The sequence below is a fragment of the Carassius carassius genome, chromosome 5, assembly GCF_963082965.1.
Source record: "Carassius carassius chromosome 5, fCarCar2.1, whole genome shotgun sequence".
In the NCBI taxonomy this organism is placed as follows: Eukaryota; Metazoa; Chordata; class Actinopteri; order Cypriniformes; family Cyprinidae; genus Carassius; species Carassius carassius.
This window is the reverse complement of record NC_081759.1, coordinates 18,039,554-18,149,181: the sequence shown is the minus strand read 5'-3', so window position 1 is coordinate 18,149,181 and position 109,628 is coordinate 18,039,554. Positions and strand designations below refer to the sequence as shown.

At 38.2% G+C, this 109,628-nt stretch overlaps 5 protein-coding genes across 6 annotated transcripts; 2 read left to right on the top strand and 3 right to left on the bottom strand.

The window, feature by feature from the left end:
- Nucleotides 1-16,679: 16,679 nt before the first annotated feature.
- On the bottom strand, nt 16,680-29,316 carry LOC132140898 (heterogeneous nuclear ribonucleoprotein U-like protein 1). Its single transcript, XM_059549952.1, has 16 exons — nt 29,157-29,316; nt 28,487-28,743; nt 26,940-27,362; nt 26,094-26,265; nt 25,949-26,022; nt 25,336-25,475; nt 25,160-25,259; nt 24,884-24,996; nt 24,502-24,768; nt 23,967-24,089; nt 23,177-23,305; nt 21,673-21,841; nt 20,672-20,938; nt 18,307-18,488; nt 18,031-18,213; nt 16,680-17,666 (listed from the first exon to the last, which is right to left on the bottom strand). The coding sequence occupies exons 2-16, from the start codon at nt 28,701-28,703 to the stop codon at nt 17,535-17,537; spliced, it is 2,691 nt and encodes an 896-aa protein (XP_059405935.1). The 5' UTR covers nt 28,704-28,743; nt 29,157-29,316; the 3' UTR covers nt 16,680-17,534.
- Nucleotides 29,317-29,942: 626 nt separating this feature from the next.
- On the top strand, nt 29,943-33,132 carry LOC132140897 (protein FAM98B-like). The gene is made up of 8 exons (XM_059549951.1): nt 29,943-30,099; nt 30,189-30,295; nt 30,639-30,761; nt 30,840-31,105; nt 31,182-31,262; nt 32,168-32,284; nt 32,369-32,512; nt 32,645-33,132. Exons 1-8 carry the CDS (start codon nt 30,056-30,058, stop codon nt 32,801-32,803), a joined length of 1,041 nt encoding a protein of 346 aa, XP_059405934.1. The 5' UTR covers nt 29,943-30,055; the 3' UTR covers nt 32,804-33,132.
- Nucleotides 33,133-33,876: 744 nt separating this feature from the next.
- LOC132140895 (GAS2-like protein 2A) lies at nt 33,877-42,385 on the top strand. Its single transcript, XM_059549947.1, has 6 exons — nt 33,877-34,356; nt 35,359-35,588; nt 36,876-36,983; nt 37,205-37,301; nt 37,625-37,883; nt 39,629-42,385. Exons 1-6 carry the CDS (start codon nt 34,005-34,007, stop codon nt 41,229-41,231), a joined length of 2,649 nt encoding a protein of 882 aa, XP_059405930.1. The 5' UTR covers nt 33,877-34,004; the 3' UTR covers nt 41,232-42,385.
- A 1,517-nt stretch (nt 42,386-43,902) lies between these two features.
- LOC132140896 (ras-like protein family member 10B) lies at nt 43,903-58,761 on the bottom strand. 2 transcript variants are annotated; one of them, XM_059549949.1, is made up of 4 exons: nt 58,649-58,761; nt 53,680-54,058; nt 51,260-51,384; nt 43,903-45,191 (listed from the first exon to the last, which is right to left on the bottom strand). In XM_059549949.1, the coding sequence occupies exons 2-4, from the start codon at nt 53,965-53,967 to the stop codon at nt 44,921-44,923; spliced, it is 684 nt and encodes a 227-aa protein (XP_059405932.1). In that variant the 5' UTR covers nt 53,968-54,058; nt 58,649-58,761; the 3' UTR covers nt 43,903-44,920. The 2 variants fall into 2 exon arrangements, with proteins under 2 accessions (XP_059405932.1, XP_059405931.1); XM_059549948.1 differs by lacking the exon at nt 58,649-58,761 and adding an exon at nt 55,162-55,531.
- A 1,669-nt stretch (nt 58,762-60,430) lies between these two features.
- On the bottom strand, nt 60,431-101,612 carry LOC132140894 (AP-1 complex subunit beta-1). The gene is made up of 22 exons (XM_059549946.1): nt 101,437-101,612; nt 100,936-100,990; nt 99,926-100,031; nt 99,676-99,811; nt 99,348-99,593; nt 99,077-99,267; nt 96,904-97,125; nt 96,555-96,675; nt 94,374-94,469; nt 94,139-94,254; nt 93,774-93,939; nt 93,405-93,503; nt 92,796-93,055; nt 92,276-92,468; nt 87,199-87,240; nt 86,038-86,184; nt 85,227-85,372; nt 84,233-84,362; nt 82,088-82,172; nt 81,835-81,921; nt 73,747-73,901; nt 60,431-61,791 (listed from the first exon to the last, which is right to left on the bottom strand). Exons 2-22 carry the CDS (start codon nt 100,970-100,972, stop codon nt 61,717-61,719), a joined length of 2,856 nt encoding a protein of 951 aa, XP_059405929.1. The 5' UTR covers nt 100,973-100,990; nt 101,437-101,612; the 3' UTR covers nt 60,431-61,716.
- Between the last annotated feature and the right edge of the window lie 8,016 nt (nt 101,613-109,628).

The following is a 109,628-nucleotide window of genomic DNA, read 5'->3' as shown; positions in this document are numbered from 1 at the left end:
GGCAGGTAGATTGAGTGTCTTCTCAATATCAGAAGCAGATGCTGCAACCTGTAGAGTACACACAATACACAAATAAGAATATTACATAATATAATGTGGTGAAGTGGAAGGAAGAAAATTAAATACTTACATCTGCATGTGAAACCAGTCCGTCTTCATGTTCCTGGAAGTGGGACATTAACGTTAGAATCTTGACTAGCAGGTGTACCATATCTATGTTCTCAGCCTGGGACATCCTTCAACTTTTTATTCAAAGCACTAAAAAATATTCTGTCTACTGCTCTCTCCTCTTCCTCTCTCTCTCACACAAACACACATACACACACACACACACGCTCTCTCTCTCTCTCTCTCTCTCTCTCTCTCTCTCACACACACACACACACACAAAACTGTATTTGAGGCTGAGGAACAAGTTAGAATGTAAGTTAAGTGAATGAAGTAACGTTTCCTCTGTGATATAGAGATTTGTGCCAATAAATCCAGTGCAAAATCTGTGATTAAAATGTGCTCACATACAAAGCCCACTTAATAAACAATAAGTTAGAATATATTTAGATTACACTTTAAATTGATTTAGATACGACTTAAATTGAAATTCGCGCAAATATTCCACTAAGACTAATCTGTCACTCCCAAAAAACAAACGTCTCTCACCACCATAACGTTACTCCATCCATCGATCAAGTCAAGTGCTCATGGCAAAAGGCGGTGAGTTTATGCTTCCTAAGTAAAATTAAGTTTACAGGCCTATTTTCGATTTCCCTATAACGTATATAAGGTTAATATATGAGTTACCAACTTTAAACACACCTAACTTAGCAACAAGAATGCAAATAAAGCAAATCCTCCATTTTAAACCACACTGGGTTGGCGCCCATGCAAAATGTAAATATAATTGTACAAATAAGTGTTTCAGAAAATCAAGCAAACACACTTACTTCAGATTCTCGTTACCTGCTATCTGTAATCGAGATTAAATTTGAGATAAAATCCGTTTACTATGTTATATTCACTGAGACTGATGATGCTTTTCTCTGGTATCAGACGCTAACCGTTGCTCGTGCAAGTATTTTATATTTAACTCTTTACAAGTTTAACATTTACAGGATTTTACACAAGGAAAGAAAAAAAAACGATGCAATTAGCTGCAAGAATCTCTCCTTCACAAACACACACATACACTTAACTTTCAGGAGAAATTTGTAAATTATGCTAGTTCACCGTCTTGGCAAGATTTGTCAAAGGTAAATTAAAATATTGTGCCCACATTAAAAAAACGCTACAATTTAAGATAAACATTTATTCAGACTTTGATCTGCTTACCTGTAAATGAGCGTCAACTTGAGATGAAATCCATAAAACTTTGACTGAAACCATGCTCCTCTATGCGTCAGCTAGCCTTTGGTTCCCCCTCTCCCACCGATCACGTGTGCATTTACGGTAAGACACCGTAATTTTAGAAAACAGTTCAGTACTGTATATTTACGCTGTTAATACGCTGTAAATTTACAGAATTTTTTTTACAGTGAACCCATGAGTAGAATCATAATCCAAACCTACATTTTGTCTCCTTTTGATAATCTGTTGCACTCAGATATACATCACAAAACAGAAAAAAAGATCTGTCGCTACTTCAGTTTCATTGCAACATACCCACTAAGTGAACAGGTTTAATATGTTACAGGTAACATATTTTCTCTTTTAAAGACTATTTCCACCTCCTACTATTTATGTTTTGGGATAGCATTATGATACATAAAAAATAAAAAAATTACTGTACGTTTCATGTATTCTCTAAAATAATAATAATAGCAATATGCATAAATGTTTTTGCATAACATTTGTAAATATAATAAATATCAAATACAACATTTATTTAATGTGGTTTTCAATTTTAGTTGAAGTTTTAGACATTATGTTTTTATTAACATATTAACATTTATAAATGAATATTATAATATACTATAATATTAATAAATATTAATTTTAAATCAGCTTTTATTTTTACATTTTTAGTATTCAATTTAATTTCATTTATCTTTTTTATATTATATATTTTGTTTACAGTATATATTTTATAAGTACATTTTTTGTAATTGTAATATTTCAAATGTATTTTTTTTTTTTACATTTCTCATTTTCATTCATTATTTATATTTTATTTCAGCTTCATTTGAGTGAATTTAAACAATAACACGGGTGTAAATAGTATATTCAGATGACAATCATTTCCTAGATAACACCTATTTGGGACAAAACCTGCAAGTTTGTGATCCGCACCTGGTGAGGGGTGAAGGCATGAACGTGCTGTAGGAGGGGCTCCCTCGTCTCCGGGCAGCGCTCAAACACACTGTTCAGCTGGAGGAGAACGTTGTAGGACTGGGGTTTGGTGCACTGGGGAAAGGGGTCTGCTCCATCAGCTGCTGCATCACCACGACCAGCACCTCCGAGGTGTACACGTTCTTCTCCCCGAAACACAGGTTAGTGGCTACAGAGGAAAAGAGAACAACATGGAAAGTGTTTTAAAAAAAAAACATTCAAAAGAACGACAAGAAAAGACAAAGAGGCAGTGACAGAGTTCCCACTATTTTGGAGCCATTTACATACTGATTATTAATATGTTTAATTAAACATTGACATATATTGTCCAGTAATAAAACAATATTGGATAGAGATACACAAAGATATCGAAAATATTCTCAACATGAAAATACCCTTCAACTTTACCAACTTTATTTTGGGTAACACAGACTTCTTACCTGATTATGCAAAGTATCTATTCAGAATTTAAATTATTGCTTGTAAGAAAACTATCACCAGACATTGGCTCCTCCCTGATCACCCTAATCTTGGATAGACACATGGATAGAATGTGTTAATGAAATCTACCAGATGGAAAGACTAACATTTTCACTCCATTTGCAGATGAATAGATTTGTAGTCTTATGGTCAAAATGGGTATCCTATGTTAATCAAACACAACATGCAGGAATGTTGTCCTGAAAGTTGTCAAGTTAATGGTAATCAAGGGTTGATTTTATTGTACTGTATTTTATGTATCGTTTATTAACAAAATAATTGTTTATGTTTTAGAGATTTGTATTATAGTAATGCACCCTTTATTTGTGTTCTAATATGTTCTTATTATATTCACAAAAATGGGAATGTTGGGAATGGAGAACCTTGATCTAGATCACAGATTGGAACTGTGACCATGAGGTAATGTAAATGTTTCAAAAAAAAAAGAAAAAAAAAGAAAATATAATAGATGAAATGAAAAATTTTCAATTTATAAAAATGAATGCCAAGGACTGCACAATTAATACAAATACTATTTAAATTGTAGGTATAAAAAAAACCAGCATGTTCTCTTTCGAGAGTTCTCTCGTACTGCGTCTTAGCTAAGACGCTACGGGAAAAGTCTCTTTTCACGAAATACTGAAGCAAAAAATTATCCTTAATTTTGAATTGTTGTAAAGCACATTTGCAGCAGCACACACCCATAGGCGAGACGGCTCGCTCGCTCATTGGCTGCTCTGCGGCAACTGCACAAGCCTATCGAGCGCAGGCTGATGCAACATCAGACCGCTTCGCGCCCTCCATGCCACTTCCCGCCGAAACGGGTGTGGCCTAGCCCTATAAAGGGAGCTCGAAAAGGCTGACTCACCTGATTTTACATCTCTTCAGCGAAGCTCACGCATCGTTGGATCACGAGAGGAAGCAAGCGTCGTCAGATAGCATCTCAGGGGGACGAGCCATTTCTGAAGCCGCTGGCCTACGCCGCCTTCCACTGCCGTTCCTGCTGCACGTTCCGGCGCCTATATCCTTTTTTGTATCCTCGTGTGTGTTCGCCCTGCGACACACACCCTTAAAAGAGCTGCGTCTTTTTAAAGATGCCCTCGTGCGGCTCGTGCAGAGCCCTGCACAGCGAAGGAGACCGTCACGTCATCTGTGTCTCCTGCCTGGGTGAGGATCATGCAGCGCTCGCGCTCGCTGACGGCGGCTGCCCTCACTGTGAGCTACTGCCGATGGTGACTCTGAGGACTCGCCTGGCATTCTTCTCCGAGCCTGCATCCCCTGCTGTGCCACAGCGCCGTAAAAAGCGCCGCTCCCAGCAAATACCGGAACCGCCTCCAGCTCGGCCGAGCTCGCCGGTTCTCCCTGCTTCACCGGCCTCCCCTGCATCGCTTCCCGATGGTCAGCGCCCGCTGTCTGCTACCACGTCGTCCGAGGAAGTGGATCTCGGGGCCGCGTCGGGGGAAGAGGACACGTGCTCTTTGCTAGCCTCGGGCAGTGAGGGTTGGGCGAGCTCCGGGGATCTCGCGCCTTCTGCTCAGAGGTCCAGCAGAAGGGCTGATATCGAGAAGGAGCTGATGCGAGTGCTCACGCTGGCCGCCATGAATGCCCGCCCTCTGCTGGACGGCGGACGAAAGCGGGGTTGCCATCGAAAGCCTGCCGCATGACGTCATCTCTGCTCGCACGGATCTTTTCTGCTGCTGGGCAGGCTGCGTCTGCGTTACACACCATGGCCACGCTGCAGATTTTCCAGGGTGATCTCCTCCGCAAGCTGGATGAGATGGGACCTGAAGCTATCTGTCTCGCGGATCTGAGGAGTGCTTCGGATCTCTCCCTCCACGCTACTAAGTCCGCTGCATAGGCCATGGGACGGGTTATGGCTTCCGCTACTGTGGCTGAGAAACATTTGTGGCTAACGCTTTCAGACATGGCAGAGTCTGAGCGCGCTGCGTTCCTCGACGCACCGCTGACTCCTGCTGGCCTCTTCGGATCATCTGTCAACGAGTTTGTGGAGAGATTCGTCGAGGACCAGAAAGCGTCGCAGGCTTTTAAGCACTTCTTGCCGAAGCGCTCCGGTTCTGCAGCGAGCTGCGCTAGACCGGCTCCGCAAAGCTCTCAGTCACGCCCCCGCCTCCAGCTGCTTCATCGCGACAGTGCCAGCAACGCAGCTCGGGACCCCGTTCTTGTTCTACCAGCCGTCGCCCAGTGCCGCGGGAGACACGGCAGAGGATTACGGTGAAGCCCGAAGCCCCGAAGTCATCCTAGCACTTCTAGGAAAGCGACGGTGTACGAGTTCCGCTGTGGCCGAGCTCTCACCCAAGCGCGCCGCTGTTTCAGTCCCAGGAATTGTGACTGTCTCAGTGTTTTCTGCAACGCGCAAGCCTGCACAGTTGCCTGCTTGCCTGCACACAAAAGCCGTTATCACGGCTACCCAGATATTTCCAGAAAAGAGTGTAATTTCTGGTGTCCAGGCCACGGCCGATGGTGCTATAAATGTAGTGACGATGCCCACTCCTCAGTGCCCATCTCCACATATAAGCACAGCCCTGCACACAGGGCTCGCGCCCATAAAATCGACCCAGATCGATCGCGCGCACTACATAGTAAACGTGCCCACTCCTCAGTGCCCACAAACACTATGTCACATGGCGCGTGGTTTCTGTAAAAACGAAACCCGTGCACGTACGCTCTGCCCAGGCAGACAGCAAGTCGAAAGCAGTAAATGTGCACGCTTGCAGCCCACAGTTACTCGCAGACATCACCAGTCCTACGGGACCCGCTCAGCCCTCCCTCACTCGGTTAAGCACCGTGGCGGGGTCGAGGAAGAGCGATCTGCCCGCTGTCATCAGCGCGCTCCCCGCCTCAAACGCCACAGGCATAACACCCATGTTGCAGCACATCGAAGCACCGCCGTTGCCCAGTCAACAAAGCACGCTTCGCATCCAACCCTTAGCCATTCATGCAGATGCATGGTCAGCGCTTCCAGGGGTTTCGGATTGGGTGCTAGACATTATAAAGAGAGGCTACTCACTACAGTTTTTTCAACCCCCTGCGCGCTTTTTAGCGCGCATCGAAACTACGGTCAAAACAGAAGTAGCACACTTCGGGCCGAAATATCAAAACTGTTGAGCAAAGGGGCTGTGGAGCCTGTATCTCAAGCTCAAAGGGAAGGGGGGCTGTACAGCAGATACTTTCTAGTGCCCAAGAAAGACGGGGGTCTCAGGCCCATACTGGATCTAAGACAGCTGAACAAGGCATTGGTGAAACGCAGTTTCAGAATGCTTACGACCAGGAAACTCCTCGCGCATATTTGCAGAGGAGACTGGTTCATGTCGATGGATCTGAAGGACGCGTATTTTCAAATACAGATAGCGTCACGTCACAGGCGATACTTGAGATTCGCCTTCGAGGGCCAGACATACCAGTATACAGTCCTGCCGTTCGGCTTGTCCACGGCTCCTCGTTCGTTTACGAGGTGCATGGACGCAGCGCTCGCTCCTCTCAGACTCAGAGGCATGCGAGTGCTGAACTATTTGGATGACTGGCTGATTCTGGCTCAATCACAATCAGAGCTCGTGGAACATGGGCCATTTTACTCGATCACCTCGAGAAACTCGGTCTCAGTGTCCACTGGACGAAGAGTTCGCTGTACCCCAGTCAGACGACACTGTTTTTGGGTATAGCTCTGGACTCGTGTTCCATGACGGCACGGCTGTCGCCACAGCGCCCGTTGGACATTCAGCGCGCAGCGAGCTCTCTCCGCTGCGGCGCGACCTTCTCGCTCAGAGAATTTCAGAAGATGCTAGGTCTCATGGCCTCAGCATCTCCAGTTCTTCAGTTGGGCCTGCTCCGCATGCACCCCCTGCAGTTCTGGCTGAAAGCGCGAGTACCGCGCGGAGCGTGGATATCCGGTCGGTTGCGTCTCAGGGTCAATCAGAGCTGTGTTACAGCCCTGAAACCCTGGACAGCGAACGACTGGTACCAATCAGGTGTAAGCCTGGGGACTTCCTCGAAAGTGAAGATGGTGTCGACAGACGCCTCCACTTCGGGATGGGGAGCGCTGCTCGAGGGCAGACCGTCCTTTGGCCTGTGGTTAGAACGGGAAAAGCTCCAACATATCAACTGTCTGGAAATGCTGGCAGTGGAGAACGCGCTGACGCACTTTTCGGACAACATGTCTGTGGTGTCCTACATAAATCGCCAGGGCGGTCTCAGGTCCCGAAACCTGTACAGGTTGGCAGGACGCCTCCTGGTTTGGGCTCAGCGCAACTTGCGCTCGCTGAGAGCAGTTCATGTGCCTGGGCTACAGAATCTGGGTCCAGACAGGCTGTCCAGAAGCAACATTCCCACGGGCGAATGGTCTCTACACCCGCAGACAGTCCAGCTGTTGTGGGAGGGATCTCCTCTCGCAAGCCAGGGGCTCGATTTGGCACCCTCAACCGGAGTTGTGGTCCCTCCATGTGTGGGCGCTCAACGGTTACCCGCTGATCTCTCAGTGGGAGTGGTAAATACCATCGCTCAGGCTAGAGCTCCGTCGACACGACGGCTGTATGCCTCGAAGTGGTCGGTGTTCTCCAGCTGGTGCACAGCTCGGGGATGTTCACCCCTTAGTTGTGAGGTGATGGAGGTTCTCTCCTTACTGCAGGAGCTGTTGGATAAGGGCAGAGCCCCCTCCACGCTCAAAGATTACGTGGCGGCTATCGCAGCGTTTTCTGAGACAACGCTCGGTCAGTCAATAGGAAGGAACGATTTGGTCATCTGCTTCCTTAGAGGAGCTAGGAGGCTGAATCCTCCCAGACCTCCGTCAGTCCCTGTATGGGACCTCTCGACGGTTTTGGAGGCCATGAAAGGTTCCCCTTTCGAGCCTATCCGAATGATTAGCCTCAAGCATCTGTCGTTCAAGACAGTGTTCTTGTTGGCTCTCGCTTCAATGAAGCGTGTTCAGGCTCAGGTTATTTCCCTGTCTGCCCTGTCGGTGTCAGGAGAGGATGGAGACCCGAGTCTTCTTTGCCCCGTTAGGGCTTTAAGAGCTTATGTGTCTCGCTCCGCTGTCTTTAGACAGACTGAGCAGCTGTTTGTCTTGTTCAGTGGACGTTCCAAGGGAATGGCTGTCTCGAGACAGAGCCTATCCAGATGGATAGTTGACGCCATAGCGTTAGCTTACGCTTCCAGGGGCCTTCAGTGCCCACTGGGCGTCAGAGCACACTCCACAAGAGGCGTCGCCTCGTCGTGGGCGTGGTCTAGTGGGATCTCCTTACAGGATATATGTATGGCGGCAGGATGGGCCTCGCCGTCTACATTTATCAGGTTCTATAACCTGGAGGTTCCCGCCCTGCAAGCAGGGCTGCTGTCGGTATAGTCGAATCAGGGCCCTGATTGGAACTCTGAGATCACAAGCGCTATGCGCTGCCGACTCTTATATGGGCAGTATTGCGTAAGACCCGCGTTACCACATTGGTCAGGCCTTGCCTTGACTGTGTGATGTCATATTGCCACGTCTACGGACGCTGCTAGATATGGGACGGAGGGTTCCCCCCTCCTGTTCTGGACTCTCTGTGAGTCCCTTTGGTGACTGTGCACTGTAAATCTTGGGCGTTGCTTCCAGGTTTATTGGTGTGTGATCCCTGCGCGCACGGCACTTTACATGGGGTTCCCTTAGCGTCTTAGCTAAGACGCAGTACGAGAGAACTCTCGTAAGAGAACGTACTTGGTTACTTACGTAACCTCGGTTCTCTCTAGAAGAGGGAACAAGTACTGCGTTCTCTGCTGTGCATACGATTCACTCTGGTTCGCTTCGGCGATGAAATAAATCAGGTGAGTCAGCCTTTTCGAGTTCCCTTTATAGGGCTAGGCCACACCCGTTTCATCGGGAAGTGGCATGGAGGGCGCAAAGCGCTGTGTGCTGCTACAAATGCGCTTTACAACAATTCAAAATTAAGGATAATTTTTTTGCTTCAGTATTTCGTGAAAAGAGACTTTTCCCGTAGCGTCTTAGCTAAGACGCAGTACTCGTTCCCTCTTCTAGAGAGAACCGAGGTTACATTAGTAACCGAGTACGGCACTGTGTTCATTTACACTCTTCCTGTGTTTTCAGTGTCTCGGAGCAACTCGGTTTGCAGAAAATACTACTCCACACAAATCCTATTGCTGCATGTTGCTTATATGCATCTAGAAACATGCACCCTTTTATTTTCACATTTATATCATTTTTTTGTGTTTTTAGCATTTTACCATATCTATAGGAAGAAACATCAACTAAACATACTTAAAGATCTCCCTGCAGTTTTCCAGCAGTTTCTCCCTGCTTTAGACTTTTTAATGTTTGTAAATTAAGAATTAAATTGAGACTTAGCCAGAGTCGGGGGCAAGTTAGCTGGGGAGCACAACAAAACAGATAGGAATAAAAGAAAGTAGTAGATTTGTGTTTGACTGAATAATGTCAGTGGATTTAAATAACTCACCATGTAGCATCTCGTATGTCTGCACCACCTCAGACATGAACATGGGCCGCTGTCTGGCCAGCGTAGCCAGTGATCCCAGTGCAGCAGTGAGATTAATGCTGGTGATGGCAGGGTGCACCATAAAATTTAACAACTGCTCCAGAGCCAACTTACCCTCCTCACACAAGCTGTCTTAGAGCAGGACAGGAGGAAGTCAAAAAGACAAGTAGAGGAGAAATGGAAGCAAAAATAAAGAATGAAAATGTTTCTGTAAAACCTTTAAAAGTCTTGACAATAGTGCAGTATGCTTTGGGGGGAACGGGAACAGGAATCTATTCTCAAGTGGTGCAGTGGAGGATATTTGACCATTTTTATTGTACTTTATTTTCAATTTGAGTTATTTTTATGTATTGTAATTCAAAACCACCATTTTTAAAATTTTGTTTTGCATCTTGGTGTCTTGGCCCACAACAAATGATATATTTTCCCACTTCCATAACGGGATACGTTTGAGTGTGCACGATTTGAGACTTTATGGGGGAAAAAAAGTGCAATTGTTTAATTTCCGATTGATTATTTCTAAAGCGGTACCGGAGAGGAAGGTTAAATGTTTAGAAATAAAAGTGCACAATGGTAGCATCCTACTGTAACAATTATGATTTTGAGATTCCAACCAACTTTTGGACCATTTTGGACCACTTTGGATGTGTAAGATCAGCCAGCACTCACCAAGCCTCCTCAATGAATCCAATGACAAACATTCGCACCTCAATGGACTTATCAGTCTGAAATGCGATGATTTCCTGTTAAAGATGGATGAAACAAAGTGTGAATGTAATTCCCATCTACTTACAAGCTGGTGAAAATGGTTCAGTACTTACATCCAGAAAATTATCAAGCAATGAAGGGTCCTTGATGATAATCAACTCCTACACCTAATTAAAAAAAATATAGCGAACAGACCTAAAGAATCATGTACACTAAACGTCTGATTTTTATGTTTAGAAAACTGCTTTCAAAACCTTTTTAAGAACAATAAGCTTTTCCTCTGATAAGCTCAGCTTTGTTGTTTTCAGAAAGGATACACCTGTAGTTATCAACACATTTAATTTATACAATATATGAAAATGATTCTGAGAGAAAACAGAAGCTAATCATTTGTTCCATTACAATTCTACAACAGGCTACTAGCTGATGTGCTTATACTGCTCATCTGTTCATAGGCTCAGTCTGTTTTCTGCTGTATAGTCTGTAAGAAAAACTTTGTTAATATCTGCTTCATTTTCAACTTTTGAGATTACCAGAATGATTCACTTTATTAAAAAAAAGTTACAAATTAAACAAATCTTACAAAATATTGGCACTGTTAAGTATATCTAGAATTTTTAGAAATCATAAATATGGCGAATCGCTGCATCAAGGAACCAATGTATTTCACATTGTAAATTGTGAATTAAATCACATTGTAAAGTATGTAATCTATGCATGTCTGTGACCTAAAACTGAACAAGAAATTGAGGTTTTCAATGTCAAAATTAAATTTCCAAAATGGAATTTCAGTCTAAAATCTATTAGCAGGAAGTTGATCATGCACCTATGCTAGACAAACTTTCAGTGTATTTCAAGTAATCCAAGTAAAATATATTAAAAATATATTTAAAAAAAAAACTTTCTCATAAAACATGCCTTGACCTTGAAAACAAAGTTTTTCACCCTTTACTTCATGAATGAATCCCTGTATGCCACACACCATGCCGTCATCTGGGCTTTTCAGCCATTTAATACGATGTTGCATCATGGTTTTAAGTTTGTCCTCACACAACTTGCCTAGCTCTGATTCTGGCGGCTGTGCACAGATCCAGGTATTGCTATATTTCATCTGACTTTTTAACATAAAACTTTGCTTTGCCTTGTATCCTATGTTTCTTTTCCAGGTATATTTTTTTCTTTTTGTAACACATAGCCAATTGATGGTGTATTAAGGCAGAGTTTGGGGTAGCCTGCAAGGCATCTTCTAGTAGATTAATGGCAATGTCCAGGTTTCCTAATTGGCGGAAAATTTTTGCCGTGTATCTTATGACGTGTGGGTTTTCAGGAGACATCCTCAGTGCCACAATCACCTTCTTCAGTCCAGGTTCGAATGTCTTATCTCTGTTATTTAGCATTCTTAAGGCTAACAACAGTAGTAGAACAGCATCATCTGGATTAAGTTCTATAGCTCTTTCAAGCCTTTTTATTGTTAGGGAGTCTGTAGAATCAGGAGTGTCCTTTGTTGTGTGGTACAGTGCAATAGCATAGCCTACATTTAAATCACTGTCATACCGGGTTCATTTCAAGGGCCTGTCTAAACACTTCTTTGCAGCATGTGAGTATTTGTTAGAGAATTTAAAGGTCAGGTTTTTCATGTTTTTTTGAAGCTTTGATTGGGTTTACAGTGTGCAATATAACGTGTTCATGTTGCGCATGTAAAAAAAAACAGTATTTTTCACACAATTAACTTATCTGTATACTGCTGTTTTCACTGTCATAAAAACGGGCTGATGTCTTCCTTGTTATATGAAGTCCCTCCTTCAGAAATATGTAACAAGTTCTGATTGGGCCAGCGGTTCCTGTGTTGTGATTCGACACCAGCTTAGCGCACGCAGCCCTCCTGGAAACACGATTGGGCTAGTTTTGGACTGAGAAGCAAGTGGACAGGATTTGTTTTGAAAACCTGGCAATCCTGATCTGAACGCACATGCTGGAGAGCTGCTAAACAAAGCTAAACATCGTTGCCCTTTGTGTAATACGTTACAGAAACTGTTAAACTCACAAACTTAAATAATAAAATACACTTACAGGTTGTGGTCCATAAACAACCCTTTCTCCTGACAAAGAGGGAACTGCTCCATCTTACAAGAATAATCTTTGTGCGAATCCAGCATTAAACTGATTGAGATGAGGGAAGCTGTCATCAGCTAAATGTGCTGCACATAGTTTTACATGTGGATTATAATTTTCGGGAACTGATTTAAACATGAATTGTAACCATTGATCTCTAAAAACAGCATCCCTGGGACTCCGAGATGAAAATAACAGCGTTTCGACGACATGGCGACAAATGCAGCTTTTCCATTTCTCCGTGCAAGCGCAACCACACCACGCCCCCTTTGTTGTGTATTCCTGTCGGCGGAGGTTAGTCAAAAAAACTGTTTTAGTGACGTCATTACTGCAGGAACTAGAGGGATGTAGTCCAAACGGGTCGTTCGTTGTAGACGAATTCTGTTGAATAAAATATTTCGCATGGAATTGAACTTTGAGCTTTAGAATTTTACAGATATTATTTATACTCTAATAACAACATTACACACTAACTAAAGTTTGAAACATGGGATCACGAAGAACGGGACCTTTAAGAAAATTCCAAGCCTTTTGCTCTGAGAACCTCGACAGTATAAGTGAATCCCCCAGAAAATTTTCTGCAGATCCTCTCTAACTCTCAAGTACTCTTCACATTTAGAGAACTCATTTATATATTTATACAGATAGTGCAACCAGGCAGTCTCCATAGGTTACAATAAGAACTTCATCACTGTCTTTGTAGTGTTCTTTTGCAAGCTCCACTGATTTCTGCAGACTTACAAGTGCTTCCTGCTGGTTGTCATAGAGATACTGAACGAATCCAAGACTGTTGTAAGCTCGTTTTACTCGCGCCTCTTTACAGTCCAGCTAAATCTGTTCCTCCAGACGATTCAGTAAATCACAAAGAACAAAGTCGTCTTCTCTTAGAGACCAAGTAAAATGGCACTCCTGCAGAAGCAGAAGTTTAAATTTTATGGCACCCACAAAACTATAAAAAAAGAAAAGTAGAAACAAATGATTTAAACAGTTATGTTGTAAAAACTGCTACCTTTGTACAGGTCATCATTGAGGGTGCAATCAAAAACATTATTATTCCAGGTCATGTAACACATGCAGGATATATTGACATTAAAGACCTGACAACAAATAACAGAAGGGAGCACACTAGGATAATTAGCAAGACACACCTGATCAAAATGGCACAATCAACACAAAGGACAGGCAGCAGTGCAGGGCCAAGCACTAATGCACCGCAAGCACAAAAACCACAGCAAATACAGTGAGCATAGATAAATGTTATAAATATTTTTTGAATATATAAGCTTAAGAAATTATAAAAAAAATCTCAAAATACACTGATCATTTTATATATGAAAGGAAACCCATCGTTAGGTGGCAGTAAGGTGGGACATTAAATAATTTAGGCCTATTCATTCCTTCTTAAAGGCAAATCATTCATTAACAATACCATTGTGCTGTTCGGAGATGTGCAGTAGGCTTTTTTGTGTCTTTTATGTGTTTTCTGAGCCTTCAGTAATATACAGTACATCTACAGGTGCATCTCAATAAATTAGAATGTCGTGAAAAAGTTTATTTCAGTAATTCAACTCCAATTGTGAAACTTGTGTATTAAATTAATCCAATCCACTCAGACTGAAGTAGTTTAAGTCTTCGGTTCTTTTAAATGTGATGACATTTAACAAAAATCCACCAGTTCACAATCTCAACAGATTAGAATATGGTGACACGCCAATAAGCTTATCAACTCAAAACACCTGCAAAGGTTTTCTGAGCCTTCAAAATGGTCTCTCAGTTTGGTTCACTAGGCTTCACAATCATGGGGAAGACTGTTGATGTGACAGTTGTCCACAAGACAATCATTGACACCCTTCACAAGGAGGGTAAGCCACAAACATTCATTGCCAAAGAAGCTGGCTGTTCACAGAGTGCTGTATCCAAGCATGTTAACAGAAAGTTGAGTGGAAGGAAAAAGTGTGGAAAAAAACATGCACAACTAACCGAGAGAACCGCAGCCTTTTGAGGATTGTCAAGCAAAATCGATTCAAGAATTTGAGTGAACTTCACAAGGAATGGACTGAGGCTGGGGTCAAGGCATCAAGAGCCAACACACACAGACGTGTCAAGGAATTTGCTGAACCACAGACAATTTCATAGGCACCTTACCTGGACTAAGGAGAAGAAGAACTGGACTGTTGCCCAGTGGTCCAAAGTCCTCTTTTCAGATGAGAGCAAGTTTTGTATTTCATTTGGAATCCAAGGTCCTAGAATCTGGAGAAAGGGTAAAGAAGCTCATAGCCCAAGTTTCTTGAAGTCCAGGGTTAAGTTTCCACAGTCTTTGATGATTTGGGGTGCAATGTCATCTGCCGTGGTTGGTCCATTGTGTTTTTTTGAAAACCAAAGACACTGCATCCGTTTACCAAGAAATCTTGGAGCACTACATGCTTCCTTCTGCTGACCAGCTTTTTGAAGATGCTGATTTCATTTTCCAGCAGGATTTGGCATCTGCCCTCATTGCCAAAAGCACCAAAAGTTGGTTTAATGGCCATGGTGTTGGTGTGCTTGACTGGCCAGCAAACACACCAGACCTGAACCCCATAGAGAATCTATGGACGTTTTGAAGCAGTGTTATCAATCTAGGTTGAAGAGCCTTTAGCTCAGGTGCAAGGCACACCTGGCCACAACTACACACATCACAAAAAAGCAGGAGGCGTTGGGTAACAGATGGTGCATTAATTCCTCCTGGGAATTAAGCTTGTGTTTACCTCTTAGTTTTGAAATAAATCGAGGCATCCGACAAGGTTTTCCAATTTCTGCATTCCTTTTCTTGGTAGTAGCTCAAGTAGGCCTAATAGTCAACTTTCCTTCCTTCTAATTGAAATTAATGAAAGACTATTTAAAATATTGCATCTTGCTTATGACGACAGTTTTTCTTGGTTATAGTTCTGACGTACCTCTGGCTTTGAATACCATTAATAGCTTTTAATTTTGGGGGGATTGAATTATTGACAACACTTACCCTAATTTTATTGCAAAATGTTTATTTTTTATTTTTGGTAAATGAAAAATAATTTAACTAAGTAATGGCTAAGGCTATTCCAAGTGGCATAATATTTTTTTTTAAAAATTCTCAGAAGTATATTAAGATTACAGATTAATATTACAACCCTACAAATTCCCTAACTTTTTGTAAATGGTCTCTCCTTTTTTGACAAACAATTAACAATTAAACTCCTTTAATGTTGGATCCAGTCCTCCATGTAAATCAAAATGGCTTAAACCTCCTTGTATATCTTGGCATAGTTGTGGACATTGCCATATAAATGTTATTTCTAATAAAGAAAATAAGTACTTTACAAAATTCTTCACACATTATCCTGTAAATGCAGCTGTTAGCAGATATATTCAGTGTTTGTGATAAATATAACATTTGTAACATATCAGTTAAAGATACTGAACTTTTATTTTTCTATTGCCCTTTTTCAGTTTCATTTTGGGTTGATTTTTGATTTCATTTTGGGTTGATTTTAAAACAAAAATTAAACAAAGCCCTTAAATTAGAAGCTCATGATATTTTACTTTGTTTTCAAAACCTATATCTTTCTGATAAACAAAATTACATCATCAATCTGTTGATTATCTTAGCAAAGTTTTATATTCATTAATCAAAATAATTCAAAAGAAACCATTACCTTTTGAACTTAAAATATATTTTGAAACCCTTTCTAACATGGTATATATATATATATATATATATTAATGTTGTCCTGGTATTTTTAAAATGTATTTATTATTGTAATTTTTATATTCATGTTCATTTAGTTGTTGTTGCTATTCTGTCCCTTATATCTGCCTTGTACTATTTGTTGTGTACTTCTATGTGATGGAACTAAAGAAAAAAGTCAGTATTTACAAGTCGTAATCACATCAGCTGTGTTCAAGTCACTTTGGTCAGAACAAGATGGCGATTTAACTTAAATGTAAACTTTTTAAAAAAAATCTACATCTACAAAATTATGAATAAAGAATGTGCATTATTGTTTTGGCTTTTTTCTGTTTTTATTCAATTGATGAAGGTGATGTAATCATTATATACTATATAGTAATTATACAATAATATATTTTGTATATGTAACTTATAGTTTTATTGTACATGACAAAAAATATTTTATTCATTTCAACAAATTTACCAACACTGCAAATCTATATTTCATCTGACATGTCACCTCACTGACATGCCCACAACTCTGCGTTCACTCCGATTTTTTTTTTTTTCTCACATTCTACCTGGTTACTTTGGTTAGTATATTAAACATGTCCCAACTGTTGAAATATATGCATCAAATGGGAATTGTTACTTTTTTCACCTTTTTAAATGTTCAGAAATTTTCACAATATTATTTGCACCATCACAAACTGCATTTTGTTCATCAGGATTTTGTGGAGGAAATAAGAGCGGAAATAAAATGTCAACATTTTTTTAATAAAATGGCTGATCCTTTGTCTTAACTTAAATGGCTAACAAATTAAAATTTCATCTTTCACATATTCTTAATTTAAACAAGAACACAGAACACAGGATGGTTCGTCTGATTATATTCTCAAATACAAAATAATGTGTTTTGATTTGACACAAAACCATATGCAGATACCGCTTTACAGACAAGACACAAGGTAAAGACATATCCACACAAGGAACTAGTTTGGATCATTACTAATCTGCAATCTGGGAGTAGATGTGCATCAGACCAATCAGAATCATTTTAAAAATGGTATATAAAAAGGAAAATGATAACCTTCACAGGCTTGAGACATCAGAAAAGTGTTATTCAAGATTTAGGTTATTAAAATTTTCAATATGATGTGCCTAGACGAAAGTGTTACATGGTTTTACATCGATGTGTACATACAGGCATATGATCATACACAGAAACACACATAACTACCTACCGCAAAATGTGGTTCTTTAATCTTATAAAATAATATAAAATCAGTGGTAAAACTATAGGAACACAGGAACACCTCGCCTCTCTTTCGCTCTATACATCAGATGTAAAACTAAGCGTGCAAAGCTTTCTCAAATTCCTCCTGCTCTATTGAAACATTCAAGCACATCATAGTGTGAGCTGTTTGCAGCGGACTAAACCACACATTACTAAAATCAAACGTCGAACCTCTCATCTACAAGTATACAGAAAGAAAAAAAAAGATCAAGCTTTATGTAAACAAATATTTAGTAGAAGAGCAAAAAAGGGATACTTGTCACCAAAACTCAAACAGAGCAACGGAGGGCCACCGAAATGTGGTTACCTTTAAGGTTGGCATAAATACAGAGAGCAGGCAAAAAAAGGGTAAGACTGGGTAAGAGAAGGAGCACAAAAAAGGCATGAGGAATGCTGCCTTGGGAATGGGCCATCTGAATCTGCTGCCATGTTACTACTGTGTTCCCTGGGCGCCCTGGCTGCCTTGGGTACCCTGCTGGTTATAGTTGCCGTAACTGCCGTATTGGTTATAGTACTGGTTCCACTGGCTCTGGTTCTGGTAGTACTGCTGCCACTGCTGAGCATACTGGGGGAAATAAGGTACAATGTATAAAAATACATGCAAAATATGCACATGCATTTAAGATAAGGGGGCAAAAAATTCCTAAACGCAGTGGAGACAGCTTCAGTAATTATAACAGTTTCTGCAAGAATGTATATCTTTGGAATCGCTTCAGTGGTGAGAAATGTTCTTTGCTTGTATATAATGTATTCCTAGCATGAATAACGGTTTACTAAATAACCAACATAAAGACTTCATTTTTCTAATGCGTATTCATTCATAAAGGTTCTTAGCATGTTAGGTAATGCAATAAATTGAAATACCTGAAATATAGTTAAATGTATATTGCCCCCTAATGGAAAAGTGGATTTCTTCCACACTCTCTCACCTGCTGGTACTGTTGATTGTAGCTCTGCTGCTGCTGCTGGCTGTAGGTCTGTCCAGCAGGTGCTGGAGTTTGACTGTAGCTCTGGTTGTATCCTGGGTACTGACTGTAGTTGCCGTAGTTGTACCCTTGGTTGTAGTTGCTCTGGTTGTAGCCCTGGTTGTAGCCTTGATTGTACGACTGAGGCTACAAAAAATGAGAAAACAGGAGGCAAGCGATGACTACATGTCCTGTTAGATTCAAAAGCTAACTAAGAGAATGTAAGCCATGTCTGTAAACCTGTGACTGGTTGTAGCCTCCAGATGATCCAGAGACACTCTTGTTGTAGGAGCCCTGGCGGTTGTGGTTGTTGTAACTGCCTCCAGACTGCTGGTTGCGGCTGTATCCACCGCGGCCTCCAGAGCTTCCATCCCTGTGGTTATTTCCCCAGCGATTCTGGTTGTAGCCTCCACGGTTGTATCCTAATGAATTAGTTGACCGATTATCAACAACTTGAAGGCAGAATCTAACAAACCATGTTGAACAATAAATAAGGCCTAAATGTATAGTAAGTTGATAATTCGTTGCAAAATACACCATGACAGGTTTTTTTTAAATAACTTATCCCGTGTGCTTTTTTGTGCATTTGAAGCAATGATCATTGTAGCCAATCAGTCATATCTTAAGTTCACACTATGGCCAGTCAGCTTTGTTTTAAGAATCCACTCAAAGGTTGGTGAGAAATGAAGGTTCTGCACAGTGGTTCTGTCAGTACTTTTGACAACACTAGCTAGTGTTGTCAAAAGACCCGGTACTTCGGTACCAAGTCGGTACTAAAAAAATTTAAATGTGACGGTACCAGGTTTCTTTAAGTACCGGTAGTACCGAGGTCCCGTTCAAACCCGGTTCAGCCATAGACCGTAAAAGAAAGGATTTCATTTTCGCGAAGCAGAAAACGAGGACGGAATCTCAAAATCCAGTCATGAAAATGAAACTTACATTTTAATATGGACAGTCATGGAATTTGTCAAAGTTAGCATAAATGAATCAAATCTCCATATGGACCAGTATCTGTAAAGGTTAAGCCGCAAAAGTTGTTTGAAATATGAATCCGTGTTCTGCACGTCTCTGTGTGAATTAATGAATGGCAGAGATGTGCGGGTTTGTTTACTACATAGACTGAAGCGCATGACGCTTGCATTAATTTCAGCATCTGAGCTTCAGAGTTCTCTCTCCATCAAGCGATCTGAACTTTTCAGTTCATCTGGACGCACAGCGCACCTGTATTTGATGCTCTTTAAACTCTTTGTGAAGGCGCACGACTCACCGTCGCTTTACTGATAGCGCTTTTTCTCACACATGCAAAGAGAGAAAGAGAGAGCGAGAGTCTTACCATGCTGAATCGACACGCTATATGTAAACTATTCTTTGTTGTCTTCTCCTGTCAAAATAATGGAGTTCATTTAGAATTATTCATATTCATTTTCTAACAAGAAGAAGACATACCGGTTTCTCCGGTAGTGGGCGGAGCTAATGCGCAAATGCCAATTTCATTGGCTGGCGCTGATCTCTTACCGTCCCTGTTTTGATTTCAGCAAATCATTTTGACCGAACGCAGACAACGTGATTAATATTCATGAACCCAGCAGCTCATCAATTCATAGACCATTGTATATACATTAGTATGATAGTAGAATTAGTAGTAGTATTATCTTTTAATAATAATTAATGTGATCTATTACTTTTTTTTTTTTTTACAGAAACCCTCAATGACCAAAAATATCTTAAGCTTCACCACCAGTCTTAAGTTCAGTTAAAATGACAAATATGCATTCATTAGGCCTAAAAGTTAATTTTTACATAAAGGCATTGTGCTAGAAATATTACTATTATTTAGTAAAATGAATGTGATACTGCTACTGTTGGAAAACTTTTAAAACTTTATTTTTTAAAGAAATAAATCACAATATTTCTTCCATGTTTTAATTTTAATAGCAAATCCCCTTTATTTACAAAAAATAAAATGTGTTTAAATTTCATAAATTAAAAGACAAATTAAATTTGGGTGAAACTTGTTTACTGTTTTTCATAATTATATAACTTGTAGAAAAACTTTAAACACAATTGTAAATAAGTATAAAGAATGGCATTGGTTTTATTGGTTTTAGTGCTAAAAAGTTTTTTTTTTTAAATTAGCATATTTTTGTGTTTTGCTTTGGTACCGAAACTGGTACCGAGAACCGTGGATTTTCACTGGTATTGGTACCGAATACTGAAATTTTGGTACCGTGACAACACTAACACTAGCCTAAACAAACACTGCAACAATACTCTAGCAATACCAAAGCCCTGAGATCATTTCAGCACAATCTATAGGTGATATGGAAAATGGTGGCAGTTGTGTTTGAATGAAATGTAATAGCAATGAGAAAAGAGGGCCATTTATTTGTTTACTTTTCTTTTTCAGGATTCCTTCATTAACAGAACATTAAAAAAAGAACATCATTTAAAATATATATTTTTCATAACATTATAAATGTCTTTACTTTTTAATATTTCCAAGCTAAATAAATAAATACATACATACATAAATGAATAATACAATTAAAAAAAAAATAATAATAATAATTTACTGCCCCAAATCTGAAAAGTCCAAAACTCTTACCTCCTCGGTAGCCTCCGCCTCCAGAGCCGCCCCGGTTCTGGTAGCCACCTCTGCCCCCCTGAGGTCCACCACGACTGTCATAGCGCTGGAAGTTACTACGGCCGCGGAAACTACCCTGGCGGTTATCAAAGCGCTTCTCTGGAGGAGGGCCAGCTTTACGGCCTTCTTCGTTGTACTGCTTGATGAGAGCGTCGGCTTCCTCCCGCTGAAGCTCTACGAATGTCACTCCGTCCAGGAACTCGCCGACTTCGGGCAGCACAAAGTTTGCTGCGGGAGCAGAGGCACGCAATGAGGGACAGAACAGCCGCGCCGGCAAAAGACAAAGAGAATCATTATCAGCACCATACAATGGTGACAGCAAAAATACAGGGGAAGGGACAGAACAAGGGGACAGAGAGAGTAAGAGAGAGAGAGAGAACTAGAGCATGTGGTGATAAAGTTAACACGCTCTAGGACAAACGTTGCCTTAGCTGTGTAAGAAAACACTTGTCCCAGAGTAGGAATATGAGGACAATGTAGGAGGGGGTCTTAGGGAATGAAAATTAAACTAAAAACAGTTGCCAGAAAAAGAGTGTTATGATAAAAGGTGTCCCTGCAAATTAAGAGGTACCTAGCTGAGGACAGCCGTCCAAAAATTTATTAAACGTTTAATAATACAACCGATACAAACTGCTCGGTTGCTGAAGGCAATTGGAAAGCCAGAGCCAATTGCAGCAATCCTGATTATCTGAGCTGGTTTGCAATGGTGAGGAATGGCATGAGAGACAATGTAAGAAAATATGGTTAACAGGGCAGGGAGAGATGAAAAAAAGGTGAGAGGAGCTCTTTTAGAGGAGAGAGGAGCTCTTTCTTTTTCTTTTTTCTGGCAAAAAGGTTTAACAGAAGGAGGGACGGGTGGGTTCTTCCAAGTCTTAAAATAAAGAAACAAACGAAAAAAACAGCAAAAGCAGATCTGGTGTGTAGTTTTGAACATTTGTTTTGGTTATCCGTGGCATTCCTACCTTTCATTTCTAACACAGCATGATCGGGAACATCCTTCCCTTCCTCATCAGTTCGCTTTAACGTTCGCTCTTTTAAATCCTCATCCGTGGGACAAATTACAATAGCCTTGCGTTGAAAACCTTCAAAAGGACGCATTTTTCGTCTCTGGGCTGATCCATATACATTTGTCTAGCAATGGTGACAAGAAAGAAGTAGAAGCTGTTCATTATTTGCTTTTGTTACGGCTTTGCGTTCCGTAGGAGGGGAATTGGATTCCTGCAACGATGAAAGTGAGAGAGTTTTTTTTTTTTGGTTTTCATGTCTATAGTTACTGCTCTGGAATGACTAACGGTTGTCTCTCACAACCCCAACTGACTTACCGTTAAATTAGGACGAGACCAACACAAGGGAGTTTGTGAATGACTGACATTGTACAAGGGACCCTTTCTGCTTCCCTCAAACTAGCAGTATTAGCAGAAGCCGTTCTCTTATTTGTTACAGAGAACTGGTGTATTCCTTTAAAATACTATAAAAGATCCAAGTTACAAGAACTTACATGAAATTCAATTCTAATGTGACTAAATATGCTTAATAAGTCCTTAATACTGCAGGTGTTTTCTCTCAAAATAACCAAAATGTTGGTCATGCTCAATGTACTTGCATCAATCACTTCCAAACATCAGTGAGTGAGATTTTAACCTATTATCTGCTGGAACATATTGTCCTGACCTCATAAAACCTCTCAAACTTTTGAAGAACATAAATAATCCTCACTCTTCTGTATTTCGATCTCATGCACTGCCTGGGTCCCCTTCCTTACCTTCACTTACCCATTGTTCAATAGACCAGCGTGCCTGACACAGACAAACATTTAGTACCAACCTGTTCATACTCACAGACTCCTTAGTGCTCATTAGCATGTCCTTTGACCTTACCTACCTTGCAACCTCTGGATCGGTCCACCTGTAAACTTCAAGCAGGTTAGTTTTTCCACTTACCTTCCATTCATTTTTAAACACAACATTCAAGTAAAGTTCCAAGTTTATCTAATGAAAAGTTCTCTGGTTTTCTTTACAGTTACCATAGCAACAGAAGGCGTTTTCTTACTCACCAGGCAGTGATTACTTGTTTTTCAACATCTTACTAATGTCATGGACTATTTGTACAGTGTGGCAAAGATCTCTTTACAACAAGGCAATACATAAAAGTCAAAAATAGTCATTGCAACATACTATACTGCATTCTTTCCCTGATCTTTTTTTTTTTTACGTTTAAGCAAAACAAAACAAATCATAATTCAGCAACATGTTCAGGACAAAAAAAACGGACTGGAAAAAACAAGTCTTCAGAAGCACAATAGGCTAACCAACACTTTGGACTAGGCTACAGAGAGAACAGAAGTGCATTAATGAACATGTGCATCAGTGAGCAGCAGTGGATGTGCTTTTTTGGGGGAGGGTTGAGAAGGAAGGGGAAGGGTTTTAGCTGTGAGGACAGTGCAAAGGAAGGCAAGTACAGCAGTACCTGATCCAGGATGTAGTTGCGCTTCTTGCGGGCAGCGATCTGGATGAGCCTGTTGAGACACTGCGTGGCCTGCTGAATAAGTATGTCCCAGCGTCCAGCATAGTTGCGCTGACGACGAAGTCCCATGACCTGATGGAAACGGAGCAATGAACTTCAGTGTATAGACTTTGATTTGAATGACAACATATTTTCAAAACGATTCATTGGTGGATGGCCTGAACAACTAGATGAGTTACTAGTCTTAACCAGGGGTGGGCAACTTCAGCCCTTGAGTCCTGCAGACCATGTTAAAACCAGCTAATCAAGGCCTGGAGGACTATTAGAAAAGTACAGTCAGGTGTGTTTGATTAGGTAGAAGTTTTATTTCAAAGGCCAGTGGATCTCAAGGGCCAGAGTCACCCATCCATTGCCAAGACGTCAGTCTAAATGTGTAAGGCTGTAGCGGTGCTTCTTTAAAGTCTGTATGAAATCAAAATGACTATTTACTTTATTAGCTCACATTGCTAGTCTTCAGGTAAATAACTAATCTGTACAAGTTAAAAAGGTAGATAGAATATCCTTACCCACTCTATCCTAAACCAACCCATAGTTTGCTGCGAGCGAGGGATGCTGAGGAGCTGTGCTAAAATAAACCGTAACGGCATACTCTCTATTCAAAATTCCAATATTACTGAAGCAAAGTTGCTAGCTATTTCCAGTTCACATGGACTTTAAAGAAGATCTAACTTTCCTAGAGGGTTTGACTGTGCACAGCTGCCATAATAACAGAGATTATATTCAGCAGGCATACCTTCATCTTCTCCATGATTGCATTTGTGCCCAGGATGTTGTACTTCTTGGCAGGGTTTTCTACAGCATGTTTTATGGCCCAGGTGGTTTTTCCACTACCAGGCAGACCAACCATCATCAGGATCTAAGAAAACATGGAGTCAACATTTTACAAGCTATCTTTCCACTGCTCACGTACATGTCTTTAAAATGTAAACATTTGGTTTACTGTCATGTATTAAACATTAAAATGCTGTAATTACATAGCTGATTTATACAGATGAGGTTTTGTTGACAAGAATTAATTAATCGCCCAGTCTATTTATACTCATTTGGCACATTTATAATAAGGTAGATGATCATAAAGACATTAAATAATGGCATAACATTCCAACAAATGTTGAAATTATTAGTCTCCTTAGAATCACATTATAGATGCATACATTTCAGCCATGGCTGAAAATGTAAAAAACACAATCCTCTTTCATTATAAAATCTTTTTTGATTAGAATACAGTACATTACTACATTTCTTTAAAGTTCATTTCCACATCAAACCTCGCAATCAGCTTTAGTAGCAGGTCCCAGTGTCCCTCTGACTCTCTCCTCCAGATGAATATCCTGGATGAAGGTGAAGCCCTCTGGCTGAGGGAAAAAGGGCTCCTCTCTCTGTCCGAAGTTGAATTCCACGGCACAGTTCTTCACCAATACATGTGGGATGAGAGCACGGCCGGCCAGTTCCTCTCGAGAGACATGGAAACATGGACCAAGCCCTTTGCCATTCTTGGAGAATGCCATTTCTACTTCCTCACCGCTTTCAAAGTCCTATGGAAAACAATCCAAGTGGGAAAAAAATGATATGGTTAATAATAGTCTCTGAGCCCATATTAAGATGCATTATGTGTAATCTAATCTAGAAGTATGAGAGAAAAACAATTACAATATAGCAGCCGATGATATCATTTTCACTGAACTTTTCCCCGTAGTCTTCAAATTTACAGTTGGAGGATTTCTTGCCAGTTCCTCCATAGCCGAAAGAGAAGGGTTCTTCACCTGGAACATGAAGGAACATAAATGATAATGCAGCATAAAAAATAAAACAAACTCGTGCTTTCCAGCAAAATCTATCCAGCGTTTTGATTAATCTTATGAAAGAAAATTGCATCAGGTGCAAGAAATGCTTTAAAGCAAGGTTATTGTAAGTCTGGACATTTACCGAGTTGAGTGTTGCAAGAATCCAGGGACCATCCGATTCTCACCACATGAGGGTCAGGCTCAGATGAAGGAAGGTGCTTTACGGAAATTTCTTCATTTATCTAAACAAGGAACAGGACAATAAAGACCTCTGTGACCCATCTCAGAAATTGATGCATTAAATAGCATCTTTGTTACCTTCATTTCAAAGCACACACGTCCTTTGGTAACACCGTAAGTGGCTCGAGCACCTGCCCACAGGTAGGCAAAGCCCTCAATGGTCAGAGGGTAACCACTGTATCTGTCACGAGCCACCTTGAAGTGCAGGTCACAGTTATCTAGACAAACAAATAAGAAGCCATTCTGTAATGTCAATAAAACAGTGAATATAACACTATCAAGCACATTTCAAATGAACAAACTATTCCTTCATTTTGAGACCAGGAATCCTGAAAATGAAGGATGCTCTGAGTCACTTTTTTTCAATTGTACAGATATAGTATAAATTATAATATAAAAATAGAAATTATTTTGTATAAAGGAGTAACCATACAAAAAACAAGTCTGCGTTTCATTTTACAACAAGTGCTGGCACGACAAAAAGGCAGAGCAAAATAGAACGGGAGCAGAATAATTCAGACTAAAATATCATGCAATCACTTTCTTGTGATTTTGTGAAAGTGCAAGCACTTTGTCTTTTTCCTCTGCTGTACTGAAAACATACCAAACCATCACTTTTGAGTACTGTTATACACCTACTGCGAATACAAACAGCTCCATCACAAGAACATCTTTTTTTAATTATACTCACAGGTGTCAATGACCACAAGTTTATCATCAATGTCTTCCTCTTCTTCTTCAGCTGGGGGCTGTGGTGACCTTCCCCTTTAATAACCAAAGAGAACTATGAGATTGAGCAATACAAAACAAAGTTAATCCAATGAGACCTAACTTACCTCCTTTCCTCACGATGTTCATAGTAGCCATATCCTCGACTCTCATCATATGACCTCTTGCGACTGTTTGACGAGTATTTATCATCCTCTGATTTGGCCTGTGCATCCCAGTCAGCGGTCTGCTGTGGAACATCCTCGTCGGCCTTATACTCAGTCTTCACCTCATCAATCTCTGCAAAGATTTGGATAAATGTATCATAAGCCACATTAAATATATTTATGTGGTTATAGAGCGCAACAGTCAGAAGTTCTGGAAGTAAAAAATTTATTTACTCTATAGGGCTAATTATTTCTTAACCATTACTGATAGCTCTGCTGTAAACTCTTTTGTTGTTAAAGGTTGTTAATTGATTGTACACGCTTTTGTTAAAGCCGTCTCTTCACGTTAATTCAATTTGTTTTTAAAATAATATAGTTCTTGGAGGAAAACTAAATTACCCATGACACTGTACAGACAATTCAAAAAGTCCAAAGGTTTGTAACGTTATGATGCATCTTTGGGCTGTTTGGCTTGGTTTATGGCATAAAGACTTACAAATAAAAAAATACAAATAAAAAGAGGTTGAGCACTAAGCACTCTAAAGCACAATTTACATTATAACTGACTTTGACTTTGCACAAAAAAGAATCTTAACCCACAAGAGATTAATTCTCTAGTTGGACCATTTTAATAGTGATTCTGTGGAATTACATTAACAGCTTTATGAAAACAATTTTTTCTTGTTTTCTTCAGCATAACATTAACTAGTGGCACACAGTCTGACTTGATCAAGAGCATTATGTGCTAGTTAAATGGTACAACAGATGTATTTATACATTGTCATTTAAACACTTGACCAGATTTACCTGGCTCTTCCCGCTGACTGCGTTGACTTGAGTCTCCTTCTGGGATGTCCCGTGACGCTGGCTCGTCGAGCCTCTGCTCACCCTGTGGCTCAGCATGTGTAGGAGTCTCCTCATACTCCTGCTTCACCTCATCCTGCTTCGAGTGCTGTCTGGCTGGTTCCTCGGGGCACGGCTGCTTGGCCTCAGGCTCCTGGAATTCGTCCTGGTCATGGGAGCACTGCTCAATCATCTGTCCTGATATTACGTCTGATGAATAATCACTTGTTCCAAAACCAGGTATGGGGGTCTCAGTGCTGTCCTCATTGCCTTCGTTACTCCCAGTTCCCTGATCATCAGATCCACCCTGGTAGAGGTCTGTGCTGTTTCCATCATCAAACTGTGCCTTGGCCTCTTCTCCATAATCTTGCTCCTTGGCTGCAAATTCTGTGTAGAAATTAAGCATGATAAACATTTTTGTTGCATTAATGCCTAGAACTAATTTCCATGATTGTTCTAGTCATTTGTGATTACTCAAATACAGTTATTAAAATAATTACATAGAAAAAAAAAAAAAAAAAAGAAAAGAAAAAAAAAATATATATATATATATATGTGTGTGTGTGTGTGCATTTGACTATTTATTTTTTACAATGTTGTTTTAAAGATAATCAGTCACAAAAAGCAACCCCAAAACAACAACAAAAAAAGCAATGTAAAGCTGAATATAACTAAACAACATATCCATGGTTTATTCAAGATTTTATTACATTTCTATTTCACAAGTAATTTTGTTTATTTATTTTTTATTAGTTTTTCCCATGCCAGGAAATCTCAAATAGCTTTTTTCTACATTAATTTCAATGCTGCAATAGTTTAAATGTATTTTTTGGTGTGCTTATTATAGTGTAATTACACAAAAAACTAACAACATGTACTTTATTTATATACATATACTTTTTATATGTATATAATTTAAAATTGGGTTTAGTTAGTGTGAGGTCAGTGTTAATAACATGTAAAAAGAAAATGAGCAAAGCATTTACTAAAAATATATTTTACATTTAGTCATTTAGCAGACGCTTTTTTTAATAAAAAAAAGTATTTATTTTGAAGTTAAGCATCACTTCAAAAAAAAAAAACTCTCTCACACAGATGTTTGTTGCAAAATTGTCTTTTGAAAGTGCTCCAAAATTATTTTAATTATTATTAAATCATTGGAAGAAAATTCACACAAAAGAAATTTCAATAAAATATCCATGACTTTTAAGATTCTAATAATGTCTTACTGAAACATTTTTTATGCTACCAGATCTTTCCTGTTGTAAAATTAATTTAGAGTTTTCCACGATAAGCGAAGCACTTTTTAGAAGCTTCTTCTTATATTTCATCCTGCATCAGAAGGGGTCCCCCTATGGTGGTTTAACACGTTACCAGACACTGCGACCCTAATAAATAACCTCTCCTAATCTCTGTGAAGCACATCTCCATTCGCAACAACACCGCCTGCATTGCAGCTTCAGAATACAACCAAGTCAAAGCATACAACGTTAGGTGAAAACACGCATTACCTTCCTCCTGATAATCAGTGCCCTCTCCTGGCTCCCCGCCAGCCTCATAGCCTTGATCCTGCTCGTCCGACGGCGCAGACCCCGCCGCCTCGGCCTCCAGCGCCGCCTGCAACCGGTCCGCCAGATCTGCCTTCAGCCCGCGGGTGTCCAGGCCTCGCCGCTGGAGCTCTTCCTTCAGCTCATTCACTTTGAGCTTTTTGACATTCAGCCCGCTCATGATTCATGCACCCTTCAGCAGTTTATTCCGAACTGTGCGCCTGTACAGTCGGAGTAAACACACGCGAGGCATTGATTGGTTACTGTACGCGCTCGCGGATCATCTTCACTCTCGCTAAAATATTAGCCTGCGTGCTAACAGGATAAGAGAGGCCGAGGTCTTTGCAGCTAAAAACGACTTCACTTCATTTAGAGGAGTATTTAAGCTTTAGTACATCAAATGCAACAACATGCATAGATCAAAATCCACCCGTTAAGTGTCAAAGCAATCTATTGTAACGTTTCATTGTATCCACTGTCTGCACACTTAGCATTGCAGCGAACCACGGAGTCAAAGAATTAGCGCGCAAAATCCACCCGCCTCACATGCATACTCTAACAGAACCAAATATAATTTTAAATCGCTAACAAAACATACATGCTACCTCGTGTGACCACAAAACACAATATTTACCTTTTTCTGTCAGTTTCCCCCTCAAGCAAACTGTCGTTACGATGGTATCGAAGATGGAGGGTGACCGCGGTTGATCACTTCCTCCGCCTCACGGTCTGAGCGCTCTCGGTCCCCGCAGCTGATTGGCTGAAGCTGCTGTCTGTCTGACCCGCTGTAAGCCAATCATATTCGTTATGCTCAGCCGTTCTAAAGTTCATATGAAAACAACGTAAACGTGTCAAATAACAAATCTTATCTTTGTTATTTTTCTAAGAGATTTAAAGTACTGCTGTAATTCACATAAAACAGCCAGAGAATGGGGTTCTGTTTAGAAAAGGTACATAGATCAAATTTGTTCAACAAAAATAAAAAGTTTAATTAAATATATTTTGTTTTTGTTTCAGTTATAAAACCAACATTTTATTCCCAAATAAACAAAGCTATTAATATTTAGTATTACTCCATATATCGACTCTAGATTTTTTCAACTATAAATGCCAATAAAAGAATAACAATATAAAAATATTTCATTCTTTGTCACACATACGTAAATATATAATTACTTATTACTTATCTTCTTGTATATATTCTATATTTTATTGACTTACGTTTAAAGTTACGTTTAATTTTAGTAGTAGGTATTCGTTTGCATGCAAAAGATATAACAGTCAAGACATTGACAGATCAATGCGTCAAAATCAGTGTCTTTCTAAAGTGCAATATTTCTGATTAGTTTAGAACAAAAGGAATCTGCGCATTCGCTGATTAGGACGACTGAATTGTTTCGATCAATTGTGATCGATTGATCTTGTCTTGCAGTCGGTTATCGGCAAAGCCTCACTTCTACTCGACGTCTGTTTACAGCCAGAGAGAGTAAAACAGGAAGTGAACTCACGACACAGATTGTGTGATGTTTTACGATGGAGCGAGACACTGGTATGATCAGATTAATTAAAGCTCTTGGGTGAGTACCGCTGAAATAAACAACCATTTAAAACGTTGTTCTGTTTATGTCAAGATAATTTAACTCACAGCTGTTTTAATATTTGATAGGTATAAAAGCAGAGAGTGCTTGAAGAAATGTAAATGTGATGAATTGCCTTGCCCGCTGCTCACCTGGTTGGTCTCAGATCTAAGAGAAAGTTGTCCTGATATTCCAGGTGACCCAACCAATCCTATACACTCCTAAACTTACTAACGAATTTACATCTTATTCTGTTTTTTATAGTAGTATGTTGTGAGTGAATAAGGGATTTCAATGTATCTTATTTAAATCATTAATAATAATTTCAATAAACACATTTTTTGAATGAATCGAGCTTGAAATCTAATAACAATTATTTATATTTAGGTTTAATTCTAGGCCTGCGTGCTAACAGAATAAAACCTATTACCAAAAAATCCTGTCAAGAAGACAACATTCTGCATTTCACTTTAGTTCAAACATGCCTTTTTTTTCTTTTCATTGTGTTGCATCATGGATAAAATGTAACTGTGCTTCAGCACGAAGTGTTGATGGTGCAGTTCTGGTCGGGGAGTTGAGGGACGTGCTGAAGCAGATGTCCTGTCCTCAAAATGCACTTACATCAGAGCACCTTAGCCCACTTCTGCTGTTCAGAGTGATTGGTAAGGTAGGATTTCAATCTGTGCATTTTTAGGATTTTCGTTGAAGAGCTACTGTACATATTACCTTCTAATTGACAGAGTTTTTGGTGTCAGAGTTGGCGGCAGCACGTATGCTGACGTACAGAGAGAGTTATCCAGAAGACACACAACAGAGCTGTGAGTCAAAGAGTAAAGAGCAAAGACAATGGGAAAGTCTTAATATGGGTGATAAAGATGAGCAGCTGGAAATCAGTCCAGCACAAGAGGATAAAACTGATTGGAAAGAAGTAAATAAAGATCTTGCAGAACTGTTTCAGACTCTTGGCTTAGAGACATCCTCTCAGATGAGCGATGCCTGTGCAGAGGTAAAAAACATCACCAGTGAATGTCTAGAGATTTGACATTTTTTGGTGATCTCTAACAAATGCGTCATTTATTCAGGTGGAGACACGGCTGACATCACTTCCAGGAGGTGAAGTGCCAGCAGCATTATTAAAGACCAGTCTGAACTCTGAGCAATGGGTATATATTAAAGTCAAATGAAATGTGCACATCTGAAAAACAGAAAAAAAAACTTAGAGCAGGAGCATGACCAGAAATTGTTGATTATATTGATTAATAATTTTTCTTACAAAGTAGATGACTTTGTTACATAACTCACTCAGCAATGGATCCTCTGCAGTGAATGAGTGCCGTTAGATTGAGAGTCCAAACAGGTGATAAAAACATCACAATAATCCACAATTCACTTCAATTAACATCTTGTGAAGTGAAAAACTGTGTTTGTAAGAAATACATCTATCATTAAGGAATTTACATTTTGAACCATTGCTTAAATACCAGTCCATAATAATACTTCATGCAGTGAAAAAGTCCCCTGTTGGCCTCTTAATCTAAATCCACCAAAATATTTGTTTAGAACTGTTTTCACTTGATATGTGCATATTTCTCTTCTGATTCAGACAAGATGGATTTTTTTTTACTCTATTTTTGCTATAAGCAGAATATAGAAGTGAAAAACATCTTAACGATAGGTTTGTTAATACAAAAACACAGGTTTATTTATTTAAATATATATATATATATATATATATATATATAATTTTTTTTTTTTTTTTCTTCAGTTTTTCTATTTGACGACACATATTTACTACAGCGGATCCACTGATGAACAAGTGGTGTAATGCCAAACTTCTCCAAATCTTTTTCAAAACTCAACTACTTTTTGGATTCTTCTAAAGATGTTCAAGTTGTAATTTTTTTACTACCTGACAAACACCAAAAGGGCCAAAACATTGTTTGTGTACTATTTAAATAGTGTTTGAGAGCATTGTAGCAGTATGCTGTCTTTTGGTTCTTTTATGCATTACAGAATCACATTGACCCATTTTAGATGGTTAATGCTCTAAATATTTTCACATTTTCAGAAAAAGATTAATGACATCAACAGAGCTCTACGTAAGGATTATGCCTGCCGGCGCCAAATGATGATCAAGCGTTTCCATGTCACAATACTATCCTTTACTTGGGGAGAGAGGGGAAAGGTATAAAGATGGTCTCTTTTGCAAATCTTCAAACATGCATTGTAATATGTTTCACTGAGCAAATTCTCCCTATTATATTTCAAGGAACGCAGTGCTTTACTTTCTTCCTTGAAAACCTTCACACCTTCTCTTGAGTCCTCTGTCTCCATTGCTACGCTGTTGGCGGCCAGAGAGGACGAGTCTCGCATTAGGCCTGTTAAAGCAGGGCCTTCAACAGCTGTTCACAAGGTGCCCTTCACCTACAGTTTTGTAACTATTATTCACTTTTTTTCTCCAGGGTTGAATGCAGTAAATTCAGTGTTGTAATGTGCATAAGAAAAGATTTAAAAATGGATTTATACACCACATTTGTTTCTGCAGGTACTGATGGGCAGTGTGCCAGACAGAGGAGGACGTCCCGGAGAGATTGAGCCGCCTATGCCCAGCTTCACCAGTCGCAGTGAGGGAGGAGGAAGTCATCATTATAGAAAGAGAAGACGAGAATTTTCAGGAAAGAGGAAGAAAAATAAACAGAACTAATTTTTTGTGTGTGTGTGTTAGTTTTGCAACTAACTGCACAACAAAAAAAGCTTTATGTTAAAAAGAGGCAATATTTCCTAATTAAAATGCTAAAATAAGACATTAATGATCATGGAATATGCATGCTAAAAAATTAATTATTATTTAATGTTTCAAATTACTTAATGCACTTATTAATTTGATGAACAACAATGTGATAAATTCATTTCAGTGAAATGTATAACTATGAATGGCTAGAAGCTGTATTTACTTTGCATGAGCGTCCATGATCTATCATGATATTATTAAAGTAAATTATGTTTCCTTTGAAACAACATTTTCTCTTTCAACTGCCTTCTCCTTTATTACATTTGCCTAATAATATGCATTATTATGATGTCTGTCTTATTTATGTGCATTTAGTTGTTGAAATGGTAGTCCATGCAGTCCTTCATCTTGACATCCCATATTTCATTAAAACTATTTTAACAAGATCTTAGAATACGTGCAATATTTCATTAAAAACTATTTTAAAATTTTTCTACATCTTAAAATATGTTTATGAGCATTTTTTTTATTTAAATGACCTAAAAATATGTTGTTATGAGTGGCGGTAGATATAGGGGTAACTGTAAAAAAAAAAAATTTTTAAACACACACACACACACGCGTGTTTACATATAAATGTTAGCCTGTAGTCCTAATGTTTGATATATTATACCCCTTTGCGGTTTTATATCGCTATGCTGTAGTTAAGATGATAACACTTAGGAAGAGTTTATAAAAATCTTTATCTTATTGTTATAATACTCCTAAATGTTTGGTGTTAATGTTCTGTTTGCTGTAGTTGAACGTGTGGGCAATAAATGGTTAAGTGGAGTGTTTGGATTTCGACGCTGTCTGGTAACCAAGGACGATATTCTCACTCACACACCCTGACAACACGTTCAAACGCGATGAAACTCTTCAACACAACACTGCACAACCGATGAATTTCATCAAATTATATTTACATTAAATTTTAGGACGGCGAAATATATATATATTTTTCCTTTGGAGTCGATAAAACAAACTGAATCGACAAGTGGTACTGGTTTGTTGTCAGTTAGTAAGCTGCTAAAGTAAATTTTATTTTGCCTTTTACTCTTACAACACTGTATCAATCCTAGATGTGTGTTTTTTTATTTTTAATCGATTAACTTTATTTGATACACTCCAAGCCATGTCTGGGATTCAGCATGCATCCAATCAAAGCATCAAACCTTTTAAATCGAGTGAGGAGTATCTCTATGCCATGAAAGAAGACCTGGCAGAATGGCTGGGAGAGTTATACAGCATACAGATTGACGTGAATAATATTTTGGAGGTGTTAGAGACAGGTGCGCTGCTGTGTGCCCACGCAAATTGCGTGACACGCGTGGCGGATGATTTTGGTAAGAGGAGCGGACCCACGGAGATGAATCTGCCCGCTTCTGGAGTCACTTTCGTCAGCTCTGCCCATCCAACAACATTCCTGGCTCGGGATAATGTCACCAATTTCATCAACTGGTGTCGAAAAGAAATGGGCATTCCAGGTATATTTTACTATTTTAAATGTAAATAAAAAAATGTTTCATATTTGTTTAATATCGAATTATTTACTGAACAGGGCATGCAATTAATTTGATTAAAAAAATAAATAAAAATTCACGTATTTGCAATTATGCCCGGTACCACTAGAGAGTGCTGTGAACTCACAATACTAGAGACACCTTTGAAGGTTTAGGCTGTTTGTTCACATTTAAACGAGTTTCTCCTTATTACATTTTTCTTTACATAAACTGAATAGTCAATTTAATAAATATGTCATATTTTCACTCACTTGAGACGCCAGTTATAGTGTCTTAATAAAAGCTTTGGATGGGGACCACCAATGAATTCACATGATCAGTTGAATACTGTTTTTCTATTATATGCTATCTATCTTAACAGACAATTTGCAAGTGGAAAAAAATGAATATTGAATAGAAATTTCTGTAATGACACCAGTAACTGAAAACTTTATTTTTGCTTTATTTACAGTCAAACCAATGTTTATTCAGACACCTTCAACTTTTCTCTCATTATCAGTTTATTCAATATAGTTTAGTGAATAAATAAATGGTTATAAAATATGATAAGAACTCAAGAGTCAAACTGTGTCACAACAAATTCATCTTGATAATGTCAAACTACTTTGACTGGAATGTAATGAAATAGGCTGAATAGCTGTCAGCTGTTAAATTTAAGTACACAATATACCAAATTAGGTCAACCAACTACCAAGCAATGCTTAATTTTGTTCAGTCTGTGTTGTAAAAAGTTTCACATTAGCAATTAAAGATAAAACACTTAAGCAAAACATGGTGAGGTCAAAGTGTTTAAATAATTTTTGGTATCACATTGCTATAAATTTTACTGGTAGTCCACTGTATGAAGAATGTTTGGTTATAATATGTCATAGTTTATTTTGCCATCCTCAATTACATAGATGAACTATAGTGTCCTGTACCTGTTCTTATAGACTCTGTTACCATCCTAAACTCTCCCCCCTGCAGATGTACTGATGTTTGAGACCAATGACCTTGTCCTGCGTAAGAACGAGAAGAATTTTGTGCTGTGCCTTCTTGAGGTGGCCAGACAGGCCTCGCGCTTCGGCATGGCTTCACCAGTCCTCATTCAGCTGGAGCAGGAGATAGAGGAGGAGATTCGTGGAGAGATGGAGGACTTGCCTGCTCAGCCCAAACCACAGAGGAGTCTAAGAAACATCCACAATCTGGATGAGATGGTGATGCTTCAAAGATGAAATTCACTCAATGTTTACTGATGTGCTAAAGGCACTGCATTTGAATTAAGAATTGAATCTAAATTAAGCAATTCTTGCATAAAATAATTTGATCCTATCAAAATTATAGATTACATTTTGGTTGATGGGCCAGCTGCTCAAACATAGACACTATATTAAAACTACATGTTAAGAGTTATTTTAACCGACTAGCAGTTAGCCAAGAAGTCATCGGTCAACTTCAGTAAACTTTTCAGATTCAAATTAAAGTGTATGTTTTTATGTAAATGATTTTTAAAAAGTTATGACCAGTCTTAAAGAAAGGTGAATCTCACAAAACCTGTCAAGAGAATATTTCACAACCCACCGCAAATTTTAAAGAACAAAAACTCCATAACAAAAATAAAACCTACTTTAGTATCATAAAGATTTAGCATTGTTACATGTCTGACAACAATTGAGAACGTCCCCACTCCTATTTTCAGTAATATAAATTGTACAATATATCATGTAATTTTTTTATGTAATATACAAATATTTAAATTATAAACTATTCATATATCATGATAATTTTAAATAGCATTTTATTTAATTTCTTTTTTTATTGTGTCCAGGCGAAATGGTTTTTATGACTGTATGTACAGTACTGAGAATAAGATTTTTGAATGACTCTAAAGAGAATTTAAGAGGGGAAATATGCTTAATTTTAGAAAGAATTGTAAAGAAAAATGCATTTCTGGCATTCAAAATATATCTTTTTCTCTCTTTTTTAGACTAATGAACAGTTTCTCTGTCACAGTCGCTATTTGTTAGTTATTAGTCATTTAGCAGATACTTAAATCCAAATCAGCTTGTGTGTAAGTACACTTATTACAGACTCAAGCCATCTATAATTAAGTGCTTTGCTCAAGGGCACAGTGACGCAGCTCATCGCTTGCTCCTTTCAGCGACTGATCCATTACACCCCCCATAACACAAGCCCCAATGTTATTAAACAGATATGGCATGCAAGAGAATGTCTCAGAAACAAGGACACCCAAAGGGTCAAAACTTAACATCCTCATAACTATAAGATTCATGCCTCCTTTTACCATTTAAAAATATTTGCAGGGATGGGGAAAAGGAGAGGAACTTTGAATTAGACTGCCATTTTGATTTGTGGCTCTCCTCGCTGATTTATGGAGGCTTTCAAAGTTGCAGGTTCCATCTGCTTAGAATACTCTGTCAGAGGTGTGTGGGTCATAGCAGTAACGTTTCTGAGTTTGTGTGTGTGTGTGTGTGTGTGTGCAGGTCCAGCTTCTGATAAGCCGATGCACCTGCCCATCCCAGTTCCCCATGGTGAAGGTATCAGAGGGCAAATACAGGGTTGGAGACTCCAACACACTCATATTTGTGCGGGTACTGTATATGAAATCACTGTCAATTTATCATTTTTCAAAGCGCTAGACAAGCAGAAATATGTGTTGACCCATTATGGTCAATAACAAATATTTGACTGTCTCAGAAGCTTTGTTGAAAAGAAATGGAAGGGTATTTGTTTTGTGGATATGATAACAAGAGAAAAAATGGCTCACTCAACTGCAGATGACATTTGCTCATAAAGATGTGTGTGTGAGTAGATTTTGAGGAATCATGTTATGGTGCGAGTGGGCGGAGGATGGGACACCCTGGAGCACTATCTCGACAAACATGATCCCTGCCGCTGCACTTCTCTCAGTACGTGGATATGCACACAAACACACACCTACAACTACCTACAAAAATTAGTATAAGAAATAATATAAACAGTGGAAGGTGTGTGGTTGTTCATCATATATCTCAACCCAAACAATTTTGCAACCCTTAACTATTTTTTAAGATTGGTTTGCCTTTATGAGGTACATTTTGAGACATTGTAGTGGGATCATGCCTAGTGGCATAGTGTTTGTATAATCTTCATTAATATTTCATTACATCTCAACACTTGGAGAATATTAAGGAATTGAATCAGTATTTCCTTTCTTTCTTTTTTTTTTTTCTCTCTCACATATACATATCAGTACATAAGTTGACCACACGTCCAGGTACTCTGGTCCATGAGATCAAAGAGCGGTTTATTAAAACACAACCTGATGGCCAGTGTGCTCCTCAGACCACTCTTATGCTGAGCCGAACTCAGTCCCCTCTTCAGCCAGTTGTCTGGACCCCTTCAGCCGCCCACAGAGCCCAGAGAGGAAGGCCCTCTCCCCCACGCTCCTCCTGTTCCCCTGACCCTGAACATCAGTCCAGCCGCCGGAGAAACAGCCCTTCTCCTAACAAGTAAGTTCCCTACTGGAGTAAGGTCAAAGAATGTCAGGAACCATTGGTATGAAACTGTTTTATTGTGAGGGGTCAGGAAATGTAGGTGTTTCAGATGACTGCATATTCATATTTGAATTCCGGTCTGATAAGCATTACCAAAATAGCAGTTTACTTTTGGTGTTATGACAACAAATATGGTCTGTTTTGATTTCACGTTAACACTGTCTTATTGATGATATTGATAATGATTTGTTCATGCATATGCAAATTTTGACCTTGTAATTTTTTATCAAAATATCATATCTAGATCTTCCAGTGGAACAGATTCTCTCTTTTGACATAAATCCTATAAACTCACATTCAGATCTGCCTCCATTCAGTCAACAACTGATGCTTAGAACCAAGTCCCCGCTCAATTTTTTCCTCCCCCCAATAATCCATTTCATCTCGTGTTTATGACACAATTTGGAAGAAAACTGAAATTATGTTTCTGTTACTACTTCAGATAGATTGCAGTTTAAAAAAATGTTTTCTTGTGTGTATATATAACCAGTACTTTTTGAAATGTGATTGGGTGAATAAAAAATCTTCCCCAGGCATAGATCTGGCTAACAGGATGATAGAATCCACTTAAAAACACTTGAATCTCTTGGATTCTCACAGACACGTTACTTGTCACCTGAGGTTTGAATGCCCCAACAAAACAACACCCCAAGTCTAAGAAATTAACATAGCGAGACGGAGTTTGTGTGCAAATCTAAGACAGAGACAGGGACTGAGATTTTTTTTCAAAGTTAATTTACAACTATGCATGCTTCTTCAGCAATTAAACAGTCACTAGGAACCAAACTTGTTTCACTTCATCATGACATCTCATTAGCAATTTCCCGCTTTTCAGCAAAGACCCTTTCAAACATGTAATTAAAGGGGCTATTAATTCATATTATTAATAATAATACCATAGTCTCTTTCATACAGGCATTTAATGACCACCACATTTGATGTTGGCTATTAACTTGTTGTGTTCAAATTAGTAGAATAACAAAAGGAAGAAATAAACATTAATGCTACATTCAAGAAAAGAACCATGTTAATGCTGTGCATTAATTTGTGCAGTAATATAGTAACTCTTAAAATGAGGATTTTAGACTGCTATTTTAATCATCAGTTTGCAACCAGGATCATGAATGACTGTATCATTAAAATCATTATCTGAAATTATATATATATATTTATTTATTTATATTATACTCTCATATTATATGACTAATTTCTTGCATTTGCTTTCTTTATAAACCTGGTCGGTAAGGTATAATAAGAATTATAAGTAAAGAAAATTGTAGAAAAGTTGCATCTATGGGATAAGAATGAGCAATACAAGAAATTTCAATCAGTAAAATTGGACAATAATTGAATATTATTGACATATAATGACTTAAATTGTGGAAGTAGAAAATAAAGCTATACTAATAACAATAACTGAATGGCAATAACAAAAATCCATTTTCATTTACTTTAAATGTGGTCAAAATCAGTCCCAGGCCACCTCAAATGCTAATGCCAGGTCTACATGAGGCCAACAAATAGTTTTGTTAATGTATGTCCATGAAATTTCTATCTTATCTAATCCCTTCTGATTATATAAAATGACCATATGCCTAATAATGAATATTTGTTTCTGTATATACATGATACTATTAGCAGCTGTTGAGGAAGCAAAGACTGACTGACACTGACAAGGTTTTGTGTGGGTGTTTTTCCAGATTAAGAGAGAGATCGATTACTCCATCTTGTGTGTACACTTGTGCTGACAGTAAAGACAGCTTTAAAACAAACTCCTCCAGCAGGACAGGCAGAGAAGCAATAAGGGCGTCACCAGCACCTCGTCTCACGAGCAGTCTTCCACGGGCCACCCATCATCCTACCACACCACAGCCAGAGATACAGCGTCCTCAAACTCCTCTAGTCCTTCAGAGGAATGCCAATCAAATCCAACCCCAGCAAGTGCCTGAGAAGAACCTGGGACAAACATGGACCAAATCACAGTTTGTTTCCAAACTGAGACAAAATTCCACGCTTGGATTAAAAGGACGAGAGAACCAGGACAAAGCGCAACTTGTCTCAGATCCCCAAGAAAGTACAGGAAGGACCTTTCAGAGTCCTCTGAGAAATACACAAACATGTTACAAACCTCCGAACAACACCATTTATGATCCAGAGGACACTGGGGGTCCCAAAAAGAGTTCAGATTTCATCCATACCTTTTTTCCTTTTAAAGGGCTAGTGGGGGACATTTCAGAAGCAAGACACACCAGACCTAGAACACCAGCTAAGATCTCTCATGAAGAGTCCCCAAATAAAATTAAACATATTCTGGGTATAAATGAGAATGGCCAAACTGAACAAAGAGCAGATAGATCAGTCAGCAAGAAGGTACAGCACTTGGCCCTACCGGTGCTGAACATTGTGCAGTCTCCTCACATTGACAGCTCAAGTAAATCTTCAGAACGCTTTCGTGATTCTCAGAAGTCTCAAGGAGATTTAGCAGGTGGAGAGGGGGGAATTGAGAGAAGTTATCTCTTCACTCCTCCTCCTCTCAGCCCTGCTCAGGAAGCCATTGTCTATAAGAGCCTAGAAGAGGAAATCTTGTCTAATCTACAGCAGCTAAGTGTTGACTCAGAAACTAGCACTAGCTCTGAGGAGAAGAACCATGAGAATCCCAACAATTCCAGAGAGATCCCACCTGACCAGTGTAAAAGATTTAACAGATCGACAAGTCTTGATCGAGCGACACCCAACAATGGAAACAGGGCTTTTGATGCAGTCATTGCTGAACTCTCCGGTGGCCCAAGGAAGTTGGAGAAGGTGTCAGTCGAGAAGTGGGTGAATACTAGGGTCTCCAAACCTTGTATGACCAGTTCTTGGTCCTCATTGGGATCCAGTATGGATTCAAAGGAGACTGCTGAACTTGTGAAGGTGCCATTTGACAACTCCAATGCTGAGACCAAAATACCTCATGGGAAAATATCAAGTTTAGGAACTGAACACGTAAAAAAAAAGAGGAGCTCTTCATTCAGACAGCGAAGATCCTTAAGGAAGCCAGAAAGAGTGCCATCAATCTTCAAGCTAAAACTAAAACCCTGTGTGCGACCGAGACGTGATCACAGATCTGACCAAAAGCCTTCAAAGATCCCAACACCAGTTTTCTACAAAAGAACAAGCAGTAACGAGGGACACTCTTACAACCAGAGAGGAAACGATTCCCAATGTGGGCTTTTTGTTACTTGGACTAAACCAAACTCCCAGATCCCAATACCAAGTACAACAACATGCCTAAGATCACACAAGGAGCCACATGCAGAATAAGATCTGGAATCCTGGGTTTAATCTACTACTCAAACATTTTAGACTTTACTGAAAATTTGACTGCCAGTTCAGATGAGCCATATGTAGGTCAAGAACTGTTTTACCTGCTAAAATGCACTTTTCAGATAGCCTTCATGATCAGTTACAAAAATCACAGCACTTTCATCAAAGAATGAAGTTGCCTTAACTAAAATTAGACATGTTGGTGGCTTAATTGTTTGTTCATATATTGTTTACATATATACATACTGTACATCAAGAAGTACAGTACACAAATTAATCGAAACCTCATTGACAACAGTTGATGCCATAGCAATATAGCAAACTATTTTTGTTGTTTTTCATTACTCTTGTGTCTAATTCAATTAATATGTAAACATTAACTATTTGTCAAGATGTTTTCTTCATCAGTTCCACTCTGTCTTACTCTGTACTCTGTAAACTGAATGTTTCAACTGTTTTGGCTTATTAGACTTTAGATTAAGGTTTGCAAAGAGAGTCGTCTGAATTGAGCATTTATCCTCATTGTCACACTCAGCCTGTAGACATGACGGATCAGATGTTCCATGTAATCCGGTGTTTTATTGTTGAGGTTGATGAAAGAGAGGAACTCGCCCCATTTAATAAAAACCAATACATTGACATCAGAACTATGTGAAATGTTTGCCGCATCAAAACAGATTTGAATTATGTTTTTACATTTTGTAACATGCTGTATCATGACTGGACAAGGTTTTTGCCCTGTATGCTGTTTATTCCTGTCAGCTCCACCAAGCATTCTGCTATAACGTTTCTTCCTTGGCATTTTCCAGTCACCTTGTGCTTCAGTGTTTTGGCTGCTGGTTTTATAATTAACTCTTGGCATAAGTCTGGAGCTAATAATAGCCTCGTCAGAACTGCAGTCTGTCACAGTACAGCAGCTGTGCTCCCTTGCAACTGTCTTCTCCTTGTTCCCTCCCTCCCTCCAACCCCAGTCCCCTTTCATCCCCCGCTCCCCCTTCCTTAACATCCCCAGACTCTTGTAAGTAGAGAGGAGCACTTTGAAGATATTCTCAGAGGACTGTGAGACCATGATACTGTGGGGACCTCAAGTTTGTGGACTCGGGATAAAAAGATTAAATCCAGCTTTTTGGAATAACTCAGAATCTCATCCAATTATTTAGAACGTAAAATAAATATATGAAAACATGCTTCCATTTGTCATGATACCTGAAATTATACTTCGATTATTTAAAGATTAATGAACATTAGTAAGCTTCACCAGCACCAGTCGTTTCTCAGTGAGCCACAATATTATGCACTGCCTCGCTGATTTAGTACATGCTGTGAATCACACTTTGTTATTACTGTGTACGTGTAGTGCATTGCATAAACAGCACAGCAGATACAATACCTCTGAAGAACAGATACTGATGTAGGTATTGATTTAGAACTTGTACAGCACACAGACGAGGGTGTTTTTTTTGTGTCCAGTGTCCATTTATTGAATAATGTGCTCTTTACATGTAGACATTTGTATTGAACATATATCTGATCGGACTAGGGGTGTGTAGCAGAAGCTGGTGTGTATGTGCACCAGAGATGTGGCGAGTTAAATTATTAAAGCAGGGTATATTTTTTAATTGTTTCTTGTCGCACACAAACATCGTCCAAGCCTCTGCTTGACAAAGTGGCTTTCACAATGTAAGAGCATACATTTAGAATACATTTACATTGAAATTATATTTCCCTCTTTCTTTTATGATTTAATATGTCTGCACCATTTCAAAATGGGGCAAATTCTCATATCTTGGCAAAAATTACATTTGGATAAGACACAGTATCAAGTCATACCCTAAAGGAATAGTTCAAAATCGGTCATCATTTACTCATCCTTATGACTTTTTAAAAGAATGTTTAATTATTTTCTAGTCACTATTCCATGCAATTGCAATCAAAAGGGATGCAAAAGCAGTGTAAACTAAAACAAGAACTATTAGATTATTTTGTTTTCAGTAACTGAAATAGAGCTGAAATAAAATATGAATATTAGATGAAATGTTGCCTAAAGTTTATTTTGAAGTACTAAACCCAAAATTAGAATAAAATAAAAATTATAAATAAAATAAATTTATATACAGTAGGAGCTATTTATATATATTAGTATGCATGCATACGTACATATACAGTATATATATATATATATATATATATATATATATATATATATATATATAAATGACTAATAAAAATAACAAATAAAATAAACACTAAAAAATAAAAGCTAATTCTAAAAATTTATAAATATAATAATCTAAAAATAATACTGCACTATATTGCAAGCTTTATAAATCGAGAGCTTTGTATCACAAACAGACTGAAACTCAAGTTATTCGCTGAAAAAGCCCAAGCTCTTAGAAGTAGTGATGTCCAAACTATGAATGAACCTTTATTAGATCTTTTCAAAGAATAGGTTGATTTGATTCACAAAACTGTTTTCAGATGTGTATTTTAAAATCAACCCCAACTTTCAGATCTATAAAAACGGTCTGTGGAAAAGTGATTATTACCAAGTCAGTGTCCAAGCAGATATATAAATTTTTCAATGTCTGAGTAGAAACGTAAGAAATTCTTGTCGCTCTTCATTCTCAAGTAAAGGATTTGGATGTAGACTGCTGCTTATTATATGTTAATGACATTAATTAGGCTGCGTTTACAATCTGAAATCTGAAAGCGTTCAGCTGTGCACAATTTCACGATCATTTGCGATTTATAAAAGTAACATCTGAAAGAGAAGCGTATGCATGTTTTTTTGTTTGACATTCATTCCCTGAATCACACGTGTGCACATTTGAGAAATGATCGTATGATCATATGTAGGACAGTTTCTATGCAACATTTTATTTTATTGAGGCCCGTGGTTCGAGTTCAACTTAGATCGACTCCTGATCACAGCAGAGGGTTATCACAGCTCCCTCCTCCAGTTCACTAAAGAGGAACATTTTGGTGAAATCCCATAAAATTCCTATATAAAGCTATTGGAGCAGTATGGATAATTGTTTTGCATCCCTTTTGAAGCTTGAAAGCTCACCATTGTATGTAACTACATGGTAAAGTTTGTGTTCCACAAATGACAGACAGACGGGTTTGCAACAACACAGAGGTGAGTAAATTATGCCATTTGTCAGTGAACTGTCCCTTTAAAAACACAGAAGTATCCATAGAACATAGATTCTTTGTGTAATTTGTGCTTTGTGGTGTAGTTGCAGAATCAGTGCCTGCATATGGCACCTGAGCTGGGAAACACTTCTGCTTCCAGGAACTGGAAGATCCTTAAGTTCATAAGCATAGAGGAACGTCTATGTGCTGTCCTGGCCTGAACGTAAGCAAGTGTATTCATGTAACATTAAAGCTTAATTTAGTTGTCTTCCACTAGCCTTTTGGCAGTTTGGATTTCTAAGATAAGAGGCAGGGATGTTGGTTGTGTTCTTCCAGGCCAAAAGCGGAGACATCAGTTTGAAGGCTTAAGTAATGAAGCAACAGGGACTTCTTGTTATAAGACCACATCTGTCAGTCCATAGTTAGAATCCCAAATGTTAAATTCCTTGGCATGAGGGTTATCACAGCTCTTCCAGCTGCCCACACAATAATAGAGTGTCCATAGACACAAACCGCTTTAGAATGAGCTCTGTAGAAGAGAAGCAGCGACCTCACATTAGGACACATCTCTCTCTCCTGAGCGCCCGCTGGAAATGGATGGTGGCATGGATGTGCTTGCAGCGGGCACAACCCACGCTGCGGAGAGCCTCTCCGAACAACAGTAAAATGTGCCAGTTGAACTTGGCAGAGCACTCCACATATCCACACTTCCAGCTCTTTCGGACTAAGTCAGATACGCTGTGTCGAGGGATGACGCGACCTCGCTGCAGATCACGCTTGTTGCCGACAATCAGAATGGGCGTCTCTCCAGAGCCCATGACTCTGTGGAAAGATACACACATGCTGTAAACATAAAAAGCAAAAACAATTCTAAATATAAAGTGCGCTCAAATCTAATTATATTCCACAGACACCACAGTAAAGCTACTTTCAGTAACTTGTTATGGATGTAACAGGTTCGTTATGGAATCAAAATGACAACAACAACAAAAAAAGTTTATTCAAAATGAAGAGAAAAATGTAATAATTTGCTCGACCTGTATGACTCTCTTTCTCCTGTGGAACATAAAAGAAGATATTTTGAAGAATGATGGTTTTGATGAGCACTGACTATGGAATAAAGCGTTTTAAAGCCAGATGAAAATGCCAAGCGGTCTGCTGAAAGCGCATTGCTGTGAGACGTTTTGGTTACTATGATACCGAATTTAACAAACAAATGAAGGGCTAATGCTAAAATGTTTTTGTTCCCTAGTGGAATTTAATAAAAAAAATTAGGGAACCACCCCAAATGTTACCATTTTGTTTAATATTTTTTTAATTTAGACCATTTTTGATATTTCATGCTCATTCCAACCAATCTTTACATTTATTGTTAGGTTATCACTGCAGTAATTTTAATCTTTAAAAAACGCTAATAATTTTATTGCACTGCTTAATCTTTAGCCAATATCAAAATTAATATTCAAATTCATACAATAGCTACACAATCATTTTATGTTTAAATTTATGTGGAACATTTAAAATGACAGTATTATGTACTAAAAAATAGCATTATATTTGAATTTCAGCCATGTATCGGCTAATAATAAGAAATGTATCTGATATAATAATATACTAATACTAACATCCGCATAAAAAGATAAATGGAAAATATAACAGACATGTCTCTAGGTCTTTCTGCAACAGCATTCTGTTACGGACATCCAAAACAAAAATGTTTCATTTGAAAAAGGCAACAAACTAAGGGTTTCTCATTTTGGCAACACAGATTTGACTACATTATCTGTTTTTCCAGGTCATAAAATGTGGTTCTAATAACCTCAAATAGGTATTTTAATATAGCATATTTTATAAAGGTGATTGTATGTTTTTTGTGTCTGTAAAGCATCTGATGAAGTGGATGTCTTCATCAAGAGAATCAATTGCAATTTCAACAGACTGATGAAATTTATGTGGTCTGGGCCAAATCCAACAACCTCTGTATCAGTGTTGTATGAAGCTTTCTTTGCATCCATCAATTCTGGATGCTTTCTGAATAAAGTGGCATATCATGCACCAAGATGCATATTAGTGTAAACCCATGGGAACATACACAACAGCAGCATTCATGTAGATGAAAGCACTTCTTTTCAACTTTCTAGGCAAAGCCTTTGAAAAGACGTTTTCAAATCAAACTGTATCGCCGTTACCTTGAAGATGAACCTAAACCTAAAGCTTGTGTATCACACCTCATCTTCTGCAGAAAAGATGTGAAAAATATTATAAAATATGCCTAAACTGTTTGTTTCAGGATCTTGCATTTCATTTTTTTTTATATTTAGTATTTCTATAGTAATTTATAGTTTCTATAGTATTTTTTAATCTATAGTATATGCTTGTATGAAAAGAAATTAGGCAAATGGTTTTCTCTTCACAGATGCAAGCGATGATCTTGCATCACAACACTGAAATATTAGAATATTTGTTAATGGGCTTTGAAAGGTGTAAATCATAGAAGGACACAACAAGCCCTTTGATGGCTTTAGATTAAACGACTTGTCCATTGAAAACTACATTAATTTTCAGCTGACTAAAGATGCAGAAATTATTAAATCACATCCACAGCCCTTTGAGCTCAATTTTAGATATTTATGCAACAGAAATTCATCAGTCATCATTTGCTCATACTTGTGTCATTCTAAGCTTTTCTTTAGTTCTTTTTTTTTTATTAAGACGATAAAAGAAGACATTAAAAGAAGAAAGCATAAAAGAAACACTATAGTCCAAACAACAACTTTCATAGCATGGGCAGAAGAAATAAAGTCATACAGGTCAGGAATGACATTAGAAAGAGTAAATAATGATAGATTTTAAATTTTTGGGTGAACAAAGTTTTTAAAATAGACATTTTGAATGATTACATTAGATTTTACTGAGCTCCTGTATGTCTTCTTATAATCCAAACACATCTCCATTATATTCTAAATGTACAGCCATCATTTGGATATATATAATAAAAGTTGTACATTGTTTTCAAAAAAGATTAATAAACATTGACATTTGTTATTTGGTATATACTACTGTTGCACACTGTATTTATTTATGTATATATGTATTTAGATTCTTATGGGACTATTTCCACTGGTGGAGAAGCCTGAGATATGTTAAAATGCAATATTTTGAAATAGAACTGGATTTTGAAACTTTAGACAAAATATAAAACAAAAATCTTTTAAAAAAAAGTTTGCATATGGGTATTTATTGTGTATCATATTTGATATATCAGGCTTGTATAGGTCATATAACATAGATAAAGGAGAATAGCACACAATTGAGGAGGGAAAAAAACACTTCAATTTTATTCAATGTACCAAACTGAGCAAAAATATGATATAGTTGATACCAACTTCGATTTACTTGGCCAAAAAGTACAATGAAATGCGTATATGATAGCTTGCAATGATTGAGAGATGCACAAGTAAATATTTCTCAATTAAAAAAAAAAACATGTTTGGACAATCAAGTAAACCTAAGTTGATTCAGTCCAGTAAAGGTTAATCTTGAACAATTTAAAAGGTATTATTATATTTACTTTATGAAAACCAGATTTCACAGCAAACAGACATGAGTACTACAACCTGAGGGTGGGCATTTTTAGAATGACACCGAAGCCTTTTACTTTAAAAATTATAAATTATCTATCAGATGACAGAAGGCATGTTTTGATTATGTTGACAATTGTTTGTATCAGATATGCTACAGCAGGCTTTATTGAGTAATTTAACCGGATACATTTTGTCTGAAAATTAATATAACCTGAATATCAGCACTCTTGCTTGTGCGATATTGCTTAATTACAAATAAAAGTAAACTAAATCTTACATTTATATGAAAACCATTGGTTCAGTGTTGAAATACAACCCTCCCAAAAAGGCCAGTCAAATTGAACTTATTAAATGGCATGCCAATTACAGCGAAACTGGTCTGAGACAGGATCTTTAGCTCATGGGTGACTATAAGCAGCACGTATTGCAGACTGCTCCGGTCACAAGCTGTCAGGAAGTGAAGCCGTCATTTGTACAGGGAGCTGGGCTGCTCTATCAGCCTCTCGTCCTGTCTCCAACAGAGAGCAGCTCATGTCTCCTCACTTATCTCCGTTTGAGATGACCTCTGCTTCTGACAGCTCTGAAAAAAGACAAATAGATTTCCAATTGTTTCACTTCACAGAGGCTTTCCACAGAGCTGCACTGGACTGATATAAACTGGGCAGGACAGCTAAATATAGATCTATTGTATGGAAAAAAACTGCGAACCAACAGCTACAGCTCTGGGTGTCCATGGATGTGGATTCATAACAGAACTTCATTCAAAGCTGACCTCAGAAAATGTGTCTGATGTGTGTCCGTGTACTGATAAGAAGACTGGACCGTAAACACAATTAGCCCCACACCTCTCTAGACCTCATGCTGTCAGTCACCGAGTGACTCTGGGTCTTGAATTGACAGGAACCACCAGCATTGTCCATCAGTCATTGTCTGTTACAGACATCTCTGTTCTCTGATCTCTGACACACTCAATTCATCCTCAAACGCAACAGAGTCCCTCTGCAACAGAATTAATTTATTATTGCATTCATTCTTCATTCATTCACTAACTCTCTGATTCATTCATTTAGTCATTAAAATGTAGCTGGTACAGCCTCATATCTGGATTGCTGTGCAGCATACATCAATTCAGCCTTCACTGACATGTTCTGACTGAGGCAAGGACTATAACATTAACTGTCACTGGGGACTTACAAACTCAAAGGGTCTGTTTCAAAACCGCCTGTCTATGTCCTAACCTTAACAGAATCCCATAGGCGTCTAATTAGAGACGCTCTACATAAGCAGAAACACCACACACTGAATAATGCTCCTCCAGTGAAGCTGTACAGCCACAACACATTAATCACAAAGAAAATAATAGCAATTACTAATAAACCTTTCAAGACATATTTATCGTGATTGTTAAGTGATGATATGTGCCTCTGTAAAAGCCACAAGTCTTTTTTCTCAGCCTTATAAAAAAGGAAATAAATAATTGCCAAATTCTTGTATAACTACATTCCTAAAGAAAAATCCACCAATCAGAGAAACTGCTGTTCATTTATTACCAACTCGCTAACTGAGACTTGTTATAACACTTGCATATCATTGCTCTTTTGTTGATTTTGATCACTTCCAATGTCCTCATTTGTAAGTCGCTTTGGATAAAAGTGTCTGCTAAATGGCTAAATGAATGTAAATGTAGTTAGTAGCAGTAATGTGGGCAAAAATGCCTTGTTGATGCCAGATGTCAGAGGAAAAGATTTGAATTTAAAACACACACACACAAAAAAACCCTAAATTTTGTTGCCCAGATTTTGAAACAGTCTTCAAGGTCATTATAACATGCCTACAATGCTTTAAAATGCTGTCAGTTATTGTACATTTTGGACAACTACTGTACATGGACCCATAAGAAACATTAACAGAGCTCAATACAAAACTTCCCAGTGTTTCACCAAAGATTAATTAACTGTCATTCTTTTAATTCCTCACACTAACAGGGTCTGTCTTATCAGGAGTGTTTGACAGCCCGTGCACTCACTTCTGCTGGGTATTAGCAGATCAGATCAGTGAATCGAAGCAGCCCATCCTCTGTGTATTGTACGCCGGTAGAAGCTGTGAGGCAGTGTCGGGCCAAGGTGACTTAATTGTGTTCTGCCTGGATCAATAAAACATGAATGTTTGTCACCAGAAGCGCCTGCCTCACAGCTCAGGCCTTGACGCAAGCGAAGCATGACAGCTGACGCCACTGATTACGATAAATCTGTCTCTGAGTGGACGCCCACACTGACCGTTTAAGCCAATCGGTGACTGAGCTGAATTTAAATACTGATGAAGCATCACTGTCACTGTTTGTAGTACTCTGATACATAGAGCACCTCGGATCCCATCCTCTCTCTGCAAACCAATATGTTCTCTCTTTAGCAATTCAAATTTAAACAGCTTAGATATATTTTTTTTATTTGACCTGTTATTTAAAAAATAATTTTCAAATTTTTAAGCATAAATCTAACAAATCCTAACTGTGTACATAGATATGTTCTCTAAAAACAAGTCATATTATATTAAATTATATTGCAGTGATACAATCAATCAAACAGTTGAGAAAAAACTGAATAGTACATATCATCTTATCTATACGAAGAATGTTGATAAAGTTGGATGTACTTAGAAATCCAACCGTATATAAAGACCTGGGTGGAAATAGAGTTGCATTTTGTGATAAATTAAAAAATATATATCAGGCAGTTGCGAATTGCTATATCACTTTATTTGAGTGTGCTGTATGTATGCAGATACAGTTATAGCATCTCATTTGATAAATAGAGCTGTGCAATAATAATTTAGAGTTTGTGGCAATATAATATATGTTATAAAACATTTAGCTTGTTTTAATGATGTTTAAGTGAATGATATCAAAAAGATATCAAACACACTTTAGTACACAGACAAAACAGTCACAATTAGGCACCATCATCAAACCTACTCTGGTACTCTGAGGCTTTTGAATAGGCTTTTGATGATGACATTACATGCCCTTTGCAATCAGCAGAGGAGAAGGGAAGGCATTTCTGTTGATTTGGATCCAAATTATGAAGACATGACCCAGTGTGCTGGCAGCCCATGATTACAGAAGGGTCTCGCCTTTTGAGTGTAATTACAGCAAGCATCAAACATTGAAGAAAAAGATAATCAGCACAGAAAAAGCAGGGAATAGACAAAAAAAGAGGTCCAAGCAGATAATGCGTAGTAGGAAGAGAGAAGGGTGCAAAGATGTAAAGTTGTGAAGGAATAAAATGAGGCTGTATTCGCATCACGTACCTGGTCTCTAAGATCTGCTGCCGCATGGTCTTGACATACTCAAAGCTGTCGAAAGAGCAGATGTCATAAACCAGAACGTAGACATGAGCGCTCCGAATGCCTCGACAGCAAACATCGGACCATTCCTGCACAGACACAGAGCAATCATGTGAAACAAATCCAAACTGTATTGTATTTCAAACACAAATGTCTAAGTCCTCTATCAACATGATCAAACCTGTTATACACAATGTACTACATGCCTTCTGTTGTCTGATTGATAGTCTATTTCATATTCATATAGTTCAATAATATAATTAAATCCACTACTAAATCTACTTAATCAACTTATTTAGACTAAAGCAACTTGATAATCCAAACACATTTTTCGTTTAGAAAACATGTTAAAATTGAAATATCAAATATAATACATCAGGCTTCTCTCAATCATCGTGTTTTATTGCATTATACATTTTAATAAAAAACTACAGAGCTTTGATCATAAAACTAAGCATTTAAATATCATCTTATTACAACAACAAATTATTGGGTATTTATATGCATTTTAAGTAGATTGCTATAAAGTTCTGTTTACCAAATGTACTAAATTTCACATTATTTACATTGCAAGATTTCACAATTTCAAAGAAATATCAGCATGAATAAAGTTGAGTTTTTTTTTTTTTTAAAGTATGAGCTCCATATTCTTCTTATCAATAATATAAAAAGCCTGATTTATCAGATACGATACCCAAAAACAAATTAATATACTTTATTTTTAATGTGGTGTCTAAAGCTTCAATAACCAGTTAAAATTAGAATAGGCTACAGAGTAAATACAAGTGTCAACTAATAACACTAAGTATTCACAACATTATCAAACTACTCATGTGCAGATGATTCATTCAGAACCTTTAAACCTGAACTCATTCATATGTGCTAGTTTAAAACTGGTTTGCTTCTGGAAATATGTTAAAACTCAAGGAGATAGGAGTGTAAAACAGGTAACACATGTGAAAACAGGATAGAGGATGAGCACCCTATTCTTATTCTCCCCAGCTATTTGTGTTTATCGGCCATGTGAAGATACATGAGACAAAGATAGGATGTGAAGAAAGAGGGCACACTGAAGGCATATTCGGCAATTTAAAAACAAATTATATGTTTTAGTAGAAGGTGCTTTTTCAGATCAAATCTGTTACTGTGGTTATAATGGACATGGTTTGAGGAGAAATGCTAGCTTTAGCAATTTAAGGAAGAAAAACAGTTGTCTAAATCACACAGCCCAAGCTAACTTCTCTTTCTCTGACAGGAAACTCCAGTTGGGAATACAATTATATATGTAAACTTATGAAAGAATCGTCTCTTTCCATTGTCACTAATTAAAGCACTGATTCATTATGACACCACTGAGAAAGAAAAGTGAGCTGAGACAAAAGGCCTCGCTGCTCAAGTGGCTCTTTTATCTTTTCGAGCTGTCTGAAATCACAAGTCTTACACAGAACCATGTGCTCTCGTTCCTTATAAACCATTCTACAATACTAAAGCCCATATCAAAATACTGAAAACATTCTGCTTAACTGACCCTTCACAAAGCTCTTCCACCCTCTGACACTGTTGCTACATCTGAATATCTTATAGGAGTGAATATCTCAGAGATTATGCATGAACCATTCAATTTTTATAAAATGACCGATGATTTAATGAAGCAATTCATTGCATTGCATGTTTTTATGGCTTTAAAAAAATTAACAGTTTACATAAGTGTCCAAGACTGCATATCAGAATCAGCTAAAAATTAAGAATTCTCATTTGATAGCAGTTACACTTCTTAAAAAAAGTGAGCAAAACTGTTTCTACAACACACTATTTGTGCAGTGAATTTTATTTCCACTGTTGTTATCTGACTCAATACTTGCTGTAAATAAAGGTGAAGATGAGACTTTTACGCAGGTATAACAGAGTTATGTTTTAAATAAAAAAAATACACAAGGAATGTCTGATGTGAATGTCAAAATATCTGATGTGAAATATTTGATAGTCGATATTTACATCTGTAGACAATCTTTTCACACACTGTAAAAATGTCTTAGTTGTTCTCCCTAAAATGTACAAAGCCCCAAATCTGACATTCAGGGAAAAAGACAAGTCCATCACTTAATTAAAACAAAAGAATCAATTTGTAATTTTTACGCCAGAACAGGTAGAAATAGACCCCTACTGTAACAACAACAATGTCACTTTTTAAAGATTTCTGCTACTCTAGCGACACACTAGACACACTTTTCTCTCAGAAATCTCATTAGTGATTTCCCTTCCCTATGGGTGGGTTCGTTTGGGTACCTCAAATGTAATAATTATAAACCTTGTCCTAACAGAGGGCCAGGTCAGAGTCATATTATTAAACTCTATCCAGGGTTGTGGTATGTTGGTTACTGTACCTGTAGAGAGCTGACAGGAAAGCTGCTGATGGCTGGATAATCTGTGATCTGAAGGTCATGCACATGACCATCGAGCACTGCGGCAGAAAGATGCATCTGCCGTGTCTTACTGGACACCGCCACCTCACTGTAGTCATCGTGAAGAAAGCGCTGCACAATGGCCGTCTTGCCCACCCCCTGAGCTCCCAGCACCGCGATCCGGAACGGAGGGGGCATTGTCCTGTTTCCACCTCGCCCCCGGTGGGACGCCCCACCCTCCCTGCTCTCGCAAACAGCTGGCCAGTGCATTCAGAGTGGCACATGGGCAGCACATAGTCCTGACTGAAGTACCGAAAGCAGTGTTGGCCACAGCACAGTCCCATTCATAGGCCAGCAGCCTCTAAGAAAGAGAAAAGTAAAACAGGTAGAGAGATGAAAATACCAATCAAGAGTCCAACTCAAATAAAAACAGGATTTTGAATAATTTGAAATCAAACCACCTCTAGTAATATACTGCTTTATACAATAGAGATTATTTTGAAGCAGCTTTACAGTAATACCGGGGGGGGAAAGAGAATCAGTGGCATGAAACACTATATATATCAGACAAATTCAAGTTCTCCTGTAAAGCAACAGTGTCATAGCTCAGAGTTGGTTTAGGGCTGCGTTCAACTTAGGTTTACGATGCTTTTGGGAAACACAGCCCAGTTTAGTTCAATAACTGTGTTAGGTTTATCAATTTTAAACAAGTTCAATTCAGCTAGCTATAAGCAGAAGGAAATAATGTCGTTATTGTTCGATGTCAAAGCAGTTTAGTTCGACAGCACATAAACTCACACGTACATCTTTCCAAATAGTTCCAAAAAGAAGAGGAAAATACAAAAATAAACATTTGAATAATATTAATAAAAGACTAATAATAAAAAATGCATTGAAATAAAATAAAGCCCCTGTGATCTAGAAAATGTATAAAGTATAAATTTATTAAAGTATATTTATAGTACTTTTGATATTGTTTATATATCATAGTCTGTACATTTTATGATATGTCACAATGCTCCCATGATATAAAGAACTTAAAGTGGGTTGGAATTATTTAAATGGAGCAAAGATATTAATAGAAATCGCCATATTTAACCATAAGACACAGGCACAAACACCTCTATGTGTGTGAACTGTTCATATAGAGCTTCTGCAGGGGGCATAAGAATGATGTTAATCCAAGAGTTTACTATAAATCTTCTCAGTGTCAATCTATAGCGTGATTAGGCCAATAATAATGGACAAAATGCTTATGTAATCCATTCTCTGCGTCCAGTAGAATCAAGACGCACTTGTCATGTACTTGTTCATATACTGACATATATAAGCGCTAAATACCTGTCTAAATGCCCCACCCGTACTGTATTCAACACTTTATCATTACTCATAAAGATTTTTCGATTTGAAGCAGGAGACTGTCGGTTCAAGCGTATCGCGAGCGCAACGGCTCCGGTGACTTACCTTATGCGCAGGTGAGAAGTTGCATTCTTCGCGAGGTTCGGGCTGCTGAACACCTGCGTGATCTTTCCCGTCGAATTCTCACTCTCTGCTCGCATTCAGGTGCAGAAGTAACCCTCAAACTTGTCCTGGAGGAATATCCTGCTCTTTCACGTCATGTGGACCTCGCGCACAGCACGGCGCGCGCATGTTCGCCCGTGGTAACAGACAGATCAAATCAACGCTTGTGCGTAAAATCAGAGCGCAGGACCGCGCCAAAACGGGTCAGCGTCACAGGTTAATTGAATGTGAAGAAAGCTGAGAGCTCTGCTTTGTCTATGGCAAGCTTCCTTCACATTTATTCCTTAAAACAAATCTCTTTTACGCTGGTTATTTTTTTATTTGTAAATTAAGCATGATAAAAATGTTGTTCTTCAGCAAAAGTTATAGTTATTATGTATTGGTCTTGAAATGGAATACATTTATTCCATTGAAAAACACTTTAGTTACAGCCTCACTAACATTAGAAAGCATTTCCTCATTAACTGCCTAGCTGATGATAGAAGTAAACCACTGCTGGTTTATCTGTGCCAATATGGATCATCAAAGGTCATTTCGTCTCCTGCTGCTTCTTGCTATAATTGTCAGCAATAAGTCTTCAGACTTTGAAGATGCATCTGTAATACAGGATTTTAATTGAAGCAGAATATAATAGTAGACTGTAAATTTTAGGTCATTTTATCCTAAAGGTCTTAATTTAACTTTTCATTTCGAAGTAAAAACAGTTTTGTTACTTTTATGCTGAGTCATCCCATGTCAAGTTTCCCGGCTCAAATTTTGATTCAAAATTTTTAGATTTTCTAGTATTTTGTCTGAAGAAATACAAACATGTATAATGATAAAAGTAAAAATATTACATGTCATGGATGAATATTTCCTGAGCAATCTACTATTTTGTAGAACGGTGTAGCAAATCAGCTCAAAGGGCAAATATGAATAATCAATCAAAACTATTTATGTTATATTAATTATAAATATTTAGATCCGCTGTAAGTATTTACTTGACATCTCAGTGTCAACTGTCTGTCAGTACTAAGAACGTTACTTTCCTGTTTAAGGAAAACAACTTTCTTACTGTACAGTACTACTCAGAGCATGTAGCAAAAATCTGCATGGTTAAGGACTCCAGATTTGAGTAAACAATGAACAACCTCAAGTGTGATAAGTAAGACATTATTAACTACGTAAACACTAGAACTAGTCATAACACACAAACACACACACACGCATACAGATGGCATTGGAAAATGTGTTAAAGCTTAAGCCAGGGGTCGGCAACCTACGGCACACGTGCCAACAGTGGCACGCAGAGGGATAATGGCTGACACGCGAGCAATAGGGAAAACTGCATACTGACGTACATTTTGAGGTAATAACTTCTCATAGTCACACAGCCTGTTAGGAGCTATAAATAAGAGCTTGTCAATGTCAAAATGACTGAGATGTCCAATCAAATCAAAGTAGGCAGGGTTTACTCTTCACAGAAGCAGAGCGCAAAGTGTCAGTTTAATGTTAAAGAGAGCGAGGTAAGATGAAGCTGCAAATCATTTAATATTAGTCAACGTTTAATAATATGTTTTACAATAGAAATGTTAAATGAACGACAGCTATATCCAGTGATTAAAATTTTTCTCGAGAGAGAGAGAGAAAGAGAGAGATGGAGGGAGAGAGATGTGTAAATTGTCTTCGTCTGTCTCTCTCTACAAACAATGAAGCAATTTTGACCCCTTGTTGTTGAGAAATGTAATGTAGTGATTCAGTATCAATTAATAAAAGTCACGTGGCAGCACTGACAAGTTTATGAGCTTCTGAATGTAACTTTTTGCACGGCACGATCTCAGATCTCTGTGTGTGAGTGGTGTGTGTGTGTGTGCGTGTGTGTGTGTGTGTGCACACGCGACTCAATTAAAACATTAACATGATTAAACTGAAATGTTTTAATGCATTGGCCTTGTCACACACACATATGGCACACTGTAAATCTATTATTCACATATTTTTTGAAAAGTTTAAAAAAGATCTGAGATTCAGAGCCAAATTACAGGGGATTAAAAATGTAATTTTCGGTTTCGGGTTTTGGTCCATCTCTGCTTTTTTGGTCCACCTCATTTCATCCATTCACCACAGGGCCCCCTCAAACCAGTTGCACCGCCCAAAGGACAGCCCTGATCCAGAAATAGACTCTGATGTTGTGGCAGCCGGGATCAAAATGGGTAATTGGCCTTTGAAAGTAATCATACACTGCAAATAATGATTGTATATGTTACATTATGCCAGATTTTGTTTATCAAACAAAAAATAATGCCTACAATATGCCTTAAATTGGATTAATAACCTATATTAGCAAATAAATGTGTGGAAGGGATTTTCCTACTCATCTGAACACACGCAAATGTTGCAAGGCAGAATCAATCAATTACAGAGAGCATTCACTCACTTCTGACAGTTCATTTAAATAGAGCTGCATTTCCCAAGAGTAGCCTATAATAAAAAAGCATTAATGTTTTTGGAAAAGGCAGCCCAGAACAATGCAGAAAAAACATAGGCTATATGTTTGAGTTATTTCACAATAAACCTATTGAAAATGTACCCTGGTATGTGCAGTACATTTATTTAAATTTGAATGTTAAAAGTTCATATGGCTCATGTTCTATTCTGTATTGTTAATATAAATTATATGATCTCCGAATAAAATGGTTGCATTTTATGTATGCAACAGCCTATGGCTTGCAGTCCCTTATGACAATGAACCATGGTAAAGTGAACATTGTTTAACTATATTTGTAGATTTCCTTGGTTACCACTACAGTAAACATATTTTAAGCATGTGTAAGCAAAAATATAACCTAATAAGTTGCAATTAAGGTGTATGAATGTCAAAATGTATTTCAAATATAAAGTTAAGTAGGTATTTTTACCCATTGTACTCATAATAATTAAATACATTTCATAATCTAAAAGTTCAGTTTAGAAGTATCGTATCGGTATTGAAGATACTGGCCATTAAAAGTATCGGTATCATATCGAAAACAAAAATGTGGTATCACCTATCACTACTGTGTTGTATCTTACCGGTCTTAAACTACTAACGAATGAATGTTCAAACGGCTTGCCATAGATGTCAGCAGCGTTCTCGGTCTCCTTACGTAAATACGCTGCGCATCATGACGGGAAATAGCGGCGAGCAAACACCAGCACGCGAAAGAACTCATCACTGAGTGCTGCACGTGGACATACCACTTATTACCTCAAAATCGATGGATACCCGTTTCACATGAATGATCATCCGCCCTCAGCGGCTTGTGTTTGTGATTGTCATTACTATCTGAACATGAATACACTCTCTGTGTCAACAGTCTGTGAGTACCACGGCTGTCTCTTAGCAACCTAATCTTTCCTTCTGTTGCTAAGTAACCACGTGGTCGTTACCTGTTCGCGTCACGTCACATACCGTCGCTGTATGTATCCAGGTGCGACAGCCTTCAGCTCAGTACTGTTACTGTTAAAAGAGAGCACGGTTGAGGCTAATCATTAACCCCATTTATACAGTCAAAGACTTCCATTAACTGACGTCATTTCTACGGTGACCGTGAGGTGACGTCGTTCCACTGGAAGTTTATTAGTTTAAATGTAACATATTTTATTTCGGCTAATTAATAGACTATATTTATAAATACTATAGTATGGAATTTGTTGAGGAATTTGTAAATTTACTAAAACGCAAGCTCATTTATCATCACGCACGGGCATAAATACAATCAAATTAAAACTTTATTGGCATAATTGCCAGGCGTTTACAGTATTTGAGAAATATGTGGTAGCAATTAATAGCATAGGCTAATTATACCAAACAATTTATTAATTAGGTAAAACCATACACAAAAGGAGAAATAAGCATATATTGTAATAAATGTAAAAACGTTAATATAATAATAATAATACATTTAATGTTAAATGGTAATAAAACAAAATGTTTATCCATATAGTCCTGGGTTATTATGATCACACAGGTTTGTTTACACATTAAACTCGTGGCCACGAGAAAATTATGTCAAATGAAAGTCATCTCATGGTCACTGTACATTTCCCCCTTATTTCCAAATAACACAAAAAAATAACATTTTGCTGTTAAAAACTTTTAATTGACAATGACAACATGACGCTGTTCACTTTATTTAAACGCCTCTTTCTGGATATGAGGAGACAAAATATTGTAATAAAGTGTTATTTTATGCATTTTTATAAAGCGAAAATAGGGAGACTTGTGAATGTCTAATGTTCTATTCTTTTGTTATTTTAAAACACTTTCTGTTATATTGCTGTTTTGGGGCAAATTACCATTTTGGTGAAGTGTGGAGTATGTGCTTGGACTGATGAGGAAAGCTAAAAACATTTCAAGTTGATTTAATAAAAATAATAATAATTTACTATAAGCCATTTCATATATATCATAGAAGTTTCCATTACATTTTATTTTAAATTTATTTTGGGTTTTATTATTTTAGGTCTAGTCAGTTTTAAAATTCCAGGTTTTTCATAACCGTGTAGAGCCATTTCTCTAATAAAAAAAGACAGCTGTTGAGCGAAAATAAGAATGTTAACAGTTTTATTTAGAATTTGTGTGTGTGTTAAGCTTTCTTTTTTGTCTTATTTGTAATAATTTTAAGCCATTTTGCAGCATCCTTGGAAGTTTGCTGAGGCTCTTCATTGGGCACCAGCCTCTTGATTGAGAACCAGTTAGCATAATAAAATTGAACTGAGAGTCTTGAGATGGTTACAAACTTCACCTTTCTGAGTAGCTTAAAAAAAAAAAAAGCCAGAGACTTCATCCACGTTCAAAGACGGTAGCATGACACATGAGTACATAGACAAACCATTACAAATTGTTCAAACGCATCTCGAGAATGAACCTTGACTTCCCCCTAAATCTCTGTGCATGTGCTGTAAGAGCTGTTCAGTATTCAGTTTGGGCTCTGATGCAGCTCTGAGTGTGATGACGACATGCCTGCGTCACCTGCAGCACAGAGCTGATCGCACGCAACATGACATCATTACTCAGACACATTCAGCTACTTTTAGTGAGATAAATGTCATATATCGATAATATTATTATACTATATTGTAATTCTTATATATCATATTGTAATTGTTAGAAATAATATTATCTAGATAATTTGAGTAAAAAGGTGATCTGAGAAAGAGGTGAATTACATAAGGACAAAGACAATGAGGGTGAATACACACTGCTGACTTTATTTTGATTTACCATCCATAAAATAAATCTGAAACAAGCTGATCAGTCGTTTTGTTCAATTTCTTTATGTCAGACGTCACATTTCAGTATTGAGATGCTCACATTGGCAACATGGTAATCATTAAAACTCATATTTGCACATATAAGGGTTACGGTCTTAATATTTCACCTTCTTACACAAGGGTTCTACTGGCAGATGTTTACTGGACGCTGCTTACATGCAGGTTCACGGGCACATTAGCAACTATGGCAACAAAAAAAGTTCACATTTAGCACCACCATGAAGACTAGTACAGTTTTAGGGAATAAAACAAACTCTACTCAACTGTCCAAAAGTTATCCATCCTTGTATCGCTGAATCGATGTTGATTAATTTTTCTATTGCATCTCTATTTGTTAGTGTATTAGTTTGAACCAAAGCTGAGCAAGATTGTATACTAACATTGAACAGATATTTCTAACACTCCAAGGAGACCAAAAACTACCTCACAAAACCTACTCAACTTTCAAAAGCACAATATATCACACAGTCTGGGAATGAATATCAGATGGCCCACTTATATAAGATCGATAGAAAACATGTTTCCGTCTTTTCTATCACATTAAGGTGATTCATAGCAGTTCAAACACTATAAGACATTGATGGAGTGTCGCATGTTCATACCGTGGTTAAGATGAACAAGGAATACAAAACATTAAAAGGAATGTGGCATTTTTCTGTTGGTCAAAGCATGCAAGGCTAATATCAGATAGCTGGCACATTGTACAATTGCATAAAGCAACACTGCAGCATATCAGAGAATGAAACAAGCAATAATGCCAAAACGCACGATGTCAATCAAAAACGGTAACTATAGGGGTTTTAAAGTGGTTACCATTAAAGAAGGATGACTTTTAAAAGTACATCCGTATCACATTTCTGTATCCCAGACGTCTGCTTCATTAAATTCCCTTGATGCTATTTATAGATTAAACTCTTACACTTTTTTTTTCCTTCTTTGCATATGACCAATCCAGGGCATGTGAAGGTGAAGTACTGACAAGGCATTAAAAATATCTAATCACAATGGAGCTGTGTTCCAAAATTCCCTTCAACACTTTATCAACAACATCAAGACATTTGGCTAGAACAGAACATGATTTTAACATTGTGGGCGCATGGAGTAAACTGGTACCTAAAGATGGATTTAAAACAAAGGCCGGAAACATGGAGAGCTGGATCCTAAGGACAAATACGTAGAGGGATATAAGTATTATAGAGATGTTTAATTCTTCAGAATGGCATCGTACATTTGGTACACATACTGAGACACCTCAGGAGCCCTGCATTTCAGAGAGAGCTGAAAGAGAGAGAAAAAAAGAGAGAGCAATGAGTAACTTAAAAATGTTAAACTTGGAGTGCTCTAATAAAAATGTGCAACAAAGAGCTTGTTTTAGTATAGTCATTTTATGAGAAAGAAATTATTATTATTCCTTATAATCAAACACTGACGATTATTAATATTACAAATCAAAATGAAAAATTAATAAGGGCAGAAAACAGTTAATTATAGCCACAAATGTTAATTCTCTGCATTTACTGTGATCAGAACAGACCTGAGCAGATTTTTGGGTCATGACCCACCACTCTTGTGGGCTACATATATGCAATAATACAGTAATATGTGCTATGAATGACAGCTGTAAGAGGTTTTTCTTGTACTGGAGTTATAGCTGCTTTCAACTTTTCAAGAAGCCTTGAGTGAAGACAGACAAGTAAAGTAAAAAAGTGAAGTGATATGTGGCCAAGTATGGTCTCCCATACTCAAGATTTTGTGCTCTGCGTTTAACCCATCCAAGTGCACACACACACAAACCCGGAGCAGAGGGCAGACAATGCTGCAGCGCCCGAAAAAGACGATCTGCACAGAGTCAAAAATGTGTGTGTGTGTGTGTGTGTATATATAGTGCCCTCCATATATATAGGAACAGAAAAGACAAAATTGCTTTGTTTGCTATGGAGTCAAGACATTTGTAAATATGATTAAAAGATAAATATGAGACAAAACTACGGAATATCACATTTTATTATTAGCCGTTTCAACACATTAGTGTTTTACCAAATAAAAAGGACAGCACTTTTAGAGTTCATTCCACTATTTGATGTGAGCATAAGTATTGGAACAGATGAACTTAAGGCAGATTAAAAGCTAATATTTAGTTGCAGATCCCTTGCATGCAATCAGAGCAGTGAGTCTGCAACCCATAGACATAACCAGACTCTTGATCTTATGCTTTGAAATGCTTCTCCCCAGGCTTTAATGCAGCCAATTCCAATTGTTACTTGTTTTGAGGAGTTTCTGTCTTTAGTCTCCTCTTCAGCTGGTGAAATTAATGTTCAATCGGATTTCAATCTGGAGATTGATTTGGGCAATCTAAGCCTTGTCTGAACTGGCAGGGTGTTTTGGATCATTGTCCTGATCCAATATGAAGTGCTTTCTAATGAGTTTGGTGGCATTTTCTTGAATATTGGTAGCCAAGATGGTTTTGTACCCTTCCAAATTCATTCTGCTCTTGTCATCATACATTAAGTCATTATTAAAATGAAGAGGTCCCGTTCCTAGAGACAGCCATGCATGCCCATGCCATGACTTTTCTCCCAGAGTCAGCACTCTCGTCTTCATCCTGGTTTGTGTGTCTTCATCAAATGCAATACTCAGAATACAGAAGCAATGGATATAACCGATAAGACACATTCCCTGCTTTTAATATCTGAAGAATAAATGCAACAGGACACAGCTGAACACTCACGCCTGTTTCACACATAATCCGTCTGCAGTGCGTCTGCAGTCCGTGTGCATTACGTATGTGGTGCTGAAGCAGCACGGACTCATTGTGCTTTCACACAGGATGTGTTTGCAGTCCGCGGTTGTTTAAGCCACAAAACACAACATTTGTCCATTATTTTGATATCAAATCATGTAAAAAACAAAAAACAAATCAAAAAGCTTTTTCTGCATTGTGATACTCTTTCATCACAGTACAGTAACAATCTTTCATAGACATATTTAAATTCAAATATAAACAACGTATTACTCATGCATTTGACTGCTAGGTTTTTATAATAAGTTGCTGAAACAAGCTGCAACACATTTAAACACAACATTAGCCTACTTTTCTTGTTAGGCTATCACAAACATTTAAAATTAAAACTCACCACTGACAGAAACAGTTGACTCTCGTGCCTTTTGCATTTAAATCTTTATTACACACAATCCAACGGGTCTTAAATAACTATGTTTTTCTGCCTCTATAAAAGTGCATATATAATGTTGCCTTGTTTCTCTAAAGTTGCTCTTTTTCTTGTTTTAAATCTAGCCAAAACCCATGTGTTGTGTGTGAAACACAGTAGGCTTTAATTAGTATACATTTATTGTGAAATGACTGCATTTCCGTGTCAATCCATGTTCATTTTTACCGCGAACAATGCGCTGTCACTTTAATTCAGCTCATGCAGCACAGCAAAAAAAGACTCGGTACATAAACGATCGCTGAACTGCTGCAGACGCACTGCTCCTGGACCACACTGACGGACCGCAACCGCGTGCAGTATGAACGCTGGAATCCGTTAACATGGGTGCGTAAAAAAATACGCAATGCATACGCACTGCAGACGGAGTATGTGTGAAACAGGCGTTAGAAAGACCTGTGAGGCAACTGTTATATTAAATACTTATGCTCACATCTGATAGGGAGATGAAACTCAAAAAGTGCTGATCTTCTAAAATTATAAAACATCTTTGTGTTGAATCACCCAATAATAAAATGTGACACTGTGTAGTTTTGTCTCATATTCATCTTTTAATAATATTTACAGATTTCACATTGATTCCACAGCAAACAGAACAATTTGTCTTTACTGGTCCAATACTTATGGAGGGCACTATATGTGTGTGTGTATAAACGCACATACACACACACACACTTTCTTGCTTGCAGTTGTCCATCGAATCCGATGATGACGTCCACTTCTGTCTTTTAACGGTGAGTTTTCTGATGGCTGAATAATCCGATCCTGGATCCACAGGTTCTATTGCAGGTGGGGCATATATACATGCTATTGGTGTTACTGGTATTTATGGGTGTGTTTCTCCTGAGCCTTCTTTGTTGTCTCCTAACTGTCCTTTCCTCCTCCAGTGCTTGGGTCCAATCTAGACACTGCTGCCACCAGGTGTTACGTCAGCAGCCATGTTCTCCAAGTCCCCAGGTTTTATTTTGCACCTCTTAAGCACTGTTTTTAATTGGTCTTTAAAGTGTTTCTTCTGCTCTAGCAGAGCGCTGGCCTAGTTGTAGCTGGCCATATAGCACTCTGCGGGCAAACGGTTGTAGGGCATATTATGACATGCCCCAGCCAGCGCAGTTGGTGCAGGGTGATTGTGGCCTCAATACTCTTGCAGCCTGTTCTCCTCAGGATCTCAGTGTGAGGCACTCTTTCACACCAAGTTATTCCCAGGATGCACTGGAGACAGCAGATGTGGAAGTGTTCCAGGGACTTGATGTGGCGGCTGTAAGTAACCCATGCTTCACAGCTGTAGAGGAGGGTGGTGATGCAGACTGCTTGGTAGATGCATATTTTTGTGTTGAGATGAAGGGGTCTCCCAAAGGCAGCTGATGCTTGTTTGATTCTGGACCTCATTGTCAATGCTTTTGTCTTCAGAGATAATACTCCCCAGGTATTTGAATGATGGCACAATTGATAGTTTTTCATCTGCAACATAGAAGATGGGTGGTGCGGGTGGGATGTTGGCACTCCACTGGCAGATTACCACTGTTTTGGCGGTGTTGATGGTCAGCCCCATCCTGCTATATGCCCTCACTGCTGCATCTAGGACAGACTGGAGGTCTTGTGGAGAGTGAGATACGAGACCGCAGTCATCTGCATACTGCAGCTCAAGTATCCTCACTCTGTGCAGTTTGGTGGTTGATTGCAGTCTCCTGATATTAAAGAGGTTACCATCCAGCCTGTATGCTACTGTCACTCCACTGTTGTCTTGTATTTCCTTGTGGAGAAGCTGGGTGACACATATGAGGAAGATGTTAAAAAGCACTGGTGCCAGTACACACCCCTGCCTTACCCCTGTGCGCACAGGGAAAGGGCTAGACTGTTGACCTCCTATTGTCACCCTAGCAGTCATTCCATCATGAAACTAACGGAGGATGTTGACAAACTTAGTGGGGCATCCAAACTGGAGGAGGACTTCCCATAAGAGATCTCTCTGCACAGTTTCTAAGGCTTTGGAGAGGTCGACAAAAGCCATAAACAGGTCTTTATGTTGCTCCCTGCACTTTTCCTGAAGTTGCCGGGTTGTAAAGACCATGTCGACTGTGCTCCTGTTCTTTCTAAACCCACACTGTGACTCGGGTAGCATAGACTCTGTGATGTTATTGATCAGTCTTTGTAACATCACCTTAGCCAGGACCTTGCCTGCCACAGCAATAAGTGATATGCCCCTATGGTTGTCACAAATGGCCCTATCCCCTTTGCTCTTATATATGGTGACAATACTAGCATCTCTCCATTGCTGTGGGATGCTTTCATCAGCCCAGGCCTTGGTGATGTAATGATGTAGTGTTCTTGTGCAGAGATACCCTCCCTGTTTTAGCAGTTCTGCAGGAATATTGTCAGAGCCAGGAGACTTGTTGTACTTCAGGGAGCGGACAGCTGACAGAACCTCCAGGAAGTTTGGAGGTTGGCTAAGGTTGTCAATAGGGGGAAATTCAGGCAATTCATTCAGGATGGTATAGTCTGCATCAGAGTCCTGATTTAGTAAGGTGTCAAAATGTTCAGACCACCTCTCCAGGATGCTATTCTGGTCTTTCAGGACTTTGAGCCCATCTGCTGTTTTCAGGGGAGTGATGCGGTGACTTATTGGGCCATAAATGGATTTGACTGCATTATAAAAGTTGTATATGTCATTTCTGTCAGCGAATGACTGAATTTCATGAGCCTTCTCCATTCACCACTTGTTCTGTAAGGTCCGCAGAGTGTCTGGACTTCCCGACGAGCTTTTTGCCAATGCTGTTTGGCGGTGCTGGATAAGGGTTTTCTTAGGGTTTCCTGATGTGCTTTGTGCATATTGCTTAGTAGGTTATGGATGGACTGAGTTGTTGTCAAACCAGTCTTGATGGTTTTTGCTCTTATAGCCGATTGTTTGGGCTGCTGCTTCATGAAGGGCTGTAGTAATATAGGTCCACTGCTGTTCTGTGGCATTACCATCCCTCAGGAGGAGTTCTAGCTCCCCTAGTTTCTCAGCCAGGGAGCGACGAAACTCATTCCTTGCAGTGGTATCTTCCAGGCGGACACAGTATAGTCGCCTCCTACTAGATCCAAGTTTTTGCATGGGGGGGGCGCACTTTCATGAGGACCTTGGTCATGATCATGCGATGATCTGTCCAGCATTCCGCACCTCTCATGGCCCGGGTTATGAGAACGTCTCTGAGGTCACAACGTCTCACGATGACATAATCAATCAGGTGCCAATGTTTGGAACGTGGGTGCATCCATGATGTTTTGTATTTGGTCCTTTGCTGGAAGATGGTATTGGTTATGGTCAAGTTGTGCTCAGAGCAGAGGGTAAGTAACCTCATGCCATTTGAGTTGGCCTGACCAATCCCATATGCCTGCCAAGTACTCCTTTCCATATCCCACTGTTCTGCCCAACACGAGCATTGAAGTCTCCAAGCAGGAGGATCTTGTCGTTCTTGGAGATCTGGTGGAGAGCCTCATCCAGTGTTTGGTAAAAAGAGTCTTTAGACTCACTGTCAGATGGTAGAGTTGGAGCATACACACTTAGAAGTGTGGCATAGCGGTTCTTCACCAGGGGGATACGGAGGGTCATCAGTCTTTCACTGATGCCCACAGGAGTTTCAGTGAGTCTTGGCAGTAGTGTGTTCTTAATTGCTAGTCCCACACCATGCAGATGTTGTCCACCTGTGGGATAGCCTTTCCAGTAGAAGGTGTAGCCCATGCCCTCCTCTGTTAGAGACCCCTCATCAAGGAGCCTGGTTTCACTCAGGGCAGCAATGTCGATATCATAGCGGTGTAGAGCTCGGCTGCAACCAGCGCTGTTCTCAGTTGACACACACACACAAATGATTAGGGATCCAGAAACCGTGCAGTATTTTTCTTATTTATTTTATTTTCCAACATTTCTTGTAAAGCAAAAAATTTATTTCCTGGTTTAAATTAGATTCTGAAAGTGAGTCACAGACCTATGGACTACACTGTATTTATCCATTTCTCTGTTTTTAGTTATATATATATATATAATAAAGGGGTCATGAACTGAGTAATCAAAATGTAATTTTTACAATCTGATCGAGACAAGGGACACGATAGCATGGAGTGGATCGTACTCTCAAGTCGGTGCACACCACAAAACTTATCTGACACATTTGAATTCTACAGAATGCTATATTTTGTTGTGATATATTTGATTGTGGCTGTTATATAAGACGGTTCATAATACAGCTCAACAGCTCTAGCCCAAGCTGTGATATAAACAAATGCTATTGGCCATTTAAAAACAGGGACAGGGCAGCTTGATATGTCCCATCCTGTCTTCCCATTTCAGTTAAAATGATGTAAACGCATAGAATAATGCTACCTGTTTCAAAGCACTTCAGTGGACCTTTTAAAAATGGCACTGTGAACACTGCAATTGCAACTAAATTCACCCAGTGAATTTAAGCACATTTAAGGACACCTTTTTCTTTCTTTCAATGAAAGCTTCCCTTTAAATGTCACTACTTATATTCAGACTGACAGAAGATAAATAAGTGGCTTTAGTGACTTTAATCCAATTGATTGCACAGAGTAATTCTCAGAGCACCAGGAACATAATCCCACGTCCAGCAGGGCTTGTATTGGTTACCTCTGCTTTGGGAATGTGTTTCCAGAGGCCTCGGATCTTGGCAGACAACAGCACTCCATCACCGGCTGTTAGGTTAAACAGCGCTGGCTCGATGGAGTCCAGTTATCATCTGTTCAGATCGGAGCCAGCTGCTGCCAGAATACTGAGAGCCGAAGTTTCATTAAAAATCAATTGTCTGGGATCAGGTAGGGTTTCTGATCGCACTGAGCCGACCTGGCCTCAGGGGGCCACAGGCAATCAAGCTCAGCAGAGGTGGCTGAACAGATGCCTTCTGAAAAATCAAGAAGGGTCTATTGCTAATCAACAGATTAATCTATTTAGCAGACTCTTAATTTGTCCACCAACTTCCCAACACAAATGTATAGTCCATTGGCTGCTGAAACTATAAGCAGATGCCAAGCTGGTCAGTCACCAACTGATGTATTAGCCAAATAATATTAACCTAATTAATGGCACGTTATCACTTTATTCGTTTTATATTTTGTTTAACATATAAGGCAAATTACTGCATTTATTTTTATGTATATGTATTTGGAAACATTACTATTTTTAATGTTTTTGAAAGAAGTTTCTTCTGCTCATCAAGCCTGCATTTATTTGACCAAAAATACAGAAAAAAATGTATTATAACAATTTAAAATAATTGTTTTTAAATTTATTATACTTTAAATTATCATTTATTTTTGTGATGCAAAACTGAATTTTTAGGGTCATTATCACATGATCCTTTAGAAATTTTTCTAATATGATGATTCATTATCAAAGTTGGAAACAGTTCTGCTGCTTAATATTTTTCAGAACATGTGATACTTTTTTAGGATACTTTGATGAATAAAAAGTAAAAAAAAAAAAAAGCTATGTTTTTTAAATATAAATATTTTGTAATAACAATATACACTACTGGTCAGTAATTTGGGGTCAGTAATTTTTTTTCTTTCTTTTTTTTTTTTTAAATAAAATCAATACTTTTATTCAGCAAGGATGTGTTAAATTGCTAAAAAGTGATAGTAAAGAAAATATATTATTAGAATATATATTATTAGAATTTTTTTTTTGAATAAATGCAGTTCTTTTTAACCTTTTATTCATCAAATATATTAGACAGCAGAACTGTTTCCAACACTCATAATAAATCAGAATATTAGAATGATTTCTAAATGATCATGTGATAGACTGGATGTTACATGTGACACTGAAGGCTTCTTGATCTTTGGCCTTGGCTAAACCAGCTGGCCACACTCTCTCTCTCTCACTCTCTCTATGTCTGAATGAAGGGATGCTCTAGTGTCTGATTTGAACAGCTAAACAGTCCCTAAACAGCTTATACTACGGTTTCAACTATTAAAATAGTTCAGTTTTGTATGTAATAGCAAAGTGATTATATTTCGTTTCGTTTTTTTAATTAAGTTAATGTAGGAAATGTTTGGAGCATTTTTTTGATGTGCTCCAAACTGTAACAACCAAACGGCCAGTGGCAGACAGTTAGCCTATGTTTGGATCAATTTAACTTTCTCAAATCATCACGACTTGCCTAAAATAAAATCTATAGATATAAAACAGTTCAAGCATATAACAATGTTTAAATGTTAAACCCAGATAAATGTGTGCTATATACACAATAGTTTATGCTGAGACACTTCAGGACATGGAGACACTGCCGTGGTCACTTGCATTTTTTTCAGTGGATATGCCATCTTTTTTGCTCATAAAGGTAGGGGTAATACATCATTCATAACTGCTAAAGATCTACTTGTATTTGTGTGCACTCACAATATCAACAAAACAGTGTGCTTTTACAAAATAAAGAAAACAAACATGATGCGCTTTCTGCCGTCTCGTCTTTAACAGAAGTACAAGAACACAAAACTCAGTGAAAACATGCCTTACAGACATGACAAATATCTATAATAGTTTTAACTGCTTAAAATAAAACAAATCAAAAACAAAAACTCTTTCATTATAATCATAATCCATAAAGATGCACTTCTCTCTAGAGACACGTCTGAGGAGATGACGAGCCATGATCGGCAACTTCATCCTTGCAACACAGACTCAGAAAACACTAGTTTATTAGTAATTAATTAAAATATCTCCTTACTATTTTCCCTTGTCACATTTATGATAATTACTTTTACCCGTGCTTTGCGGCACGTTTAAGCCTATTGCATGTATTTGAATGCAGAACTGTTCAGCTGCGCTGCTGCGGGACAATAAACACCGTTGAGCAGCTCTTGACAGTCATGGTAGCACGGTGTTGTGTTGTTTCCACCAGTGCGGCAATATTTTTTTCATCACTAATTGATGGATGTCTAAAATATAAAAGTAAAGAGAAGTCTAAAACAGGCAGGAGGCCCAGCCCGCGTCTGAACTACGATGTGAAAATTGGCCCAAAGCCTGGCTCGAGGGGCGTAAAAAAGTTGGGGCCCGTCGGGCTCGGGCTGAAATGCAGGGCTCTAGTGTCTGTTGATCAACCACAGGAAGAGTCACCGGTGCGACCTCTGATTTTTTTTTTGTCGCACCATTGAGAAATTAGGTCGCGAACCCTGCATGCTTTTCCAAAGGAAAGGTTCACTGCATGTGCTCAACCTGTGTTCTGTGCCTCACTAAGCAAAAGAGATTTCAATTCACCAGACAGAGCATAGAGAAGAGCGCTGCTGTTTGGCTCCACATGAGTTATAAAACATGTAAGTACAGAGCTCGAACGGATGATGAGCCCTCATTTCCATACTCGGCATCTCGATTTCAAAAATGCAACCAGATTTGATACCAGATGAAAGGTTTGTGAAGCACCGTTCATACTGAGAGTCACTGCTGCTCATAGGCTGATATGAAGTATATAATAATACATGTTTATACCCACACTTAAAGGGACCTTAAAGAGATTCACTTAAAAAATAACAATTGTTTCAACAATGTAATTTAAAGCTTTTTTTTCTTTTTTTGTGTGAAACACAAAATAATACATTTAGCAGAATGTCCAAGCTGCTTTTTTCCCACCCAATGAAAATGGATGGGGAGCAGGTACTGCAGTCACTCTCATAATACATTAAACTTAACAAATGATATCTTATTGTAAAGTGTAACCATTGATATTTATTCATTATACTGTTGAACTTGACAGTATTTTCTCTTTTGTTATTTCATAGGAGCTTCAAAAAAGATGGAGAAAGCCAGAGTCTTGTGCCCTGCATTTATCAGTATCCTTATGTTCGTTGGGTGAAAAAGAAAAACTCAATAAACAAAGTAAAAATAATTAGACTGACATTTTTTTTTTTTATCTTTGATATTGTAAATTCTTATGGTCACAATAACTGTGATATGAAAAATCTAATATCGTGACAGCCCTAAGTCAAATACACCTAGGATGGCTCAAGGGTAAGTAAAACACAGGCTAATTTTCATTTATGGGTGAACTAACCCTTTAAGGCAGCAATATAAGAATTTTTATACAATAGTCGACTTAGAGGTATAGTTCACCCAAAAATGAAAATTATGTCATTAATGACTCACCCTCATGTCTTTCCAAACCAGTAAGACCTCCGTTCATCTTCGAAACACAGTTTAAGATATTTTAGATTTTGTCCGAGAGCTCTCAGTCCCTCCATTGAAGCTGTGTGTACGGTATACTGTCCATGTCCAGAAAGGTAAGAAAAACATCATCAAAGTAGTCCACGTGACATCAGAGGGTCAGTTGGAATTTGTTAAAGCATCTAAAAAATACATTTTGGTCCAAAAATAACAAAAATGACGACTATATTCAGCATGGTCTTCTCTTCCGGATCTGTTGTGAGCGCTTTCACTGCAGTTTGTCATATCCGGTTCGCGAACGAATCATTCGATGTAACCGGATCTTCATGAACCAGTTCACCAAATTGAACTGAATCGTTTGAAACTGTTCTCATCTCCAATACGCATTATTCCACAAATTACTCAAGCTGTTAACTTTTTTAATGTGGCTGACACTCCCTCGGAGTTCAAACAAACCAATATCCCGGAGTAATTCATGTACTCAAACAGTACACTGACTGAACTGCTGTGAAGAGAGAACTGAAGATGAACACCGAGCCGAGCCAGAAAAACGAACGAACGATTGAGTCGTTCTCGAGTCAAGAACCATTTCTGTCAGACCCGTCCGATTCGAGAACCGAGGAGCTGATGATAACTGCGCATGTGTGATTCAGCGTGAAGCAGACCGACACACAGTGCGTCTGAACCAAACTGGTTCTTTTGGTGATTGATTCTGAACTGATTCTGTGCTAGTGTTATGAGCACAGGTAAACCGAAGGCTTGAATCAAGGGCAATCATCGCAAATGACGTCATTAATTCGAGCACAAACGAACCGGTGAACCATTTTCTTCAACCGGTTTATTGAATCGAACTGTCCGAAGGAACTACTGGTGATCCGAATTGAACTAACCCTTTAAATAAAACAGCTTAGCATGTTGGGTAAAAACATTAATCCAACCAGCTGGTTCCAAAAAACAAAACAAAAACAGCATGTGTTCGGTCCAATATTTACCCAGCCCTGGGTTTCCAAATAACCTAAGTTGGATTGTTTTTAACCCAGCATTTTTTAGAGTGTGGGCTAATCAATAAATAATAGAAATAATAGATAATTAATAAATTCTAATGCATTGTTCTTATTGGCTGCCCACAACTAATGTGGTCTGAATCACAAATTAATGTCTCTTTAGCTGGTTCTTAAAAAGATTCACTCAAAGGTCTTTGAATCAATTGAACAAATTACTCGCTGAATTTGTCGAAGTGGTTAGTAAATAAACAGCTGATTCACTTATAGACTGTATGTTTTCTCAAAGGCTCCCACACTTTAAAATAAAAAAGTAGACTAAATGTAGTTTATTAAACTTGTTGACTCAATTCAAAACCACAGAGTGCTGACACTTTTCTGTGATTCTGCTTATGTAATGGTACGTATGCATTTCATGTATGTCACTGTTTGTGAAGATATTTCAGGAACGTTAAATAGCACTGACACTAAATAGCACGCTACTGCCGTGCGACAAGCCTTTTCTGAATGCTTCACACTGCTTATTTCATGCATTATGCAAGCAAGTCAAGCAGAAAGCACAACTTTCACTGTCATAAATGTATCATGATTTAAAAGCCTGATCTTTAGAGCACTGAATTATATAACAATGTGCTGAAACCTTGGATTGGTGTACAAAAAAAACCAGGTTTTATTCTAATATAATATTCTATCAAACTTAGGGATGAAGGATGTCCTTGAATATGTTCTGGACTATGTCAAAAGCATATTGTCTTTCAAGGGACAAGATTCATTTTGCTCTTTGGCTACAAATTGTCATGCGCTCCTTGAAGCGACTTTGTTTGAATACACAATTTGTGCTGCGAGCGTTTACCGTGTAATTGGGATTGCCAGGTTGTATGCGGAGCTCGGCGAGGATCCAGATCCCATTGGTAAGTTTGAGCGACTGATACAGCATGTCCTGGCCTTCTACGTTCCTTTTGGCGATGGTGTAGATGTTGTTGTTCTGCAGTTTGCCTGACACCGTATCTGCCAATACAACAGACACATGGTTAATCAACAAGATATACAGAAGTCTCTCACGAGAGCACTGTTATCAGAAGAAAAGCTACAATTTATCCATTTAAAAACAACAACAAAAACAACAACAACATGAAATGGTCTAATGAGCACTTGTTATGAGTATTTCCTATGAAATAGAACTATACGAAATGGCAATAACCTGTCTGTACTATGGAGGAATGCACTCAATACATTCAGAATGGATGCATTTCTGCCAGTTTCTTCACAATCAGTTTATGATCGGCAAAGAGCATTAGCACAGTATGCAAAGAATGAGCATTAGCACATGAAGGCACATAATGAACCGAAATTCACTACTCTCTACTTCTTTGTTGGAGACAGGTGGTTTTTAAGCAGCAACATACAGAATTGTATCGTACTTGTAGAAAGGCCATTCATCTTTCTCTTGTCATTTGGATGGGGAAAAAAAAGGTTTTTAATCATAAAATGATTCAAATGAATTCTGAATTCTTTAAAATAAAAATACATTCTTCCAATTTAAAGGTCCCATGACATGGTTTTTTAACATTAATATGAGTTCCCCTAGCCTGTCTATGGTCCCCCAGTGGGTGTAAACCAAGCCGTGGGTGTCCTGCTCTGCCTTTGAGAAAACGAGAGCTCAGACAGGCCGATCTGGAATATTCCCCTTATGTCATCATAAGGTGAAAGGTTAACTCGCCTTTCTCTGCTTTGCCCACCCAAACATTTTCATTAAATTCAGTCGCAATGTCAGCACAGGCTTTACAAACAGACTTTTACGTTATGGATTCGACAGCACCGCCACAAACAGTGAGTAACAGTGTTCATTAATGCCTGATCTGTGATCAATGATTTCTGATGTGAAGCTTATTATTCAAGTTCACACAGACTTTCTTTCTAATTCGTTTAATACTGTTTATGTATCAGTGAAATAAGCCAGTGACTAAACAATCAACTTCACATTGTTTCTCTTAGTAGCATAGCATGCAACAAATCTGTTGTTTAAATTGTGATTTAACTACAGAGAGCGATTAAAGAACGCTCCCTTTATATTGTATAGAGAAAGTAAATTTCTATTTATTTATTTTTCTTTTTTAGGGGGCACACCAACAAACAAACGAAGAAAACATATAATATACAATAGTAATACTAAACAAAAACAATAACATGTTACCAAAACCGCTTTTTACCATCAGAATGTAATCTACTTCATGTAACTGACTGTTGTAAAACTACTTTACACATTATTCCTATGAAACTCCTGAGTGAAGCTGCTCTGGAATAAATCCCTCCTGAGCCATATCATTGCATTTTGGGATCACTGGACAGCATGGAACGAGAGGGAGGGAATGATGAAACCCTTGGCAACAGAGATAGACATGCGCTGAAAGACAAGGACGCAAGAGCAAAGTAAAGGACACAATAAAACGCAATGAAGAGTTTGAAGAGGGAGAGAGATGGATTGGGGAAATAAAAAGCCATAAGGGTGACGGACAAAGAAGATGGAAAACATTTATACTCCGAGAGAGGGAGGTCCGAGGACGGTGGCAGTCAGTGTGTGTTATATAAGCCACAGAATCAGGTGATGACAGCTGGTGTTAGCAACATGTGGAGCGTGCTGTGACTCACTCCAGTTCACATTACTGCTGTCAATCCTGTGAGTCTGCCTTCACAACACACAAAGCTGCTCATGACAGGAGAGAGAGAGAGAGAGAGAGAGAGAGAGAGGATGAGGAGGGACACAGTGCAATATTAATACAAATTTTCGAAAATGCAAAACATGCCGCTACAAAGCTAGGGTTTTGTTGGTGGCTGCTAAGGCATTGCTTAAAGCAGTGATGCACGGGTTGATCCAAAATGAGCGGGTTACGAGTCATCCAAAAATATTTTTAATGATATTCGGGTCGCGGGCGGTCGGGTCCTTTGAAATAAAGATGCCAATTAAACCTTTGTAATTTATATAGTACTATACACGATTTTGAAATATATAGGCCTACACTTTATTGGCTGAATAACTGGCGCGAATAGTGACAACCTGTCCCGCTTTACGTTGTACAGCAATTTTACCCTTTGTCCCGCCTCACGCAAATTGAGCATCTGTCCTGCTTTTTCATTCGACCCTGCCTAATAAATACACGGATACGTCCATAGGCGTACTATTAACTTATGTCCAATAGTTCAGAGGAGAGCCATAAAAGCGTTAGTCGATAGGCTGAGTCGTACATCAATCAAACTGTTGACACGCGTGCTGTTCGGTCAGGTTAATGGCCACGAAAAGGAGAAGATGCACTTTTAATAGCGAATGGACCGCAGCATACTCTTGATTAAGACCTGTAGATGGCGAAGCAGAGAGAGCTTTTTTTCTGTGGGACATGGAGGAGAATACGACGTGAAGCGACATGGTGCATGTGAGTACCACAGGAAAAAAAGCACATCATCAAGAAACATGCAAATCAGTGCAATCGTTTTTCAATAAACCAAATGACCCACAGCCTGACAAAGTTTGGGCAGCAGAAGTGACGAGCATTTATCATGCCGTACATGACTGCAGTAACAAGTTAGCCCCAGTCATTTTTCCAGATTCTGAAATAGCGCAGAAAAAAGCTGTAGAAACTTTGGGTGATATTTTGGGTCAGGTAGTGTCTTAATCTTTTAGTCGGTGGGTTTAAAAAGAAATATAGGTGATATATTACAGAAAGCTTGAAATGTCTACTTTTAAACGAAAATATTCAGACCAAAATAAACGGCTACTCTCTGATCATGTAATCCATATGAAATGTGCATTTCTCTCTGGCGTTCATGGCGAGTCCGCATCGTCAACTTCATCTTAGCAGCGACACAGAAAACATCAGTTTATTACTAAACAATTAAATGTCTCCTTGCTAATTTAGACACATTCATAATCATTACTTTAACCGGTTCTTTGTTGCAAGCCTTATGTGTGCGGTCATAACACTTATTATCCTGTAGGCTAAAGCCTATTTAAGTAATTATATTAATTTAAAGGGGCGACGCATTTACTACTTTTAAAAAATGCGGGTCAGGAAGCGGGTCGGGTAAAATACTTTATTTTCATTTTTTTGCGGTCCAAGTTGTGGGCGGGTTAGTTGAAAACATCGGTCGGGTGCGGGTTGTTTATACACTGACCCGTGCATCACTGGCTTAAAGGGATAGTTCACCCAAAAATCAAAATTATGTCATTAATAACTCACCCTCATGTTGTTCCAAACCAGTAAGACCTCCGTTCATCTTCGGGACACAGTTTAAGATATTTTAGATTTTGTCCGAGAGCTCTCAGTCCCTCCATTGAAGCTGTGTGTACGGTATACTGTCCATGTCCAGAAAGGTAAGAAAAACATCATCAAAGTAGTCCATGTGACGTCAGAGGGTCAGTTAGAATTTTTTGAAGCATCGAAAATACATTTTGGTCCAAAAATAGCAAAAACTACAACTTTATTCAGCATTGTCTTCTCTTCCATGTCTATTGTGAGAGACAGTTCAAAACAAAGCAGTTAGTGATATCCGGTTCGCGAACGAATCATTCAATGTAACCGGATCTTTTTGAACCAGTTCAACAAATCGAACTGAATCGTTTTAAACGGTTCGCGTCACCAATACGCATTGTTTTTCTTACCTTTCTGGACATGGACAGTATACCGTACACACAGCTTCAATGGAGGGACTGAGAGCTCTCGGACAAAATCTAAAATATCTTAAACTGTGTCCCGAAGATGAACGGAGGTCTTACTGGTTTGGAACGACATGAGGGTAAGTTATTAATTACGCAATTTTAATATTTGGCTGAACTAACCCTTTAAGTGTATGAAATGACTTTTGGCACATTGCTGTGTGGCTGCTGAAGAGTCCACCTGCATCTCTGTGATATTTCGGTAAATTATGGGATATATTCACCCACTTTATCACCTGCCAGGTTACAACTGCATGTGTAACCGCTTAGAAAAGTAATAGCACATTTCTCCTCATCAAAGCCACATGACTTGAGGTATTATTTACAACTGTAGTGAGTTACAGGCTAATGTTTATTACTCTGGGTTAGGGATTTCAATAAACCCTCAAGCAAAATATGAAAAACATTTATGGTGATACTACAAAATATGAGTGTAATGTAACAGATGCCATTGCATTTTCAAATGTTAGAATATAACTGTCACAACAGTTTTCAACACTTTCAACATTTAACAAATATCTATATTTTAAATCGGTCTATTAATATCATTGTCAGCCGATATTCAAAAAGTTTCAAATAAATGCATTCATAATCTAAGTATTAGATCATCCTGTCCACCCTAAAGATGAGAACCTGAATGAAGCAATGAAATTATTCTTAATCTTTGTAATGTTCATGTACAGTCGTGGCCAAAAGTTTTGAGAATTACATAAATATTGGAAATTGGAAAAGTTGCTGCTTAAGTTTTTATAATAGCAATTTGCATATACTCCAGAACGTTATGAAGAGTGATCAGATGAATTGCATAGTCCTTCTTTGCCATGAAAATTAACTTAATCCCAAAAAAACCTTTCCAATGCATTTCATTGCTGTCACTAAAGGACCTGCTGAGATCATTTCAGTAATCGTCTTGTTAACTCATGTGAGAATGTTGACGAGCACAAGGCTGGAGATCATTATGTCAGGCTGATTGGGTTCGAATGGCAGACTTGACATGTTAAAAGGAGGGTGATGTTTGAAATCATTGTTCTTTCATTGTTAACCATGGTGACCTGCAAAGAAACGCGTGCAGCCATTATTGTGTTGCATAAAAATGGCTTCACAGGCAAGGAAATTGTGGCTACTACGATTGCACATAAATCAACAATTTATAGGATCATCAAGAACTTCAAGGAAAGAGGTTCAATTCTTGTAAAGAAGGCTTAAGGGCGTCCAAGAAAGTCCAGCAAGTGTCAGGATCGTCTCCTAAAGAGGATTCAGCTGCAGCATCGAAGTGCCACCAGTGCAGAGCTTGCTCAGGAATGGCAGCAGGCAGGTGTGAGCGCATCTGCACGCACAGTGAGGCCAAGACTTTTGGAAGATTGCCTGGTGTCAAGAAGGGCAGCAAAGAAGCCACTTCTCTCCAAAAAAAAACATCAGGGACAGATTGATCTTCTGCAGAAAGTATAGTGAATGGACTGCTGAGGACTGGGGCAAAGTCATATTCTCAGATGAAGCCCCTTTCCGATTGTTTGGGGCATCTGGAAAAAGGCTTGTCCTCATCCAAGGGAGTGGGCTCACTCACAATTCTGCCCAAAAACAAAGCCATGAATAAAGAATGGTACCAAAACACCCTCCAACAGCAACTTCTTCTAACAATCCAACAACAGTTTGGTGAAGAACAATGCATTTTCCAGCACGATGGAGCACCGTGCCATAAAGCAAAAGTGCTAACTAAGTTGCTCGGGGACCAGAATGTTGAAATTTTGGGTCTATGGCCTGGAAACTCCCCAGATCTTAATCCCATTGAGAACTTGTGGTCAATCCTCAAGAGGCGGGTGGACAAACAAAAACCCACTAATTCTGACAAACTCCAAGAAGTGATTATGAAAGAATGGGTTGCTATCAGTCAGGATTTGGCTCAGAAGTTGATTGAGAGCATGCCCAGTCGAATTGCAGAGGTCCTGAAAAAAAAGGGCCAACACTACAAATACTGACTCTTTGCATAAATGTCATGTAATTGTCAATAAAAGCCTTTGAAACATATGAAGTGCTTGTAATTATATTTCAGTACATCACAGAAACAACTGAAACAAAGATCTAAAAGCAGTTTAGCAGCAAACTTTTCGAAAACTAATATTTATGTAATTCTCAAAACTTTTGGCCACGACTGTACAGGCAGCAATTCTGCAGCATATCAATGAGGTTTGTAAACGGATGTAAAACATTAACGTTGAAAACTAATTAGTGATGTTTATTTTCTGCTGAATCAAGTGCTGAAATTATTCATAATTAGGAATCGGTGACTGCATCCTGATAAAAAACAAATCAGCCAGTCTCAACAACAACAAAATGCCAAACACCTTCCCCTTAACTGAATTCTACCAGAAAACATTCAGTTATTTACAAATAACAGCAATGGACACGATGTGGGAAAAGGCATTCTGTTATAGCCTGCCCTCAATTGTGTGCTCCATTACATTCACATTGTTATTCAAGTCATGGCACGCAAGAGCCAATCCGCATCTCACAATAGCACTCGATTATTCTCTTCATACTAATAAACACGACTGAAACCGAACTGCATGGTTTCTCCTCCTAAAACAAGGCATCAGAGGAAAGGGGGAAATCAAAGCCTGGATTAGTCAAACTACTGCTGTTTTCGCATGAACTCCATGTGAAGATCTGATCAAACACTATACGGCTGGATAAAACCGTGCATCTGTGTGCAGTGTGTGTGCTTGCTAAAATGAGAGCAGATGAAAGCAGGGAAAGGGAGATTGTCTGACATCTGGTGATTAAGGCACCTCTGGGCGTCTGATCAGTAATTCCAGAGAGTGAAACAGGCTCTCTGTGCTGGTCCCTGTGTTCGGCGCTCCTCCACACCCCACATCTGTGTCTGTACACTCAAATTGGCCCCAGGTTGATGAATACAAATAGTGAGCTGATAAGCCTTGAAATAAACCAGCTCTGTCAGAGTCTGTGCACAACCACCACATTCCACAACATTTTAACACTGCCACCAGACTAAATAATTAAGTATGAATAATAACAGAATGGTGGGAAGTCTTTGTTTTCTTCCTTTGGAGTCAAGAGACTCTTTCTGTTGTATTTTTTCAAACTGCGCAGAGGAAGTTGTGTAATAAAGCTTCAAGCAAACAATTCAACTGCTGGTTTAATATCAGAGCATGAAGTCACAGTCATAAATCAATAATGTATGCTATTCAACATTGTCTGTGACTATAACGAGGCCTGTGCAAATAATAATACCAGGAGTGTAAATACAAACATAACAGTAAGATTAGAATGCATTACATTGTCATGTCTTATACTGAATAAAATTTGTGAACCATTCCCAGATAGTTTGGCCGAGGGCAAAATCTCATCACGTTATGTTTTATGTAAATTCAATGCTGTATATCTGAGCGCTGCCTTTGTACTTTTGACTGAACTGCCTAGCAAATTTGATGATGGCTGTTGTTGTTGTTTATTAAATAATATTATTCAAGTCGTGTGATATTGCTCATACATAATTGCACCCCAAGAAACATTTAATGTAATGAGCTTTGAAATAACGCAATAAAAATATTTTTACACATGATTTTGGATAATTTTTAACCCAAAAAAAGTTATGGACTGCAGCTTTACATAATCTTTTGTGGGTATTTTCAGAAATGTTCTATTTATTTTGCAATTAATTAAATTAATTAATCGACACATCATGTAATTAATTGGATTAAAATTGTTATATTGACTGACAGCCCTAATATATATATATATATATAGATTTTGAAACGTACAGTGCTCATGTTTATTCAATGAAGTCAAAGCCTTTTGGAAAATCTATTTGTGGTGGTCAGATTTGATATTGTGGCGCCCAGCCACAAATAAATCAATGTGTGGGAAATGCTGTATACACATACACAAAAACATACACACAATATCAGAATCAAAATATATAAAAAAAAATGTACCCTTCAATATCAAAATAGTATCGGTGCTATGAAAAAACGGGGGTGTTTTTCAAGCAGACACACTGTAGCAGGTTGCAGCTATCTGTATCAGGTGCCAGTTTGGATACGGACAGAGCCCAAACTACAAAGAGGTATGAGCGCTCTGGCAAACAGATCAAAAGTCCTTTCCAGTTACCCTGCTATTTGGAAGCTTTCCTCTTTTCTATCCGCCTTTGATTTAATGACCACTGATCCATACATCACAAAACAGTCATGCATGTTGAGGGCTAGATGATCTCACCTGCATTTAAGTGGCACTCTTTGATCTGGTATTGCAGCTCGTTCTCATTTGGAATGTCCTTCCATGTGGCCAAGAACACCTGACGCTCTGATGAAGAAAAGTTTAGAGATTATCACGTGGGATTGGCCAGTCAGTGTCTAAAGTGTGTTCAGTCCTAGTTACATCCAATCAATCGACTCTTTTATTAAACGCAAACAAAACCTCAGTGTGAAACTGTTTTTAGATCGAGCATGTGTGCGCAGCGTGCTTGTACCCATTTTGCCATCCTCCACGAAGAAGACGCTGAGAGGGATCAGGGTGCTGAAGTAGAAGACATCAATGTTGTTTTTCACAGCCACCTGGGGTGAGAAAGGTTAAGTGGTCAGACGTTTTAATATACTTCACTGCATAAGGGTCTAAAACGCCTCTGCAGCCCGACTGCATTTTGATGCTGTCCTTATTCACCAAATGGAAAGCGAGCTTTCAGTTGCATGGAAAGGGACAGAAAAGGGAAACAAGAAGAAAGGCACAAGAGCAGAAGAAAGGGGTGGCGGAAATCAATGGTCGCACCCCGCTGATGAGTTCTTTCATATTTTACACCATGTGAATATTATTAGACAGCAAATCGAGCCATAATAAATCTAATGAACAAATTATTGCATAACTGACCTCTGTTTTTAAACACCCATAGTGTTTTTTGTTGGAAAGGAAGATAATTTTTATACTTTTTGGTTAGACACAGAAGCACAAATGCCAGACTTATTTTTTATTTTTATTTTTTTTTGCATTTTCTGACTAATTTAAAGAAAAAATGTGGATTGGCTTTAAAAATAGTTCACCCAAAAATGAAAATTTGCTCACCCCCAGGCCGCCCAAGATGTAGATGAGTTCGTTTCTTCATTGGAACAGAATTGAATACATTTAGCATTACATCACTTGCTCACTTGCCGTGAATGGGTGCCGTCAGAAACAACATAAAACAATATTATAATCCACAAGTAATGGACTCCAGTTCATCTAATAACATCTTGTGAAGTGAAAATCTGTGTCTGTATGAAACAAATCCATCTTTAAAATGTCCATAATTCCTTAAAACGCAGTCCTAAACAAATATGGCGCTGGATTTTTATGTGAGAAGATGGGACTTTTTTATTATTATTATTATGAATTCTGAACTCATATTTTGGCAAGAGGTGAGCGTTTAAAGCTAAAACACCATGATGATGTACTTTTTTTTTGGCAGCTTTTCACTTCTCAAGACCTAAACAGTCGTGTGGTCTACTTGTGGATTATTTTGACGCTTCTGGACTGATGTTTTCTCCAAATCTGTTCAGATGAAGAAACAAAGTTTGGGTGAGTACATTTTCTGCAAATTTTCATGTTTGGTTATACTACCTCCTTGAATAACACAAGTTTAAAAAAATAAATGAGTATATATAAATACACTTGTATGAATCATTCAGAATAATCTAATAATCTACAACATGCATATACAAAATAGAGAGGTTTTTTTCAACTTAAAATTTTCTGGAAAAGGGCAGCTGGTACAATTTTTGTGTTCCACGGAAGAAAGAAACTGGTACAGGTTTGAGATCACAGGACGATACTAAATACACCGGTTTAATTAACTTGGACATGGTCAGGTCATAGCAGCTCCCGGCCACTCAGAGGTCATTGAGTTGCTGTTTAAAGTGATGACTCTTGAGCTCATGAGAAATCTGAATTCATTAACACAAGTCATAAACACTCTGCAGGCAGCTCAGTTTAATACTGAATACCCAGATGCTTGACACTAACAACAGTGAAGAAGAAAAGAGTCACAGAAGGTGATCTTTAAACACGGGGCGCATGAAGCAAAGAGAGCAACCCAGCAGGATGTCACAGGCAGAAAACAGAGGTGGAGGAGGAAATATACTGGGACATCATGGTGTAAATGAATTCTGAGGGAAGGAACAGTCAGAGCAAACACTGTTGGACATCCATCTGAAGATCAACCGACACAATGGTGTAAAAGCAATGAGGCAGAAACATGTCGATAAAAATCATATGAAACGATGATGATTCGTAATGACATTTGTATCTGATTGATTATCTGCATTAGTTGACTAGATGCCGTGGGCAAGTACTCATTATCTAGAGTGTTTTAAAGGCATGAAATTGAATGTTTTGCAGTCGCTGTTCACACAAATGATCTCAGTAACTAATGAAGCACGTGGGGACGACTGACTCAATCGTGTGTGATGTGCAGTTCAGAGTTTGGAGGTTTGGATTCACAGAGATGTCATGTAAACATTAACCGCATATTTGTAATGTGTTATTTCCTGTGAGATGATTAATGCAAAGAAAGGACCTCGGGAGGACCCAATGGGTGTGTATGAGGGCATAAAAATACACGGCAAAAGGCAATAATGGATTGTACCTGTAGGTTGTTGAGTGGGTCCATTTTCATCACAGGGCCGATGGTGTTGAGAGGGAGGGAGATGTCGATGCTCTGGCTGGGCATCAGTGGAGTGTGCATGGCGAGAGGTGTGGTGGGGATCACTCCAAAACTGATGACGCAACAAAAGAAGACTATAAAACATATGTACATAGTCTCTAATTGCTCTACGTACATGTATCAGTTACAGAAAAGGCAAATGAACACTTGGCAACAAGAAAAACTTTTTACGTTCCTGGCTATGTGGCCAAAAACTTTTTGAAGAAAAAAAAACACACACACATTTGATGGTTTAAACAGCGAGCTATGTGAAAATAATTTTAACAATTGATTTTTTTTATTGTTATAGTGGCTAAAATAAATAAAAGATATAAGATTATATAAAACATTGAATACACAAACTACACTAAATGTATAAAACCAGTTATATTGTGAAACATCACATTTCAAAACGGTTTTCCATTTTTAATTCATTTTTAAAACAATGTGTTCCTGTGATGGCAAACATGATCCCTCAGAAAACATTTGAACAAATAGTCAAGAAACATTTCTTATTATTATTAGTGTGGAAAACAGTTGTACAGCTCAGTGTTTTTGTGAAAATAGTGATTCAGAAACAGAAACAAATCTTTAACAACACTATAAATGTCACTTTTGTTCAATTTAATGCATCTTTGCCATGTAAAAATAATAATTTCCTTTAAATCCTACTGACCAGGAATATTTTAATCGGGAGTGTATTTTAAATGTCATCAAAATATATTTCACAATATAAATGTATTAACAAAAATTCTACATACAATTCTATATTCCGATTTATACAATTTAGTATGTATATAATTAATTCATATAGCCAAAGATATTTTAATCATAAGATAGCTTAATTCCATCAAAATGGTTACAGGAAAATATACCCCAATGATCATCATCATCAACTATCCTCACAATGACTGTAAACAGAAACACAAGCACTGACCTGTTCTTGTTGAACTGGATGGCAAAGTCAGTCATGTGCTGCAGGGCTTTATTAATGAAGGACATGTCCATGTACATGTGACCTTGACGCCGAGAGAAGGTTCCAGATATCTCCAGTCCTTTCGCTTTGACTGCTGGCAGCCATACCTTCACAAAACCAAAGAAATGAGTGCTCACGGTACATTCTCTAACTTACAGTTTGTCTAATTAATAAAGTAAGGCTATGATCTTCTCTAAGGGAATAACTACATTCGTTCTAAATTGAAGGGCAGTTAATTAGAGGTCTAACATTAACCTACACTCACTCACTCACTCACTCACCCAAACACTGTTGCATACAAGAACTGAGCTGGCATCCAAAAAGAAACAAAATCAGATTAAAAGAGACAAACTGACACATATATAAGTAGCATGAGGCACCCAGAGCACCAGGGGCATTGGAAGAACTCTACAAGGTAGTTTATAAAGTATCCTAATAAGAATAATTGTGCTCTGTCCTACTCTACTGACCTACTCTGGCTCTAATGGAGCTCTTATTAATGATGTTGCTCTCCCGGGAGCCGTTCTGCACGCTTGTGTTTCTGTAGCACATGAAGTTAATGCACATGCTGGAGAACGAGAGCAGACTGAACTTCGCTTCTTGAAAGGCTCTTCATTATGAATGAAATGGCTGCTAGTGAGATTATGCCCTAGTTAATTCTGGGATGCCAGTTGCAATGCTGTTGGATTGGATTTGGCCAGGTTCTGGCTGATAAAAGATCAGAAACGGGTGAGGTGTTATGGTTTACAGTTTAATGCAGAGTAATACTCACAGTTTTAGGTGCCACATATCCTCCTGTAGCAATGGACATTCCTGAGGACAACTCAAACAGGTCATTGAGGCCACTGCTGAGAGCAGCAGGTGTAGGAGACGGAGCAAAGGTGTTGGGTACCGAGGACGGGATGAAGTTCTGGCCCACCTTCGTGAAACAGACAGAGTTCATAAGACTTCTGAGTGTCAAAAGGGTTGAAATCACTCTAGCAAGTATCTGTGTAATCTTTCAAACAACAGCAACAGGATTTCTTCATGCAGGTGATACCAGCTGTGCAGTTGTATTAGAGAAGATTTTGCAGTGTTTTTAAAACAACAGTCTCCTGCGCTCACCAAGTCTGAATTTATTTGATATGATATTGTGAAATAAAGTAATTTTTTTAACTTAAAAAGAAACTGTTTTCTATTTTAATACATTTTAAAATGTTATTTATTCCTGTGATGTCAAAGCTGAAATGTCAGCAGCCATTACTCCAGTCTTCAGTGTCACATGATAGTTTAGAAAATATTCTAATATACTGATTTGGTGCGCCAGTTATTATCCAATATCACTGGTGCTCATTTATCAATAAATTAAAAAATAATTGATTTTTAATTCAGAGTGGGGGTGGGGTTCAAAAAAATACTAAGCAGCAAAAAACAGGTTTTTCAACTTTGATAATAATAAGAAAGGTTTCATTCTGAAGGATCATGTGACACTGAAGACTGGAGTAATGGTTGCAAAGATATCCGCTCTATCATCAAATAAATACATTTGTCATTTTAAAATATATTAAATTATAACAAGATTCCACAATATTAACACCTTATTAATAAATCAAATAAATGCAGCCTTGATGAACAGAAGCAAGTTTTTTTTTTTTAATTTTTAATTATTCCAAACTTTTGACCAGCAGTCTAAATAAGAGCAGACCTAGGAAAAACAAGGCATTTAGGTACCAAAAAAAAAACATCAATAACAAAGCAGGTTGTGTTAAACAGAAGCTCATCATATCTAGAACTTGTCACCTCAAAGCAGGATGGATTTTTGTGCATGCAAAAGACAGAAACGAAGCAGAACACACAGCTAGCTCTACACAGGCTATTAAGAATCATATTAACAGCAGACAACATGCTGAGTGTGGACAGACGGATGCGAGCGGAGAGAGAGGAGCTCACTTACTGCAGGACTGCCCCCAACACCTCCTCCCAGGTCTCCCCCGAGCTATAACAGGGAACAGAAGACCCATTTCAGGCCAACAAACAACATGAGAGAGACAGAGAGACACGTCAACCATCCACTAATAACACAGCTTTGCTGTTTACAAAAGACATCACGTCACAAACAACTTTTAAACCCTGCTATTTTAAACTTTGTTTGTCTAAAATCAACCTGAAAATGTAATCTTTGAGACACCGGCAGCCAACAATTCTTCTCGTGTGTTGGCAAAAGTTGCGGGATTTAAGAAAAAACTGATTTGTGAGTGAAGTTACTGCACTGAAATACTGAAAGAAAAAAAAAACTACTAGACTCTGAACAATATGACAGAAAAATGTAACCAACCATGTCCATAACCTGAGGGAAATAATGCTGTAAGACCTATTTTACAGTAAAACAAAGAATACAAACAAAAATAAGAGAAATATTATAAAAGCAAGACAAGACTATTTTATTCATTAACATTAATTGGACTGTGTAAATGTTTAATATAACAGGTGCTTGGAGAGGTTGAAAAACGAGAGGTTTGGTGATATCAGCATTGAAGGACACATGTTTCACCAATGTATTTAATATTGATGAAAGACAAACATTTCTGTTTGTTCGGAATAAAGTTCACTGATGCATCACGCACAATAACACTATAAAAGTTCATTTAGAAAGTAAACGGTCATTTCTGATTCTATGATGGCCAAAGCAAAGTAAATTCTTTCTCTTAGTTCACATTCCTCTTACTGACCTTCAGCTGTACAGTCACCTTGATTTTCTCACTGAGAAAATGAGCGAGATTAAACAACCTTGCAGCTTCACACTCAGCGGGAAACAAATCACAAGCTGAGCCATGAAGTGCAACAAGCAACGTTTAGGGTACGGGAGAAATGGATGGTTGTGTCAAATGCAAATATAACCCAATCTCAATGGAGGAAAAAAACACAAAACAAAAAAACATTTGATACTTTCTTAGTCATAATGTGATTCAGATTAGACATAGACTTTCTTATATGAGCTAAAGAGGCCGTCGAGACCATGAGTTAAAAAATGCATCCCTTCAGGTGCTGAGTCCACAGTGTTCGTCTCTTTGAAACACTCACGACCTTGAGCACTTGTTCATTGTTTAACATTTCTGTCTCCATGATAAGGATGACCAACACATTGGTATTTTATTGGAATGACTCATTTAGTCAGCAGAAGTATATTCACTGTACTGAATAAGAAGCTTTGTGCCAGTGTTAAGCTGTGAGTTGCGACCAGGTTTAACAATTGGTTAGAAAGGGTAAATATTGTCAATTCAAAATCTTGTTTACATCTGTCCATTTTGAGTCTTGGACTTTTGTTGGATTTCATGTCCATTTAGAGAATTTACTTGGGTCAAAATGTCAATGTCAGCATCCGGAATCAGTGGCGGAATTATTAAACCAGAACAAAATATACCAAATATGTTTCAAACTCTTTGCACTGGATGTATATGAGAATAAATCTAAAGTGACTAGTCTGTCAGATAACCATTGTGACCCATCTTACTTTATGTTCTTATCTCATCTTTCTTGGGGCACAAGAACCAGCACTTTGACTTTTCCCATCATCTCAAGTCTCACAACCTGTGTTTTGCTCATTTGGCAGAGGAGTGGTTCATCGGGAGTATCACTGAGCAGGGAAACTCAATTATGAGTATATCACTAGTCTGGAGACGGGATCGCAACACCTTTCCTAACACGCTGTTCAACACGGCTTAAGCTTGAACAGTATCTTCACACAGCGAGTGGCATGTCTCTCTATCCTGGTTTATATAGGGCACCCGTGCAAAGCTCTGACACAGTAACTCTTCCAATTTGGGAGAAGATTGAACTGAGGAGAAGCACCTGCGCTGCCCAGATATAAACGCTTCCCATGTGTCATGCTGGAAATGCCTGCAAGATGCCTGCTTGACAAATCCAATTATACACAAGGAGGAGGAAATAGGCCTTTTGTGGCTCCAGGAAAAAAATTAATTAACAAATCGTTTCCGGACTGTGAAGATCCTGGCAATATATCCAATAATATTCTGGCAATATATCCAATAATATTCTGGCAATATATCCAATAATATTCATTAAAGGGACAGATCACCCCAAACATTTCTGTCAGCATTTATTTACCCTCATGTCATCCCAGACAATACAATTTTCATTAGCGGCGCACAAAAGAAGGTATTTTGTTAAAGAAAGCTAAGTTCAATTTTGAAAGCTCTCAATTCAAAGCCTGACGAAGACCACTCGTGGCCAAAACATTGCAATCCATTAAATTATAAAGCATTCTTTGAGGAGCAAAAGTAATAGTGTGCCAGTCTTTTTGCATTTGCGTTTTAAAGCTCGACAGCCATCATTTACTGCCATTTTTTGAAGTTGTAAATTGGAGTATGTCACACAAGAGAATACTAGTCTTCCTACTTTTAAAATTTCACTTTTAATCTGATAGCCGCATTTCCACTGTCGGGCCAGTGCGAGCCAGGGCTTAAATCGGGCCGGGCGGGGCTCATAGCCAAAGAGAAGTTATCAGAAAACTAAGAAATAAATCACTGGAAATAACGTGATCACACACAAACATGATAAAAGCGTTTGTTTGCATGCTTTGTTAAATATTCAAATTCAAAAGCATCGATGTTTTTTTTACTATAGAATAAGTGATACATTGATCATAATGATTTAATTTATCAGGACTCAAAAAATTAAATCACACATCAATACACTTATTTCTATTTTATTTATTTATTTTTAACGCTTATGAAAATAGCCTGCTTTTTCAGTCGAGTCTGTTTCTGTTTATTTGTAGCCACAGTAGCCGTCACATTTAGAATGAATGATAATTCTATTTTTATAAAAGCTCCCGAACAAAAACATTATTATATAAAATCAAGCGGTCATATTTACCATGTTTACTATGGTAATGTTAATGTCTTTTGCATCGTTTATAAATAGTTCTGCCTTGTATGGTGATTATAATCCACATTGGATCAAGTTATTTCAAACACTGTTTGTTATTACTGTTATTACCATTATAAGAGTCGATCTACGACTAATTCTAAAATTAAAATAAGTGTAAATATTACACTACAAACGTACAGAAGATTTTGTGAATATTTTGATGTCCTTTTAAAGAGCATGATTTGCACAGATCCTGACCAAAAATGTAAATCTTATTTTTACTTCCCTCAGGAACTGTGTATGTGTGTGTTGAGTGGAAGATTTTATGTGGGTTGATGACTGCGTATAAAGTGGCAAGACTTTGAGCCCTGGGGTTCTGGTGAGTTTAGGAGAGCGGGGAATGATATAACACTTTTGAGCTCTCAAACAGAGTCAGAACACTTCATATACCACACTCTCTCCACTCCAACACAAGTCCTGCAGCTATGATCAATGCTCAAAATAATATTAAAGGGGCCATAATTTATAACTCAGCAGCATGATATTTTAAAAGGACCGGCACATCAGATTCCATTATATGTAAACCATAAACTGCATGCATAGTCATGATCATCCTTCAATTTGCTCCATTATTGTTCAGGTTTGGATTTGCAGTACTGAGCAGCATTCAGCATGTCAATAAATGATGAGCACTTGCTTGGTCAGAGCGCTTACGCAATCACATTCCAGTTAAGAAGCACTGCGTTTCGCTGAGTTTAACCCTGTGCTTCTTCACTGTCATCAGGCAGAAGATTGTGAGACCAGGTGGCCATGTGTGTGGTTATCGCTCAAATGTGAAATATACTGCTGCAATCATCTCACACTGAGTGGAGTGCCCTAAAACCTTGAAACCACACCTGCACCAGTGAACACGCTATCCAGGCTGAGCACAAGCCTCAGAGTGAAAACACTGGTCGCTCTAAAAAGAGCAACAGCTGCATGGGCGTACACCTGAGGACATGATCAACTGTTGCTGATTTATCAATTTCAGCTCACTTGTGAAGCAATAGAATTACAAAACCTATTCAAATGTAATTATTAAAAATATAATTGACTAAAACATTCAAACAATTCCACTGTTTTGTTTAAACAAATTTGCACTCCCTATTCACGATTAAGAAAGAATAGTTTCTACCAAAATACCATGGTTACTGTGATACAGTAAAAAACTAAAAACTAATTTATAACATCCTTTAAACAGCATTTCTTTCATTGTTAAAAAACAATATTATATATTGACAGAATTTACATTTTGAATAAATGTCTTGTTTAAATATTTTGCATAAAAATCTAAACACTCTTTAAATAACTTGCATTAGTTTATATATATAAAAAAAAACCTGGCATTGAGCTAAGAAAAAATAATTGTATGTCTCGTTTCCAACAAGCAGTACGGTAGAGTACAGTAAAGTATGATTTTGGACAGTACACCCTAATCAAACTTGCGTTTGCACCGTGGAAACAGTGCATGGTGGAAAGTAGCGATCGGCGTCATACTCGCGCAAAGAAGATAATGCAACAATGCCTGCATGTAAAAAATTCTAAAATACATTGCTGTATTTTTTTATGTTTGTGCCCTTTGATGTAAACAAGCCCAACACGCATAAGCAGCACAGTGGAACGAGTGAAGGAGACGCTTCATTCGCCTTGTGATATCATTCTCCTTGTAACACGCACAAGTGACGATTCTCTGTAAACCAACTTATTGATCTGCAGTGAGCCATTAGGTACCAGATCCTGTGCTAGGTACCCTAAAAGAAGGATCCCAAAAAAGTGCTACGTATGGTTCACTATTTTGGTACCATTAACAACTTGTCAGTGGAAACAGAAATAACTGCGTACCATACTGAACTGAACCGTACCGCTCAGTGGAAACGAGGCTTTATCATCACAATTTTGCCAAATAAAGCGGTTTATATACTTGTACTAAAAAACAAAACAAAAATATTCAATATTTAAATCGATTTTTTGCATACGATAGCAACAATATCTAAGGTAACCATGGCACTTCAGTGGAAACTATGGTTATCATTGTAAAGAGTTTAATTAAGGGATGCGGGTCATTACACAGGACTGTAAAATTATAAAGAAAGCACACGCACCAAACTGTCAAGACCACCTCCGAGTAGATCCACAGCCCCTATCTGCATGGAAGACCCCTGGGGCACGTTGACGGGGGGACCGAGGTCCAGATTAAGCAGGTCTCCCAGAAGGTCACCCTGAGATGGAATGACTTGGGGTTGATCGATAGATGCAGCTGGGCCAGAACTGACTGGACTCTCCCCGGTGTCAATACTACAAAAGAATGATGATACACAGTGAGATGGGTAACACGAAGTGAACAAAGGATTCTTCATTGTCCATTGTGTGAGAGAGGACAACATAGTTTCTGTGTGGCATTACTTTCCATGAGCTCCCCATTGTATTACTGGACTGAGACGGATTCAGAAATGCTTTTTTAAAAAGCACATAGCAATAATACGAATAACAGGGATGGCAGACCTTTACCATGACTTTGAGTTCTTTCTCGTAACAACTTTTTAAACCATTTCATAGAGCTCCCACTAACAAAGAGCCATTTTAAGTCAATGAACATTTCAAGAAGTTTAGCCGTATTAGTACCTGCCGTGCTGGATGGGCAGATGTTTGCGGTGAATGCCGTGGCTTCCTTCCACAAAGGCATTGGGGGGTTTGTGGTAGACGGAGGCCAGCGAGCCGATGTGGCAGATGAGCTCGTCCAACAGGGTGGGCTCGATCAGGTCTGTTTCCTCTGAAATCAAAGGCTTCTCAGACAGCACAACCTCTTTAGCAGTCACAGGGTCAGTGGACAGCAGACGCCAGTAAATATAGCCACGATCACGCAGGTCAGGGTTATCAGAGTCCTGATGTGATGAAGAAAAAAAGAATAGCGTAACTGGAGAGGAAACGTGACACTGACAGCCAGACACTGAGAATTTTATTCATCATCTTCATGTTAATGTAATTATTATTATGATGGTGTGGATGTGTTCTGATGCTGATGGACAGCAATGCCCAATGTTGTATACAATGAGCATAAGTACGCAAATGTCCTTAATCTGATAAAGTGCATTTAACATTTGTTAACTCTGTTTTCAAAATGTGGGGAGACTAAAGACCAAACAAATGTATCTGTGCCATTTTCTAAGCTGCTAATAACAAGTTATAGTGTAACACTACAGTTTATTATGCCCAAGCACATCTCCATCTCACCTGCGTGGCCAGGCTGAGCACTTGCTGAACCAGCTCCTGAGTTTCTGAGGGCTTCTTCAGGAACAGCTTCACTATGGCTGTCAGCAGAGTCAACTGCACCTGAAGCAACAAATGCAGCAGATACTCAATCAGATCCCTGCTTTTAAACAAACTATACACGGTGTAAACAAAAAACACCATAACAGAAAACTGTCAAAAAAAAAAAAAAAACTAAACAAAAGCAAGCAAAACAAACACCGCCACCCAAACAAAACAAAACACACCTAAACAAAACAAACCAAAAACAAAACACAAAACAAATAACAAAAACCAAAACAAAATAGAAAACAAACAAACAAAAAAACAAACAAACAAAAATATATATCAAACCTGAGTGCTTTCATCATGAAAGCCCTCAAGGAAACTCTCCAGGAGCTCATCAGCGTTGTCGATACGCTCAGCATATTCACCCACAATCCAAATCATGGCAGCTCGAGCATCTGGCTCATCCAAAGAGTCCAGGTTTTCACACAGAGTGGCAATTATGCTCTCATACCTGCGCAGACAACAGAGAGGTCTTTCAGCTGCCCATTAATTATTTGTTCTTTTATTCTACATGGACTTTTTCTTTTTCTTTAGATAGACAATGTAAAATTTACACAATTCCAAAACATAGTGAGTTGCCTACACACAGCATTGCTTAATAATCATAATAATAATAATGAAATTAGTTGAGATGAGAGCTGTGGACTGACTTGTTGGGGTATTTGCGGAAGATGTCCCTGATGACCACAATGGCCTCTTGCACGACGTAATTGACCTTAGTCTGGATGAGGTCCAGCAGAGTGCTAACACAGCGCTCAGCAGATTGCTATAGTCACAGATAGGAAAAGAAAACTCAGTCACAGTTACAGATTTTCAAACATTTCTCTATTGGATGAGGTGTCATACAAAAAGATATATAGGGCTGAATAATGAAGCAAGACATACCTCCACTTTAATAGCACAACGGCCGATGGCTCGAACGGCTTTCCGAACAAAGTCTACATCCACTTCAGTGGCATACTCTTTCAGTTCAGCCAATACCTGGATGGAAATCAACATCATTTTAAGTGGACTTCTATATACATCAATCGTACTTCTGAGAGGAAACGCTGAATGACCTCCACAAGAGAAAGAACAGGAAATGGATAGCTCAGTCTCACACAAGGTTATAAGCTCTGGGGAAAAGGTCAGGAAGAGTATGATATTAACATTTTGCATATGGACATGTTTATGGAGCGAATAGCTAAATGACATTATATAAGTAAATGAAAAACAGCAAAGTAATTTGCTGTCATATGCAGTGTAAGCACAGCTGTCAATTTACAAGAGGCAGATTAGAGCTTGATGGGCTTAAAGGGTTAGTTTACCCAAATATTAAAATTATGTCATTAATGACTGACCCTCATGTCGTTCCTAACCAGTAAGACCTCCGTTCATCTTCAGAACACGGTTTAAGATATTTTAGATTAAGTCCGAGAGCTCTCAGTCCCTCCATTGAAGCTGTGTGTACAGTATACTGTCCATGTCCAGAAAGGTAAGAAAAACATCTTCAAAGTAAATCATGTGACATCAGAGGGTCAGTTAGAATATTTTGAAGCATCGAAAATACATTTTGGTCCAAAAATAACAAAAACTACGACTTTACTCAGCATTAAACTGTGTCCCGAAGATGAACGGAGGTCTTACTGGTTTGGAACGACATGAGGGCAAGTTATTAATGACATAATTGTAATATTTGGGTGAACTAATCCTTTAAGTATGTGCTTTTTCCTAAACACAATGAGAGACTGTCACTCAATAGAAAGTGTAAGGACCATGTTCCTTTTAGGCACAATTCAGAGCAATGTAAATAGAAGAAGAAATCAACAATGCAGCTTTTCTGAAGCTGAATTTGTTATCTTTTGCAATTTAGGTCTTATATATCCATACAAAAAAGAAAAAATCAAATAACAGCCCATTTGTACATCAATTAATTTATGTAACATTGAGCTGAACATTTAATTTTTCATATGAAATGAACTGTTGATTTATTTTCCAGTTAATGCAATCTAAATCCCAGAGGACTGAGGCCAATGTCCTAGCAACGTGTTTGTTAGCATCACAGGATGTTGGACTTATCAGAGAGAGACTGTGATCTCTACATTTACATAAATGACATTGAGGATGATGATGTTATTAATGCAGCTTTAATTAGAGTTAGAGAAATACCTCTATTATTTGAAACTTTTAAAGGCCTTCTCTGGCTTCTAATGAAAGAAACTAAAGAAACTACAGATTCTTAAATGCTCAAACTTGATTACTTCAGACCATAATAATATCATGTGAAACATACACAATACAAAATGGTATGAGCTGTCTACTTAAAAAAATTAAATGGTAACATTTTAAGGCTTAAAAACATTTTACTAATGTTAGGGCTTGATTGTTTTTAATGGAATCTACCTGAATAAATATTGGCCTGTTTGTATTTTGTACAGATAATATTCTGTACAATTAAAAGACTGTATGCAGCCAGAAAGCTCAAACAAGAAAAAACTTGTTACTGCACTAGCATTAGCAAAGCTACTGCTCACTGAACAAAGCATCATGCCTCATAGTAGTAGTTCATGCAATTATCCATAACTATAAGCTCTACTCTTCTGCTCAATGGTAATGATAGTAACTTCATAACAGAAAACCTTTCAAATGTCAAACATAACTAAACACTAAGCAATTCATAGATGTTTCCCTTTACTCAAAAACACAAAGTATGTTTTTTTGCATGCTGGGAACTAACAATCAGTGCCAAAAATAAAACTAATTCACTAATAATTATCTTAAAATATATTAGGTAGCCTTCTTTCCTTATCTTTTTCAGATTAGTCAGTTCTCAATCCTCAAGCCTCAAATCTGCTTAAGTTTCCTTAATATATGAGGAAAACATTGGTTTTATTAGTGAAAAGTTCTTAATATTTTATATACCACACTGAACAACAATTTGTTTAATAAAATAAACACTATATTTATCAGCTAAATGATTTTAGTGAAAATTACAAGACCCTCATTTTTTTTTACAGTGTAGTTTTCTTGTTGAATATCCTGGTCACACTGTGTTTAAAGCTAAGAGTCAAACTCAGTTTGAAATACCTGGGCGATGTTGGCATGAGAGGCCAGGCGGATCATAATATCCAGTTTCTCCAGTTTGACATAGATGGGGTCATTGTACTTGACAAAGAACACTTTGATCTCTTGCTTCAAAATCTCAGGCCTGCAGTTAGAGAGGGAGAGATCACCATTTGAGGCTCAGTCAAAACATTTATAATTGCTAAGCAAACAGACAGCAGGACAATACTGCCATCTAGGGACAATACAGAATGTGCTCATGTGTAAAAGACACTGAGTAATAATAATAAGCAAGCACACCTCTTAAACTGGTGCCACAGAAAAACAATAATAATAATAAAAAAGATTAAAAATAGAAGGAGAGCAGTCTAACCGTTTCTGCACAATAAGGTTGATGTTCCTCAAGGCCACATATTGGACCTCAGGTTCCCCAGACAACAGCGTGACGAGGGGTGGAGAGAGCTTCTTCAGAAGAGTGTTGTAGTAATCAGTGTCTTTTGGCAGGAGCTCCAGAAACTTCATCAGTACCTTCACCGCTGACAGCACCACAGCCGAGTTAGCATGAGAGAGACGTGGGGTCACACGCTCACAGATACTAAAAGAGACAGAAAGAGGAAGTCCAGAAAGATGATCTGGTATTTTTTGCAGGAAAAGGTTTACCAATCTTTATTTTCAGAAAAAGATGACTTGATATATTTTTTATTATTGAGGCAGTTCCTGCTAAAATCAACAGATTGATCAAAGAAGACAAAAACCCTATTGTTGTTTGGATTAAATTTGCACAACAAATTGTTTGCTGTTTTTCAACCTTGGATTTGGATGATTTCAAAATGTTTCACTAAAGTTGGCATGGAATGGAACAAAATGGAATATAAAGTGTGGAGTACCTCAAGGTTCTATCCTGGATGCTTTTTTTAATTTTATTTATATGTCAATTTAATTTGACAAAAAAAATGTAGGGGTGTAACAAAAATATTACCATTACTATTGTAATAGTAACATTACTATTATTTTAATAAATTACTATTATTTAATATTAATATTAATTAATAACATTCAGACAGAGAAAGAGATGTGATTTTTTGAATTCACTTGGACTGATTAAACAATTGCCTGCATTAAAAACCAAATCCTTGATTTTAATTTCTTCTGTTTGATCTTCCCTTGAATTTCCTGTTATAATCTATGCAATTCATAAGCACTTTGTGTGGCTTCTTCATGCTTCTTTAAAAATTACACATGAATTCTATGAATATAATCAAAGAAGCGCTACACCTAAAAATACACCTAAAGGCAAGTCTCTATTTCCTCTCAGAGACTTATCCCCGAACAAATCTGTTTATCTCTTAATAACAGTCTGAAAACGAAAATGACTATCATGTGAATAAAATCTCAGCTCCAATTAAATTTCATCTTAAAATTAGCCTTTGAGGAAACTAAATGAATGGTAACAGCTCAATCTAAGGTAGCACTAATCTTTTTTGTTGCTGTTCCATTTCAAATCTAAAAATAAACCAATATTATCATATGCCTGGCATATGTAATCTTCTTCGACAATCACAAGTACAAGAATCAGCTTGTTGACATTTATCAGCCAGAAAATTGCTCTGACATGTCTGAGTTTAACCTGTCAGAGCAGACAACAGGCTTTTTCTCTCTCTAATCCACTTCAGGATTTTTGCAATGCAAATTCATAGTAACAGGACAGAAACAAACCCTGTAAACTACATAACTGCTCCAGACCATTAAAGAGGCCGGTTTTCATGAGATTTTTGAGACTGGTTGCCACGTATACGTCTAAACTAAAAAAGGTGTAAAGATATCTGTTTGCCTGTGCAGTCGCTAACTAAGTTATGCGCATTGCATTTTCTTAAAAGCAGTTTTAATTAAGTCTTCCATAAAAATAAATCTTCAATGGCTTAATGTTTGAAAATGATTTGAATTGGAAAATTAAGACCGCTATAAATATTAGTATTTTTTTTTAAGTTTACACTTGAGCTGTAAAATAAAATGATTATTATAATAATATTTTACCATTTTATTATATTACAATTTCACAAGAGTAATTTATAATTTTTGTTTTTATTTTGTTTTATATTTTATTTATTAATAATAATAACAATAATAATAATAACAATTTTAATAATAACAATAATAATTTAATATTAATTTAAAAAATCATTATTTTATAGTCATATTGATTAGCTATAAACACAGTTTTGGCCAAATTGGGAAGCTCTACAAACAAGCAAAGCTAAATTTTTATTTAAATTTTCATCAGAAAAATTGCAATTGCAATTAAATATTTATTCTCCAAATTGGGCCCGTTTTAAAATTGAACTAGGTATGAAAAATGTGTTATATAAATAAAATAGCCTTGGCTTAGGGGTGCAAAACCTGTGGAGAAATTCAAATCTTGCTGATACACATAAGATACAAAAAAATATATGTACATATAAACAAAATAAAATCATTCGATCTCCATAATCTCTATACACCTGTAGAGATAAAGAAGCCAGTGACTATGAGGATTATTATCCCCTCACCTCTGAGCCTCACGCTCGTCTTTGGGGTTGTAGTTGGAGAGACAGTCCAGGATGAAGATCTGACCCCACTCAGTGCATTCATTGAGGGCCGTCAGGAGCTTATTGATGTTCTGAGGATTCAGGTCCAGAAGGTTGCTGTTGGGGTGAGACTCGCTGATCTCAGACAGGGCAGCAACTGCATTAGCCACAACCTATGTGAGAATCAGCCAACAGTAAATAACTGTGAGTGGGGAAGTATGCATTCAATACAGTTAGATCCAAAGTATCTAACCATGGGGTTGGAATCAGCGATCAGGTCCCTGAGGGAATCCAGAAAGCCCTGGTCCTCCACCATCTGGGCGTTGATGTCATGCAGTTTGGCCACGCACACTGCAGCGGTCTTCCTCACATAGGGGTCTTCATCCTTCAGACACTTTCGCAGAGGCTCGCACAAGTACTCAGTGATCTTGTCCACACGAATACAGCCCATTGTACGCACAGCCAGAGCTCGGATCAGAGGGTTTGGATCCTCACAGTCCTAAACAAAAAGAAAGAATAACTTCAGACCTCTGGGTGGAATTTTACAAAATCATGATCCAAAATTTAACAGCAATTCTCACCTTGACAAAGCTGTTAACGGCCATGATGGCCATGTCAGGTTGACTCTTGGCATAGTTCATAAGGTACAGGTAAACCAGTTTCTTCAGCTCCAGGTTATCGGTCTGCATGCAGTTTACCACATCTGGAAACAAGGAACTAAAGAAACCGGTAAAAGGGTATTAGCATAACTATTTGGATGAAAATAGTCATCTTTTAAGAAATGTGGGAAGTAAGAGTGCATGTCTGATTCAGATATGGAGGTCAAAGCACCTGACATCCTTGCCCACTGTCATGGCTGCAATGACTTTCTTCACTGCTTCTTTCCTCTTCTCCTTCTTCTCATTGTTCAGCTCGGCCTTCAGCTCAAAGATTTCACCTGTAACAGAGAGTAACATGATCAGCGCTCATCTGATCTGAAGAGTTCATTGGAACAGAAGGGTAGCAGTAAATACAAATGTACCCTTAAAATTACCTGGAAAAATCAACAACTTATTATAGATTGGTGGTGTGTCAGAGTGCCTGTATGCAAACTGAAAAAAAACTGTGTGTGTGTCTTCTACTTCGATCGTTTACAGACATGAGCGTGCAAATGCAGAGGCATCGTGGCCATTCAAAGCAAGGAGCACGTGCCTTTCCGATTTTTGAGCCAAACATATTTGAATGAAAATTTCAAAAGGCAAAAATGAAATATTTTTACATTTTAAAGTTCTGTTCCACGATTATTGCAGGAACAGAACTGATAAAATGCCAGTGGCTTTTGGTGAAATTCACATTTTGAAGCCAAAATGTGTATTATAGCCTCTATGAGTTGAGCATATCCAATGAATTTATACGCATGGATGGTTGGGGTTCTGGAAGACTGAATCAATGATAATATCAATAATGAGTCCTGTTCCAGCTCCAGCTCATAATTTAAAAGTATGTAACGGGATCTGAAGACATTGTAGTATTATTACAGTGAAACTTTAAGTAATGTACATTTTTATATTAGATCATTATTTTTATATGGTGTTGGGTTTTGAGTTCAGTTGTAATTTTTCTTGGTTTAAAATATTTTTTTATGTCTAAAGATTTCAGTCCAGGTCAAACCCAAATTTTTGTCACTAAACTATCATGACTCATAATAAAGAACGAAGCACCAGAACTGAACATACATGGTCTAAAAATACAAAAAATATTAGATCAAACTGTAAATTGTTCAGGGGTTTCAGTTCAGTTCTTTTTTTTAATCATATTACTATCCCACAGCCTAAATGAACAAATTTAAGCTCTCCACTTGCCTTTTTTGTTGGTGGTAAAATACTTGGAGTCAGTCATTCTGACAGCTTCTCAGATCTGAAGAGGAGGAAATAAAGCACATTTACATATCAACATTTTAAAAACGCATAAAATCAACAGTATAATCTCAAAATATCCTTTATTGACAGCTGGCAATTTTCATGAAATTAGATTACAGATACATATCTGAAACATGCCTGTAATTCCCAATTTACACAGGAAATCATCAGGGACAGTTATGTAGAGCATTGCTACATGAACATACACAGTAACACAGCCTTGCATTATAAAAGATTACATAGACTAAAAATACGTCAAACTTAATATTTGCAGCTGTACTTCAAAAATGTTCTGACCGTTAAGTTTATTAATTGGGCGTGACCCAAAAATGATCCAGCTATGCTAGGCTAGTGAAAACCTTGGAAGCAGGATCTCTATCGACTGAAATACAGACTTCCGTCCTAACTAGATTATAATGCAAACACAGAAAATCAGATACGCACAAGTGATGTAAGAATCGACGCAATATACGAAAATCCTCGGTTACTGGAGCACTTCCCGGAGAGATGGGAGACGCGGTTGCTTCCTCTGATTTCGGTCGGCCTTGGAAGAAGATGGAGCGCACCCGGAAAAACAAAATGAAGCGCGGAACCAACACGCGAGGAGAGCGCGTGAGACAGACCGGAGCCTCGCAGATGTTACACCGGATGCAGACAAGAGACGGGTGTGTGGCTGCAATCACCATAGACAGTAAAAGAATCACGCACCATTCTTATATCACATAAGTGCGCTTTATACAAACCGCGGTGGCGCTGAGTTTATTACATCAGTTCACGAGGCCATATTAGATTCAGTAATGCATGAGAAAATATCACAGCAAGTGTTTTTTTTTTTCTCAGATTGGTGAAAACCAGAGAGTGGTTACATTAAGTCAAAGAATTTAGACTAGATTCCAAAATATTGGTGACTGCAGGTACCTAAAGTGCTTCCACTTTTTTCTTTTGTTTAATTTTGTTACATGTTATCCTTTGAACACTGCCAACCATCATGTTTGATTGTTTTGAAGAAGTATGGCATATCTTTACACATTGTGCATAATCTTATTATCACGTTATAATATCTATCATTTCTTACAGTGCTGAAGTTGGTTCACTTGGTTTATTTCTTTGGATAATTAAACATTGACAGGTCATACTATGCTTAAATGGACTGTTCAGATTTGTGAAATTTCACAGTAAAAGTTTAGTCTGTTGACCTTAGTCCTTAAATTAACAGCTTTCTACATTTTCTCCAAGTGGGCTAAATATTTAAATAGATATTCTAATTTGTTGTAATATTATTCTGAATACTATTATAAAAGGTTTTAAAATATATAATCAGTTTATTTGTAATGAAATAAATATTGCAATAGTTTTATTAAATCTCTCCTGTTCTCTGTATGGCTGGCCATCAGAGGAATGTGTGGAAACAAAAATAAAAATGTTTTTTTTTTTTTTTTTTTTTTTTTTACAAATTAAATAACACCATGGTCTTGAAATCCTGAGGTTCCTGCCAACATTTTCTTCCTTCAAAAGATACCACAAATGTGCAAATATTTAAAAATGCTTTTTCTGCATAACGAGTGTGTTGAAGGTGTGCAGATGTCTGTTTTATTGGTTGTTGTCTCTCTACCCCTGACCCCCCCCACACACACATAAGGGGTGTTCAATTAAAGTGCCAACAGACCCAGTATCTATGGAAAGTCATTACAAATTAGGATATTGGGTCCACAGAACCATGGCATCTGAGAATTTAAAAAAAAATGTAATCCCAATTAGATGTTAATATTAAAATGTAAGATCAGATGTTTTATCAGACTATTTTTTCTTTACATTTAGATACATACGGTATAAGGCACAGAAAATAGGGGTCCAGAGTTTTCCTCCTGAAGTCTGGACCATTTTTATATGTTGCTTAAAATAAGATCTACTAAAAACAAACCAATAATGTACATAAAACGCTCATCATGTGCAGAAAACAAAGTTAATTAGCAATTTGAAGTCTTTCCATGCTATCTAAAAATTATTTTCCCATTTTTAGCATTTATGTTTATTTTAAAATGCTCTTAACATGCTGATTAAAAATCTAGATGAAAAAAGACTTGTCTCAAACTGGTTTTCACAGTCAGTCATATATGATGATGATGATGCGTAAAAATAACCATAATTAAACCATTGTTTTTTTCTGCGAAAGTTTCGATGTATTTTGCCACTGGCCTTATAGCTACCATAATGTTGTTAAAATAACCATGTGATCTGCAGCAACGCACACGGGAAGGGCTTATATGAAGCACGTTTGGCTCTAAAAACATATTATGAAGTAATTAAATTGCCATTAATAAATTAAAGAAGAATTGCATGCTTCTGTGGTGGTTTGGATTCAGCGTTCGGTTGAGTTGAATAACTCAAAACCACACTACTATTATTTCTTTATGGAAATTTTAACTTTTTTTGGTTTGTTTTTAGCAGAACACAATTCACACTGAGAACATGAGTGTTCCCTGCAGAACGAAACAGCACGAGACAGAAGAACAAAGAGGTCGGTGTCTATACTCGATACTTCATTAGATAACTGTAAATTCTATAAGCCCTTTCACACAAAAAATTAACCGAACCAGTGTATTCCTATGAAGCCATTCATGGCACAAGCATTTTCTTGAAGCAACCCTGTTTTTATTCTGAGAGTGTGCTCAGTCCAGTAAGTAATAACTTATTTCCTGTCCCACACTGCTGTAGTTTCTGGTGGTGTTAGCACACAGATCAGACAGACAAATGAGCAGAAGCCAAAAAATAGTTTGAAATAAAATTTTTGCATTTCATGAATGCATTGAAGTACATAAATGTGAGTCATTTGCATAAAGCTATTTCAGTCATGCAAGACCAACGTGTATCTGTTTGAAATGGGAAAATACATTAAAAAAAAAACTTTAATAAAAAGCAATAACATAAGCCATGAACGGTCTCATATGGTATTTCTTAAGGTCAAATCATGTTAAATAAAAAGATGCATATTTTAGGGTGGTTCAGCCAATGCGTATGCATGAATTTTAGATCACTAATTGTTTTTATGAGAACAAGAGCTTCTAATGGAAGTTGCAGAGATGCATTACCAAATAGTGATCAGCTCTTTTACAAACCCGATTTCAAAAAAGTTGTAAAAAAGGAATGGCATAATTGACTATCAATCAATCAATCAATCAACTTTTTATTCAAGACACAGAGGTCCATAGAGACAACACAGTACAGATATATACATAAATACAAGACAATACAAAACATTTAAGTATGATGCAGGTGAGGCATCATTAAAACATATACAGGCTTCGGGTCCAATGTTTCCAAAAGCAAAATGTGTACCTTGTGTCACTCTTAGAAACATCAACTATGGACACAATGATCATATTCTTAGACCCCGTCAGTCTGCACATGAATCTATACATAAAATTTCTTAAAACAGCATTAAAAGTGGGCACATTGTTAGACACAAACATTTCACTGGCACTACTCCACCTAGGAATTTTAAGCACAAATTCTCAGTGCATCATTATAAGCCACTTGAAGTTTTTTCATTTTCGACTCACTAAAATTACACCACAGGTGGGCAGTATACAGTGGAGTGCAATAGGTTTTGAAGAGTGAAATTTTAACATCAGGAGTGCACATGTGGAATTTGCGTGCCAGCATGTTTGCCTGCCCATACAGTTTTCCACACTGACGCTGCACATCATCATCATCACAGAGGTCATCTCTTATCACATGTCCCAGATATTTAACTTTCTTTACAACCTCTAGTGGTTCACCTGCCAATGAGTAAGAAGGATAGACACACTTCTTATCCTCCTTGGTTCTAGCGATCAGCACCACACTCTTCATTGAGTTAAATTTTATATCAAACATTAGTCCATATTGAGAGCATATTCTAAGAAGTTGCTGCAGGCCAGCACTGGAGGGAGACAGTACCACCAAATCATCAGCATAAAGCATATGATTAATGAGACTATCCCCCACCAAGCAGCCAGTTCTACAACCCTTTAGCTCCCTAGATAAATTATCCATGTACAGATTGAATAGCAGCGGAGACAGAATTCCGCCCTGCCGCACTCCATTGGAGACATAGAAGGGTGTTGACAAACTCATCCCCCACCTGACTTGCATAGTTTGGTGAGAGTACCAGAACTGCAATATCCTGATTAGGTAAGAGGGGACACCACGCTCATGTAGTTTACCAAACAGTTTCCCATGGTTGATACGATCAAAAGCCTTATACGCATCCAGGAAACACATGAAGACTGTGCTATTGCGTGATCTGTACCTATGGACAATTTCTTTAAGTGCATAAATACACAGATCAGTTCCATGCTTGTTCTTAAAACCAAACTGATTATCCGTTGACGCTATGTATTCTGCAAGCCTATACATAAGGATCCCTTCTAGTACCTTGGATAGTATACTTGCGAGTGCAATAGGTCTATAGTTATCTATACTAGTTAATTTACCAGTCTTATTTTTAACTACAGGTACTAGCAAGACAGATAACATGGATCCAGGAAGTATGCCATGCTTCATTAACCCAGAAAAGCAAAGAGCAAGTAAAACTGAAATACTTTGACTAGCGTATTTCAGATGTTCTGCTGTTATTCTATCCCGCCCACAGGCTTTGTTCATTTTAAGTTTGTCAATAGCATAACATACTTCCTCCGGTCCAATGACTACACCATCACTATGAGGTATCTCTCCTATGTTAAACACATCACTCTTCACACAGTTAAAAATGTTCTCATAGTGTCTCCTCCATAGCTCTGCAATATTTTCAGGTTCAGTAATACCATCAATACTAGAAGGCAGTGGCATTTTGCTGTTGTTAACCACTTTCACCTCCTTCCAGAACTCATAAACATTATTAGATTGTAACTTTCTCGCCATAGAGTTCGCCCTCATCGTCTGCTCATTTCTTTTTATAAAACGCACAGCATATTTAAACCTAGCATTAGACCGTACCTTGTGCTCACAGACTGGGCCATGCCTAGGTTTGCCTGCTAAGACCCATCTTCTAAATGCATTTCTTGCCTCCATATGAACATCATGGACATAATCATTCCACCCTGGTCTTACAGTATGTTGTTTCACCACTTTACTTCTTAGTGGTTCACTTCCATCAACTAAAGAGTTCACAATTCTATCATACATTACACATAGGTCATTATTGTGATTTACATTCTTACAGCTGCTATCCACACACATAATTGCATCAACAGGTAACTCAATATTTCTCAAGTGCACATCAGTCAATAACTTGTAATATTGCAGGTCATCTTCTGTAAGCCTTGTCCAGTCCAGTATCTCACCTGGTTTATGGCTGTCACTACAGACAAGCTCAGGTAGACCCTTAATATTTATGAACATAGAGACAGGAATATGGTCTGCTGTGGCCAAACCATATAGGATCTCAGCCTCCTTTATACAATCATGTGCATCAGCTGTAGATATACAATGGTCCAACCAGGATATAGTATGCCAAGCTTCACTCACATGTGTATAGCTATCAGCTGGCAGTAATTCCTTAGTGGACAAAATAACCTTGTTATCTTTGCAGAATTGTGTCAAGTGTTGACCAAAAAGTGAATTAGTATCTGATATATCAGCATTCAGATCCCCCAAGACAAATATGGATGTATATTCACTTTCCCTTATGTAAGACTCAATAAAAGCAAGCTTATTCAAGTACTCATTTTCATTTTTGTGACATTCATATGAAGTGTATACATTTAAGATTATAAAAACATTCTTATTATGTATCACCTTAATTCCTATGCACCAGTCCACATCTAACCTGATCACAGTGACTAATGGGTCAAGTTTCTTGTGCCAGAATATGGCCACACCTCCTGGGATCCTGCCACGCAGAATTCTGGTGTTTAGGTCTGTCGTGGATTCCCCTGCCTCATGGAAATCATTATGCACAGTGTTAAGTTTATCCAGATCTTGAATAGCTAAAAAAGTCTCTTGCAAACACACCACATCAGCATTCTCAAAGAGCTTGTCAATGACAGTGCGTTGGGCTCTCGCTCCAGCATCCTGTCCAAGCTGCAGACCACGGGAGTTATAAGACACAACTCTCATAGCAGTTTATCATTGTTTAACATGCATGGGACGCCCTTGGCTCAGGCGCACACATCTCTGTGTCAAGTGATGCTTTAATACCTGCCCCTACCGCAGCCCTAGGCTTGCGATTCTCATAGAAGCGCCTTACATAGGTCCCTTCTGGCCACAGCTGTGGTGCATACATCTCTGCTACTTCCTTGCATTCAGCTGTAACTTTGAAAGAGCTGTAGCGAGTATACTCAGTGCCAATCTTCTGACAAATCACATCTCTGGAAAGTTGTTCTTTTAAATAACTAGCCAAAGTCTCTGAGTCTAGGTCAGGAGCAAGCTTTGTCACAAACACACTCACCAGCTTTGTTGTCACTGCATGTATGTTCTCCACAGCACCAGTTCCAACTATTCCATAGGTCTTCTTCTCTCTGGGAGGATTCATACTAGTCTTGTTCTGTACTGCAGCAGTAGATGGTTTTCCAGAATGTTGCTTGCGCTTGCCATGCTTTAATACACGGCTCCATGCAGGGGACATCGCCACCTCAATCCCCCCGCCAGCTGTCTCCTCAGTGACAGGCAACGCCGAGGGTGCAGACTCCCTGTGACTTGGTCCATGAAGCTGGGCCTCCTCACTGGCCATGGTTGTGGCTGCATTCCCCTTGCTGGCACTGGGTTGCTCAATCACACTCAGTCGTTTGCTAATGTCTGTAGTTATTCCACGAAGGTTCTCACATTCAGTCGACTGCTTACTCACAGTATTTTTCATGGAGGCCATCTCTACACTTAGGCGATCAATCTTACTAACCAGGCAAGAGACATCGAGGCTATTAAAAGTCACTGATGGTAAATCATCCAAGTGATAGGACACAAAGCGAGGAACATTCTCACCAACCTCATTCAGTAGTTTTAGACAGCTCTTAACATTGTTGACATCTTTCAGTTGCCCTTTGTGAGCTACACAACGCTGCCCAGTGCCAGGACACAGTTCAAACAGGACCTTCTTGGAGTTTTCAATCCACTCTGATCCAAAGTGATTTACAGCCATCAGGATAATGTCATCCTGAGGCACAGTCTTCAGTTTGACAGAAAGGAAGCTTAACAGTTCATCTTCCACTATAGTTTTGCCATCAATAGTGGTATAAATCTCAGGTTTAATCCTTTGTTTGATAACATGCCATGCTGCTCTGTCATCGGCGGCCATCTTGTTCTTCTATACTCTTTTTTTATACTAATCTCATAAACTTTTATGTGATTAAGAGGATTATATAAGAGCCTCTCAGAGTGGCAGTGTCTCTCAGAGGTCAAGATGGGCAGAGGATCACCAATTCCCCCAAATGCTGCGGGGGAAAATAGTGGAGCAATATCAGAAAGGAGTTTCTCAGAGAAAAAATGCAAAGGGTTTGAAGTTATCATCATCTACAGTGCATAATATCATCCAAAGATTCAGAGAATCTGAAACAATCTCTGTGCGTAAAGGTCAAGGCCGGAAAACCATACTGGATGCCTGTGATCTTTGGGCCCTTAGACGGCACTGCATCACATACAGGAATGCTACTGTAATGGAAATCACAACATGGGCTCAGGAATATTTCCAGAAAACATTGTCGGTGAACACAATCCACCGTGCCATTCGCCGTTGCCGGCTAAAACTATAGGTAAAAAAAAAGCCTTATCTAAAGATGATCCAGAAGCGCAGGCGTTTTCTCTGGGCCAAGGCTCATTTAAAATGGACTGTGGCAAAGTGGAAAACTGTTCTGTGGTCAGACGAATCAAAATTTGAAGTTCTTTTTGGAAAACTGGGACGCCTTAGTCTTCCGAACTAAAGAGGACAAGGACAACCCAAGTTGTTATCAGCGCTCAGTTCAGAAGCCTGCATCTCTGATGGTATGGGTTTGCATGAGTGCATGTGGCATGGGCAGCTTACACATCTGGAAAGGCACCATCAATGCTGAAAGGTATATCCAAGTTCTAGAACAACATATGCTCCCATCCAGACGTCGTCTCTTTCAGGGAAGACCTTGCATTTTCCAACATGACGATGCCAGACCATATACTGAATTAATTACAACATCATGGCTGCGTAGAAGAAGTATCCGGGTACTGAAATGGCTAGCCTGCAGTCCAGATCTTTCACCCATAGAAAACATTTGGTGCATCATAAAGAGGAAGATGCAACAAAGACCTAAGACGGTTGAGCAACTAGAAGCAAGAATGGAGACAAGAATGGGACAACATTCCTATTCTTAAACTTAAGCAACTTGTCTCCTCCGTCCCCAGACGTTTGCAGACTGTTATAAAAAGAAGAGGGGATGCCTCACAGGGGTAAACATGGCCTTGTCCCAACTTTTTTGAGATGTGTTGATGCCATGAAATTCAACTCATTTTTCCCTTAAAATTATAAATTTTCTCAGTTTAAACATTTGATATGTCATCTATGTTATATTCTGAATAAAATACTGAAATTTCAAACTTCCACATCATTGCATTCTGTTTTTATTCAAAATTTTACAGTGTCCCAACTTTTTTGGAATCAGGTTTGTATATGAAATGCAGAGATTATAGTT

What these genes read in the sequence shown, in the direction of transcription:
- LOC132140898 (XM_059549952.1), bottom strand. Translation starts at nt 28,703, where the DNA reads ATGAGCGGGCTGAATGTCAAAAAGCTCAAAGTGAATGAGCTGAAGGAA. An exon ending in CAGTCAGCGGGAAGAGCCAG is followed by an intron (nt 26,266 to 26,939) that starts GTAAATCTGGTC and finishes AAATCTTTGCAG; the next exon opens with AGATTGATGAGGTGAAGACT. An exon ending in ACAATCAACAGTACCAGCAG is followed by an intron (nt 17,667 to 18,030) that starts GTGAGAGAGTGT and finishes TATTTCCCCCAG; the next exon opens with TATGCTCAGCAGTGGCAGCA.
- LOC132140897 (XM_059549951.1), top strand. Translation starts at nt 30,056, where the DNA reads ATGGAGCGAGACACTGGTATGATCAGATTAATTAAAGCTCTTGG. An exon ending in TGAGCGATGCCTGTGCAGAG is followed by an intron (nt 31,106 to 31,181) that starts GTAAAAAACATC and finishes TCATTTATTCAG; the next exon opens with GTGGAGACACGGCTGACATC. An exon ending in CTTGGGGAGAGAGGGGAAAG is followed by an intron (nt 32,285 to 32,368) that starts GTATAAAGATGG and finishes TTATATTTCAAG; the next exon opens with GAACGCAGTGCTTTACTTTC.
- LOC132140895 (XM_059549947.1), top strand. Translation starts at nt 34,005, where the DNA reads ATGTCTGGGATTCAGCATGCATCCAATCAAAGCATCAAACCTTTTAAA. An exon ending in AAAAGAAATGGGCATTCCAG is followed by an intron (nt 34,357 to 35,358) that starts GTATATTTTACT and finishes TCCCCCCTGCAG; the next exon opens with ATGTACTGATGTTTGAGACC. An exon ending in AACAGCCCTTCTCCTAACAA is followed by an intron (nt 37,884 to 39,628) that starts GTAAGTTCCCTA and finishes GTGTTTTTCCAG; the next exon opens with ATTAAGAGAGAGATCGATTA.
- LOC132140896 (XM_059549949.1), bottom strand. Translation starts at nt 53,967, where the DNA reads ATGCACTGGCCAGCTGTTTGCGAGAGCAGGGAGGGTGGGGCGTCCCAC. An exon ending in TTCCTGTCAGCTCTCTACAG is followed by an intron (nt 51,385 to 53,679) that starts GTACAGTAACCA and finishes GTGTCTGTGCAG; the next exon opens with GAATGGTCCGATGTTTGCTG. An exon ending in CAGCAGATCTTAGAGACCAG is followed by an intron (nt 45,192 to 51,259) that starts GTACGTGATGCG and finishes ATCTTTCCACAG; the next exon opens with AGTCATGGGCTCTGGAGAGA.
- LOC132140894 (XM_059549946.1), bottom strand. Translation starts at nt 100,972, where the DNA reads ATGACTGACTCCAAGTATTTTACCACCAACAAAAAAG. An exon ending in TTCCGCAAATACCCCAACAA is followed by an intron (nt 93,940 to 94,138) that starts GTCAGTCCACAG and finishes TTGTCTGCGCAG; the next exon opens with GTATGAGAGCATAATTGCCA. An exon ending in TTCATGATGAAAGCACTCAG is followed by an intron (nt 93,504 to 93,773) that starts GTTTGATATATA and finishes TTGTTGCTTCAG; the next exon opens with GTGCAGTTGACTCTGCTGAC.